Raw genomic sequence first — 124,524 nt, forward strand, 5'->3', positions numbered from 1 at the left:
TTGTACGAAAGAGAGGTACCTCTAGAAATAATTAAAAAGATCGAAAATATCTATCAGAACAACACAATAGAAGTTAAAGTAGATGAAGAACTAGCTGACCCAATTGAAGCTGGCAATGGGATAAGACAGTGAGACTCCCTGAGTCCTCTATTGTTCAACCTGATCGTGGATGAAATAATAAAAAAAGAAAAAACAAAAAAGGATACCAAGTGGGAGAAAAACAACTTAAAATAATCTGCTATGCAGACGATACAATACTAATCTCTCAAAGTGAAAATGATTTACAATGTATGCTGCACCAATTTAATATAACCGCTAGAAAATTTAACATGTTAATTTCCCCTAAAAAGACTAAATTCATGGTCATCACAGCAAATCTAATGAGATGTAAATTAGAGCTGGAGGGTCAGATATTAGAATATCATAGAGGTTAAATATCTAGGCCTTACACTATCTAGCTACAGAAAGCTCGAAACAGAAGTGGAAGATCGTAAAGAGAGCCGAAGGTTGCCTGAATGAAACAATATGGAGAAATAAATATATCGGAGAAGAAGTGAAAGGCAGAATTTACAAAACAGTCATCAGACCAATTACGCTGATAGTCAATGGGAGCAAGAATAGGATATTACCTCCGAATTCTATCCTACTGCATGGATTTTAATGAAATTTTGGGCCTAGCCTCTACTTATCTCCTAATTCAAAGTCTACCCTATGCCGATGTGTGCTTTTATCTTGGGGGTGGTTTTCACCCCTTCTTATAGGTGGAAAATTTTTTGGTTAAAATTACCACGGAATTCGCTAGAAAACCTAATTCTAAGCAAAAACTGTTCTATATTTTTTTTTGAAAACTCAATACTTTTTGAGATATTCGTGGTTGAAAATGAAACATAATACCTTTTCGAACGGTTTTTTGCGAATACCTTAAAAACTATGCATCTAACTAAAAAAACTGTATTAAACATTGTTGTAGGTTATAAAAAAACAAAGAGACACTTGCCTTCATAAATCTTCTAGTTATAAATCTTCTACTTATAATACAAAAAGAGATATGGTAGGTGAAAATAGTTTGTTTTTTGGTACATTCTCAAATTGGTGTATTCAACTTGAAATAACAGAGAAACAGTAGATTTTAGGTGTATAATGCTATTAATACCTTTTGTAGTGCTTGAAAAGACCTTTATAATGAGCTATATTAAAGGTCCATTACATTAAAACTAAGCGAGATATACTGTAAACAAAATTGATAACTAATGTATTTAAAAAAAAAATGAGAAATAATTTTAACCCCCATTCACCAAAATGTAAATACATTGTTTTTCTTCCACAATGCCTTTTATTATATTCTACGCTCAAAAAGTTGGGCGGGTTTAAAATGTTTTTGAAAAAAAAGATCAAATTATAGAGAGCATTTCTAATTTTCTTAAAAATCTTCCTTTTTCTCCATGAAACTTGAAAATGATAAGAGATACAGTAATGAAAAATAAAAATAAAATTTTTATCTGAAAAAGCCCTACATTTTTGTGTAGTATCTTTTTTTCGTATCTCTTATCTTTTTCGAGTTACATGGAGGAAAAGGAAGATTTTTAAGAAAATTTAAAAATGCGCTCTATAATTTGATCTTAGTTTTTTCAAAAACCATTCATTTTAATCCAGTCCAACTTTTTGAACTTAGAAATAACACTATAACAAAAAGTATTGTAGAAGGAAAACGATGTATTTAAATTCTGATGGATGAGGGGTTAAATATACTTCTCATTTCTTCTTAAAATACATTAGTCATCAACTTTTTTGCAGAATATCTCGCTTAGTTTGAATGTAATCGACAATCGACATTTATTATTGCTCATTTTAAAGGTCTTTTCAAGCACTACAAAAGTTATTAGGATCATTATACACCTAAAACCGACAGTTTCTCTGTCATTTCAAGTTGAATACACCGATTTGAGCATGCAGCAACAAAACAAACTCTTCTTACCTACCATATCCCTCTTTGTATTTTAACTAAAAGATTTATGAGGGAACGAATCTCTTTGTTTTTTATAACCTACAAAAATATTTTATATAGTTTTTTTGTTAGATGCATAGTTTTTAAGGTATTCCCAAAAATCCGTCCGAGAAGGTGTCATTTTTCAATGAAAATGGCCAATTTTCAACCACGAATAACTCAAAAAGTATTGTCTTTTCAAAAAATAATTATAGAACAGTTTTTGCTTAAAATTAGGTTCTATAGCCTCTTCCGTGGCTGTTTTAACCAAAACATTTTTCACCCCCGAGAAGGTGTGGGAACCACCCCCAAGATAAAAGCGCACCTCGGCATAGGGTAGACTTTGTTTCTTGAGCTATTCCCTACTTACTGTGAAAATATTAAGTAAATCGATGTAGGATGGAATTCGGAGCCAAATATCCTCATTGACTGCCCTAAATAATGATACGCGACAGAAACACGACCTGATACAGAAAGGAAAAAAACAATGCTATAAACAGCATAGATGAAAACACTTAGAAAAATCGATGGTAAGACACTATGGGATAGAGCTAAAAGTGCAGAAATATGACAGAGATGCAAGGTTGACAACATTAATAACTGGGTGAAAAAGAGAGTAGAATGGAACGACCACATAAGCCGAATGACAAAAATTGAGTAGTAAGAACGGCGAGAGACGGTACCCCACTAGGAAGACGATCATTGGGAAGACCACGAAAACGATGGAATGACAACTTACTTTAGGCACATTGAAAAACAGGCAGAGTCATGTCTACACAAAAAGAAGAAGTAGGATTATTATTTAAAAACAACCTATGTAAAATCAAAGTTTTATACAAAACTAGTGGGATAGTTTCAACTACAAAATAGAATATTTCACTGATGATGATCTGATAAGATCGAAAACGTCCTGGAAATTTTATGTTCCGTTTGGATGATTTTTTAAAGATTTTAATAAAACAATATCCCATTGTACAAACGAAGTTTTTACTTCTCTGTAAGCTGTAAGTTTTTGATAAATATTCCATTATTTCCAAATTATTAGAGCGATTTAATAAATTGATTAACACTAGACTTCATTTATCTACGATTAGTTGATAACGTTGTTCATTCTAGGAACTTCATAGTTAAGTACGTCTGGAATTACCGTTGTCTGTCTATTAACAAAGATAATTCAACAATCGACGTTCAAATTTTGTCATTGTTGACTAATTTATATCAAAAATAAACTAAGACAACTTTGTTTAGCGTTTAAAAATATTAACCAGTGGTGGGTGTAGTTATGATATTAAATAAAGATTAATCTTAAGAAATACGTTTAGAATCATTATTTAAGTTATAGGCTATACTTCTTCGGTACAAATTTGACTTCGAAACACCCTTTGTAGTGGTCATAAAAAACCACCAAATGGCAGTGGCGTAGCTGAAGATTGGCGGGCCCCCGCGACAATTTTTGTGGACCCCCGTATTATAAACATAACGACATCTAATAACAGTATAACTACTAAAATTTGTGTAAATGACAATGTTTTGCCTTTCTTTAATAAGTCTTCATAAGTTAGTGTTACTTTAATAGATTTTTGGGAATAGACATGAAAACCTATTATATACATGTCTCTTAATACGACAAACGTATTAGTAAGTTGTTACAATATTATAACATTGAAAACATGAACTTCAAAACTTTTTTTGCTACAAGTGATTTTCTCGTCGCAGCTGAGCCCATTGTAAAATTTTTTATACGTCTTATTGGTTTATTTTTAAATTCCGTTATAATACCCCACTTCTTCTGCTATTTCTGCTGCTTCTGCTAAAGTTTCGGAAAACGAATTTCTCATTTCTCAAAGATTATAAAGCGTTTTTTCAAAAGGTTAAAGGCGGCCGTTAACTCTACCGTTTCAGATTGCAAAAGTTTTAATGTTAGATTAATAAAGTTAAGTATTTTAGATCGAATAGTAATGATAACGACAAATTCAAAATTATTCATATGCTCTAATAATATATAAGCTTCTAATTTTTCATCGTTTTTTAGATAGCAATAAAATTTTCGTTAAAGATTTCATTACTTGTCGGAAAGCTCGAAGCAAAGCCATAACAGCATCATGTCTGGATGACCACCGGGTTTCACATAATCTTTTAAGTGTTGGCGATGAATCCAAAGTAATAATAGTAGGTAGGTACATAGTACATCCCATATTTTAATACTTGCACTAAAAAACATATAATATCTTATAGTCCAGAAAGCCACTGCGCATCCGCTAGGAAAAATATTCTAATTCGGATTTTTTGCACAATCTTACTCAAAAAGGACTCCTTTTAACAAATTTGCATGTTGCCAGGACCAAAAGGTGGTCAAAAATTTTTTAAACGTTTTTTTTTTGTTTTTTTCCTAAAATTATTTTTTTTGCATGGAAAAAGTTTTTTTAGGTTTTTTGGATCATTCCAAAGAGAAAAGGTCTTTAGTGACTTTTCTCTAAAAATGATAGTTTTTGACATATAAGCGATTAAAAATTGAAAAATTGCGAAATCGGCCATTTTTAACCCTCAAAAACTATGTGAAAAACTGAAAATTTGAATGTTGCCAAGGTAGGTAGATATTCTTTAAACATCGATTGATGAAATCCCGAAGAGTTTTTTGCAGTACAATATTCAAAACTCCTTTGTTTTTTAATTGCTAATCAAGCGTGTGCGACACTATTTTCCACCGACAGTATGGTGCAAATGAAAGGAATAAATTCGTTATTTCGTAAACTGGCGGCTTTGAGGAAAAGTCCCGAAACAGGTCGATTTTTATTTTTAAGTTATGATATTGTGGCATATATGGTATACTAGTGACGTCATCCATCTGGGCGTGATGACGTAATCGATGATTTTTTTAAATGAGGACAGGGGTCGTGTGCTAGCTCATTTGAAAGGTTATTCAATTCTCTACTATCAAATGGGAAATAAGCCACAATTTTACCTAAAAATGATTTTATTAACGTTTCGACGCCCAAGTCGGGTGTCGTTGTCAAAATAGTATTATTATATTATATCAGTATTATTTGGCAATGGCAAATATGGATATGGAATCTGTCTATAGGCATCTTGATGATGGTCTTCTTGTAGTGGGTATCTTCTTTGATCTTTCCAGAGCATTCGACAGTCTTAAATTTGAATTTGTCCTTAACAAATTGTATGTCCACGGAATAAGAGGTAACATGTTAAATTTATTGAACTCATATCTTCTGGAGAGGAAATTCTATGTTGAATTAAACAAGGAAAGGTCAGACATCTTCAGTGTAGATGTAGGAGTGCCGCAGGGATCTGTGTTGGGACCACTGCTATTTCTTATTTTTGTCAATGACCTACCCGATCATATTACTCATGACCACATTGTAATGTACGCAGATGACTCATCTGTGATTGTATCAGCACATACATACGTAGAGCTTCAAAATAGAGTGTCAAGGGTTATCAGATTATTCCAAACATGGTGTACACAAAACTTGCTACAACTGAATATTGATAAAACATCGTATATACATTTTAGATGCAAACGAAATATGCCAGTTGTGTCTATTCCTGAAATTGTAAATATTCCAAACATAAAATTTTTAGGTGTATTCTTGGACCAGTTTATGAGTTGGGATGTTCACGTTGAATATGTTAATAAGAAACTAAATTGTTCATTCTATGCTTTAGTACAGTTGAAGAGAACACTCAGTATTAAAACTCTCATTAATGTATATTATTCTTTGGTTTATTGTCACCTTACTTATAATGTTACGTTATGGGGTAATTCCACAAAATCAGACACAGTGTTTATTAAACAGAAGAGAATTATTAGACTTATCTTCAATATTCCTTTTGGGCATACTTGTAAGCAAGTTTTCATTAATAACAATATCTTACCGTTGCCTTCCATATATATCTTGAGATCCATATTGTATATTAAGCATAATTTACATTCATTCAAGAGAAATTCTGATTTACATGCATACTCAACTAGGAATGCCAATCAGTTTGTTACTGTTGGTCACAAACTATCCAAATTTGAGAAGTCCACAGATTATGTGGGGGTCAGGCTATATAATCATCTTCCAAATGAAGTTAGATCTTTGCATCCGGTGAAATTCAAAAGAGTTGTGAAAAGTATACTATGTAAACATGCATTCTACAGTGTAGAAGAATACTTAGCAACTAGATTGCTGTTATGAGTTCTGTCTAATATTAATAATTTTCATATTTATCAATGTACATTATGTTAAATCTAAAATTTAAGTGTATGTATAGGTATTTGATTATGTGTCTGTGACTATATTGTGTTGTATATCTGACGTGTATATCCATCTTTATGATGGCAGCTGTAAAGCTATACCAATAAAGTATTCTATTCTATTCTATTTTGTATTTTGACAACGACACCCGACTTGGGCGTCGAAACGTTAATAAAATCATTTTTAGGTAAAATTGTGGCTTATTTCCCATTTGAATATACTTGATTAAAAAAAGAAGTAGAAGGATACCCTGTATAAATAATTATGTAAATGTTTACATTACTGAATAGAGAATTAAAGAACCTTTCAAATGAGCTACCACAGGAACCCTATTCTCATTAAAAAAAATCATCGATTACGTCATCACGCCCAGATGGATGACGTCACTAGTATACCATATATGCCACAATATCATAACTTAAAAATAAAAATCGACCTGTTTCGGGACTTTTCCTCAAAGCCGCCGGTTTACGAAATAACGAATTTATTCCTTTCATTTGCACCATACTGTCGGTGGAAAATAGTGTCGCACACGCTTGATTAGCAATTAAAAAACAAAGGAGTTTTGAATATTGTACTGCAAAAAACTCTTCGGGATTTCATCAATCGATGTTTAAAGAATATCTACCTACCTTGGCAACATTCAAATTTTCAGTTTTTCACATAGTTTTTGAGGGTTAAAAATGGCCGATTTCGCAATTTTTCAATTTTTAATCGCTTATATGTCAAAAACTATCATTTTTAGGTCTTTTAGTCAAGACCTTTTCTCTTTGGAATGATCCAAAAAACCTAAAAAAACTTTTTTCCATGCAAAAAAAATAATTTTAGGAAAAAAACAAAAAAAAAACGTTTAAAAAACTTTTGACCACCTTTTGGTCCTGGCAACATGCAAATTTGTTAAAAGGAGTCCTTTTTGAGTAAGATTGTGCAAAAAATCCGAATTCGAATATTTTTCCTAGCGGATGCGCAGTGGCTTTCTGGACTATTAATTATATCGTAAAAAACAACTCCTGTACACCAGCAACGGCATCACTCAACACTAGGTTCAGATTATTCAGATTATGGGATGCACAACGAACATAGGAAGCTGTTTTTTCAATGTCAATTATGCGCCTTTGTGCGCCTGAATATACACCACTCATAACGCTTGTCCCATCACACTCCTTTCCTCTGCAGTTGTGTACCGAAAGGTGCTTTGACTGTATAAATCTTAAAATTTTATTTACAAGACCTTTGCACTTTGGTCTAACATGCGAATAAATCCCAAAAAACTTTCAACAACTTCTGCTTTGGAAGGTAAATTATTTTTATCGCAAGTTATTTTTACGTACCGGAAAATAAAACTAATAGTATAGGGGAGGAAAGTATGCTAAATTTGCAGTTACTCGAGCGGTCTGGAGACTTATTGGGTTGTGAAGATTAGGTCCTAAAACCAAAAAAAGTTAAGTAAAGTTTTGCATTTAAGTGGGGACTTTTCATTTTTTAATTTAATTTTCCATTTTCAACAATCATTTTTTCCGATTAAATGTCTCAAATAAGAGTTACTTATTTTTACGTAAGGAATCCAAACCTGCAATAAAAAATGGGGGCTACTATTTAATATTTTAAAGTAACCCCCATCTCACCTCCGTGGGGGTCTGTTTGGCGTCATTCGATAGATTTTTCAAAAATATTGAATACGTATATTTTGCAGTTTTTCGATGTGATGTTTATTTCGCGAAATATCGCGTGGTTTCTATTTAAAATTTTAAATTTCACCCATCCCTCTCCGTGTCGGGTCGAGTTTGGTAGATATCATTCGATAGATTTTTAAAAAATATTGAAAACGTATTTTTTATTTTTTCGATCTGACGTCTATTTTTCGAAATATTCGCTTTTTTCTTGTGAAACTTTGTGGCTCACCCATTTCCTTACTCCCCGCTCAAACCGTCAGATTTTTGAAATATACACTGTTCTGCATGTACTTAACTTACCTTATCTTAATCTGACGATTTAGAGTTTTTCTAAGGATAGAATTTTTTTTCGGGTTCCCTTAACGAACTCCCCTGTATTAAGACTAATATATGGAAGTGGTACATTTACAGGCAACAAGGTTTTCCCCATGTCATATTCTGACGCGCTCGAGTAACTACAAAAATCCCCGCTTAGGCTCCCCTACCATAAGCTGATCTTGTTTTGAAATATCTTGAGTGGTATCAAATTTGAGTGGTATCAGTTTCTTGAACCAGCAAATTTATAACTTAGTCTGTATTTGGGGGCTCAAGTAATTTGTTTTAAGTTATTGTTTTTATCGATTAATTTAGCTAAAGCAGGATCATATTTAGCTAGTAAAAGAACCACCGACAAAAAAATTATCTTTTTGGGATTCACTTTCATCTAAACTACCAATATGTCCACTAAACTCTAAATTGCACTCGGAAAGAGTAAAAGTTACGTCAATTACCTGCTTCATTACTTCCTTCCAAATTCCCTATTTTGATGCTTATTGGGGAAATATATTTTGATCTTCTTTAAAAAAAGTAGAAGTATTAAGCTTGAAGGCTTTAAGGGGCCCCTCCTAACGTCGGGCCCCCCATCCCACCACCTTGCGGGCCAGTCAGCTACGCCACTGCCAAATGGGTGAAGCAGTTGAACCAAAACTGAAAGAAAGTTCACTCGTATGGTATACAGATGGATCTAAGATAGATGAAAGGGCAGGAGTGGGAGTTACTGGGTCTAGCTATCCAAATCTCTTGGAAACGCCCCAACTATATTTCAGGCAGAAATATATGCCATACATTATTAGTGACCAAGAATGTCTCAACCGAAACACTCGTAGGGCAAAATTCTTTATTTTATCACAGTCAAGCTACCTTAAAGACTCTAAAGTCATTTACTTGTGAGTCAAAGTTAGTTTGAGTTTGGGACTGTAAACAATCCCTCAAGAAGCTGGCGGAACGCCACAAAGTAACTTTAATGTGGGTGCCAGGTCACAAAGGGAATTGCAGGAAATGCGGAAGCTGATAGCCTCGCAAAAGAAGGGGTCAATACCCCATTCCAAGGTCCAGAACTCTTCTGTGGACTATCAAAAAGTCACATCAGAGATGAACTTCCGACCTGGGAGCTCAATCAACTACAACTATACTGGTCTAACACATCAGGACAAAGGCAAGAAAAAAGGCTCATAAAAGTGTCGCCTACTGCAAAAAAACCACCTTCTCGAAATGAGTAAAAAATGGTCACTGCCTTCTGAGATATCTCCAAAAAAATGGGCAAATCAGATAGTGATAACTGTCGTTTCTATGACAATGAAAAAAAAAAACGGCAGACATATCCTATGCAACTGCGTAGCAAAGTTAGTTTATGCTTATAGTCCATATATCCTTCTCGAGCATGACAAAAACATACGATTAAAATGGATAAAATGACTAATTATAAGCAACTTTTGTTCTATAGAGTTTTTTAATTAAGTCAATACTTTTCGAGATATTTGCGAGTGAAAATGTTTATTTTTCACCAAAAAAACACGTTTTCAGGCGATTTTTCGCAAATAACTCAAAAAGTAAGTATTTTATCAGAATAAATATTCTTAGCAAAAATGTAGTTTATAAAAAACGAAAAAAAAAATGGTGTACTCATCAAGTCTCCAGTAAAAGCAAAGTTGGAGCTCATGAAAAATACGTTCTTATTCGTCAAATTCCAAATCGAATATTTCAACTTGAAATAACCAAAAAATTAAACACTTTTCGGGAAAAACTCATCCAAGCTTTTTTAAAATGTTTAAAAAACATTTAATTTTATTTTTTATAAAAGTATCTAGCATCAAAACTAAGCGAGTTACGCTCAAAATAGAGTTGGCCCCTTTGTTGATAAAAAAATTAGTAGAAATCCTCCTACTTAGTACCCCAAATGAAATTAATCGTTACCGCTCTACAATTTAGTTTACTTATGTATTGTTTATATCATCTGTAAGTTTCACGGGTTCAAAGTAAAGTTTTTGAAAGGGCTTAAACGAGTCACTTATCAGGACTGTATGCAAACTTTGAACAGCCAAATCTTAAGCAATTTTTGTTTTATAGAAAAAAAAAATCCGAAATATTTAGAAAAGCACAACCTACGTTTTTTACTCTTTGAGATTTTTCGTATCACTAATACTTTTTCAGTTATTTAAAAATAAGGCATGTTTTTCAAAATATCAAAAACAATATTTTTACTTTACCAAATTTGTTCAGAAATAACCATTTCAACCGGTGAAACTTACGGATCATATAAACAATACACAAGTAAAGTAAATTGTAAAGCAGTAACGATTAATTTCATTTGGAATGCTAATTAGGAGGCGATTTTCACGTTTTTATTTCCAAAAAAAAGGAACCAACTTTATTTGACGCTAGAAACTTTTTTAAAATAAAACACTTAAAAAGTTGTGATGAGTTTTTCCCGAAAAAAGCTTCCTATTTTGGTTATTTCATTTTGAAATACTCGATTTGGAATTTGACGAATAAGAACCTACTTTTCATTAGCTACAACTCTGCTTCTACTGGGTCTAGAGACTTTATACATATACCTTTTTTTTCACTTTTATATTTTTTCGATAAAATACTTACTTTTTGAGATATTTGCGAAAAACCATCTAAAACGTAGTTTTTTTGTTGAAAGATGAACATATTCACTTGCGAATAACTAGAAAAGAATTGACTTGTGAAAAACTCTATAGAACAAAAGTTGCTTCGGATTATTCAATTTATCTACTTCCGGACTTATTTGGAACGTATATTTTTTCACACCCAAGAAGTAGTGATGTTGATTATAGATACTTTCGAGTATTCGTTACTTTTGTGTAAAGTAATCATTTACAGTATTCGTTACTGTGATTACTTTTGTATTTGAGGACCGGTAATCATATACAGACATCTGTTTCTGGGCTCATGCTTTGTTAAATGATATACCTCCTTCTGTTTCAGCTACTTTTCAGCGCTCTGTAATCCTGTAAAAATCTTTATAGCCTTCGCCCTCCATAGATAAAATTTTAGTTAACTATACTGATACCGAACATTCGTGGAATACCGGTCCGACTCCGATATCAACCGATACTCAATACTCAACTGATACAATACTCAAAATAGGTACTCGCTCTGATACGATTGGTAGGTACGAAGTAATCAGAGTAATCAATGTAACGATTTACTTCTCTGTATACTAATCGTTACTTTCGGTATTCGAAAGTAACGAGTACCTTGTAACGAATAGTTACTTTTTCAACATCACTACCGAGAAGGGGTGGTATTCATTCTCAGGGCAAAAGCATGTATCGACACAATATCATTTTTTTCTGTGACATTTTAGCTATGTGTGTGCCAAATTCCATGTCAATCCAGCGGTTTTTTAAAATTCGGAGGTTTTGCAATATTTTACCGTGAGTGAATGGACGATCAGTTTTGACTATATTCAGTGACTAGTGAATAGTCTATACTTACCTTTTAATTTCAGTGTTTTGATAGGTACATCATAATGAAAAGAGCGCTACTCGAAAGGAATCAGAAATATCAATATTGTTTTATTTATAAATTTATTAAGAAATTAATCATTTACAAATTAAAATATAAAAAATGGAATGTTACATAAATTCTTAAGTTAAAATTTCGAGTAAATATAATCATTTACAAATTAAAATATAAAAAATGGAATGTTACATAAGTTCCTAAGTTAAAATTTCGAGTAAATATAATCATTTACAAATTGAAATATAAAAAATATAATGTTACATAAATTCTTAAGTTAAAATTTCGAGTAAATATAATCGTTTACAAATTGAAATATAATAAATGGACGGCTATTCGCTCCGTGCATGACTGACGCGACACCTAGCGTAATCGCCTGAAATTTTTGGAAGATGTGATACACATATTATGACATATTTGACGTTAATGTAATATTTTTATTTACCATTTTTGACCAAATTTATTATACAAACAGTAAGTTCTAGTGTCAAATAAACGTTAAATTAAAAAATGGACATTTGGAAGTTAACTGAAGAAAATATCAATTTTAAGGGTTTTCTTCACTTTTTCGTTATAGTTTAGTTGTCGGTGTTGACATTAATTATGTGTACATCGAAAGCAATTAGCAGGTGTGTGTGTGTAAGTGTAACACAAAATGGAAACTGAAGACGATAAGAATATACCACCATATCGGGAAAGGAAAGAAAGTCAGTATGAAAATATAAAAATAAATAATAAAAAACAAAACGGCAATAATGCAGTGTAGAAGACATAAATGGATGGGTGACAAAACGGAAACAGGAGTGAAACGAACACACTAGTAGAATGGCAGAGGATAGGATAGTAGGAATAGCACAAGATAAGTCACCAAATGGACGAAGAAGTATTGGCAGACCAAGAAAAAGATGGTGCGATAACTTAAACAATTTAGGAGGCTAATATTGGAGAAGAAACAGGTTTTAAAGCCTACATGCAAGAAGGAAGAAGAAGAAGAAGAAAACGGCAATAATAAGGTAATCGAAATATCTATTGAAAAAAATTATTATTCAGTCATTATTCGCCAAACGGGTACCGGCTAAATAACATCAGGTATGCAGATGACACCATAGTATTTGCGGACAACCTTGAAGACCTACAAGTCCTCATGAACAAAATCACGTATTACAGTCAACAATATGGACTCAATATAAATGTAAAGACGACAAAGCTTATGATCACTAGCAAGAAAAAGATAACAGAAGGTCAACTCTACATCAACCAAACCTCTGTAGAAAGAGTGAGGCACTACAACTACCTCGGCACCATAATAAATGAAGAATGGACCAACAACCAAGAGATAAGAGCGCGCATCGGAAAAGCTAGATCAATATTCAACCGTATGGGGGCCTTTTTCAAGAGCCACAACCTTTCTCTTGGTATAAAAGTAAGAATGCTGAGATGCTACGTCTTCTCTGTTCTTTTTTATGGTGTTGAATCATGGACCTTGAACGAAGATATGTGCCGAAAACTGGAAGCATTTGAGAGGTAGCTGTATCGAAGAATTCTTAAAATCCCCTGGACTGATCGGATCACAAATGAGAAGGTCCTTAGAAGAATGAGGGAGAACCGAGAAGTACTAACCACCATCAAATCTCGAAAGTTGGAATACTTTGGACACATTATGCGAAATGAATCCAGATATGCCCTCCTACAAGCCATCCTGCAAGGAAAAATATTTGGAAAGCGAGGTCCAGGAAGAAGAGGAACATCCTGGTTAAAGAACCTCAGAACCTGGTTCAACACAACATCTGTGCAGCTTTTCCGCGTTGCTGCAGATAAAGTGAAGATTGCTATGATGATCGCCAACATTCGTCACGGATAGGCACATCAAGAAGAAGAATTCGCCAAAGTTCTCATATTTCGCCGCTACGGGCGCTGGCATAGTTTCGTGTATCCCCACCATGGTCACGCACGGAGCCCATATATAACAAAATCATTTTCAAGAGTTACAACGCTGCCTGTGTAGAATCAATTTTATCTAAATAATGTAATTTTAATTGTTATAGTATTATATTTGCATGAAAAATGTATACAGTCGGAAAAATGAAAGGATACCCATGAACGAACATATAAAACACGCTGTATTTTCCTGTCACCGTGTCACAAAGAAAATTGTCCAGTGCAAGTACATGTAACAATAATTATTACATGTACTTGCGCTGGCCAATGTTTTGTGTGACACGGTGACAGGAAAATACAGCGTGTTTTATATGTTCGTTCATGGGTATTCTTTCATTTTTCCTACTGTAGTATTATTAAAACATATTTAAAATTATAGTCCTATTGGTAATTCTTTTTACTTTTATCTATATTCAATCATAAAAATGGACGTATCAATTATTTAGTTTTCAATCTTAAGTAAATATAGCTTGTAATACATTAACTCTACATTATAATTGCACTGTTTAAGACACTGCTTGTTTTAATATTAATCGGGATATTATTAACAGTGTGGAATATTTGTGCTTATACAAATTTTGCACAACTGTATTAAGTTCAGATCCACTGATCACTTACAATAGGTTTTTATATATTATCTAACCTAAAGTATTAAAAAATATACATACATACATCTAAAAAATGTTTCTAAAAATGTTTGTAAAAATATCGAAATTTGTCATCTAATCTATCAATATTCAAGTCTATTCAATTAACTGCCAGATCTTTTTTAAACAGTAAGAATTGGTTGGTCTCATATTATGCTATTAAAAACAAATTATTTATAAGTAGAAAAACGTTGACAAGAATTTAAAAAGCATAAAACAGCAATTATATTCATATTTCTGTGCTACATAATTCTATACTCTCATACATCTTACAGATTTGAGTCCAGTAATTAGCGAGGTATTTAGCGAGTATGAAACAGCTTATGAACTGTTAATAAATAAATAAAATGAGCACTTCTGATGAACTGGACACGAGAACAACAAATTCTTACATTAGCTTACCCACTAAATAAAAAAAATTACATAAATGTTATATTTTTTCAACAACCATTATATTTTCGTTCTGAAGATATTTTTTTGTGGCATCTTCATACATTTTAATATTTTTATTGTGAATAAGCCAGAATTTTACTTTACAATAAGTTTATTTTGACGTTTCGATTTCCACTTTGAAAATTTATATTTTGAGAATGACTTCCGAAGTGGAAATCGAAACGTCAATATAAATTTATTTTAAAGTAAAGTTGTGGCTTATTCAGAAATACAAAAACTCCTCGTAGATTATATTATTTCTATTCGCTCCGAGCGCTAACAAAGTGTCAAAGCAAAATCGACCGACCTGCTCATGGTGACGGTTGCTTGAATCTTTGTGAGGACGCTTTATTGTATGTTTAAATGGGACGTTTTTAAAAAAATGCCATATCACGTTATTTGTTGTGTTGTTCACTGTAAAAATACATGGAAAACTAGTGATGTGAAATACTTTTATTTTCCTCATTCCAAAAAAAAAATAGACCAAAGAATAAAATTAATTAACGCTGTTATAAGGATGAAGTGAGGTTAACTTTTTCTATATATACAAAGGATGTGGCAATATACACATGATATATTAATATTATTTACGTTTTTATAAGTTTTGTACATATTACATACACTTTTTAGCTCTGATAAATCCGAATTGACTCCAAAAAGTACGGATACGGTATGTCCTATATAACCTCACTATCGCAAATTATGTCAATAAATCTTTATTAACGACAAAAAATATTTTTGTTGAACTATAAATGACATTATAAAAGAATAACTAATGAATTCTAACAATTTGTATTCGTTTATTATCACTAGAAAAGAAAATATTCAAGTTTAACAAAATAATCCCATAAGTGTCAATACTAAAACGTCCTTACAAAACTGACAGCGTGTCACGTGACTGTAAATTTCTGTAAATAGAGGGGAGACGCACGGAGCCAATAGAAAATAAAAACATTAGATAAGCGAATGAGAAAACAGAGAACCTAATTGTTGTTGAAAAAAAAAACGTTAACTCACGCTGATCGGTGTTATATTACCAATTAGCGATACCAAATCATTATTTCTAACGTGCTATGTACTAAGAGTATAAGTCATAAAAAAGATTTTTCGGGATTCTTCTATATTTTGAATTATATAATTAATACGGTATTACCAAAGTACAAAGTAAAATAGTTAATTACTAATTTATTAATCATATTTCGTCACCATTTTCATATTTAGTTGTAATAGTTATTTCATCAGTGGTAAAAAAGACTTTGAAAAGTCATAATAAAAAATTTTTATTTTTGACTTATACTCTTAATACATAGCACTCTAGATTTGTTCATATTGGTAAACTTACCAACAAAAATAAAATTGGAATGTGAAAGAATAATTATAAAAGGCACTTTTTGAATCATCAATCAGTCCCTTTAAAATTGCTTAGGTTCACAGAACATATTTACAAAATGTAAACTACCAAAGACAAACAATTTTAAAATTTTGGCCATTTTCCAACAAAATGTAGTATTTATTTTATAAATATGTTCGTCGTAGAGAGAATAATATTGTCATTAACTTAAAAATATAGCTGTCAATATGATACATATAAGAGAGGCACTTATATTTGGTATATTGGCATAACTTCGTAAATATCCAAAATCGAATACTATAATTTCGTTATCTGTGTGGAGCCATGGATCGGTACCGTCGTCGAAGTACATGGGACATTGATCACCTAAAAAGAAAACAAATATAATGTATATACTGAAAGACTATGGAAGCTATGTTGGCTATGAAAAATCTTTCGGCACAATAAGTCATCAAAAAATGTTAAAGCCTAAATAGAATGCGGTCAAATTAAACATGATCAAATACATCTATCAAAATCCGACAGCAATCGTGAAGCTGGCAGATAAAAAGACCAAAACGTATTTAAAATAAAACGGGAGTGCGACAGGGATACACAATTTCGTCAAAATTGTTTACAACCTTATTAGAGCATATGTTTAAGAACACAAATCTGAGTGAAAAAGGAATTACTCAATGTCACTAAAAGAAAAGAAAATATGGTTCAGATTTGATCACAGTACAGAGCCTCTACTATGTGCTTATACGTATTTCGGAATAACCGTTTCCTCATCGGAGCACCTGGGTAGAGGCACTGAACTGAAATCAAATCCTTTCATCCTTTCCGGGTAATTATCAAAATATTTACCAGCGATGCTACTAGCACCATCTATGAATCAAAAGTCTAATAAGTCAGGAAATAAAATTCGAAATTATTTATCCTCGGAGCTTTTTAAGTTGGACTTTTGATTCATAGATGGTGCTAGTAGCATCTTTGGTAATTATTTTGATAATTACCCGGAAAGGATGAAAGGATTTGATTTCAGTTCAGTGCCTCTACCCAGGTGCTCCGATGAGGAAACGGTTATTCCGAAATATGTATAAGCACAGAGTAGAGGCTCTACTCTGTACTGTAATCAAATCTGAACCATGTTTTCTTTTCTTTTAGTTTATACTTTATTCACCTTTGGTGAATATTAAAGGAAATAGTTCGCTAAAATTATTATCAGGGTGAATGACAGGACGTAAAATGCAATTTAGATTTCCCTTGTCGGGCATTTCGCCACTCTGTTATGCTTTATTTTTCCAACTTAAAAAGCTCAGAATCTGCGCTCGATAATCGACTATGTAATTCAACGTCAAACTTCCCAGCTGTAAACCACTGACGTAAGGGTATACCGTGGATCAGAATGTGGATCCGATCATCGTTTACTTATGGCCAACGTGATAGTTAACTATCGCAAAAACAATAATACTCAGGTACAGAATATAGAAAAGGGACAAGAAGTAAGATCTCATAAATATAACCTAGAAAGCTTGAAAGAAGACTCAACGAAATTTCTATATAAATTACGACTGGCCACAAAATTACAAAATGTGGGACGAGAAAATATAACAGCGGAAGAATTATACCAGCAAATTAAAAAATACAAAATGGTGGTCGGAGAATATGCAAACGTTAGTAAACAAGAAGAAAACTGCTTATCAGAAATGGATGTCAACAAGAAAGGAGGAAGATCACAAGAGATATGCAGCATTAAATCGAGATGTAAAAAGAGAAGTAGTGAAAAGTAAAAATGAGATGTGGGACCGAAAATGCGCAGAAGTGGATAGGTATATGGGTGGAACAAGAGTTGGGCAAGCGTGGAAGGTAATAAAGTCTCTCCAGAGGGAAGGAAACGAAAAATCTAACATAAAGTTAATAGATCTTAAACAGTGGAAACACCCTTATGAGATTTTACTGACAGAAGATAGATGTAAATTCCAAGAGATCGAAATGGAAGAATTAGCCGAACATACACAAATAGTTGAGATAACAACCGGAGAGTTAAGCGAAGCCCTCAAAAGATCTAAAAACGGTAAAGCAGCAGGACCTGGAGACATCCCAATTGAGTTGGTAAAGTACGGACCAAACATATTACATGAGATGTTGGTTCAACTATTTAATAAATGCTTAAAAGGACAAAATATCCCTGATGATTGGAATGTTGGATACATCAGCTCAGTATTCAAGAAAGGGGATAAACGCATATGCTCTAATTATAGAGGAATAACTGTTACCAGCTCAGTAGGGAGGTTGTACGGTCGAATAATAAAGAAAAGAATAGAATCAGAATACGAAGACATGGAAGAACAAAGTGGATTTCGTGCAGGAAGATCGTGCACTGATAATATATTCGTTCTGCAGCAGGTAACAGAAAAACGGAAGGCAAGGAATCTATCTACCCACCTATTGTTTGTAGATTTGGAGAAGGCATACGATACGGTACCTTTGAAAAAACTCTTTCAAACATTGACGAAGGTAGGTCTCAGTAGAGAGTATGTGGATGCTATCGCAAATATATACAAAAATGCAAGAAGTGTCGTTAAAGAAGGAAACTTTATATCTGAATCATTCCCTATATCAAAGAGGCTTAAACAAGGATGTGGTCTGTCTCCGACTTTATTTAAAATATATATTCAATCATCGCTAGAGCAGTGGAGGAAACAAGTATCCGGAATGGGAATAGACATAGGCAGTGGTAAATGTCTAACAACTTTGTTTTTTGCAGATGATCAGGTAGTCGTAGCGAATGATGAGGAAGACATGGACTACATGTTTAGAAAACTAAAGAAAGAATATGAAAAATGGGGCCTCAATATGAATATGTCAAAGACAGAGTATCTTAAAATAGGGGATGATGAAGAAGATCCAGAGTTAGAAATTAGAACCACGAAAAGATGTAATGAATATAAATATCTCGGATCTATAATATCTAAAGAAGGCACTACCAAAAGAGACATCGAAAAGAGAACGCAGCAGGGCAAAAAAGCGGTAAACATTCTGAGCTCTCTACTGTGGTCTAAAGATATAAGGCAAGAAACGAAATTGACAATCTATCGTACCTTGGTAGAGCCTATTATGACTTATGGGGCAGAAGTTTGGCAGATGACAAAAAAAGATAGGAAAAGAATAGAAGTAGTAGAAATGGATTATCTAAGGAGAGCGTGTGGTATATCTAAAAAAGATCACATCAGGAATGAAGATATTAGAAGGAGGACACATACTGTATATTCCAGTGTAGATAAAATTGAAACTAGACAACTAGTGTGGTATGGTCACGTGAAACGAATGAATGAAGATAGATGGCCAAAGAAAGCTTTAAATTACATACCACACCAAAGAAGAAGAAGGGGAAGACCTTCAGTTGCCTGGGAAGAAAATGTACGGCACATCCTGAAAGATAGAGCCATCAAAGAAGACGAATGGATGGACAGAAAACGATGGCGGTCGAAATGCGAGAAGCGGCAGAGGCTGTAGGAACCTCGCTGATAGATAGATAGAAAAAGTTCAGAGGATAAATAATTTCGAATTTTATTTCCTGACTTATTAGACTTTTACTTAATGTCAATTGAGAAATGCTTAGTCATTTGAGGTTCGCTAACGATATTGTACTTTTTGCTAACATCATCGATAATGCAGTATCGCAACTGGGGAAACTATATCTAGCCTCCCTGCAAGTTGGATTAAAAATCAACCAAACAAAACATAAATCATGACAAATCTTGTGTTAAGCGAAAAGATTTCAGTAAATGCCATGCACATCAAAGAAACCACATCTTATAAGTACTTGGGACATGAGATACGCATAGGAAGAGATAATCAAACGTGCGAACTAAGCCGCCGCATAAGACTCACTTGGGTGGCATTCAGCAAGCTGAACTATGTCCTTAAATCAGAACTGCCTATGTATCTCAAAAGAAAAGTCTTTAATCAGTGCGTGTTGCCAGTACTTACATATTGTGCAGAAGCTCTAACATTAACCAAGAAAATAAGAAATAAAATTTGTGTTACACAGAGCCATGGAGCGCTCGATGTTAGGCATTTCTCGTAGGGATCGGATTACGAACAAGGAAATAAGATGGATAACAGGAGTGAAAGACGCCATAGAAAGAATTATGACCTGTTCGAATAATTATTCGATCATGTAAAATTATTGAAAATATTTTTAAAAAGTAAGTCCATCTTTGAGATGCAACACTGTCAACAGTGTAAATGTACAAAGGACAAGTTAGTGTTTAGTTTTTATTGTGTGCGCCTAAAAGACATGCGCCTTAAAATAACTTTCTACCCCAGTACCTGCCTCGCCCTCCAAGTACCAAGAGGGTAACTCGCCCGTTGAAGAAAAGGGCAGTGTGGTCTCAATCGAGATCAAGGCAACATCCCGTTGTCCACTCAAGTGTGTATCAGTACGAGATCTGGGCAACACACGGTTGCCAGACTCAACGCTCAAAAGTGAATCCGTCAAGGATAAAGTGTGATCTCAACCAAGATTCGAGCAACAACCCCGTTGCCACACTCCCAGCAACACTTCCGTTGCTCGTAGCACTCAAAAGTACAAGACACGGACGATCAACCTCCCTGTTGCGTCCTCGCTGTTAGCCGGCCTCACCTTTAAAAGTCTACGATTAAAAGTGCAATCAATAAAAAGTATAGTGTCCTTTGTGTAACAAGGTATTAGAAGCTCGCTTTGTTGCTGGTATAACCCCATCTGTAAAATCCACCGTCGTCACATCGTGTCCAGACTGGATCGTGGAACAAGTGACTTTGGACAGACAATAGTGCGCACTCAGAAACGTGAAAGATTCTTATAAGTACTTTGTAGTTAGTAGTTTTCTTTGTTTTCTCTTTTCTCTTGATCAACATTAATGTTGCATCAATTTTTGTTTTATAGATGTTTGTTTTTCTCTCTCTCATAGTTTTTTATGTTCTTTTCTCGCCATTTGTTAGTTTTTGTATTTTTCAATAAATAGTTAGTACCCCTTTGTTAATGCTCTTTTTGAACCATAGTGGTAGAAACCCCCTTTCTTACAGGTAAATAGCCTCACATTTGTGCACAACCAGCACCTATAGTGACAATACAGTATCTCTCTCTCTCTTATCTATAATGAACGTTCTATATGAACGTCCTATTGTCATGTGATAGTATTATCTCGACAATGACCCTTAAGTGGAACTGGGCGGGGCACCTAGCTAGAATGTCGGATAACACATCAGCGAATAATACACTGGAAACCAAGACAAGAAGGATATCCGAGTAGAGGTCGTCAGCCAACAAGATGGTCTGAAGACATAAAACGGATCGACAAAATTTGGATGCAAACAGCACAAAACAGGAATACATGGAGAAGACGGAGGGAGACCTATATCCAGCAGTGGATAGATCCGGGTTGAATGATAATGATGATACTGAAAGACAGTTCCTTGTAATCCTTCTACAATAATTTACAGGGCATCCTCTTCTTCAGCCTGTTTCCATCCACTCCTTGGACAAAGGCCTCCCCATGAGTTCTCCATTCTTCTCTTTGTGCTATTTGCTGCCAGTTTCTCCCCACTTTGACCATAATGTCGTCTAGCCATTGTTTCTGTGGTCTTCTTCTACTACGACCGTTCTCGCGTGGTTTCCGATACACAATGTCTGTTGGTATAATTGCTGATAGTGAAATGAAAGATAACGTAGTAGAAGTTGTAAGAACGAGTGATAGAATGATGTCAGTGAAATTTGTAATTGATAAAGAGGTATTGAATGTTGTGTGTGTATGCTCCTCAAACAGGTCTGGGTGAGAATGAAAGAAGAGCTTTCTATGATCAATTAGGTGACGTACTGAGTGATATTCCAGCGGAGGAGAAAGTTATAATAGGAGGTGATTTCAACGCACATGTGGGCCAAGCCAAGACAGGATATGAAACAATACATGGGGGATTAGGCTTTGGAACTAGAAATGAAGCTGGAGATGACATGCTAGAATTAGCAACAGCATTGGATATGGCGATTGTTAACACATTCTTTAAAAAGAGAGAAACTCAACTTATTACCTACAAAAGTGGACAACATCAATCCCAAATGGACTACTTCATGATAAGGAAAGAAGACATACGTGAATGCAAGGACTGCAAGGTAATAGTTAGTGAGACAGTAAGCCAACAACATAAGCTGCTTGTTCTGGACATCGAAGTAAAAAGCGAAACTAAACAAAAATATCGGAGAGGACCACAAAAAAATCAAGTGGTGGATGCTAAAAGATGAGAAGGAAGGTCTATTCAGGGAAAGAATAGTAGAAAAAATATGTTGGAACATGAAAGGAAGCCCTAACACAATTTGGAGAAAAATGGCCAATATTATTAGAGAGACGGCTATTGAAATACTTGGGAAAACGTCAGGAAAGAAGTTTGAGGATAAAGAGACTTGGTGGTGGTCAAATGAAGTACAAGGAAAAATAAAAGAGAAGAGAAAATTATATAAAAAGTGGCAAGAAACCAGATCGGACATAGATCTTCAAAACTATATGGTCGCCAAAAAGGAAGCGAAAGTAGCAGTAGCAAAAGCTAAAGCAGAAGCGTATTCAAACCTATACGACCAACTTGATACCAGGGAAGGCGAAACGAAGATATATAAAATAGCCAAACAGAGAGCAAAGAAAGCAAAAGATTTTAATCAGATTAGATGTATCCGAGATGAAAATAATAAAATACTAGTTCACGAAAAGGATGTCAAAAAGAGATGGAGAAAGTACTTTGACAGCTTATTAAATGAAGAATTTGACAGACAGCCTGTAGAGTCAACGGAGACAGTAGCAGCAATGGTCACCAAAATAACCAACGAGGAAGTGGCTCAAGCGCTTCAAAAAATAAAGAAAGGAAAAGCGGTAGGACCAGATGATATTCCTGGGGAAGTATGGAGAGCATTGGGAGAGACAGGAACAAGGTGGCTAGCAGGTCTATTTAAGAGGAAACAGTAGCGATCAACAGGTAGCGAAAACGCGTTCCAAAATTACGGCTGTAATTTTGAATATTTTTTAGAGATATTTGGCACACATATTCGTAATATAATAATGAATGGCGGTACAGAGCCTAATTTGAAAAATATAATAATATGTGGAAATTACTCTGTAATTAAATACAATATAAAAAAAACGAGCCTGTACCGCCATTAAGAAGAACCAAAAAATGCACTTTCTTCAAATAAACTTTTTTATCCGATGCCTAGATTTTGTGTCATTTTGGAACTACTAAAATTTTTTATTTAATTAGTAGTTCCAAAATGACACAAAATCTAGGCATCGGGTAAAAAAGTTTATTTGAAGAAAGTGTATTTTTTTGTTCTTCTTAATGGCGGTACAGGCTCGTTTTTTTAATATTGTATTTAATTTCAGAGTAACTTCCACATATTAATATATTTTTCAAATTGGGCTCTTTACCGACATTCTTTATTATATTACAAATACGTGTGCCAAATATCTCGAAAAAATATTCAAAATTACAGCCGCAATCTTGGAACGCGTTTTTGCTACCTGTTGATCGCTACTGTTTCCTCTTAATAGAATTATGGTAGTTGGACAAATGCCAGACGAATGGAGAAGCAGTATACTGGTACCTGTTTACAAAAACAAGGGAGATATACAACAATGTACAAACTACAGGGCTATAAAACTGCTTAGCCACACCATGAAAATATGGGAAAGAGTAATTGATAGACGGATACGTGAAGAGACCGAAATATCCGAGAATCAATTTGGCTTTATGCAGGGTAGATCAACAACAGATGCAATTTTCATTATAAGGCAGTTGATGGAAAAATACAGGAGTAAAGAAACAAACGCTCATATGGTATTCATTGATCTTGAGAAAGCATATGATAGAGTTCCTCGAGAGATTCTGTGGTGGGCACTCAATAAGAAAGGAGTCCCTGGTGAATATGTAAAGATTGTGAGGGATATGTATGAGGGAGTAACGACTAGTGTTAGGACAGGTGTGGGAGAGACTGATAAATTTCATGTGAAAGTAGGATTGCATCAAGGTTCTGTGTTTAGTCCGTATTTATTCTTATTAGTTTTGGACCAGATAACAGCGAAAATACAGGGTAACATTCCATGGTGCTTAATGTATGCTGATGATGTCGTGTTAGTAGGAAATCGTGAAAGAGACTTAGAACAAAAACTGGAACAGTGGAGACAAGCTCTGGAGGAAAAAGGTTTAAAACTTAGTAGGACAAAAACAGAGTATTTGGAATGTTCATTTAAAGATGGAGCTACTACAAATAAAGTGGTATCTTTGGATGGTGAAATGATTGTAAAAAGCAATAGTTTTAAGTACCTAGGATCGGTATTACAGAGTAATGGAGAAATAGATGGAGATGCATGCAGTAGAATTAGGGCTGGATGGATGAAGTGGAAAGAAGCGAGTGGTGTGTTGTGTGACAGAAAAATTACAATGAAGCTGAAGGGAAAATTCTATAAAACAGCCATAAGACCAGCTATGATGTACGGAACTGAATGTTGGGCAGTGAAAAAGAAAGAGGAACAGCGAATGCATGTGGCGGAAATGAGAATGCTTAGATGGATGAGTGGAACGACAAAGAAGGATAAAATTAGAAATGAGTATATTAGGGGAAGTCTAGGTGTGGCACCAATTGATGCCAAAATGAGAGAGCATAGGTTAAGATGGTTTGGTCATGTTCAACGTCGAGACGTTAACCACCCAATACGAAGAATAGCTGAAGTGCAGATTCCTGGAAGGAGTAGGACAGGAAGACCAAAGAAGACCTGGGGGGAGACGATAAGGCAGGACATGTTGGTAAAGGGGATTAACATTGATATGGCCCAAGATAGAATTGTGTGGAGAAATGCAATTAGGGAAGCCGACCCCGCATAGGGATAAGGCAAAGAGAATGATGAATGTCTCACGTCCACCTTTCGTTGTTTTGCCGGGCCAGGTGTCCTACTGTAACGGTCCACCCGTTATATTATCATTTTTAGCGCTGTAATTATTTTTAAAAAAATAATTATTTTCTCTTGACCTCCCATTTAAATTCTTTAATTTATCGTAAAGGACTTCTCATGTGACGTCACACTGTACGGAACATAGTTGTTGAACCGTTCCTTGTCGTTTAATTCGTGTTCCGTGAGAGTTTGACGTTTTCCTCGCTGACTGTGGGAGGAATGAGAGGCACTTGGCCGGTGGCTGCGAGGTTGACAGGTTGGTGTTGGTGGTTAGTACCGTAAATGGCGGTTAATTTCTTCGAAATTAATTTTTATTTCAACTAAGTTTGGAAGTATAGTAAAAAGTTACCACCACTTGTTTCCTGGAGTACGGGTTTCCTGGAGTAAGGATGGGAGTACCATCAGTGGAAGAGGAATAAAAAATTAACCGGTAAATCGTTTTTTCTACTAATGTTTTTTAGTTAACCTTGAATATATGAAATAGTTGGTTCATTGTTAAATGTTCTTAGCCAGTCCCTTAGGTGAAGGATGTAGATTATTTCGATCTTTATATTATCTTTATATCGATCTTTATATTAATGGGGTTTTTGGTTTTACATAACCAAACATTTTTGAAGTCCTCAAATTAATATTGGAAATAATTACCATTTCTCTGTACGTTTTAAACCGATTGAACATCCAATATATCTATAAATTTTCATGTCCAATATATCTATAAATTGTCATGTAACTATCTTTGTCTGGTTCAATACCACTTCATTAAGGTATATAAAATGTATGTAGATGGCTATTACTATCTTAATCTCATGTTATTTCAGATAAGTCATATTTTATATTCCTATTTCAAATGCAATGCCATTATTTGTTCATGTTTTCAAACTCAAAATAGTTCAAGGTTACCTGAGATTAGTTTTTGTTCCATTTTTAATGGTTGTTTTTTTATGTTATTGCTTCTAAAAAGTTTTCCTCGATTATTTCTTCTTCTCTTTACTTTTGTTTACCGGTTTATATGAGAAATCAAACGAAGTATATGTTTTTAGCCATTTGGAAGAAAACTAACCCTCATGTGATGTCGTACCCACCTTGACTACCTAGGGAAGCCACCTTGACCTTATTGCAGCTACCGCCAAGTCAAACTGGGAGTATGTTTTGGGAACAAGCTTTTTGGGGGACATTCCAGCTCCTTTTCGTCCTGCCACCTGGGCCTACGGGGGGGCATGGAGGTGCATCATAGTGATGCTCATTTTCTAGGATGCAACCGCAACCTCGTTTGGGAACATTTAGTGAGGAGTTTTAGTAACTATTGGTTTTTTTTATATTTCAGACTATCTGTTAAATACACTGTTTTTTTTCCAGATTTAGGTTACCTCTGTTTTTTTTGACATATGTATTTGTATATTAGATTATTTGGTTCCCAAACTTTGTATCTACGGTAACTTCTTGTGCACAGGAATAAGCCTAGAGAAAATTAGGTTTTTAATACTTTATTATTGCTTTGATATTGGTTTATGTAATTCGGGTAAATTTATTTTGTAACATTACTTGCTTGTTTCCCAAATATTGTATTTATTCGCTTTATTTCGTTTGTTCGGTTACTTCGTCGTTACTTTATTTCATTGCATTTGCTCGGTTAATTTAGGTCATTTTGTCGGTATTTTTCTTAACTTCACTTCTATAACGTTTATTCGTTTGTATATTTAATTTTGCTTTATTCAGTATTGTATTTTCTCTTAGTGAGGCTTGGGCCTATTTATTTGTATTATTTTAATATTCGTCGGTTTCCTTTAGTTGTACGTAGCAGGCGTACTATAACCATTTGGTAGAAGACTTATGTAATTTTGTACCCTATATGTTAGTAAGAGGTACTTATATTTAAGTTTGTAACAGATAACATTATGGTTGTTATCTTTAAAATATATATATATATCTTCTTGTATAACTTATGTCATTTTAGAGTCACAGCATAATATGAACTTGCTTAACTCAGAGATTGTTAAAAATCTGGTAGTTATTTTTAATAAATATGTTTATTTATTTTGTATATCATTTATTTTTATTATTCCTTTATGTTCATTATTACAGGTTTGATATATTTAATATCTGACAGCAGTATAAGATACCTGGGAGAATGATCGAAGATCATTTTCATGGCGCCCATGATTAGTTAGTTTTATTTATTTTGTTCGTTTTTAGTCATTAGTCATCTCCATTCATTTTCAGTACATTATTCTTATTTTATTATTTCATCTTCTAGTCATCATTACTATCTATATAGAGCTACTGTGCTTCGACAGGCATGCAAACGAGCCGTATCCATCCTTGAGTGTCAAGTTGCTCTCTTGCATCTATAGCTAGCCAACTCTATTCAGTTTGCCTCTGTCTCTTCCCACTTTACTTCTATCCCTTCTAATTCCCCTTTCTTCAGTACTACTGCAAAGTAGTATTTTTTTATTTTTCATATTGCGGCTTCTCAACATAGAAGCCACTACATCCTTTTCTTCCCCCACACACCACTATCTCTCTTCATTTTTATACCAGTTCTTTTCTTTCTTTTTTTTTCCTTACTTCTGTTGGAGTATATCTTTCTTTTTACTTTCACTCCAACAGAAGTTTTCTTATTTTTGTTACACTGGCGCCCAACGTGGTCTTTTTTTTTCCTTACTTCTGTTGGAGTATATCTTTCTTTTTACTTTCACTCCAACAGAAGTTTTCTTATTTTTGTTACACTGGCTGCCCAATGCGTGGTGCCAACCGTTTTATGGTTCTAAGACAGTAGTTCTTTTAGTTCAATTTTCTTTTATTGGAATTTTCTGTTTTATTAACTTTTTGATATCTTTGTATATATGTTATTTCTGATTTATTTTTGTCTTTAATTTTTATTAATAATAAACAGGTAGACTTATACTGCTTCTTTTGGTTTTGGTTAGTTTATTTTTGATACCTCATTTTCAGTTATAGTGGTACAGCTCATATTTTAGTTTGAATTTTGTATTTTTATTGGAAACTTATTTGTGTATTTAGACTGAGTATACATATCTGACATATGTTCTTTTATTATGGATTTTTAGTCCTTCTACCATTGGTAGTATGTTTGCACGTACAATTAATTATTGACTATATGCATATATTTTTTTTTCTAGTGTGGTTATATTTTACACCTAACTAGAAATTATTTTCAGTATTTAGGTATTTTATTTACTTTATTGATTTGATTATTTATATATTTTGCGGGCATTTTGATTTGTTGGTGTGTCGCTAATATTTTCTCCATATGTATATTGTCTTACAAACTTTAGATTATATTTTATATTTGTTATTTTTGATATTTGGATTGTTTGGTAAGACAGGCACACACCACAAAGCAATATCAGTCCAGAACATTAGCTTCTATACATGATACGTTGAATTCGCATGGTTCGGATGATTACAGATGGTCATCCAAATTATTTTTCTTTAATTGGTAGTGTTAAACATTACAATGATAAATTGTATAGTTAAGTAGTTCCACTATCCATCTCATATTCCAGTTTTGTTAAATTTTGGTAATAATATTATATCAGTGTGGGTACCATAATATAATGCTTATATGAATCAGATACTTTAGGTTGAGATTCAAATATAAATTCTTTATTAGTTAGGAAACATTGATACTACTTTTCTATTAAGTTATAGAACAATCTTCAGAAGAAGATTACCTTAACAGTGTTGTTCAAGCTAATCTCTTCTTCTGTTTGTCTTTAGCTTAGCTCAATCTTTAGTATGGTTATAACTTTTAGTCCAATATTGTTTTTTTATCATATGATAATGCAGGTACCCACATAAATTGCTTGATTTCATCTTTGGCTTAGTTTTGATGACATTTATTTATTACTTATTAATTTAATTATTATGTAGTACTTTATGTATGAGTTTATTTTTTTTTTTGGTATTATACATGATGCATTTTAATTATTAGTATGAGTCAATATTATTAATTGCTGATCCTGTCAGTAGGATTACACAATTGATAATAACTTCACTTGTATTTTTGTTCAGTTTTTGCACACCTAACCCCTAAGTTAGTAGGGTTGTTAACTTATTATATATTTATATATTTGGATAGGTAAGCTCATACAAGTACTCTTGTTTAATATGGATATTATGATGGAACTATGTTACACTACCATATCTCAGGTTATGTGTTATATTATTTTGAATATTTGATTACTTACTAATTTTTTATTATTTTTGATATCTTGTTATTGAATTTGCCATATTGGAAAGATGTGGTTTTTAATTTGTTATTGGGTTACTCTATTAACATTTGTCTAAAATATGTTAAACACTTCATAATAATTTATATCCTTCTATCCTACACACTATGATTCTGGAATGAGTTTGGAATGTTGATGTGAGTATGTATGGTTTCTTAAGTCTTTTATTGATTTCTTCTTGTGGACTAGTCTGTCGTTACTCTGTTAACGCTAGTGAGTGAGTACGTGGGTTCGAAATTCAGCAACTGATCACTGCTATCCGGTTTCGTAATCTATGTCCTCATGGTAGAGTAGGCAGATGTCTTTTCATCATTACATTTCCTAACCATTTTTCTGTAATTAGTTTACTTATACCAGTTTTTTTTTACAATTTAATAGGGAAGTATTTAGTTCATATTAGGCCTTTTACTTCATAGTATGTTTGTACTTTGAGTTGATGAGTAAACATGGATAAATATCTTGCGCACTTGTTTATAAATCAATGCTTAGGCCATCCCTATACATAGTAGGTTCGTTAAGTCAGTATTTGGAGTGTTTAGACAGATGAGTTGTTCATTTGAGTATATTCCCACTTCTTTCCTTAGGCATTAGTCTTGCTATTCAGATTCTGGAATATTTCCTGAATAATTCCATGTATGTGAGAACGCATGAATCTGCAGTTTTATTTAAAACTTGTTGCTCGTTCTCGTCAATTTTTTTTCTTATCACTTATCCTATTTTTTTTCCTATCACCTATCATAGTGTCATAGAACTTATGAGTTCATCATGTATTCTTTTTCTTTCTTACTTATTCTTACGTTCTTAGTACTTTATCTGTGTCTGGTTATTCTCATACATCTGTTGTAGCAACATGCTATAGTTCGCGAATACCAGCATGAATTAAGTTATGTATTTTCTAGAATACTTTAGTCAATACACTTTAGGTATTTATCTTACCTTTGATTTAGTTTGGTTACCTCTCTGTTACTTAGTCTGTTAGTAATTTTTTTTTCTGACTTATTTTGGATTACTTAGTTTAGATAGGTTCATATTACCGGATGAGGGTGTATGTAGACCTAATTTATTTATTTTGTTCAGTATTAGTTACCATTGGATCCAATAATTTAGTTTATTTAGTATTAGTAAGAATTGGTCCATAAATTTGCCTGATCGTTCTTCTTTGGATATACTCCTATATAAATCTGGTGTCCATTGATAGTCCGATTCTGGATAAGTGTCCGATTCTTCATTTATTTTGTGTATTTAGTTGGATAGGTTCGTATTACCGGATGTGGGTGTACGTAGACCTGATCTGTTATGTGGTTTAGTATTGGTGTGAATTGGTCCATAAATTTGCCTGGTCGTTCTTCTTTGGATATGCCTTTTATGAATCTGGTGTCCACTGATAGTTCGACTTTGGATTAAGTGTCCGATTCCACATTTATTTTGGTTATTGAGTTTTGGATTCCTTTGGTATGTTTATTATTGGTATTATTTGACATTAGTGAGAATTGTTCCATAAATCTTCCTGATTGTTCTTCTCTGGATATACTATTATGAATCTGGTGTCCATTGTTAGTTCAGTTTTGGATAAAGTGTTCAATTCTTTACCTATTTTAGTTACTGATTTTTTTTATTCACTTTGGTACATTTACTTTTGATATGGTTCGAATTGGCTCACACCTTTTCCTGGTTGTTCCGTTCTTGGATATACCCTTTATAAATCTGATGTCCATGGATAGTTCAATTTTGGTTTTAGTGCCCAATTCGACACTCAGTTATTATTATGAACTTAAGTACAATATTTAGTTTTGTTTTGACTTTTGAGCAATATATGTTAATATTTGGTAGCAGAGAGTAACATAGTAACATTTTAGTATGAGTTTGAGTCATGTATTGATTTATTTTTCCTTGACCATTAGTTTATATTTAGAAGTAATCTTGCGAATCAACGTGAATTGTTAGACTATTGTAAATTTAGTTGTTAATATTTTGAAGTTTAAAAAAAAATTTTTTTTGGTTAAAAAATTTTTTTTCCCGAGTAGGAGGGGATTGTAACGGTCCACCCGTTATATTATCATTTTTAGCGCTGTAATTATTTTTAAAAAAATAATTATTTTCTCTTGACCTCCCATTTAAATTCTTTAATTTATCGTAAAGGACTTCTCATGTGACGTCACACTGTACGGAACATAGTTGTTGAACCGTTCCTTGTCGTTTAATTCGTGTTCCGTGAGAGTTTGACGTTTTCCTCGCTGACTGTGGGAGGAATGAGAGGCACTTGGCCGGTGGCTGCGAGGTTGACAGGTTGGTGTTGGTGGTTAGTACCGTAAATGGCGGTTAATTTCTTCGAAATTAATTTTTATTTCAACTAAGTTTGGAAGTATAGTAAAAAGTTACCACCACTTGTTTCCTGGAGTACGGGTTTCCTGGAGTAAGGATGGGAGTACCATCAGTGGAAGAGGAATAAAAAATTAACCGGTAAATCGTTTTTTCTACTAATGTTTTTTAGTTAACCTTGAATATATGAAATAGTTGGTTCATTGTTAAATGTTCTTAGCCAGTCCCTTAGGTGAAGGATGTAGATTATTTCGATCTTTATATTATCTTTATATCGATCTTTATATTAATGGGGTTTTTGGTTTTACATAACCAAACATTTTTGAAGTCCTCAAATTAATATTGGAAATAATTACCATTTCTCTGTACGTTTTAAACCGATTGAACATCCAATATATCTATAAATTTTCATGTCCAATATATCTATAAATTGTCATGTAACTATCTTTGTCTGGTTCAATACCACTTCATTAAGGTATATAAAATGTATGTAGATGGCTATTACTATCTTAATCTCATGTTATTTCAGATAAGTCATATTTTATATTCCTATTTCAAATGCAATGCCATTATTTGTTCATGTTTTCAAACTCAAAATAGTTCAAGGTTACCTGAGATTAGTTTTTGTTCCATTTTTAATGGTTGTTTTTTTATGTTATTGCTTCTAAAAAGTTTTCCTCGATTATTTCTTCTTCTCTTTACTTTTGTTTACCGGTTTATATGAGAAATCAAACGAAGTATATGTTTTTAGCCATTTGGAAGAAAACTAACCCTCATGTGATGTCGTACCCACCTTGACTACCTAGGGAAGCCACCTTGACCTTATTGCAGCTACCGCCAAGTCAAACTGGGAGTATGTTTTGGGAACAAGCTTTTTGGGGGACATTCCAGCTCCTTTTCGTCCTGCCACCTGGGCCTACGGGGGGGCATGGAGGTGCATCATAGTGATGCTCATTTTCTAGGATGCAACCGCAACCTCGTTTGGGAACATTTAGTGAGGAGTTTTAGTAACTATTGGTTTTTTTTATATTTCAGACTATCTGTTAAATACACTGTTTTTTTTCCAGATTTAGGTTACCTCTGTTTTTTTTGACATATGTATTTGTATATTAGATTATTTGGTTCCCAAACTTTGTATCTACGGTAACTTCTTGTGCACAGGAATAAGCCTAGAGAAAATTAGGTTTTTAATACTTTATTATTGCTTTGATATTGGTTTATGTAATTCGGGTAAATTTATTTTGTAACATTACTTGCTTGTTTCCCAAATATTGTATTTATTCGCTTTATTTCGTTTGTTCGGTTACTTCGTCGTTACTTTATTTCATTGCATTTGCTCGGTTAATTTAGGTCATTTTGTCGGTATTTTTCTTAACTTCACTTCTATAACGTTTATTCATTTGTATATTTAATTTTGCTTTATTCAGTATTGTATTTTCTCTTAGTGAGGCTTGGGCCTATTTATTTGTATTATTTTAATATTCGTCGGTTTCCTTTAGTTGTACGTAGCAGGCGTACTATAACCATTTGGTAGAAGACTTATGTAATTTTGTACCCTATATGTTAGTAAGAGGTACTTATATTTAAGTTTGTAACAGATAACATTATGGTTGTTATCTTTAAAATATATATATATATCTTCTTGTATAACTTATGTCATTTTAGAGTCACAGCATAATATGAACTTGCTTAACTCAGAGATTGTTAAAAATCTGGTAGTTATTTTTAATAAATATGTTTATTTATTTTGTATATCATTTATTTTTATTATTCCTTTATGTTCATTATTACAGGTTTGATATATTTAATATCTGACAGCAGTATAAGATACCTGGGAGAATGATCGAAGATCATTTTCATGGCGCCCATGATTAGTTAGTTTTATTTATTTTGTTCGTTTTTAGTCATTAGTCATCTCCATTCATTTTCAGTACATTATTCTTATTTTATTATTTCATCTTCTAGTCATCATTACTATCTATATAGAGCTACTGTGCTTCGACAGGCATGCAAACGAGCCGTATCCATCCTTGAGTGTCAAGTTGCTCTCTTGCATCTATAGCTAGCCAACTCTATTCAGTTTGCCTCTGTCTCTTCCCACTTTACTTCTATCCCTTCTAATTCCCCTTTCTTCAGTACTACTGCAAAGTAGTATTTTTTTATTTTTCCTACTTCGGCTCAACCGCTGAAGCCCCTTCATTTTTATTTTCATAAGAGGCCCCAACTAGTTACCTTAGTCTTTTCTTTTCTTTTTTTTTTCCTTACTTCTGTTGGAGTATATCTTTCTTTTTACTTTCACTCCAACAGAAGTTTTCTCATTTTTGTTACACTACTCGGTTCCGTTTAATTTGCACAATTTTCATTTACATGGCATACGGAACGATAAATGAATAGACATATGAATCTATAATATGCATTCCACAGCATGTCTATCTAGGCAAAAATCCAACGAATTTTGATTACTAGTACTCAATTTTTGAGTAAAAGGTAATAAAAAACAGTTTAAGATTTCATTTCGTTTCAGAGACCACCACCATCTGTTTACGTACGTTTCATTCTCTTGGATTCGTCAGAACAGCCCGTGTGTGCTTTGAATCAAATCTAACGTAGCGATGTTGCCGATATAAAATATGCTCGGTGTCTGCCTCATTTAAAATATAGATATTCCACGCCATGTTAAAAGGAGAATGTTCATTTATTCGAACTCTGACGGTATATATACCGAGAAAACAATAGAACGCGGAAAAAGTCTTGAAAACTAGAACCACATCTTGAAAACTTGATCAAGTAAGATGATTTGTACTAACAAAATTATTATTTACCATAACAAAAAATTAAAATGATGAAATACTTACGTTCTCTTTCATATTCCTGCATTTCTATAGCTACCGAGGCACCCTGAGTATAATTCCATGAGTATACATCCTGTTTCAAATCGCAAAAAGGTCCAATAGCTACAAATACAGCACAATAAATAAAAGCTACTACTAGGTATAAAAATTTTATACTAATGATGAATTGTTTGCAAATGTGAGTCCATTTTGGTTCAAAGAAGTTTTTTGTTTTTCTTTTGTACCTATTTTTATACCAATATTTTTATCTACTTACCCTGTGACATCAAAATTCTGTTCAAATCTGCTCTTTGGTATACCCAGCAACGATACTTGGAAAATGGATCGAGTTCATCATACGTGATTAAATAGGATTTCAAATTTTCTTTCCAGAAACCTATGCATTTCATTCTATAATCGGGATCACCTAAAAAAGAAAAAAAAATGTTCCAAACTAACGATCTATGAATATGTGGAGCTGTAAATTCATGAAAAAAACCTATTTTTTTTTTTAAATTAACCAGAATATAAAAATAATTAAAAAAGAAATAAAGAAAAATAAAACAGAATATAAAAACAAACTTACTGTAAATATCAACAGGTCTTCCCAAATGATCAACAGACAGACAATAGTTTTCGTCAACAGCTACTTCTTTTTGTTCAGTATCACAAACTGAAAAATCGGATATATTTTCCTTGCAGTAAATATTTGGACGAGGACTCAAAGTAACACCACCAAGAATTCTGAAACAAATGATTTTTGCAATAACAAAATGCAACATCTACAATACAGTAATAATACAAACAAAGTAGTTTTTGGTCTGGTCGATTAACAACGTACCAAATTTTTGTGCTAAGGCAAATACTGTAAAAATTCAACGAATTACATATTGATACCTAGCATCTAGCAAGCAAGCAATAGTAATTAACCCAGTCTGAGAGAAATGCTCACCCCTTGAGAATGACATTCGGGTGATACAATTCATTGGGGCGAGGAGTATTAGCGAGGAGTATTAAGCCATGTATTAAGCAGGAATCACTCCACCCCGCCCCAATGCCCCAGACTATCCACTCTCCCTCACTACCACACACCCCCCGATAGCAATCTGGTGCATACGGGCTCTCTATCAGCTAAGTGCTTATCATGTGGGAGTCCTGGGTACACGGACTCTTACACGAAATCCTACCCCGATCAATGCAGGCCTGCGTGAGGCGCTCGATTAAAGCTATCCATGCCCGCGCACTCTAGTAAAAAAAATGTAATCGTATTTAGTTTCCTTCCAATTTGTGCGAGGCGCTGATTTCGGCATCGTGATTGGTGGAACATGACTTTTGACAAATCCTGCGCTGTCTGTGTCCAGTCTATTCAGTCATTATGGTTGGTATTATTGTGTGTCACCATAAAAAGAATAATATTATTCAGTCGTGTTTTTTTATATTTTTGTTATTTTGTAATCGAGTACCTTTTTAAAGTTAAATGTAAGTTTTTCTGATTGTAAGGTAGAGATTTTCTGATTGTAGTGTTTATCTAACTGGTTTAAAATACACATTTTATTTCGCGTTTTGTTGTTAGGTCTAATGGCTCCGATCAGCTGTTGTGTGCAGACGGTGGAAAAGTTCAACAAGTAAACATTTAAATACTCATATTTCTATGTAAAATGTCACATTATACAGTGCTAGTCAAAAGTCCGTACCCCCCCTCGTATCTTTTGAACGGTTATACTTATAATAGTGAAATTTGGAGGGAGGAAATGAACGGACGTTCATTTCCTCCCTTTTTAACTAGTCATGACAGGTGACGTAATAGTGACAGATGACTTTACAGCGCCACTGTGACAGATAATTTTAAATGGGATCTTATGGCAAGTAATACCTCGTTTGAAAGGTATTCAAAATACCTATTCAGTCATACTAATTTTTTTGGCTATAAATTGATTTTGATTTTGGTGAATAAATGAAGTAAATATAAAATTGTAGTTTCGCATTTAATTAATAAAAATTCAAATGTCCGCCTATGGTTTTTTTGTCAAAAAAGTTCACGTTTTTCAGTTCTCTAAGGGTCGATTTCTCATACCTGCGTTAATCTACAGTTCAGTTGACTACGGTTCAACCGTGAACGTCGGTTTGTTTGGAAATGTAATTCTCATTGCCGGTTCAAGTTCTACAGCTTTCGAGAAATGCCAATAGATGGAGAACGGTAAATCCTTCACCATTTTGTATGACTTTTTTATGCTGTTTCTGAATAAAGTTAAATTTAAGTCAAACAGTCATTTTATAAATCTTATACACATAAAAATAATGTTATCGTTTATCGTTATGCTTTATATGCGTCTCATGATAAGTTGCAATAATACCACGCATGCGTAATCCGTGAAATCATCTGAACTGGGTTCTGATTGTCTGAACGGCCGAATTTCACCGTTCAAGAAAGGTTCAAGCTGAACGTAGTTAGACTGCCATCGGTTGAACGAGAATAATTGAGAAAGACGATTTTGACTTTAAACTGACGTTCACTAGAAGTTCTGCATAGGGATTACGAACACTCGATACGAATCGTATCCGCCATGTTTTCCCATAAGGCGCTATGGTAAAACATGGCGGATACGATGCGTATCGAGTGTACGTAATCCGGGCCCTGGGCCAGGTTAAACTGGAGTTGAACTCGATATGAGAAATTATATAATAGTTTTTACGTCAACGTCAACCCTTTTGACAAGTTAATCATAGGCGGAGGTTTGAATTTTTATTAATTAAATGCGAAAATACAATTTTATATTATCTCATTTATTCATCAAAATTAGCTTAAACTCAAACAAAATTAGTATGACTGAATAGGTATTTTCAATACCTTTCAAACGAGGTATCACTTGCCATAAAATGCAATGCACTTGCCAATAAAACAAAATTAAGACTGATAAACTGATGCTGTTTATCAGTCTTAATTTTGTTTTCATGGATAATTTGCTTCTTCTTCCTGTGAGTCCTCTTATTGCGGCTCTATGGCCATTGCTGTTTTCTGGACTGTTGCGTTAACATGTTGTGTGAATGTTGGCCCTTAGTCCATTATGACTCTAAGATATTTTCACAGATTTTAAATCAGCATATTATGATACTATGCTGCGAAGTAAATTGTATGAAGCCATGGACGAATTCTACATTTCGATAAACTAATACGACTAACAAGGGCTACAATGCGTAAAGTTGTTTGCAAAGTAGAAATACCGGTCGAACAATCAAGAGCATAGACTAAAAATCTAAAAATTAAAGGAATAATGCACAAAACACAAAAATCGCCGATATAACTTAATTAATATATAAAATGACAGAAGTGCCAAAAGTTCATAAATGTCATTAGTGTCAAAATTTAATAACAGTGGAGTAAACTTGCCTGCGGTTGGACCAATTAGAAACAAGCATTACGGCGCGGTAAACTTGAATCACTCCTCTTGGTTGAAAAGCAAACTATAGTTCGTATGATTTTTAGAGGTCAAATGTCTCACGATTGAAAATACTCTGCATATGTATTACATTTTTGAAAAATTTTGAAATGTGTTTAATTCGTAGAACAAATCAAACATTTGTTTTTAATACAGATTTCAGTCCTCTACAAATAGTTTCAAAATAATTAGGGAAGAAGGAATTCGACAATTTAGAATTTCCTATTGAGATTCCTATGGCTCGTTTTGACGATTCACCACCCGGTTTCACCATCAACCTAAATGTTTTAATTATTACCTATTATATCTTTCAAAGCTCAATAAACCAAACTATCCACTTTTATTTGAATAGTTCGAAATAAGTAGGTACAGTAAAACCTTTTAATAATGGTCACTAAAAATGACAGAAATATTGGTCGATATAAAAAGGTGGCCGCTAATTCCAGGTTTTGTAGTACACAAATTTTGGTTTGGGGAGCTTTGAAACTGGCCGGCTAGTTCAGGTGGCCGGTTGACAGGTTGTGGTCGTTAACACAGGTTTTACTGTATTATATTAACATTAATGTAAACATTATTTACCTTGTTTCAAATGGCACATCCCCTTTTTGAGTAAAATTGAATTTTCCCGCCACTGGACATTTCACTGGCACGGGATTTTTCTTCAAATACAAATCGTACTTCCATTTAACTTTGTTCTGGAATTGTACCCAGGAGCATACTGTACTGAAATCGTCTTTAATGACAGCAATACCTCGTCTGTACCTAATAACGTTGTGATGTTGCGGTACAAAGTCAAAACAGATGAAATCTTTTTGGCTGTAAGAAACAAATGAAAATTAAACATATTTGTGTTGTACAAACAGATAGAGATTAATAAGTAAACAGAATTTATGAAGTAATTTAGATCAAATTCTCAATTCTAGCATAATACACTCCTGGCCAAAAAAACTGGGACACCTTTAAAATGGGTCATTTTTGATGTCTTGAATCTCCTAAACCTGTTGTCCGATTTTAGTAATTTTTTTTGTATGTTATAGACTTATTCTTTAAGAATCTCGATTTAGTAATATTGTTGCTAAACATGTAAATGTCATAATATACCAGGTGTAACAATACTACTGTGTTTTTTCCTCAAAGTTCGGAACACCCTGTGGAATATTCTAGCATTTAAAAAATATTGAAATTAAAACTCAATTGTATTCTTAGGCTTTCTTAACATAATGTTTTTTAACTCGTTCACTTATGTTGGATAATAAAAAAGTTAGGTACTTTTAGTCATGTTCTTCATCAATACAGGGTGTTTCTAAATAAGTGCGACAAACTTTAAGGGTTAATTCTACATGAAAAAATAATAGGCCTTGGGCCCGCATATACAATTATTATTTATGACCACACCGTTGAAACTTTTTGTACTTGTTATTTGGGTGGAGTCGGACAAATTTTGAGCTTGGCGCATTATGGTAGTGGGGCGTTTGTCTGTCAAGCGGTGACGAAGTTGTCAATTTTATGCAAGAAAAAAATTTATTACCACATTGGTCATTCTATTTTAATCAATGGATTTTATCATATAAACAACGAAAACAATTTTGTCGGACAAAAATATTGGGGCATATGACGCGTCGGACACGCTAAATATGTCAAATTTATGAAAATAATAAATTTATTACCACATCGGTAATTTTAACGGTATCTATCATAAAACCTTTTTACAATAATGTGGTAACCTTGTCGGACAATTTTCACGGGGCATATGCGCAGTCGGACGCACCGAAGATGTCAATTTCCTGAAAATTTTTTATTTATTACCACAGATGTCATTTTTATTTTGTACTGTTCTTTTACATGTGTAATGCATATTGGATCACTTGTCGGACAAAAATAATGGGGCGTTTTGGTACAATTAAAAGAAGAAGTAATTTTTATGCATACAGGGTGTTTGGTAAAGAATGGGCCATAGCTTAACCTCAGGTTCCTGAGGTTAAAATAGGCCGATTTAAGCTAACTTACCTTAGTACAAAGTTTATAATAGCCGAGATACAGGGTGTCAAAGTTAAACTTTTTTTTTATTTATTATTTAATATTTCCTGATAGGTATGAGATAATAACATGAAATTTTATATTTGGGGGTTTTTTGGGTCGAGAAATCTAAATTCCTTACCAAAAATTATGCATTGCCCAGAGGGCGCCACATATGCCTTTCAGCACTCATTTATTACGTTCAATTTTTTTTATCCCTCACTCTGTATAATTTTGACATTAAAATTTTTATTTTCCTATTAGTTTTACTTAATAAAGGTATACTTCTTTCATCTTCCTAAACTCAACCGTTTTCGAGATAAACGCATTTTAAATATGCGATACACCATCATTTTTAGCATAATATCATTGAAGTTACACCCGAAAAATAACTTAAAATTTATGAAAATAATAAATTTATTACCACATGGATAATTTTAACGGTATCTACCATAAAACCTTTTTACAATAATGTGGTAACCTTGTCGGACAATTTTCACGGGGCATATGCGCAGTCGGACCCGCCGAAAATGTCAATCTCCTGAAATTTTTTTATTTATTACCACAGATGTTATTTTTATTTTGTACTGTTTTTTTACATGTGTAATGCATATTGGATCACTTGTCGGACAAAAATAATGGGGCGTTTTGGTACAATTTAAAAAAAAATTAATTTTTATACATTTTTGACTTCATATTAAATTACGTATTTTTCGGCTCATATTACCCGTATGCGCGCCAATGGTGAATATTAAATTCTTAACTGTAGTTAAAAATGTGCAATAACTACCTCTTAAAACCCACCAAATTTCATTTGCATATCTCAACTGGTTTTAAAGCAATAAATAAATCGTCAATTTGTCAGAAAAACTTCAACACCCCCTATCTCGGAAACGATGCATTTGTGGACATACGTTTTTCTCGTAAAGCAAACTGACTTTATTTTGTCATGCACAATTACTCCTTAAAGTTTGCCATTTAAAAACACACTTTGTCTATGAAAAACATGGCTAGTTATTAAAGTCCTTAACTTTTTTATTATCCAACATAAACGAATGAATGAAAAAACTGAATGTTGAGAAGGAATGAGGCTATAGTTAGGTTTTAATTTTAGTATTTTATAGATGCTAGAATATTCCACGGGGTGATGCGAACTTTGAGAAAAAACATTTTTCCCTTTTTAAATAGAAATTGAATAAAATTTCTGAGATCGGTAACTTTTGAATGGTATATACAATTTTCAAAATTACAATGGGATAAGACAGGGAGATTCCCTGAGTCCTCTGTTGTTCAACCTGATCATGGACGAAATAATAAAAAAAGTAAGAACAAAAAAAGAATACCAAATGGGAGAAAAACCACTTAAAATAATCTGCTATGCAGACGACGCAATACTAATCTCTCAAAGTGAAGATGATTTACAACGTATGCTGCACGAATTTAATATAACCGCTAGAAAATTTAACATGTAAATTTCCCTAAAAAAGACTAAATGCATGGTTATAACAGCAGATCTAATAAGGTGTAAATTAGAGCTGGAGGGTCAAATAATAGAACAAGTCATATATATATATATATATATATATATATATATATATATATATATATATATATATATATATATATATATATATATATATATATATATATAATCAAATTCCCTTCTACCTATTGGTGTCGGGATTACAATATTAACTTAGATATTGTGTACAAATTTACGCCACTGTCTTCTATTTTGTGCCAATACTTTTGCTTCTTTCCAGGATTTGCCTCTCTTTTGTAGAACTTTTTCAATAGCTTGGTCCCATGTTTCTCTTGGTCTTCCTCTCTTCCTCTTGATATTTACTTTCGCTTCCCAAATCATTTTTACCGGTCTTCTATGGTCTAGTCTTTGTAAATGTCCCCACCAGCTGATTTGTCTTTTTTCTATGAATTCTAAGATTGATTCCACCTCCAGATCCTCCCTTATCTGCTCATTTCTTACCCTGTCAAGTCTTGTAACTCCTCTCGCTCTTCTTAGGTACTTCATTTCTGTCGCTTGTATTCTGCTCTTCTGCCTCTCTGTTAATGTCCACGATTCACAACCGAAGGTGAGTATGGGTCTATATATTGCCTTAAAAACTTTCATTTTTGTACTTTGCGCTATTTCCTTTTTTCCTATAAAAGTTGTGTTCATTGCATAATATGAATTTATTGCTTTCTCTATACGTTTATCGATTTCTAAACCTTGTTGACCTGAATCTTCAATTTTTACACCCAGGTATTCGAAGCATTCAACTTGTTGTATATGTATACCATTCATCTGTATACTCACGTTTTCTTTAGTTTCTGCTACTACCATCACTTTTGTTTTTGTTAGGTTTAGTTTCATGCCACTTTCTTCTAATATTTCACTCCACGTTTGTAAGTTTTCTTGTAGGTCCTTTTCTTTTGTTGCCATTATAACGATGTCATCTGCAAAAGCACACTCTGATATTTCGATCGGTTGTAAGTTTTTGTATCCTACAAATAGGTGTTTTGTTCTCTGACTACATTTTTTAATTATTTCGTCCATAAACAACGTAAACAATGTTGGACTTAGTCCTCCTCCCTGTCTTAGACCATCTTTTGTTATAAAATTTTCTGACTTGAGGTTTCTAGTTATAACACAATTCGTCGTATTTTTATATAGACATTCAATATTTTTCCTTAGTTTGGTTGCTATTCCTCTTTGTTCTAGGAGCGACCATACTTTTTGCCTAGGAACAAGATCAAACGCTTTTTGTAAGTCGATAAACGCAAAATATGCTTTTCCTCTTCTGAGTTTCGTTTTCTCAATGATCTGTTTAATAGTGAAGATGTGATCTTGCACACTTCTTCCTTTTCTAAAGCCACTTTGAGTTTCTGCTAATGTTGTATCGATTATCTTTGTCAACTTTTCTTGTAATATTTGTTCGTACAGTTTCATCGCCGAGCATAAGAGCATTATGCCTCTATAGTTTTTGCATTCTTTTTTATCTCCAGATTTAAATATGGGTAGTATCAACGAGATCTTCCATTCTTCTGGTATTCTTTCAGCTTTCCATATCTTGTTTATTAATTGTAATAATATGTGTTGTCCTTGTACTCCCATATATTTGAGCATCTCAGTTGTTATTTTATCATGCCCTGGTGACTTTCCATTTTTCATTTTTGCCAATCCTTGTGTAAATTCTTCCCATGTTATTGCAGTGTCTTGCGTTTCTTCTATGGTTTCTCCGGTATTTGTCACGTTAATGGTATAATGTGGTGTTTCGTTTTCAGTTGATAATAGTTCTTGAAAATACCTTTTCCATCTTTCCATTATTTCTTCTTCCTGTGTCAAAATGTTTCCTGTTTCGTCTCTAATTGTCAATTGAACTGTATTTTTTCCCCTTCTTAATGTTTTCATGGTCTTATAAAACAGCTTTTGGTTACTTTTACTATCTGATTCTAGTTTTTCCCCGAATTGTTTCCAACTTTCTTCTTTTGCATCTTTTATCATATTTTTTACTATGTTTCGTTGTTCTTTATATTTTTCATACGTTTCAGTTGTTTTGTTTGATAGGTATATTTTCCATCGTCTTTTCTTTTCCTTTGTTTCTGATTTAATTTGTTCATTCCACCACGATGTCTGTTTCCTGTTGCTAGTTGTTCTACTTACGCCGCATGCCTCCTTGGATGCCTCAATAATAATTTCTTTTATACTATTCCATAACTGATCCACATCTGCATCTCTCATTATTAATAGCCTTTTTTCAATTTATCGATTTATTATTTCTTCATATTTAGTTCTCACATTTTCTTCTGTCAACTTGTAAGATCTTATTGATTCAAATTCTACTTTTCTTTTTTTATTTATTTTCCGCTCCTCGTTCTTCATAATTTGGTGTTTAATTTTTGTTACCACCAGATAGTGATCACTATTGATTTCTGCACCTCTTCGTACTTTGGTGTCGGTAATGTTTGCCCTATAGTCTTTTTCCACTATTACATAATCGATTATTGATTTTTCTCCTCTGCTTATAACTTCCCGTGTGTATTTGTGGATATTTTTATGTTCGAAGAGTGTGTTTGTTATTATTAGATTATGTAGTTGACAGTATTCAAGCAATCTCTTGCCGTTATTGTTCCTCGTATCTTCCCCATGTGTACCTATTACTGTGTTATATTTGTGATCTTGTTTACCAACTCTGCTGTTGAAGTCTCCAGCAATTAATATTCTTCCTTTGCATTCTTCTGTAATTCTCGTCAGTTCATCCCAAAATTTATCTTTTATTGCTGAATTCTCGTCTTCGCTTGGTCCGTATACGGCTAATATTATCCAGTTTTCTCCGTTTATGCCTGTTAGTTCTACTTTTAATATTCTTTCGTTAATTGCCTCCCACGTGTTTACACTATTTATTAGCTTTTCATGTATTATGCATCCTATTCCGGCTGCAGCTCTTTGTTTATTGCCCACTCCGCTATATATCATCAAATGACCTTTATTAAGTTTAATTTCGCCTTTGCCTTTTTTCTTTGTTTCCGATACTGTTAGTATATCTAGTTGTGCTTGTTCAAATTCCTCTATTAAATCCTGTTCTTTTCCGTAAATACTTCGAATATTCCATGTTCCAATTTTCCATGTGCTCGCTCTTCCTTTTATCATATTTCGTTTTCCTTTTCTTATGCTGGTCGTCTCCATGTTTCCGTCCTGTATATGTTCCACTAGTTTTTTGAATTATCATGAAGAGTATTCGTACTTTCAATCGTATTTTTCTTTTTATTTCATATAAATTTTTCGCCATTTATAATTAATTTCTGGTACCCAATTACTACCTTTTTGTTCTGGTTTCTTTTATCTTTTGCTATTTCTTGTAGGCTTTTCTGGATTTTGTTCTCTTGTTCTGTTAAATCATGGCGTATAAATATTTTTTGGCTTTTGACGTGTCTTAGTTTGTGTTTATTTTTCATTACATCTGCTTTTTCTCGATTGTTCAGTTTTAGTACGCACATTGTTTCGTTTATTTTTGTCAATTTTTTCGCTTTAATAACAACTTGTAGCTTGTTTTCGACAAATTTTTCTATTTCTTCTTGCGCTTCTTCTTCATTGTCCCGTATTTTAAATCCACTTATAATTATGTTATTTTTCTTCTTGTATTTTTCGATGTTTTCGACTTTTTCTTCCAATTTTTCCAAATTTTCAACTTTCATCTTCAGTTCGTTAATTTCTTTCTTTAATTCTATATTTTCTTCTCTGAAAATTTTCAGTGTTTTTTTATATTCTTGAAAATCATTTTTAATTTCTTTCAGATCTTTACGCATTTCCGACGTCAAATTTGTTATTAATTTTTGATTTCGTCCCAGTCGCTCATCCTTATGTGGTTTGTATCACTCTGTATAAATATATCTGTGTGTGTATAACAATGTATTGTTGTTGTAAATAATAGAACTCTGACAGAGCGCAAAGCTACCCAACCCAATTCAACCTTGCGAAGGTCAAGAAGCTTATCCCTGTTAGCTTTTTCTGTTGTTTGTTTATCTTTCTTTATAACACTGTTTCACACAAATACGTATAAAGAATTATCTATTTATTTTATGCTAATTACAATCTAATGTTACCTGTAATTGTCTCAGTGAATGTAGTGTGGATGACTAAACTCGTACCGGCCCAATGTATGAACTTTGATACGGAGCGATCACACACACATGTACACACTATCACGGTTCAACCTAGACTCCATAGAACAAGTCATGGAGTTTAAATATCTAGGCATCACACTATGCAGCTACGGAAAGCTCGAAACAAAAGTGGAAGATCAGGTGAATAAAGCAAACAGAGCCGCAGGTTGCCTGAATGAAACAATATAGAGAAATAAAAACATCAGAAAAGAAGTGAAAGGCAGAATTTACAAAAGAGTCATCAGACCAATAATGACATACGCGGCAGAAACACAACCTGATACAGAAAGGACAAAACGAATGCTATAGAAACAGCAGAGATGAAAACATTGCGAAAAATCGATGGTAAGACGCTGTGGGATAGAGCTAGAAGTGCAGATATATGAAGGAGATGCAAGGTGGACAACATTAATAACTGGGTGAAACAGAGGTGTAACCAGGATGATCCTAAGGGGGAGTTACGTCTACTTGAAGGTCTCTGGGGGTATGGAATACTAATTGTGTTAAGCGTATAGAGCTCAAAGTACACCCAAAAGGGGGGTTATAACCCCCAAAACCACCCCCTGGTTACGCCTATGGGGTGAAAAGCAGAAGAGTAGAATGGAACGACCACATAAGCCGAATGACAACAAATAGAGTAGTAAGGACGGTCAGAGAGGGTTCCCCAATAGGAAGACGATCAGTGGGAAGACCACGAAAAAGGTGAAATGACAACTTACTGGAGGCACATTGAAAAACAGACAGAGTAATGTCTATATAAAAGGAAGAAGAAGAAGAAGAAGAAGAGAAGAATTTTCAAAATTAAACATGCTTTGGAAAGGTAATGTTCAGTACTAAAGGAAGCTGTAAAGTCGGACTTAAATTTTCTAAATTTTTGGGAGTTTTGGGGACGAGAACGAAAAACAGACTCTAAATGGGACGTAAAATCCACACCCTTGGACCAAAATGGATGGTTGACATATATCTCTTTTCCTATATTTTAAGATTGGATTTGGCCCAATTTTTTCAATTCAGTCACATTTAGAAAATCGAAAATTTCTTGTATAATATAGTGTCGCATGTACGGGAACAGCCGTTCTCTGGGATATAAAAAAATAATAAGCATCAAGGAGACCAAAGCGAACTATAAACAATTTTTTTCGGTTAGATCTACATAGATCAAACTGAAAATTTGTAGAAATACACCTTATAATATTTATAAGGACGTAACGTAGAGAACATTCCTTCTTCTTCTTCTTTCTCATAAACCTTAGTGCCCTTCAGGGCGTTGGATGTCGGGTTCCGCCTTGTAGAGAACATTCTAAAATTTTTAAAAAAATTTCCGAAATTTTCCCTCTTGTCGGAAAATCTTTTTGGAAAATTTTGTGTACAATTCTTTGTCATGCCCTTTTAAGTGTAGTACTTAGCGTGTGTACCAATTTTTAGCTAAATCGATTCAAAAGTAACCGAGAAACACTGTTTTAAATTTTTTTTTGATAATACCTCTTCGTCGATAGCCTAAAAGAATTAAGATTTCTGTTAGTTTGCCCCAACATTTTTGTCAGACAATTATATTTTTTGTTTAAGAATATAATTACTTGTAACCTACTACTTTTGTCGGAAAAATGGTTGTAAAGATAAGGGATGCACAAACCCAGCATAATTTGAAAGTATACTTTACTAATAAAAATAAATTTTTTGTCCGACTGTCGAGTTGCCCCAATATTTTTGTCCGACACTTCGATTTTTTGATTAAGAATATAATTACTTATAACCTACTAATGTTGTCGGAAAAATGGTTTTAAAGGTAAGGGTTGCACGAACCCAGTAAGGTTCAAAAGACAGTTTATTAATAAAAATTAAATTTTTTGTCCTACTTTGGATTTGACCCAATATTTTTGTCGGACACTTAGATTTTTTGATATGGAATATAACTACTTATAACCTGATACTTGTGTCGGAAATTCTTTTTTATTTCGAGAAAAAAAAATACAGAACGATGTTTGTCGTTGTTCAAGGAGTATATACACAAATTATCAGATCACAATTTTTCTAAAATTTTCCCTCTTGTCGGAAAATTTTTTAAGAAAATTTTGGGTTCCGATCTACGTCATACCCTTTTAAATGCTTTACTAAGAGTGTGTACCAATTTTCAGCTAAATCGATTCAAAAGTAACCGAGAAACACTGTTTTAAAAATTTTTTTTGATAATACCTCCTCGTCGATAGCCTAAAACAATTAAGTTTTCTGTTCGTTTGCCCCAACATTTTTGTCAGGCAATTATATTTTTTGTTTAAGAATATAATTACTTGTAACCTACTACTTTTGTCGGAAAAATGGTTGTAAAGGTAAGGGATGCACGAACCCAGCATAATTTGAAAGTATACTTTACTAATAAAAATAAATTTATTGTCCGACTGTCGAGTTGCCCCAATATTTTTGTCCGACACTTTGATTTTTTGATTAAGAATATAATTACTTATAACCTACTAATGTTGTCGGAAAAATGGTTTTAAAGGTAAGGGTTGCACGAACCCAGTAAGGTTCAAAAGACAGTTTATTAATAAAAATTAAATTTTTTGTCCTACTTTGGATTTGACCCAATATTTTTGTCGGACACTTAGATTTTTTGATTTGGAATATAACTACTTATAACCTGATACTTGTATCGGAAATTTTTTTTTATTTCGAGAAAAAAAACTACAGAACGATGTTTGTCGTTGTTCAAGGAGTATGTACACAAATTATCAGATCACAATTTTTCTAAAATTTTCCCTCTTGTCCGAAATTTTTTTGGGAAAATTTTGGGTACAGCTCTACGTCATACCCTTTTAAATGTTTTACTTAGTGTGTGTACCAATTTTCAGCTAAATCGATTCAAAAATAACCGAAAAAATCTGTGTTAAAATATTTTTGGATAATACCTCCTCGTCCATAGCCTAAAAGAATTAAGTTTCCTGTTCGTTTGCCCCAACATTTTTGTCAGAAAATTACATTTTTTGTTTAAGAGTATAATTACTTTTATCCTACTGCTCTTGTCGGAAAAATGGTTGTAAAGATAAGGGATGCACGAATCCAGAATAGTTTAAAAGTATAGTTTATTAATAAAAATTAAATTTTTTGTCCGACTTTGGATGTGCCCCACTATTTATGTCGGGCACTTAGATTTTTTGATTTGGAATATAACTACTTATAACCTGATACATGTGCTGAAAATTTTTTTTTTAATTCGAGAAAAAAATACAGAACGATGTTTGTCGTTGTTCAAGGAGTATGTACACAAATTATCAGATCACAATTTTTCTAAAATTTTCCCTCTTGTCGGAAAATTTTTTAAGAAAATTTTTGGTTCCGATCTACGTCATACCCTTTTAAATGCTTTACTTAGTGTGTGTACCAATTTTCAGCTAAATCGATTCAAAAGTAACCGAGAAACACTGTTTTAAAAATTTTTTTTGATAATACCTCCTCGTCGATAGCCTAAAAGAATTAAGTTTTCTGTTCGTTTGCCCCAACATTTTTGTCAGACAATTATATTTTTTGTTTAAGAATATAATTACTTGTAACCTACTACTTTTGTCGGAAAAATGGTGGTACAGATAAGGGATGCACGAAGCCAGCATAATTTGAAAGTATACTTTACTAATAAAAATAAATTTTTTGTCCGACTGTCGAGTTGCCCCAATATTTTTGTCCGACACTTTGATTTTTTGATTAAGAATATAATTACTTATGACCTACTAATGTTGTCGGAAAAATGGTTTTAAAGGTAAGGGTTGCACGAACCCAGTAAGGTTTAAAAGACAGTTTATTAATAAAAATTAAATTTTTTGTCCGACTTTGGATTTGACCCAATATTTTTGTCGGACACTTAGATTTTTTGATATAGAATATAACTACTTATAACCTGATACTTGTGTCAGAAATTTTTTTTAATTGGAAAAAAAAACTACAGAACGATGTTTGTCGTTGTTCAAGGAGTATGTAAGCAAATATCAGATCACAATTTTTCAAAAATTTTCCCTCTTGTCGGAAAATTTTTTAAGAAAATTTTGGGTGCAGCTCTACGTCATACCCTTTTAAATGTTTTACTTAGTGTGTGCCAATTTTGAGCTAAATCGATTCAAAAATAACCGAGAAAACTCTTTTAAAATTTTTTAATATTACTTTCTCGTCGATAGCCTAAATGAATTAAGATTTCTGTTCGTTTGCCCCAAGATTTTTGTCAAAAAATTACATTTTTTGTTTAAGAATATAATTACTTGTAACTTACTAACTTTGTCGGAAAAATGGTTGTAAAGATAAGGGATACACGAACCCAGCATATTTTAAAAGTATAGTTTATCAATAAAAATTAAATTTTTTGTCTGACTTTGGATTTGCCCCAATATTTTTGTCGGACACTTAGATTTTTTGATTTGGAATATAACTACTTATAACCTGATACTTGTGTCGGAAATTTTTTTTATTTCGAGAAAAAAAACTACAGAACGATGTTTGTCGTTGTTCAAGGAGTATGTACGCAAATATCAGATCACAATTTTTCTAAAATTTTCCCTCTTGTCCGAAATTTTTTTGGGAAAATTTTGGGTACAGCGCTACGTCATACCCTTTTAAATGTTTTACTTAGTGTGTGTACCAATTTTCAGCTAAATCGATTCAAAAATAACCGAAAAAATCTGTTTTAAAATATTTTTGGATAATACCTCCTCGTCCATAGCCTAAAAGAATTAAGTTTCCTGTTCGTTTGCCCCAATATTTTTGTCAGACAATTACATTTTTTGTTTAAGAGTATAATTACTTGTATCCTACTACTTTTGTCGGAAAAATGTTTGTAAAGATAAGGGATGCACGAACCCAGAATAGTTTAAAAGTATAGTTTATTAATAAAAATTAAATTTTTTGTCCGACTTTGGATTTGCCCCACGATTTATGTCGGGCACTTAGATTTTTTGATTTGAAATATAACTACTTATAACCTGATACATGTGCTGAAAATTTTTTTTTAATTCGAGAAAAAAAATACAGAACGATGTTTGTCGTTGTTCAAGGAGTATGTACACAAATTATCAGATCACAATTTTTCTAAAATTTTCCCTCTTGTCGGAAAATTTTTTAAGAAAATTTTGGGTTCCGATCTGCGTCATACCCTTTTAAATGCTTTACTTAGTGAGTGTACCAATTTTCAGCTAAATCGATTCAAAAGTAACCGAGAAACACTGTTTTAAATTGTTTTTTGATAATACCTCCTCGTCGATAGCCTAAAAGAATTAAGTTTTCTGTTCGTTTGCCCCAACATTTTTGTCAGACAATTACATTTTTTGTTTAAGAATATAATTACTTGTAACCTACTACTTTTGTCGGAAAAATGGTTGTAAAGATAAGGGATGCACGAACCCAGCATAATTTGAAAGTATACTTTACTAATAAAAATAAATTTTTTGTCCGACTGTCGAGTTGCCCCAATATTTTTGTCCGACACTTTGATTTTTTGATTAAGAATATAATTACTTATAACCTACTAATGTTGTCGGAAAAATGGTTTTAAAGGTAAGGGTTGCACGAACCCAGAAAGGTTTAAAAGACAGTTTATTAATAAAAATTAAATTTTTTGTCCGACTTTGGATTTGACCCAATATTTTTGTCGGACACTTAGATTTTTTGATTTGGAATATAACTACTTATCCTGATACTTGTATCGGAAATTTTTTTTTATTTCCAGAAAAAAAAACTACAGAACGATATTTGTCGTTGTTCAAGGAGTATGTACACAAATTATCAGATCACAATTTTTCTAAAATTTTCCCTCTTGTCGGAAAATTTTTTAAGAAAATTTTGGGTTCCGATCTGCGTCACACCCTTTTAAATGCTTTACTTAGTGTGTGTACCAATTTTCAGCTAAATCGATTCAAAAGTAACCGAGAAACACTGTTTTAAATTTTTTTTTTGATAATACCTCCTCGTCGATAGCCTAAAAGAATTAAGTTTTCTGTTCGTTTGCCCCAACATTTTTGTCAGACAATTACATTTTTTGTTTAAGAATATAATTACTTGTAACCTACTACTTTTGTCGGAAAAATGGTTGTAAAGATAAGGGATGCACGAACCCAGCATAATTTGAAAGTATACTTTACTAATAAAAATAAATTTTTTGTCCGACTGTCGAATTTCCCCAATATTTTTGTCCGACACTTTGATTTTTTGATTAAGAATATAATTACTTATAACCTACTAATGTTGTCGGAAAAATGGTTTTAAAGGTAAGGGTTGCACGAACCGTGAAAAGTTTAAAAGACAGTTTATTAATAAAAATTAAATTTTTTGTCCGACTTTGGATTTGACCCAATATTTTTGTCGGACACTTAGATTTTTTGATTTGGAATATAACTACTTATGACCTGATACTTGTGTCGGAAATTTTTTTTTATTTCGAGAAAAAAAACTACAGAACGATGTTTGTCGTTGTTCAAAGAGTATGTACGCAAATATTAGATCACAATTTTTCTAAAATTTTCCCTCTTGTCCGAAATTTTTTTGGGAAAATTTTGGGTACAGCTCTACGTCATACCCTTTTAAATGTTTTACTTAGTGTGTGTACCAATTTTCAGCTAAATCGATTCAAAAATAACCGAAAAATCTGTGTTAAAATATTTTTGGATAATACCTCCTCGTCCATAGCCTAAAAGAATTAAGTTTCCTGTTCGTTTGCCCCAACATTTTTGTCAGAAAATTACATTTTTTGTTTAAGAGTATAATTACTTTTATCCTACTGTTCTTGTCGGAAAAATGGTTGTAAAGATAAGGGATGCACGAACCCAGAATTGTTTAAAAGTATAGTTTATTAATAAAAATTAAATTTTTTGTCCGACTTTGGATGTGCCCCACTATTTATGTCGGGCACTTAGATTTTTTGATTTGGAATATAACTTTTTATAACCTGATACATGTGCTGAAAATTTTTTTTTTAATTCGAGAAAAAAATACAGAACGATGTTTGTCGTTGTTCAAGGAGTATGTACACAAATTATCAGATCACAATTTTTCTAAAATTTTCCCTCTTGTCGGAAAATTTTTTAAGAAAATTTTTGGTTCCGATCTACGTCATACCCTTTTAAATGCTTTACTTAGTGTGTGTACCAATTTTCAGCTAAATCGATTCAAAAGTAACCGAGAAACACTGTTTTAAAAATTTTTTTTGATAATACCTCCTCGTCGATAGCCTAAAAGAATTAAGTTTTCTGTTCGTTTGCCCCAACATTTTTGTCAGACAATTATATTTTTTGTTTAAGAATATAATTACTTGTAACCTACTACTTTTGTCGGAAAAATGGTTGTAAAGATAAGGGATGCACGAAGCCAACATAATTTGAAAGTATACTTTACTAATAAAAATAAATTTTTTGTCCGACTGTCGAGTTGCCCCAATATTTTTGTCCGACACTTTGATTTTTTGATTAAGAATATAATTACTTATGACCTACTAATGTTGTCGGAAAAAATGGTTTTAAAGGTAAGGGTTGCACGAACCCAGTAAGGTTTAAAAGACAGTTTATTAATAAAAATTAAATTTTTTGTCCGACTTTGGATTTGACCCAATATTTTTGTCGGACACTTAGATTTTTTGATATAGAATATAACTACTTATAACCTGATACTTGCGTCAGAAATTTTTTTTAATTGGAAAAAAAAACTACAGAACGATGTTTGTCGTTGTTCAAGGAGTATGTAAGCAAATATCAGATCACAATTTTTCAAAAATTTTCCCCCTTGTCGGAAAATTTTTTAAGAAAATTTTGGGTACAGCTCTACGTCATACCCTTTTAAATGTTTAACTTAGTGTGTGCCAATTTTGAGCTAAATCGATTCAAAAATAACCGAGAAAACTCTTTTAAAATTTTTTAATATTACTTTCTCGTCGATAGCCTAAATGAATTAAGTTTTCTGTTCGTTTGCCCCAAGATTTTTGTCAAAAAATTACATTTTTTGTTTAAGAATATAATTACTTGTAACTTACTAACTTTGTCGGAAAAATGGTTGTAAAGATAAGGGATACACGAACCCAGCATATTTTAAAAGTATAGTTTATCAATAAAAATTAAATTTCTTGTCTGACTTTGGATTTGCCCCAATATTTTTGTCGGACACTTAGATTTTTTGATTTGGAATATAACTACTTATAACCTGATACTTGTGTCGGAAGTTTTTTTTATTTCGAGAAAAAAAACTACAGAACGATGTTTGTCGTTGTTCAAGGAGTATGTACGCAAATATCAGATCACAATTTTTCTAAAATTTTCCCTCTTGTCCGAAATTTTTTTGGGAAAATTTTGGGTACAGCGCTACGTCATACCCTTTTAAATGTTTTACTTAGTGTGTGTACCAATTTTCAGCTAAATCGATTCAAAAATAACCGAAAAAATCTGTTTTAAAATATTTTTGGATAATACCTCCTCGTCCATAGCCTAAAAGAATTAAGTTTCCTGTTCGTTTGCCCCAATATTTTTGTCAGACAATTACATTTTTTGTTTAAGAGTATAATTACTTGTATCCTACTACTTTTGTCGGAAAAATGGTTGTAAAGATAAGGGATGTACGAACCCAGAATAATTTAAAAGTATAGTTTATTAATAAAAATTAAATTTTTTGTCCGACTTTGTATGTGCCCCACTATTTATGTCGGGCACTTAGATTTTTTGATTTGAAATATAACTACTTATAACCTGATACATGTGCTGAAATTTTTTTTTTAATTTGAGAAAAAAAATACAGAACGATATATGTCGTTGTTCAAGGAGTATGTACACAAATTATCAGATCACAATTTTTCTAAAATTTTCCCTCTTGTCGGAAAATTTTTTAAGAAAATTTTGGGTTCCGATCTGCGTCATACCCTTTTAAATGCTTTACTTAGTGTGTGTACCAATTTTCAGCTAAATCGATTCAAAAGTAACCGAGAAACACTGTTTTAAATTTTTTTTTTGATAATACCTCCTCGTCGATAGCCTAAAAGAATTAAGTTTTCTGTTCGTTTGCCCCAACATTTTTGTCAGACAATTACATTTTTTGTTTAAGAATATAATTACTTTTAGCCTACTACTTTTGTCGGAAAAATGGTTGTAAAGATAAGGGATGCACGAACCCAGCATAATTTGAAAGTATACTTTACTAATAAAAATTAAATTTTTTGTCCGACTGTCGAGTTGCCCCAATATTTTTGTCCGACGCTTTGATTTTTTGGTTAAGAATATAATTACTCATAACCTACTAATGCTGTCGGAAAAATGGTCGTAAATAAAAAAATTTCAGGAAATTGACATCTTCGGCGCGTCCGACTGCGCATATGCCCCGTGAAAATTGTCCGACAAGGTTACCACATTATTGTAAAAAGGTTTTATGATAGATACCGTTAAAATTATCGATGTGGTAATAAATTTATTATTTTCATAAATTTGACATATTTAGCGTGTCCGACGCGTCATATGCCCCAATATTTTTGTCCGACAAAATTGTTTTCGTTGTTTATATGATAAAATCCATTGATTAAAATAGAATGACCAATGTGGTAATAAATTTTTTTCTTGCATAAAATTGACAATTTCGTCACCGCTTGACAGACAAACGCCCCACTACCATAATGCGCCAAGCTCAAAATTTGTCCGACTCCATCCAAATAACAAGTACAAAAAGTTTCAACGGTGTGGTCATAAATAATAATTGTATATGCGGGCCCAAGGCCTATAAAGGCAGTTTGCTTTATAAACATACGTTGAATTTTTTCTTACAAACTGACGATTTATTTATTGCTCTAAAACCGGTTGAGGTATGCAAATGAAATTTGGTAGGTTTTAAGAGGTAGTCATTTTACATTTTTTGACATACAACTAAAAATTTTATATTCACCATTGGCGTGCATACAGGGTATATGACAGGGTTATATGACCCGTATGCACGCCAATGGTGAATATAAAATACATAATTGTACGTCAAAAAATGAGCAATAACTACATATTAAAGCCCATCAAATTTCATTTGCATATCTCAACTGGTTTCAGAGCAATAAATAAATCGTCAGTGTGTAAGAAAAGATTCAACATCCCGTATCTCGGAACGAAGCATTTGCAGACATATGTTTATAAATATGTTTATAAATCAAACGGTCATTATTTTTTCATGCAGAATTACCCCTTAAAGTTTGTCGCGCTTATTTAGAAACACCCTGTATTGATGAAGAACATGGCTAGTTGTCAAAGCACCTAACTTTTTCATTATCCAAGTAGTAAAAGGACAGCACCGGTACTGGCACACGAAAATTTTTTTCCCTAGATCTACTGACAAACTGGGCATTTCAAAACATCTGGCAACAGCGCCTCCCATAAGAGCCTGTGTATTAGAGTTAGATAGAAAATCAATTTTTCCCCAGATTCTGGGGCAATTTAAAAAAAAATTTAAGGTTCATTCTGGTCATTTTTGACGCTTTTTGTGGTAGAGGCGCGACGGCACGTCAAATCGTGGCGTGTGAGTTGAAATCAAAGTCCATCTCAGACGTCACAGAGCCCGCCAAGATGGACGCCTTCCAACTAACTTTTTCATTATCCAACAGAAGTGAATAAGTCACATAGCAGAATGTTAAACAGGCTAAGGCTACAATTGAGTTTTAATTTCAATATTTTTTAAATGCTAGAATATTCCACAAGGTTTTCCGAACTTTGAGGAAAAAACACAGTATTATTGTTACCCCCGGTATATCATGACATTTACATGTTCAGCAACAATATTAATACATCGATATTGTTAATGAATAAGGCTATAACATACTAAAAAAAATCACTAAAATCGGACAACAGGTTTAGGAGATTCAAGACATCAAAAATCACCCATTTTTAAGGGGTCCCATTTTTTTGGCCAGGAGTGTATATTAAAAACCGGAATAGGTGAAATTTGCTATAAACATTTTAGGCACCGTAAGAGTCTATAACTTGAATAGTAGAACCTAAAAGAAAACGTATGAGCACTATGCCGTCACTTTTTAGTGGCACATAAAGGCGCTAGTTTAAAGCGCGATTCGAAATAGGCGCATCAAACTTTCCACTTATACACGGAAAAAATAATTTAAAGGGAAACCCTCACTCCCAGAATTACATGTTTCATTTTCTTCAGTTCTATGCGATTAAAAAATGAAACTTAGCGCAATTTTAACCCACCATCACCCTTCTTCCTCTCTCACCATCAAAAACGTCTCTTTTCGTTTTTATTTTTTGTAGGTAGGATGCAATAAATTTTAAAATTGAGGCTTTTACAAAACATGTCTATATTTTACAGACCCGTAAGTTGAATGTACATAACCTCAAAAAAATTTGTTTTCTTCCACCCTGTGGAAGAAGTTTAAAAAAGAAGTTTAAAAATTCAAAAAAGAAGTTTAAGTAAACTTTTGCCCAACTGTATAAATACCAAAGAAAAATCTAAAATAAAAAATTAGCAGAATCCGTGTTAATCTGTTCACCAAAAAATCAATTATTAAAATAAAATTATGAGCATAATTTTAGGCACAACTTTTGAATTTAAGTGTATATTATACATCAGTAAACTTCCATCAAGTGACCGCCAATTATATAAATAGATATATTATTACTAACTGTTTCAATTATAAACGATTTAATAATGGTAATGAATTGATGTTATGCAGAACTATATTTATGATGAATACATCTTTAATCGATTTTTCTTAGGAGTATTTTCCACATTTTTTTTTAATAAATTATAAAATTTTCTTAGAAATCGTATTTTTTTAATTGCAAAAAATAAGAATTTTTTAATTGCAACTTTTAAGTCATAATGTGTTCTTATTATGCATAATATGGAGTCATCGAAAAAATTGTAATTTAAGAAGGCCATATAATCACATATTTCTACAGCTCGATAGTGATTCCAAAAATAATTGTTGTTTACTTTAATTAAATAATTCCATGTTTTCAAAATACTGTTTTATAATGATTAATAGTAAACGCAAATTAATTAGAAATTAAAACAATATTTTGATACTAAAACATGAGATTATTTAAAGTAAACAACATTTTTTGTTTGATAGTAACCTAAAAATAATATATCTCTTATCAATTAAAGTTTTTGTTAAATTTGTGTACCGAACACAACTTAAAATAAATGTTATTTGAACACATGTTGACGATAAACTATGCTATGACTAACAGAAGATCATACACACCCTCCAAAAGTAATTGAAGTATGATGTATAAAGTCAGAGGATGCAGGAATGATCTATTATGTAGAATAAGGATAAACATAAAATACATCACCCAGGAATTTAATACCACAAACAAAAACGAAAGAAGCAACTATATCTGGACCAAAACAGAATATCAGAGAGTTGAAAACGAAATACTAGATGTCGAAAACATTTTAAAAAGCTGAGAAATGCTCAGGAACCACAAAAAAGCATCGACAGAAGCTCTCAGCAAGAGAAATATGACGACACTAACAAATCCATAAGGAAAACCCCTTGGTTAAGACTTGGAAGAATGAAGATACTTCAATGAAGATTCAAGTTTCCTATTGTATTCTTAATAATTGAATGTAATTTAAAAATTGATAAATAAATAAATAAAATCTTACCATCCATCAACAGTTAATCTAGCCATCATCACTCTACTATCTCTCTGTTCTCGGCAAACATAAATAGTTCTCCTGTATCTTCCTTCATCAGGATACCATGTTTCTATAATGTGGGTCTCATTAATGAAAATATCAGCATCAATATTAGCTGTATTTATCCATTCTCCAGAGAAATTTTGCGGAAGGCGGCAACCTGGCTCCACTATCTCAGATTTTACTAAAAAATGAAGTTTTGTTAAGATATGTCTTATTAATTTGTTGAGCCTAGGAATGCCTGGATAACTTTTGTTATAACTCAGGACCACTTTTTACAAATAGTATACGAAAAATCAAGACTTTATTATTTTGTGATACTGGGAAACAGTTTGGCTTAGTAATAAACATAAAAAAAAACAAAAACCACAGTTATCAATAAGAGGAGTAAAGTCATAACAAGGATCCAGATAAAAAATGAAGATATTGAACGAGTGAACAAAATGAAATACTTAGGAGTCTGGATTACGGAAGATCTAATTCCGAAATCAGAAATTCGATCAAGAATAGAGCAATCAAAAGCAGCCTTTTTGAATATGAGGAAATTTCTGAGTAACCAAGGACTCAATCCGCAAATCTGATATCGGATGGTAAAATGTTATATCCAGTCTATTCTTTTTTATGATGCAGAAGCTTGGACTGTTAATGTTGACTTAATGAGAAAGCTGGAAGGTTTTGAGACGTGCTTTTTAGCAGAATTTTGAAAATACCATGGATCAATAATATTACAAACGAAATGGTGTGGCACAGAATGGGAAGAGAACTTCTGACCGCCATTAAAAGGAGAAAAATAGTATATTTGGGGCACTTACTTAGAAATGATAAGTACAAGTTGTTACAGCTGGTTATGAAGAGTAAAATCAAAGGAAAAAGGGGTCCTAGTAAACGACAATATCCTGGCTGAAAAACATTCGCTACTGGACTGGGTTAAACACATAGACGCTTTTAAGAAAAACAGAAGATTGTGACAAATGTGCGGTGGTTATAGCCAACCTTCATTAGCGGAGTCGGCAGTGGAAGAAGAAGACTTTTTTATGGATATAAAAATTACTACAGGAGTGGATCAGAGTTGTGTGTTAGAAAACATCAAAACCAAAACCTACAAAAAGCTAATCAGATCCACAGGATAACAGTTGATGGGATACAATATACTACTAATAGCAGACATTGAAAGATCTGCTGTCATCTGTTTATACAGTAGCAGAAGTCAGGGAAGAATATGGGCTTAAACTAAACAGACATAGAACTAAAATCAATTGAGTAAGAAAACATTACGAAAAAAATTAAAATGACAAGAAAAACTAAGAGAGAGAAGAGAATAAGAATAAAGAGAAAAATATTAATTATATTTAGATGAAGTGTCAAAAATATGCAAAAATCCAGATTACTCAAATCTTCGAACATGGACAGCATGTCAATAAGAATATACTTAAGCCAGTACAAATACTTAATTAAAAACAATCCACAATCTAGTTTTGGCTACAAAACTTCCAAAAAATTAAATATAAGTATCATACCTGGTGTAATATGCAATCTTTCTGGACTTTTTTCAACAGTCTTTAAAGTATTACATTCAGCTGTAATTGACACACCAATGTACAGATCATCATCTCTGTTCTTCAAAAAACATCTGTATTTTTCATCTTTTCTGGATTCCTTGGTATTAGCAACAGCAAAATAGAGATTTTTACCAACAAACCAATCACCCAAGCAGCTATACTCAACCACTAAAATGAATAAAACATATATATCCTACACACCTACACTTAGTTGAAATAGAAAGGGAAACTTAAATTTTAAATAGTGAACAGATAGTAGTTATTCAATAATTTTAAATGTCACTAAAAACTACAGCTATTTTCGCGTCTATTATTTATTCATTGAGCGCGAATGAGTTCGAATCCCTATCAGTGAGAACTTATTTATTGAAGTTATACTTCTTTAGGCGCGATTGGGAGTGAATTTTTATTTTACTGGGCGCATGCGCACACCGACAGTATGGTATTAGTCGTTATACGGGCTCTGATTGGGTGTTGAAATGATCTGTCAATAATTGTTCAATATGGAGGTTATCGGTAAACAAAAATGTTGTATATACAGGGTGTCCCAGACTAATTTAGCCACGCTATATCTCTTAAACGAATAGAGATTTTCGAATGGGACAAAAAGTGATATATTCTACTTATAATACACTCTAATATGGCGTACAAAAAAAATCATCCCCTAAATATTCATCCCTTAGTTACAAACCCTAACTTTAATTTTTTTAATAGCACCCTGTATATTTTTTTTATAGTTTTGGATGTGGTCTTTTATCGTATATTCAACACATTTTTTGAAAATAAAATCGGTTTGTAAATAACCAAGAAACTATCAGTTTATTTTTGTTAATTGTGTGTCCCAGACTAATTTATCCAGGCTATATTTCTTAAACGAATTGAGATTTTCGAATGGGACAAAAACTGATCTATTCCATTTGTAATACACTTTCATATGGCGTAGAAAAAATTCATCCCCTAAATATTCATCCGTAACTTACAGGGTGCTATATAAAAAAATAAAGTTAGTGGTTGTAACTAAGGCATGAATATTTGGGGGATAATTTTTTCTACGCCATATTAAAGTATATTACAAATGTAATAGATCAGTTTTTGTCCCATTCGAAAATCTCTATTCGTTTAAGAAATATAGCCTGGATAAATTAGTCTGGGACACATAATTAACAAAACTAAACTGATATTTTCTTGGTTATTTATGAAACGATTTTATTTTCAAAAAATGAGTTGAATAGACGATAGAAGACCACATCCAAAACTATAAAAAAATATGCAGGGTGCTATTAAAAAAATTAAAGATAGGGGTTGTAACTAAGGGATGAATATTTAGGGGATGATTTTTTTCTGCGACATATTAAAGTGTATTACAAGTAGCATACACCACTTTTTGTCCCATTCGAAAATCACTATTCGTTTAAGAGATATAGCGTGGCTAAATTAGTCAGGGACACCCTGTATATTAGTTTTTATTGTGGTGAGGACAGAAATAAAATCAAATTTATAATTGTAGTGAACTTTTAAATAGTTTTGAAAAGCCACAGGTACGTAATTCTAAATGTTTCCGTTGTATTGCAATAAAAAATTATCTTCATACCTATTTGGAAAATGTAAAAAATAATGTACTTACCTATTAGAGTAGGCAATGCTTTAATTTACATTATCTGATTACGAACAAACTTTCTACAAATCTTCATCTAATATATCGTTTTCTTACTCTATATTTTGTTGTATTTTAATATTTTAATTCGACAAAAATCAAACTAATAATTTGATTAAATTCATATAAATAAACAAAATGTCAAAAAGTTTATGGTGTAAACGTCTAGTTGGTGTATATTCCCACATGACATTTACGCGAAGGTGGCGCAGTGAGAAATCGCTTTGACTTTCGATCGACGGCATCGACGGGAAGCGGGTTCGAGCCCCAATGCAAGTTAATATTTTTTTTATACATTTTATGATTGTAAGTATATTATTATATAATTTTTTTCAGAAAATACGTATTTAATTAAAAATTTTGGCAACAATTATTGTTTAGAAATCATTTCTTTGTGGCATTTTTCAATGTGTTTGTGTGTGTTTTATTCTTTTGTTTTTTTAATTTTTGGTATTATTTTAATAAAAATTTTTGGAAAGTAGCAAGTATTAAAATTAGTTTAATATTGAAATTAAATATAAATAAACTATTTAAAGTATATTGATTTCGTTGAAATCATATAATAGAAGTATAACTTCTTACGTGCGTACAAAGTACACACATTCTGTTTTTTTTTAATCCCTAACTTTTATCTGTTATTATTTTAAATCTTATAAATTATTAAAAAATCAATCAAATTAAAATGATATAAGTAACCAGTGTATATCTTCCACATTTACTTCATATTTAACATAACCTGTAATTTTTAAAGCAAATACTTCTTATTGCTACCAAGATGAGTTATTCTGATGAGGAATTAGTTCCATTAGATAGGCATCATCCTGCCTTGAATATTGCCATAAAAGATTTTCATTGCAGTAATAGAGAGTTTTTAAGCCCGTTATTTCAGTAACGTTAAACGTTATACGTTATTCTGCTCATGCGCATTAACAAAGAAATAACGTATTACTTTTTTAGCGGATAAGGTATCCCCTTATTTAGGTAGAAATAAGGTTCAAATAAGGTTCACGTTAAGAGATTACGTATTTGTAAGATTGCCAAATGCCATATATCTTAATATGTAATAAAAAACGAAAAATAAAGTCATATGAGCTGAACCAAAGACAACTAGAATATCAAAGATAGTAATGATGTATAAAATTGTAATCAAAATTTGTTTTTCTTAAAAACTATGAGTTAATAAACGTTTAATATAATCTGCTTGGCAACCCTGTTAAATTACACCACTTCTTGAGAAATCTGACACTTGGCTGAGTTGTTTTGTTAAACTTGGTATGGATGTTTTGTGTTCTTTAAGTATTAAATTGTCTTTGGTGAATGTCTTAATACATTTTCAATATTTTCTTCCATTATGGCAAATAATTTAATAAAATAATTTATAGCACACAACTGCCGTTTTATATGGATACCTTCTGCTTCAAAGATGTGTCTAGTCATTCTAATGGTATGCGGAGGTCTATTATCATGCAAGAAAATTAAATTTTCTCCTGTTGCACCTCTCCAGAGCATAACGACAGTTTATCAACATACCTGTGAGCAGTTAAAGTTGATTGGATGAAAATTAAAGGAGTTTTTTTACGGATCACAATTCCTCTCCAGAACATTACACTTCCTCTTGTATATTTGTGAACAGATCTGACAGTTTTCGTTCTTGCTTGTCTTCCTCGACCTCTACGTACACGATTTCGTGGGTCATCTTATTTTACACAAATCCTGACTTTTTCTGAAAATACACATTGTGTCAATTCCCAATGTTCCAGTTTTGGTGGTGAAGACACCAATTTAGGCGATCAATCTTGTGCTGCCTGGATAACTCAGGAACCCATAACTGTCTCCTGCTGTATACTTCTTGGCACGAACTCTTCTTCTTATTGTTTCAACTGAAAGAGTTAAACCTGTAGCTTCCAAAAGCTGCCTTTGGAGCTGCAGGTGAGAAATGGTTGGGTGTCTTCCAGCTGAATGGACAATTAAACGATCGTGGCGAGCCATTATTACTTTTTGGCAAGTTTCCCTTGCTTTATTTTTGAGCTTTCCTAGTCCTGTTACCTAGCATAGGTTTCGGACAGAACGCCCTGTGTTACGCCTAGCTCTACAGCTATGTCCCTCTAAAAACTTTACTTGCTCCACAAGACCAATAATCTTTCCCCGTTGTAAGTTCTATAACCCCATATGACGTATATTTTCGTTTTTGGGCGCAAAAGTTAGTTTATTTATTTTCGTTCAATTTGCAATTCAAGCAAATAACCTATACCGTACCGAGCTGTACTATCTGATTGTCTTATAGGTTTGTTTATTTTCAATAAAAACCTTTATTCTTCGCAACAATAACAAGTTTTTTTCAAAAGAAATAAATATTACTTTGAAATACATGGTGATTCCATATAAGTTTGGGTGTGTATATATGAAAGAATGATGACGTTAGATGTGAACAGAGATCCTGGTCCTGACAAAATACCTCCTATATTTTAAAGAAGTGCAGTTTTATTTTGGCAAGACCATTGTGGAAAATTTTTAATTCTTCTTTGTATACTGGTTACTTTCCTGATCCTTGGAAATTAAGTTTTTTAACGCCAATACATAAAGCTTGTAGTAGATCCGACATTACAAATTACAGACCAATTTCTATATTAAGTACTATCCCAAAGTTATTTGAAAGCTTAGTGACTAGTGGAGTCCCTGAAGGTGGATATGAGCTATTACCTCCGATTTCGTTGAACCTCCATCGATTTGCATGAAACTTGGTGAGTGATTAGAGGATATCTCAAGGAACAAAGGTGACATGGTGCCAACTTGCGCTTTTACCTTGGGGGTGGATGCCACCCCTTCTCGGGGGTGAAAATGATTTTATTAAAAATAACCCCATAATTCGATAGAGGGATAAATTTCAAGCAAAATTTGTTATATAAAGTTATTAAAATAAATTAAAACTTTTTGAGTTATTAAAGATCCAAGATCTTAATTTTTCTTGTGAAAAATGGTTTTTAACCAATTTTTCATCAATAACTCAAAAAGTGTAAGTTTTTACAAAAAAGTTATTATTATCAAAATTGAAGCTAATAAAAAACGAAATAAACCCCTTACTAAAAAAACCTTTTAATTTTAACTAAAAGTGAGTTATAGGTAATTAAATGTATATTTTTTCGGCGAGTAAAAACTCGTAAGTATCCAAGTTGAAATAACGGGAAATTGATGCATTTTATAACATAAACTTATTAAACATTTGTCAAAGTACTTAAAAATACCTATTAAATGAACCCCAGAACATGTTGATAGCGTTAAAATTTATGCTCCAAAATATTTTCAAAATTTATCTTTTAAAAATTTTTCCAAAAAATGTTATTTTTTTTTAATAACTCCGTTCGTGTTTACGATATCAGGTTTATCTAAAAACTATTTGAAAGCTAATTCCAAGTGCTGTTTAAGCACGTTGAACCTAATCTTTTAGACCCCTTAGTTTTTTTAAAAATAAAAGGTTAAATGACCCCGGTTGCACGGTTCCCACAGCAAAATTTAAGATTTAAACGTTTCTATCTCGGTTATTTTTTTACCCTATAGAAATAGTAAAACAGGTAAAGTATTTGGCACAGAAAAAACTAAAATTTGGTTATATATAATTTTTTACGTATATTGAGTATTTTTGGAGTTATTATCAAAAGAATATGAGAATTACAATAATTTTAAAAATTATGTTTTTTTTTTAATTACATCTTTTTTTCAAAAATATGCATTCTAAACCGGTCAAAATTATCGAAAACATTACTTATGCTAATATAAAGAAGTTCTTGTAAGGATTACTATAAATTTTAATTTTTGTGGAAATGGCGTATGTTTTATTTTTCACTTTTTCCTAAAGAATTCGAAACCGTTCTTTTATTTTCATCATAACTCGCTTAATTTTGACGCTATTACCTTGTTTTGAAGCTCATTTGATAGGTATTTCGAAGTACTTTGGCAAATGTTAAGCAGGAATATTTTATACATTGCATCGTTTTCCCGTTATTTAAGCTTGAATACTTAGATTTGAGTACTCGTCGAAAAAAATACACATTCTTGCCAATAACTCACTTTGAACTAACATTAGTTTAGTTCTTTATATGAGGAATGTATTAATTTTTTTATTATCTACAATTTCAGTAATAATAACTTTTTTGTAAAAGCTCATAGTTTTTGATTTATACGTGAAAAACCGATTTAAAACATGCATTTTTTTACGAAAAAATAAAATCTTTGGTCTTTAATAACTCAAGGGTAAAATACCCAGGGTAAGTCAATATCCAGGGTAAAAGCGCAAGTTGGCATCATGTCACCTTTGTTCTTTGAGGTATCCTCTAATTACTCACCAATTTTCATGAAAATCGATGGAGTTTCAACGAAATCGGAGGTGAAAACCTTCAGTGACTGCACTAGACTGACTGCCTCTCGGTATGTTTCAAATTGTTTCCAGTAGATGAGCAATATGGTTTTCAGAAACACAAATCATCGGAATTAAATCTTCTTTGCTATTTGAATGCGTTGTCAAGTGCTTTGGAGGGTGGGTATCAAATTGATTATATTTATACAGACTTCTCCAAGGCATTTGACAGGGTAAATCATAACACCCTATTGTCTAAATTAGAAGCTGCTGGAATCAACGGGAAACTGCTTGAATGACTGGAAAGCTACCTAATAGGAAGGCGCCAAGTAGTAAGGATCCAGGATTGTCTATCTCAGGATGTAGTTGTCAGTTCTGGTGTCCCTCAGGGTTCACATCTGTAGTTCACAGTTATAAATGATATTGCAGATATAAACTGTGGTAAGCTTTTGTTGGCGGATGATTTAAAAATCTTTTCAAAAATATCTAGTCCTGACGATTCTGAAAATCTGCAATTTCAACTAAATAAAGTACAGGGTTAGTGTAAAGAAAATGAAATGGAGCTAAATGTCAAAAAGTGCCATAAAATTAGTTTTTATCAAGGTAGAACGTATATTCCGTTTGAATATAAACTTGATAACACACCACTAGATTGTGTTAATAAATAAGAGATCTTGGAATACTGTTTGACAAATCGCTAAAATTCGCAGATCATACTGATTCTATTATTTCAAAGGCATTACAGATGCTTGGCTTCATGAAACGAAACTGCTATAATTTTAAAAGTCCCAATACTCTAAAATTGTTATACTGTTGTATATACTGTTGTTATGCTCTTGTTAGACCTCACTTGGAATACTGTTGTAGTATTTGGTCACCTTACTATAATGTTTACGCAGAAGAAATTGAAAAAGTTCAAAATAAATTCCTTAGGTTTTTGGGATTTAAAATTAGAGCTATTAATGGGAGTAATAGGTTTTACAGGTTTATGAAGAAATTAGAGCATATTAATATCAATACCCTAGAAGAACGTCGTTATCACCATGATTTGAAAATTCTGTATAGTTTGTTAAATGGTACAGCAAACAGTCATTATTTATTTCTAAGGTTGGTTTTAAAGTTCCTTCATACAGTACTCGAAATGCAGTTGAAAACACTTCATGTAACATTTCATCGATGTAATTATGACCTCAATGAACCTATAACTAGAATGTTACGTCTAGCACATCAAAATATTGAGAGGCTTAATTTTAGTTTCACACCAAACCAATTTATACGCGACTTGCAACAAATTAATATTGCCTCTTAATTGTTTTGTTTTGTCCACCCTTACCAGTCTGTTTCTAATTTGTTCTGTATGTAATTTATTTCTTTTAACTATTTTAACTATTATATTTTATGTGTTATATATATGACTTATATTTAGTATCTACTAAATTGTTCCAAAATTTGTAAAAAATTGTAACTGTATTGGGCTTGTCCCGTGGAAATAAAAAAACAAGATAATAATGATAATTAATGAATTAACATAAAATGTCCTAAGCAAGAAAGCAGTATTTCCACACATGTAAGTTTACTAGTATAAGGTACTTATTGCCTTTCAATACGACATGCCTAACACCACGTTGAGTTACTGCAATTTTAATAGTCTACCAGACATGGAATGAACGCTTACTGCTTTCTAACTTTGTTAGGTATATTAATAACAGTATAAGAACCCACATAAAAGAGCAAACTCGAAAATTTTAAAATTGGAGACACATACTGCCTTCTTGCTTAGGATGGCAGTATTATGACAATATAATAATTATCAAAATTAAGTAATTAAACAAAAACCAAAGATAATAATTAAAATGTAAATAATGAATACATTCTATATTATATTTAACTCGTTAGATCAAACAAGTAACAAAATGGACTAATTCCAAAAAAAAATTGAGCGAGTTGTCAGAAGAAATTGGAGGATGCCTGAAAAATAGGAAGAAGTCAGAAAAAATTGGAGGGAGATAGATTGTTAAAATAGGAGCAAGGTACATAATTGGTCCGAATTGCTAATAGCCTGCCAAGACAAATAAATATTTTTTACTCCAAAATTAGTTTATTTAAAAAACAACTAAAAGGTATCTTGTATGGTTCATTCCACGAACATACGCCTGTCTTGGATTCGTTATGAAGGTATCAATTTAAAGGGTCGAATATGCTGAATTGTACAATAGTAAATTCTCCCAGTTTTTAAAACACATGGCAGATATAAACCATTGACATAAATACGAAATAAACATGATAGTTTATAGAACTGTTGTTTGTTGATAGTTTATAGAACAGTTGTAATTCAGATTTTGAAGTATGTACCGGGTGTTCACTTATATTTTCCCCCATTTTAACTGCCTATAACTTCGAAACGGCTCAAGACATAAATATGCGGTTTTCGGTGAAATGTTTTATTGTAGTAAAAATTTTGTTTGAATGGATTTAATTTTTTATATCGCTTAAAAAATGGCGGAGTTTAAAAAAAACGTTGTTACTTTTTTTAATGAAACACCCAGTAGGTTTTTTTGTAAATTAAGAGAACGGTCATTCACCTATCCTGTTTCTTAAAATCGATTGTCGAATGACTAAGTAATTAATTTTTATAATGAGAGATGCACTGTGGAAATCGCATAACAGAATATCAATTTGCTTAGTTTGATTTCCACGTTGCATCTTTAAAAATTAATTACTCAGTCATTTGAGAACCGATTTTAAAAAACTTTATATCGCTGGATAGGTGAATGACCGTTATTTCAATTACCAAAAAATATACTGGGTGTTCCATTAAAAAAAAGTTAACGTTTTTTTTTAATCCGCTATTCTTTTCGTAATTGAAAAGCGATATAAAAGATTCAATCCATTCAAACAAAACTTTTACTAAAATAAAACATTTCAGCGACTGGTTATTTCTATCTTATGCCGTTTAAAAGTTATAGGCAGTTAAAAAAAGGGGGGAAATATAAGTGAACACCTGGTATATAATTACTGTCATTAATTTTAGTTTTGTAAACAAATCGGTTTTTGAATAAAGTGATTTAAACGAAGTGTAACAAGACTTCTAAGTGATGACATGGTTTATTTTATTTAGTCGAATATTCAATCAATAGTACAAAAACAAAAAGACTTAACTACTCTCTTATTCTCCTAACGTCCTAAAACTATCATCAACCATCAGATTCACAGCCATAATCAGAATCACTGTCGTCGCTATCCTCATTCGGATGGTAAATTATAACAGGATTAACTGCTTCGATGCGACCTTCGCGGATTCACCATTCTTCAATTAAATTTTCACATTTTTTTACACTTTTTTCCCATATTTCAGGAGTGGCAGTATCCAATGCTTGTTGCCAGGTTTCCAAGACTGCCTCCTCACTGTAACCCTTGTATCCAATATGGTTATCATAATATGTTTTGCATATCCCCCAAATATATTCAATAGGATTGAATTGGCAATGATAGGGCGGTAGTCCAAACACGATGTCCAAAGCTAAGTATGTATAATTTCGTCTACCATATATATGTTTGGTTGTGCATGACTTTTAGCTAACGTTAGTAGTTGAGGCTTAAAGCAATATTGAGGAAATTTAATAGTTTTATTCGTTAACCATTCTTTTATTTTATCTACGGTCCAGGAGTTTGTTGGTTGTTTATTTAAAATTTCCGGATGGTACGAAGCATTATTCAGTACTATAACGGACGGTTCATGTAAACTTGGCAACAGTTTTTCTTTCAACCATTTCAAAAACATATCCGTATTCATATTGTCATGATAATCGGCTGATTTTGATTTTGATGAAAACACTAGATCGGCTCCCTCAATAAAACCACTATAATATATCTCTTTCCGTCGGTATCGGTATGTTTTATGGATTTTGTACTCTCGTCCTGCCAAATTCGTTTGATACCACCTTTAGAAAAAATCCATGTTTCGTCTAAATAAACAAAGGAAGAACATTCTTTTTTAAATTTCTTATAATTCCTTAAAAATTCTGTTCTTTTGTGAACGACACTAGCTCTTTCACACAAAGCCTTTCTATTGTCTTCCTTTTTGAACTTAAAGCCAATCTGTCTCAAAACTCTCAAGAGACTTGTTCTGGAAATTTCAAATGTTTTTCTTTCTTTTAATTTCTCTAGCACTGAATCTAAAGAGACATGTTCTTTCCTTTCACGCATTTTATATATTGTCTCACGGATTTCAAATTTGCAACCTTCGGGAAGATCTACAGTTTTTGGACGCCGGCGAGATTTACATTGTGCGGCATTTTGTCCACGTTTTTCTTTTTGCAAAACTGATTGTAGTTTTTTTTTTCACTAATACAGAGTGCATCACACACACGTTTATGTACGGATTGAACTGGTCGCAAGGGGCCCCCGTTGATTTTCTCAGCAGTAAAATAAGCAAGTACATTAAATATAAAGTTATCTACATCTAAAACACGTCTCGGCATATTTGGATTCAATAAACAAACCCACTAGACTACACTAAACTCTTTCTTAAGAGGATCGGTACGTATTTTCGGCTGCAATGCTATTCAAATGGGGATTCATTTTTTTCGAATCCTGAGAAAACTAATAAGTATTTTTAAAAAATTTAAACGCATAATGAAAGATTACGTTATTAGCGAGGGCCGAAAGTCCCTGAGAACTTCTATAATGTTTATTTTAATAAGTTACAGGGGTGAAAAAACTAAGAGAAAATTTAGTGTGATTTTTAATTTCAAATATCTCATTCAAAATAAACTTTTTATTTATTCTAAGGGACTTTCGGCCCTCGGTAATAATTTAGTCTTTCATTCTGCGTTTAAATTTTTCAAAAATATTTATTGGTTTTTTCAGGATTTGAAAAAAATGAACACAATGCCGTGGTAATATTTTCCAAATCTGTCTTTGTCTTACAACGCACTCAACCGAATATAATATACAGTCAGACACTGACAATCAGTGACAATTTTAATAATTTGACATTGCATCGGGAATATTTTGAGAAATTGATTAAATATTATTGATATATAAGTGTATTTGATAAATAATTGATTTAGGACGTGAACTTAATAAAAAGTTATTTATTGTGTATTATTTGTGGAAGATCCAAGCAGAGAATACATCAGATATATCCTGTGATCCAAGTATTTTGTTGTTAGAGATGTTCAAAATTGTAAGCGTTCCAAAATAACAACATATTAAAAAATCACTTTAACACTTTTCCTCTTTTCTCGATTGATTATTAGTTTTTGTTGTACAAATAAATTATTACAATCACTGAAAACATAGTTAGTGAAAAAATTATCACATTTATTAACTGAATTAATAATTTGCAATTATAAAAATAACAGTTATCCAAGAACATTCAAAAGCCATCTCTTTAAATTAATTATGACATTTTCAAGTAGAATGACATTCTAGTAATGTTTACATATCCACACCAGTGTGAATTTTACTACACGTAATTTGCCGTGTAAAGACAGAAAAAGTAGGGATACACGTAAAATATTTGCGAATTATGTACCCATAGCCTTAAAGGACACCTCTCTTCAGCGATATACAGTGATGAGCGCGCTAATAACTAGCAAAATAGTGCAAAAGATGGAAAACATTAAATTGTGGAATCAAAAGAAATAAAACTAGTAGAGTTGTTAAATTTAGCGAAAGTAACATATAAATTGACATTATATTCATTGTTTCCCACCTTTAGGCGTATCAGAGGAGTATGTCAACTAAAACTGTCACTGTGACAGTGGCATTTCTCAAACTCGTTCGATTCGTCTAAAGGTGGGAAACAATCAATATAATGTCAATCTATAAGTTACTATCGCTAAATTTAACACCTCCACTAGGTTCAACTCTTTTTAGTTCATAACTTAATACATATTTATTTGTATCAGCTTTTCGTAAAAATTTTTGCTATTTTTTGATTAAATTTCACAATAAATTTTTGCGTCTATCTAAACATCTATTGACTGAAATAATTAACTAACAATAGATTCTTTTTATTGGAATAAATATTAGACCAATTTACTTTCATACTTCTAGTTGCACAGTAAAATATTCGTTGTCGCAATAATCCAAAACAGGTGTATGTCCGTGGAATACCCATAGTTGGTTCACTAAACTCAGACACAACTGGCTAGTGATTTTAGTAAGTAATTTTGCCAATTTCGTAAAATTGGCAAAAAAAAATACTAAATAGTTAATAATTATTAAATAGTTAGTAATTTTGCCAATTTTGGTAAAATTGGCCAAAAACAAAAAAATTACCTACTAAAATCACTAGCCAGTTGTGTCTGAGAACCGACTATAATAAGTGTTTAATATAATCTTTTACATGTCAATCCTAATCTATCCTTGGTAGCTGTATTAAAATTTGTTATAGTTTATTATTCAGAGATGTTTGATATAATTAAACATTTATTGTTCTTAAGGTGTAGCTTTGTTAAAACTTATGTAAATGGTTGCTGTTAACATGTTGAGCACAGGTGCACATAACAAATAAAGGGCATCTGAGCCAGGACATTTTAAACTACTTGATATGCTTATGTGCATGTGTGACACATTGTTAGCGTCCTGCAGTACTCAACGTGTTAATAAATAAATATATAATTTTTGATTGTTTTTACTGAATTCAAATTTTAGCCTTACCTCCATCAAATGTGCCAGTCATGCCATCACACTTCTTATAAGTAATATTGAACTTCTGATTGGTAATCAAGAATTGGGAGCCTGCAGTTTGGCAGGACCGAATTTGGGCATCAGGATTGGAACATTCTCCAGTAAATTTAAAACGATTCTGGTAAGCAAAGTTCCAGACACCTTCCAGTGACGAACGACAGTTAACTGGTATGTAGTTTTCAGAAAACAGTGTAATTAGTTGTTGATTTACATCTAATCCTCTACAAACAGTTTCTACTGAAGCTTCTACTGAAGGAGGAAGACTAATGCAAGAAGCTAAAAATATGTGTATTAAACATCTGACAAATGAATTTCATAGTCCAGGATCCCAGGTCCATTTTCACCATTTATTACTAACAAGTTAATTTTTCATGAGTAGCTTCATTTTGACAAGACACCCAACTTTTTTCCGTTTGTGGTAGCTAACAAGGGTAGAAGGGATGAAATATGTTGATTTGACGATTCTCAAAAATTTATTACTGTTTTTTTTTTTGTTAATTTTGAAGATAATTATCTAAATTTGATGAAAAAATATTTGTCCTACAAAATTCAAGGTTTTATCAGAGTCCCCTGTTTCCAATATGAATCAATAACGAGGTCATGAAAATAAATACTAACCATGTGATATTTTTTCTGTTGATTAGTTAATATTTATATATTAGTTATATTTAACAACCACATTGTCCTACAAATTGTGTGGTACGTTATCCTGGTCCTATGTTCAAAAGTTGTTAAACCATAAGACCATTTTTCTTATCGGTAACTGTAGGACAAAGGTATCACGTAATAGGTTAGTGTATTTTTCATCAACATAAAACAATGTCCTACAAGAAAACAGGTATTAAACCGGGAGATATTAACAGAAGTTCAACCACGATTTTCTAAGTCCTGCCCTTTGCAATACTGGAAGGTTAGAGAAGGTACTTAAAATTTGTGGAAAAATCCACGGGTTTCCTGTGACATTTTCTTGTGAAAATTAGATTTTTCATGAAAAAGAAAATTGGGAGTTGCGATGAATTTCTAAGTCCTGCCATATCCATAGAATAACAGGACACTATCTATTTTATGAAGAAAATTTTTTGGGCAGGACGGTTGCAAAAGGACTAAGGGAGTATACAGATATACAAACATGTAATGAAAATAATGAAATTTTCATAATTTTTTAAGTCCTGCCAACTTAATAAATTAATCATATTTATTTCAAAATGACCAAAAAAAATGTTGGCATGACGTCACTTAATGTTTAACTGCACTTGTTTCTTGGAAAATTCTGTATAAAATTTTCACTCTGGTTCCGTGATTTTCTAAGTCATAAAATAAATTTTGTTATAAAATAAATAATTTCAGTAGACATTATTCAAAATGGCAGGATGTTTAGTTACACCTTTTTTACTATATACAGTTAAAAAATGTTTAAGAAAATTCGTGGAAAATTACACGATTTTCTAAGTCATGCCATTTCGCACATATATCAAGAAGGTTAATATAAATCTATTTTCAAAGAGGCAGGATGGTTGTATAGTTATTTCGTATAAAAAAAATTAAATTGTGTGTCTGTAAAATTATTTCAGGGTGTTATACAAACATATTCATATCACCACAATTTTCTGAGTCATACCATGTCGAGTATGCTTAAAAAAACACTAATCTAAAACCGTTTACAACTTGGCAGGATAACCGCAGAGATGAATAAAATTAAAACAATCGTATCCTATTAAATATTATTTTCCTGAATAATGTCTCGGAATTTTTACACACTTTTCAAATCTAATAGCAAACTGTAACATCTTTATTTTAAGTGATTAGATCATATTTTTATCTAAGTAAACGCAATAAAAGTAAATAAACAATTTTTACAATTTATTGGTTATAGTAGGGAATTTACCTACCCATTATATTATACAGGGTGTCCAGAAGTTCTTATAACAAATGAAAACCGGAGATTCCTCAGATAATTTTAAGAAAATTTAACTCAATTCACCTAGTTCAAAAATGCTTCCGTGGAAAGCTAAAGCTCTTTAAAGATGGCGTCTTGTAATTCATCATCGTCATAATTCAACCCGGATCTATCCAATGCTGGATATAGGTCTCCCTCAGTCTTCTCCATGCATTTCTGTCCTGTGCTGTCTGCATCAAGTTTCTGTCGATCTGTTTGATGTCATCAGACCATCTGGTCGGCGGACGACCTCTACTTCAATATGCTTCGTCTAGAACAAGCATATCGAAGTATTGTAATTAGTTTCTTTAAAATAGCTACAGAACGCTTTTATTTGGAAAAACGAAAACTGATACACTTATTTATCTTCCAGAGGTCAATTGTCAATTATCAATTGTCAATTTTTAATACCGGTCATAGGGGTCCGTTTTGGGTACGGAAACTGATATTTTATCGAATAACTTTTCTCTCTAACTTTTAAGCATTTCTGACACTGGATTATTAAATTCTGGGATAGTTTTGTACTAAAAGGTACTTTTGCTTTAACTCAGAAGAATACGCAGTGTTCTAGAAAAATCGATTTTAAAAAATTTTTCGTTTTTTGGTTTTTTAAATTAAAAGAATTTAAAAAAATTCTATTTAGGAAAAAGAAAACTGCTACGTTTATTTCTCTTCCAGAGATGAATCGATTTTATCAATTGTGAATTTTATTACTGGTCATAGGCATCCGTCTTGGGTAGATCAACGGATATTTTATCTCATAACTTATTGGTCTTTAAATTTTTAGACATTTTTGAGAGTAGAGTATTAAATTATGAGGTATTCTAGTACTAAAAGTTACTCTTGCTTTAAGTCGGCAAATACACCGTTTTTTTTATTTTTTTAAAAATTTTTTCAAATTCAAATAAAAGGTGTACAATATAAAAATGGGTGGAAATTGCATTTTAGTGCATAACATGCATCCAAAAGTGCATAAACCTGTCAAAATCAGTGTATTAAGGGCAACATTTTGTTATTTGGGAGGTATATGGAGTTACGAATACGCAAGCAGAACCGACCTCCGAATCACCTAGTGCCCAGAGTTGCTGCTAAGGCACGTCATCTGGAGTTTCGTGGGATATCGGCAATAAATTAAAGAAAACAGATTATTCGAGGGTTTTTGGGATGGCTGAACACAAATATGACATTACAACCGACCCTCGGAGCTCCTGGTGCCCAGGGTGACTGATCTCGAATTTAGAGAGTTTTTGGAGGTCGATTCTGATGGCGTATTCATGTTCAGCAACCACAAAACTCCTCGAGTAATCTACTTGCATCACTTTAGTGTCTGAAAGCCTCGAAATTTAAGAATATGGCGTGTATATTAGTGACCCCAAGCACTGGGTAAAGATTTGTTCTAATGTGACATTCTTGTTCAGAAACCCCAAAAACCACCTGAATAATCTGTCTGTATCAATTTACTGCCGAAATTAATATATAAATATGGTACAGAAAATGCTTAACAAATAAAAAGGTACCATAAAATATCATTTTATTATAATACTAAAATATAGGGTGTCCCATTTAAGAAAACTCAGAAAATACTCATTCCGAGTTTCAACCAACCCCGTATACTAAAATTAAACATTTTGGTATACTATTAATAACTGACAATAGTAGGCTATATTAAAAATCGTTTAAATATAAATTAATAGAAGTTTGGATATCAAATCACTAACAATATGTATAGGGTGTGAATGTTCCTACAAAATTAACAAAAAAACGTAATTATATTTTAAACTACCTCGTATAATATTTCAAAACACTATATTTTATTAAAGAGAACATCGAGTAGAATCCAAAAATGTAAAAATATACAGGGTATTCCATTTAAAAAAACATAAATTTGTGTCACCCTGTGAAAACGGGTAGCCCTGTATATTAGAAAATACTGTTAAATCATAGTCCTATCTGTGGCCCATGTTTTACCTAAATAACTTTTTTCGTATATCTTACGACAAACGAGTAATTGGACTTTGTCACACTAATGCCCCACCCTGTATACAAAATAACCATAAAACTATCCTGCCTCTTTGTAAATAGACTTATTTTAAGATTCTTGAAACATGTGCAAAATGGCATGACTCAGAAAATCGTTGACTTTTTCACGAATTTTCTTACAAATCTAGGACTCCTGCCGTCTTACAAGAACCGTTTAACCTTCCTGCCGAGTACCGAAAAGATATTGATTGTATTTGAGTATTATAACTTTTTAAAGGCAGGACTAAGAAAATCACGGAATCAGGGTGAAAATTTTCCGCAGAATTTTCTAAAGGGCAAGTATACTTAAACATTAGGAGACGTCATGCCAATATTTTCTTTGATCATTTTGAAATAAATATGTTTAGTTTATTTAGTTGGCAGGACCTAGAAAATCATGAAAATTTCATTATTTTCCTTACATGTTTGTATACATATATACTCCGTTACCCCGTTTGCAACCCTCCTGCCCAAAAAATTTTCTTCATAAAATCGATAGTATCCTGTCTATCTACGGATATGGCAGGACTTAGAAATTCATCGCAAAACCCTATTTTTATTTTTTGGGAAAATCTAATTTTTACAGGAAAATGTCATAGGAAATTTGTGGATGTTTCCACATATTGTAAGTACATCGTCTACCCTTCCAGTATTGCAAAAGGCAGGACTTAGAAAATCGTGGCTGAACTTCTGTATAATATCTCCCAGTCTATATGTATCACTAGTGTGACAAGAGTTGTCATTTTCGTTTCCCTATTTGTGATACACTGCAAACAACGCTATTAGCATGGGTACTTGTACCAGTGTAACTCAGCTCTAATAGCAGAAAATAAATTGATTTTTAATTTGATGAATTTCAAATATGTATTTAATTGGAGCACCGGAATAACTTACCATGCAATTTGTAGGACATTTTTTTTTATTTAATTTAAAAGTATTTTACAATCTGTTGAGTGTCAACAATAAACAAAAGTAATGACATTGACTAAGGACAAGAAAGATTTTACCCACTGGTAAAATCAATGTAGGACAACATGGGTGTTAAATTATATAAATATTAACTAACAGAAAAAAAATCAAGTGATTAGTAATTATTTGTCATGACTTCGTTCATGATAATTACATGTTGAAAAGGGGGGATTGTTTGATAAAATCTTGCTTTTTGTAGGACAAATATTTTCTTGGCTAATTTTGATAATCATCCAGAGAATTAACAAAAAAAACCCAGTTAGCAATAAAGTACCCCGCACAAACCTTATGGAAATTAGGTCCCAGTGGATTTCGTTCATACTTTGGGAAAATACTCTTTGAAGCATCATGATAAAAAGTTCTCATGGGCACAACTCAATCGTATGAAGGATTTTCAAGATATAGAGGCACAAACTCGGAAAATTATAAGATTTACTGGGTATTCCAATTCCCTGAGTTACTGGTTATCTGGCAACATGTAGAAGTTTGGATAAAGGAAAAGTATTAGTAGTCTAGGATTTTTTCCTGGCTATCCAATGGCGACCTTTACTTTGACCTTGACCTTCAACGGACGTCATCTTCTAGAGTTTCGAGGGTTTTCGGCATTAAATTGATATAAACAGATGACTCATGGGTTTTTGGGATCGCTAAACATGAATATGCCATCAGAATTAACCTCCGGAGGAAGTGGTGGGCAGGGCCACTGCAAAGGACGTCATCTTCTAGAGTTTCGATGGCTTTCTGCATTTAACTGATGCAAATGAATTACTGGAGGGATTTTTGAGGTCGCTAAACACGAATATGCCACCAGAACCGACTCCCGGAGCACCTAGTTTCCAAGGTCAATGAAAGGGGCTCCTGGAGTTTCGAGGGTCTTTGGTACTACATTAATGCAAACGGATTATTTATAGCTTTTTGGGGTTGCTGAACACGAATATGTGATCAGCACAGACACAGGAGCACCTGGTGCCCAAGACAGGTTATCTTCTGGAGTTAAAAACCTAAGAGTAATCCATTTGATTCCTCCGAAACTCCAGAAGATAACCTGTCTTAGGCACCAGGTGCTCCTGTGTCTGTGCTGATTACGTATTTGTGTTCGACACCCCCAAAACCTATAACTAATCCGTTTGCATTAATGTGGCACCAAAGACCCTCGCAACTCCAGGAGCCCCTTTCATTGACCTTGGAAACTAGGTGCTCCGGGAGTCGGTTCTGGTGGCATAGTCGTGTTTAGAGACTTCAAAAAACCCTTCAGTAATTCATTTCCAGTAATTCATTTCACGTCCTCCGGAGGTCAATTCTGATGGCATTTTCGTGTTTAGCGATCCCAAAAACCCATGAGTAATATGTTTATATCAATTTAATAAAAAAAAATCCAGATATATAAGACCATAATACGACCAGCAGTCGCGTATGGAAGCGAAACATGAACGCTAACAAAAAGAGAAGTAAATAAATTGCTGGTGTGGGAACGTAAAATCCTTCGAATGATATATGGCCCTTGCAGAGACAGCGTGACAAACGAATGGAGGCGCAGATACAATAACGAGCTAGAGAAAATCAGAATATAATCAGCTATTCAGAAAAGAAAATCTAGTCAGATATATAAAGGCTAATAGACAGATGGGCAGGGCATGTGATACGCAGTAACAACAATCGCCTTATAAACAATGTGTTCTGGGAAAAGCCAGATGGAAGAAGGTCTGTAGGGCGGCCTAGAAAAAGGTGGAAAGATGCAGTCAAAGAAGATCTAGAGAAAATGGTAGTGCGACAATGGGAATTAGTGGCATAGGACCGACAGACATGGAAGGCAATAGTAAACGCGGCAAAGACTCACGAAGAGTTGTAGCGTATTCGTGTTCAGCAACTCCAAAAAGCCATGAGTAATCCATTCGTATCAATTTAATGCCGAAAACATCTCGAAACTCGAGAAAATGAATAACCCTAGGCACTAGGTGCTCTGTGGATTTTTATCAATTTAATGCCAAAACCTTCGAAACTCTAGAAGATGACGTCCGTTGAAGGTCAAGGTCAAATTCGCCATTGGATAGCCAGGAAAAAATCCTGGACAACTAGTACTTTTCCTTGATCCAAACTTCTACATGTTGCCCGATAACCAGTAACTCAAGGAATTGGAATACCCAGTAAATCTTATAATTTTCCGAGTTTGTGCCTCTATATCTTGAAAATCCTTCATACGATTGAGTTGTGCCCATGAGAACTTTTTATCAGGATGCTTCAAAGAGTATTTTCCCAAACTATGAACGAAATCCACTGGGACTTAATTTCCATAAGGATTGTGTGGGGTACTTTTTGATAATTGTCAAATCAACATATTTCACCCCTGCTACCCTTGTTAGCTACCACAAACAAAAATTGTTGTAAGGAAAAAAATTGGACGTTTGGTTAAAATGATGTTCTGAAGCTATTTCCTTGTGGCATTTTTATAATTAAGTATTTTCTATGGGAAATAAGCCACAATTTTACTAAAAAATGAATTTATTAACGTTTCGAAGCCCAAATCGGGTTTCGTTGTCAAAATACAAAATACTATTAAAATAAACAAAAATATTGTTGCTAAGTAAGAAAATTCTTCTAATAATTTAATTAATTTGACTCATTTATATTGGCAATTCAGACGTATATTATACATTTTAAAGTAGAAGAGTTTAAAATGATATCGCCAATATTTATGAGATGCGTTCCTGGGACGACTTTACTAAAAGATAGTTCATTCGATTACATGAAATCAATCCCAACTCAACATTGGGAATGTTGAGTTGGGAATGGAATTGAATGGAACAGAACAACTTAGAACGGGATCCTACAACATTCACACGAAATAATACGAGGAAAATAACAATACCATATATAAAAGGACTATCCGAGAAACTTAAAACAATAGGAAATAAATTCAACATTTCAACAATATTCAAAACAACAAACACATTGAGATCTAATCTAAAACTAAACCTAACAATGAACAAGAAAGAACAAAGGATTGCATTTATAAAATACCTTGTGAATGTGAACAATTTTATTTAGGTGAAACATCAAGACCATTAAACGTTAGAATAAGTGAACATCAGTCTTATATTAAAAATAGAGAATTTGATAGATCTCAAATATGTCAACACGCATGGGATAATGAACAAAGAGTTCAGTGGAGAGATTCAAGTATAGTCCTGAAAGAAACAGATAGTAGAAAGAGAAAAATCAAAGAAGCGGCTCTAATTATGCTAAATGAAACCAATTGTGTTGCAAATTCCTCGGTAGAATGCAGTAGGATGTGCTTACCCATACTGAAAGAGGAAGTCAATAGAAAGAAAATACCACGATTAGTAAGTTAATAACATATCGAGTTAGTACAAATTTTATATTTTAGTATTACTTATTGTATATCTATGTATTATTAATATTATTTATAATTCAAACATATTAAAGTCAGAATTTGGTATTAGTTTTTTGAAGGTAAATTAAATGTAAGACCAAATACTTACGATGTCGGGATAGTATCACAAGGTTTTTTCCTGGTTTTCCCTCGTGATTTACTATGGAATCTCTAACGCGAGAATTTTACTGTCATCGTTGCATTTGGTTGTTTTTTTAAAGAAAGATCACATGCTATGATTTTTTTGCGACAGATATTCTTGAGTTGGGATTGATTTCATGTAATCGAATGAACAATCTTTTAGTAAAGTCGTCCCAGGAACGCAACTCATAAATATTGGCGATATCATTTTAAAGTCTTCTACTTTAAAATGTATAATATACGTCTGAATTGCCAATATAAATGAGTCAGATTAAATAAATTAGTAGAAGAATTTTTTTACTTAGCAACAACATTTTTGTTTATTTTAATAGTATTTTGTATTTTGACAACGAAACCCGATTTGGGCTTCGAAACGTTAATAAATTCATTTTTTAGTAAAATTGTAACTTATTTCCCATAGGAAATACTTAATGGTTAAAATGAAGCTACTTACCAAGATTAGCTTGTTAGTAATAAATTGTGAAAATAGGCCTGGGATCCTGGACTATAATTATAAAAACTTACTTTCCAATTTCTCCAAAACATTAACTGTTCTCACCAACAGCTTAACGCAGGTAAAACAATTGTCCTTGTGAAATACTAAGGTATAGTTTACATGAAACTGATTTTTAACATCTATGCAGGTTCCTCTATCAGTCATTGATGTAGCATCTAATTCTGTTAAAGTATTTCTGCCTAATTCCCATGAGAACCAAGCTCCTCTTAAAATTGTAGGGATTGTGCCATTCAACCCATTACAACTCGAAGTAACTAAAACATGTTAAACTAAGTAAATATAATGAAAATTTTTAATGAAAAAAGGTATATTTATTTAACACATAAAGCGCCAAACTATATTTTGCAATTGGGTCCATGGCGCTGTAAAAAATTACAGCCTACAAAACAGCATTTCCCTGTGAATAATATCTATACAAATGGCACCCTGGACCCGACTACTGTACCTATATATATATTTTATAGACAAAGCGCTTAAGGTGTTAAAAATTCTTAAAAAGAAATATCACAGAACGTTTTCGCTCTCTAAAAAGAACATCATCTTTAAATCCAGTGACAAAACCTGTGTAACAAACTATCATCCCATCAGTATAATCAGTGCAATCCCCAAGGTATTTGAAAGTCTGGTATGTGACATTCTAACCCCTCTATTTGAACCTCTACTAGTCCAACAACAGTTTGAGTTTAGACCACGAAAATCTACAGAATTAAATCTTCTTAGTCAGGTGGACTTCTTGCTGGATGCCTTGGAGAAGGGGTATCAAGTGGATACGATATACACTGACTTCTCCAAGGCATTCGACAGGGTCCCACACAATATTTTGTTGCATAAGTTAAAACTGATTGAGATTGATGAGCCTTTATTGTCATGGTTCCAAAGCTACTTATTTGATCGTAGACTGATTGTTAAAATTGGCACTTTTCTTTCTAAAATTATCCAAGTTCCATCAGGAGTGTCTCAAGGCTCTCACCTTGGACCACTCTTGTTTAATATTTTCATAAACGACATAAATGAATGTTTAGCAATCAGTTTATTTTTGCTTTTTGCTGATGATCTAAAATTAAGTTGTGTGATTAAATCCCCAGAGGATTGTGAAAAACTACAGTACAGTAAAATACTGATATAACGGACTAATTGGGGGGACAGGGTGTCCGTTATATAAAAATAGGTAAAATAGGTTTAATTAAAATACCTAAATAAAAAAACTTTTTTTTGAAATATGTACACTGTATTTAGATATAAATTAAAAAAAACACAAAATTATTCCCTGATCCATGGGTTGAATAAGCGATGTAATTTTTGGCCAAAACATACAACTAAAGTTTGTAGGTAGGTGTATCGTTTGGAGTCCACCGGGACCCCGTTGGTATTCAATATATTTTGGGATGTGACAGGTTAAACAGATATAATATTAACAGAACGTTTTTAATTTTTTTTCATTTGACCGGATTTTTTGTCCGTTATATCTGAAGTCCGGTAAATAGAGGTCCATTATATCGAGGCTTTACTGTACGATTTAAATAACTTGCTAGAGTGGTGTAAAAGAAATGGCATGGAACTTTTTTTTTTGAAGTTATACTTCTTTACCAGCGATATGAGGGTGAATTTTTATATGTTAAAACCTATGATCCCGGCGCATGCGCATTATAACTTTGTTCTGATTGGATGTTCAAATGACATGTCAAAAATTATTCAATATGGCGGCTGTGGCACAGCTGTAGCTAGATTATTTATGGTTGTTGCGTTTTAAAATTTGTGTGAAAAGAAACAACAAACAAAAGTTAGTTAATAGTTATACTGCCTTTTTAAATAGTTTTCATATACCTATATTTTTGGACTTTTGGACTATTTTGGACAAGGAAAACTCATTCTAATTTGGTAAGTAGTTTTTATTATAATCATATTGTAATTATACATTTGGATTAGGTTGAAATACAGTAGAGCGTCGATTATCCGAACTTATTGGGGGACATAGGTGTTCAGAAAACCGATTTGTTCGGATAATCGAACTACAATATACTGATACATATTTATAGTCATACATATTTATCCATAAGTGAATAAAAGCCATATTTATATACCTACATATTTATTTATATCTTGATAATGACAACTAGTAACTAAACAAAAAAGTGCAGTCTTTGCAACAACATAATTATTTTTGGATACAATATTGAAGAAAATTGAAGATATTTTAAGCGTCAATTACTAACGCTTGCTCGGATAATCGACGCTCTACTGTACATTTATTTTCTCAAAAATGAAGATTTTAGAGAGAAATCCCAAATTAGGTCCGATTTTTATTTTTAAATTATGATTTTTTGGCGTAGATTTATTTATCTAGTAGGTATGTAATGCTTTGATTTACATACTTAATTTGATTACCAACAAAAGTTCTACCAATCTTCATCTAATATATTGTTTTCTTACTGTTTTGTTATATTTTAATATTTTCTTCCACAAAATTTAAACTACATAATTTAATTATATTCAAAACAAATGTCAAACAGTAAAACGTTCAGTTACCCTATTTTTCCACATGACAAATAATGTGGAATTGGATGAGTGAGTCTAGGCTTCAATTACGAATCAAAGCGCCCAGAAATTCACTGGTTCGATTCCCGATGCAAGTTTTTATTTTTTTATTTTTTTTTATGCATTTTATGATTGTAAGTATATTTGTTATATAATTTTTTTTTCAGAAAATGCGTATTTAAAATTTTTGCCAACAATTATTATCGTTCAGAAATCATTTTTTCTTTGTGGCATTTTTCAATGTGTTTGTGTGCGTTTTATTCTTTTATTTTTTTAAATTTTCGGTATTGTCTTAAAAATCACATAATATGTAGTAGAAGTATAACTTCTTACGTGCGTACAAAGTACACACACATTCATTTTTTTTTCTGATTCTGGCCTTGGTCTTAGAACTAGAACCTTTAGCCACGTAATTGTATAACTTATCACTAACTCAGGTGTAATGTGAAGTGTGTGTGTTGAGTAAGTGTCTTGTTACTTTGCAAAGTCGACGTCATTGTCTTTGCAAAGAGACGTTAATTGTATCCGAACGTCTGCAGTCCCTCCGGTGAGTACCGATCCCACAAGGACAGAAACTATCTTCATTTATTAATTTATAATAAATGAAAAAATTCATGACCCTGGTGGGATTCGAACTCACTACCATTCGGAACTTTCGATCCAAAGGTTAGGCGCTCTTGGCATGGAACTTAATCCAACTAAATGTAAAACTATGACTTTTCCCCGTTCCAGAAATGCTATTGTTTTTGACTACAATATTGGTCACTATGCTCTCGAAAGAACTTCCCTTTTTAAAGACTTGGGGGTCACCCTTGATACAAACTTACAGCTTTCTCATCATCTGGAGAATGTTGTTAATAAGGCTTTCCAGATGCTTGGTTTTATTAGAAGATGCACCCAGGACTTTACAAATATTACAGCTTTAAAAACCCTCTACTGTGCCTTAGTCCGTCCCTATCTTGAGTATGCCTCCTGTGTATGGTCTCCTTTTTATGGAGTGCATACTAATGCTCTTCAGTTAGTTGAACATAAATTTTTAAAGCAAATTGCATATATACATACTTAATATCTTGGACAACTAAATATGGCACCTGTCACTGCTAGTCATAAGAGAAGGGATCTCATCACTTTCTACAACATCCTACATGGAAAAACTGGAACTCCAGAGCTTCTTCAAAAAATTAATATTCATGTCCCACTAAAAACAACCAGGGCTACAGTTAGTTTCCATTACCCAATCCACAGTACTAACTATGGTCTTAACAACTTCCTCTTTAGAACTGCCAGACTAGCAAACCAGCACCTTAACATTGACCTTTTCCAAACTTATAGCAAGTTCCTGAGTCAGGTTTTAGTAAACATTAACCAAGACTTATTGTTCTGTAAAAATAATAATAATAATAAACTCAAAAGTGACTTGTCTGCTTTTGTCCGCCGACCACACTAATTAATGTCCTTAGGTAAGATTGTTTGTGTAATTTGTATTGGTAACATATTTATATTGATAATTTGTATTTTTTGTTCTCATTAATGTATGTAATTTATATTTTAATCTATTGTTTTTTTTGTAAATGTTTGTAACCGTATAAAAATAAATAAATAAATAAATAAATAAATAAATAAATAAATCATCAGTATTACAGGCTTGATATGCTGAGCCACCCAAAAATACAGAGGTTAAAACCTTTTAAATGTTGACTAAGTGTCATAGATTATAAAATTAATTATGAAATACAAAGAATGCATATAATCCCTAAGGATAAGGTTCTGGGGCACTATATGACTCGCTCAAGGCACGCGGGTTGCTAAGTGAGAAAATTAAGTCTTCACATTGAGAGCAGTGAATGGCAACTAAAGTAAAAGTTTAAGAGCATTTCCGACTGATGTCAGAACAACACTGACAAAAATTGTGTTAAAATTTTTCACAAAACTTCACGTTGCATTGTCAGTCTCGTTCTGACATCAATCAGAAATGCTCTTAACCCGGCACCTGCCACGTGGGGTGCTACTAGCACCCCATAACACATTTTTATCAAATATTTGGTATTTCAAGTTTGGTAACTGAGCTGTGCGTCATAGTAGCTTTCTATAATATTGTTATGACAGTTCCGTAGATTGTTCCTACATAGAAAGAGTCCCTCGACGTGAAAGAAGAAGTAGTCACGTACGAGAATGTTCTGGATGTCATGGAATAACCCAGAAATGTCTGGTGACGTCTAGAACGTCAGAAAACTATAAAAACATTGTGTTTGACATTTGATAGTTCAGTTGTATTTGAGATTTTGAGTATAAAAAGTTGTCAGTTTGTTCAAGTTGTTAACGTATTGTAATATTGTATTGGAGTTTAAATAAAGTATTGTAAAGAACTTGTAACATTGGTGACAGCGGTGGGATAAGAAGACATTAAGTAATTTGTATATGATCAATACAAGATCTACTAAATTCGAGAAAGAAATGGATACATCGGGACCACCAGAATGGTTTTTAAAAATGGAAGAGTTGAAAGAGAAACGTAGGCAAGCAGAGAAAGAAAATGAAGAGAAACGTAGGCAAGAAGAGAAAGAAAATGAAGAGAAACGTAGGCAAGCAGAGAAAGAAAATGAAGAGAAACGTAGGCAAGCAGAGAAAGAAAATGAAGAGAAACGTAGGCAAGAAGAGGAGGAGAGGCGTAGACAAGTAGAGGTAGAAATAATAAATAGTTTGTCACAAATTCAAGAAAATTTTACATTAGAGGTAAGTCAAATTAATAGTAGAATTGACACATTACAAGAAAAACAAAACTATTTAGATAATAAACTAGAACAGCAACAAACTGATTTAAAGCAACAACAAGATAATTTAAAATCTAGTTTAGAAAGACAAATAGTTATGTTAGAACGAAAAATTGATACCCAAGCTTCTTTATCTCGTATTGTTTCAGTAACGAATGTCGAATCTGAAACAGCCCCTTCATCTTCACATCCCCTAAATCTTCTTGAATCAGGCACAATCAGAAATAGCAAAATTTTGAAACCACCCACCTTCGATGGCCAAACAGCATGGGAAACGTATCGTTTCCAATTTGAAGCTGCAGCAAGAGTAAATGGCTGCACTGAGAGAGAAATGGCAGCTTCCTTGGTGGTGTCGCTTCGAGGCCAGGCAGCAACCGTCCTTCAATTTCTTCCTCAGGATTCACCTAGTTATGACTCACTTGTTAAAGCTTTAGAAACAAGATATGGCCAACAACATCTGAAGCAGGTTTTTCAAAGTCAGCTGAAAGTTCGATATCAAAAACATAATGAGAGCCTGCAAGAATTTGAAGCCGATATTAAAAGATTATTACATTTGGCATATCCTCAGGCACCAAGAGATTTTCTGGAACAAATCGGTATACAGGCTTTTATAGATGGACTGCATGATATCGAAATGCAACAGGCTCTGCGATTACAACACCACAAAATGCTAGATAAAGCACTAATCTCAGCTCAGGAGTACGAAGCGGCGAAAAATATGTCTAGATCTCTTCCACAATTAAAAGAAATAAGATTTACAGAAAATAAGCAAGTCACTACCACAGATAATGAACAACTAGTTTTATCCCAGATATTAAGCTTACTACAAAATATCCAACAAAAACCTCGAAATGAAAACAGAAGATGTTTTAACTGCGGAAGAATGGGACATCTAAAATCCAATTGCAGAAGCCGATCCCAAGCACGAAAAGAAGAATACAAGAATGAGATCAGAAGGTCGCCTAGTTCGACATCCAGAAGCCTGTCACAAAGTCTCACTAGAAATGATGGTAGATGGTCACTAAGAAACAGATTTCCTACAACTGACCATAGAAAGGAAGAAAATACACTGGAATTTGAAGTTAGCCATTTGAAGGAACAACTAGCGATTAGTAAAAATAAAATAGATAGATTAAGAGAACAGGTGACAATATTGCAAGAAGAGTGTAAGGTAATTCAAAATAATGCAAAAACTACACAGTCCAATCTAGAAAACGAATGTCAAAAACTGATGAAAGAGAAGAATGTGTTAAATAAACAATTGCAAGAATACCAAAATGCATTAAATGAATTACAAGTTCAAAGCCAACGTCAGCTAGCACAAAAAGAGAATGTAACCGAAGAAGTTAGTCTGCGGATGACCACAGTTGAACAGCAAGAAGATAATGACCAGATTTCTCTGGAAAACATTAAGAAGAGTCAAAAGAAAGATAACGAATTAAGAGTTATACGAGATTGGCTTAAAAATGGAGTAAGACCTCTTTGGCAGGAAATATCTAAATACAGTCGAACTATAAAGGCGTACGCTCAATGGGAATCCTTGCATCTTTCGAATGGTTTGTTATATCGGAAGTGGGAAAGTTCCGATGGAGTACGTATAGTTCAACAGGTGGTACTGCCAAAATCACACATTAAAAGTGTGTTGGAAGATCTTCATAGCAGCCTGTCTGGAGGACATTTTGGAGTAAAAAGAACACTGGCCAGAGTTCGAGACAGATTTTATTGGATCAATTGTCGCCGAGATGTAGAAGAATGGTGTAAGAAATGCGATTTATGTAACGGAAGAAAAGGCCCTAGAACAAGAAGTCGTGGTAAAATGGCACAATATCTTTCCGGAGAGCCTTTTGAACGACTTGCAGTAGATATTCTCGGTCCACTCCCGCTGACAGAGAGAGGAAACAAGTACTTAATGGTTGCAATGGATTATTTTTCAAAATGGCCTGAAATTGCACCTCTTCCTAATCAAGAAGCGACGACTGTAGCAGAAGCATTCATAACACACGTCGTATCAAGACATGGAGTTCCTTTAGAGTTGCATTCTGATCAGGGACGAAATTTTGAATCCGAATTATGGCAAGAACTAATGAAAATCTTGGGTATTAAGAAAACTCGAACTACGCCTCTCCACCCACAATCAGACGGAATGATCGAAAGACATAATAGAACTATTTGTCAATACCTCTCAATGTTTGTTGCTGATAATCAAAAAGATTGGGATACCCTAATACCTCTATTCCTGTTAGCCTACAGAAGTTCTGAACATGAAGCAACCGGTTATTCTCCATCAATGATGATCACCGGAAGAGAAATGAAGCTTCCTCAAGATCTTATTTTCGGAAAATTGCCTACCTGTGAAGAAGAACCTTCATCCCTGACGTACCTAGAAAGCTTAAGAGAAAAACTGGAAAAAGTCCACGAATTTGCTCGTAAAAGTTTGAAGCTTCAAAGTGATAAAGCCAAGTCCAGGTTCGATGTGCAAGCTACTGGGACAATTTTCGAAAGGGGTGACCCAGTGTGGCTATACAATCCCACACGCAAGAAAGGACTTTGTCCGAAACTTCAACGAAACTGGGAAGGCCCGTACACCGTCTTAAAGAAAATAAATGATCTAGTCTACCGCATCCAGTTTTCAGCGAGAAGTAAACCCAAGGTAGTTCACATTGAGAGATTAGCCCCATATCATGGAACTGATCCACCCTGTTGGCTTCAACCAGACCCTGATAGACCAGTTATTCGAGGCGAATAACTATAAAGGAGGGAGCAGTGTTATGACAGTTCTGTAGATTGTTCCTACATAGAAAGAGTCCCTCGACGTGAAAGAAGAAGTAGTCACGTACGAGAATGTTCTGGATGTCATGGAATAACCCAGAAATGTCTGGTGACGTCTAGAACGTCAGAAAACTATAAAAACATTGTGTTTGACATTTGATAGTTCAGTTGTATTTGAGATTTTGCGTATAAAAAGTTGTCAGTTTGTTCAAGTTGTTAACGTATTGTAATATTGTATTGGAGTTTAAATAAAGTATTTTAAAGAAGTTGTAACAATATTATATAGCATATATTATGTGTTAGTGTTTGAAGTGGTAATTTAGTGTCATTCTGAACTTATAGCTCTAAAGTCGAATTGGTGTGTCATCATCTGGCACAAGTTTTAATTTTTTTTTGTATTTTTGATAAACAGGTCAAATTTACATTTTTTATTGAAATAGCTGATTTAAACTATTAATATAGACTCTATACTCACTAAATCTTAATTTTTTTAGATATTTTACTTAACTTCATTTATTATGGCTTGGTACTTGCTAATTTGCTTATAACACCTTTTTCATTTTATTTTTTAACTTTTATAACATATTAGTGGCTAATAAGTTAATAAAACATGTTTATTTATATTCTTGTGTTACTCAACGCATTATTTTGTTTTTTAAACAAGTAGATCACAGAAAATTTTTGAGGGATGCTGTGAGCACCCCACATGGCAGTTGGCGCCTTGCAAAGCCACATGGCAGGTGCCAGGTTAAATATTTTACTTTAGTTGCCATTCACTGCTCTCAATTTGAAGAATTAATTTTTTCACTTAGGAACCCACATGCCTCATGTGAGTCATATAGTGCCCAGGGCCTTATTCTTAGGGTTTATGTCCATCCTTTGGATTTGATAATTAATTTTACAATGTAAGACATTTAGTCAACATTTAATAGGTTTTAAAGGTTGTATTTTTGGGTGGCTCAGCATGTCAAGCCTGTAACACTGATGATGCTCCTTTTAGAGAGCGAACACATTCTGTGATATTTGTAGCCCTTTTAGGGGTTTTTAAATATACATAAAGAAAAATGTTTCATTAAAATAACTTGTGATTAATGGTATACAGCCAGCTACAGAAAACCCTTCCTTGTGCATGTTAAAATAAGGTAAAAATAATTATTTTAGAATTAAAAATATTGCTTACCTAATACCAGGAGTAATGTTATAATGATAAACTTCATTTTCTAAATCATTTAAATAGAATTTTAAAGTTTTTAGAGTATTATTGGTGCTGTTGTGGGTGTAAGCAAGTGGTATTAGTCATTCAGCAATTCATTAGCAATTTTCAATTTCAAGAACCAGCAATAACCACACCACCATCCCAAAAACAAAATATTTCATTTAATTTATGTTGACGAAGTTGACAGCAAGTATTATAAAACATAAAACAACTGTCAGAAAGTTAACACCCTTTGTACCACTTGTACCACCCGTACCACCACGCCCCAATGGGTGCGTTCCAACATTGTAGATGATAAGTATACGATTAAATAAATACCTTAAACAATATTACAGTTCTTTAATTTAAATTTCATAGCCATTAATGTAGTTTAAAAAATCCAGAAATTATTTACTGTGTTAAAATAGGTGAGATTTCTTTTATTTTTCTAATGTAATTGTCATCTCAAAAAATGCCTATGTAGATTTGTGTATTGGCATTTCTGTGTTTGGTAATCTACAAAATCTACCTGTATTGACAGATGACGTTTTGATTTTCTTGCCAACGAAATGGATTTTTTAACAATTTATTAATTCCACTTATTTAAGGAAATAGGGAATATTTCATTGTTGTATATTGTTATAGTGAAGTAAAGACGTTCACATATAAAGTTTTAAGTTAAAATATGCAATAAGTCTGTAGTGTTGAATTTAATACATTGGTGTATGTTCCTCTGATCGTACTGAATTTTATATGAATGTAAGTATTCCAGTATGTTTCAACAAAAATTTGATATATTTTAAAGTAAAATTTCGTAATTAACCTTATAACGGTGTTAGTGGTTCATATATTATTGATTGCACAGCAAATTTTAAGTTAACTTTTACACGTCATTGTCTTATTTTAGGTACCCTGAATAATCCAATATTTAGCTCCTATTTGGCATATATTTCAGATAAAATGATAAAAATTTTAAGATAGTTTTATAATTATTTGCACTTTCTTTAACCTAATTTTACTTTATTTCGTCATTGATAAGAAAAATGCAAATAATTTTGATGTTTTATTAAGATTCTCTCACACCTGTTTTCTCTTGTTACATTTTATAAATAAATTACTGATGTAGTGTTCTGGAAAGTGCTGATTTTTCCTTTAAATTACAATAAAAGTGAAGGGTTGAATGAATGTGTTGTAAATATAAATAGGTTACTGTGTATTTATAACATTATCTTTATGATAATGTGTTGTTTTATGTTAGTTATGCAAATTACTTTCATAATATTTAACATATTTTGTAATCTACTTTCTCTGATTCATAATCTTGGTTTTTTATATCATGGATAGCACAAATGAATGTTTTTTGGTTTCCTATTTCTTTATTATTGCAGGTGATCCTAGGTACTAAAGGTGATTTCTTGTCTTTTTGAAGACATCCTTTTACCATTATCTGGGTGCACCTAGAGTAAGGAGTAATCTGTTTTTTAATTTTGATGCAATATCTTTCATTCTTTATACTCATACTAGCTACCACGATTATTAACTTATGTGACATTATCTATAGTCCGTCCGCTATAACTTTTCCCATGCGGTACGATTCATTTTCAATCAAATTAAGTCAAAACAGAAAGTGAAACGTATGCCAATGTGTGTAGTATATAGTATATAGTATACAAAATGTATATACACATCGATGTTCGTTTCAATTAATGTTTTGACTTAATTTGATTGAAATGAATCGTACCACATGGGAAAAGTTATAGCGGACGGACTATATGGACGGCATTATGCATAACTCGACCAAGCGCCAAAACATAGTTTTGAGATAAATGACTTCAAAGTTTTTCGTTTCTTGGTTGCTTAATGGTCGCTTAATGGTAAGTGGATTAATGTCGCTTGGTTTAATTTTGTTTTTCTTAGTAACCGTTAACGTGACAATAACAGGGATTTTTTCCAAGATTTAGTTTTAGCTATGTGTCACCAGAATCCGCTGTTATCTCGATATTAAAGAAATGGCGCTTGGTCGAGTTATGCATAACGCCGTCCATATGTGGTTTAAATTCATTAACCATATCAACTTCTTGAATTATTGTTATTCACCCCTTCTTGTTTTTAAATGTATGATCTTAACTACCTAATGTTATATTCTTTATACTCATCCTGGACTATCATATCCAAGTTTTGAGATAAATACAATCTTTGCATTCATATTTCCAGGCAACAGGCATAAAGCAACAAGAAATTATATAGCACCATCTGGCCAAATATAGGGATGGTTGTATAGGCTCCTGTTAATGTTGCTGCTTTTATTGATATATTAATCTAAAAATGCTCAATTTGTGGCTTAGCCACTGTTGCTCCAAGGCCCATATGAGGTGCTCAGAGCAACAGTTGCCTAACCCCAATATCGAAGTTTTGAGATAAATGCAATATTTGCATTCATATTTCCATTATGCTTATGGGATGGCACTACAAATTAAGTAGCGTCATTTAGCCCAATTTAGAGCTAGGTTGTATAGACCCTTGTTAATCCGAAGATTATATTCTGTATTAATCTATAATATTAATCTAAAAATACTCAATTTGTGGGTTAGGCCACTGTTGTTCTGAGCGCCTCATATGGCATCAATGATTTGCTTTAAATGCATTAACTTCATGAACTTTTTGCTGTATTATTGTTATGCTCTTCTTTCTCATTGCTAAATTTTCCATGTAAAATAATATATTTCGTCCTTATCCAATTCTTTAATATCCTGAAGTAAATTCTTTATACTCTTTTGCATATTTGTTCCTAGTTCTTTGCTCCTTTTGCGTTTTGTAGTAAGTTATTATTTTCTATTTAATCTGTAATTACTTCTACCAACGGCATAACCAGGATGATCCTAAGGGGTGGGGGGTTACAACATAATGGTGTTAAGTGTATAGAGCTCAAAGTACATACCAATGAGAGGGGTTATAACCCCCAAAATCACCCCCTGGTTACGCCTATGACTTCTACCCATCTGTATGCTCTTTGATTTGTTCAGAGTGCCTATGTATTATTTAGTATTATTCACACAACCAATAAGCCACTTTTCTTCTTTTATCTGAATTGTTCATACAGTTCCTTATACTCTCTTGGCAATTAATTAAATCCTTATGCTGATCTGTCCTCCTATCTATCAAGCATCAAACACTAGTCAATTTGTAGTATCTTCAGATCTGCCTCCTAACTGGTCCAGTGATGACTCTGAATTGGTAATTGTGACTCCAACTACCAAAAAGCCAATGTTTTGGAGCTGTGTCATCCAGTAGCATGGCCAGTCTCTACTTTTCCTGGTTGCACTCTGTGTGAAACATGTGATATCAATATATTGGCACTAATTTACTCCCACCACACCTTTTGCCTTTCCTTTCCGATGATTTTCCTACCCTTGGGACACCAAGTCCATGTTTACCTGTGACCTTTCTCATTGCAGTTAAAATACCTTACTGTGTTGCTCTGGCATTGGGATTGTATCTGCACACTTCCTCTATCTTCTATACTCTATCTATAGCATTATATCACTTTCACCATCTCTTTCACTGTGACATGATGACATGAACCATGCTGATCTTTATCCTTGATACCTCTAGCAGTTTCTTGGCTAGGCATTCACCCCAATTCACATTTAAAATACAGTTTCCACCATCTTCCCTATTTCTTATCTTTGTCACCACTTCCCACACTTCCACTCTGCCAGCAAATTTCTCCACTAATGTGATTATATCCTTTTTTGTGGTTAGCCTATTTATGTCTGCTGTTTCTTCATTCTTCCATTCTTAGCCAACACTTTTGTTACACATCCTTGCCTTGTTGCCACTAGTTTTTTTGTCTTTTATGGTTCTATTCCTGGCTGCCCCCAGGAATTTATCAGCCATTGGTTGTTCCTGTTTCCTCTGTTTCAACTTTTGAATATATATTTTGATTTTGCTCTCCTTCATTTTTTCCCATATACATATATTATTTGGAACATTATCTCAATCTCTCCATTTTCATCTCTTCCACATACAACCCTGGAAGCTATAAATATATCACCTTAAGTTTATCCTCATCAAATATAATCTTGACTTTCAAATCAGCTGCCTACTATGTTACCTTGATTTCCACATTGTCCAATGCCTTGACCATTTAATTTTTGCAAATAGTTACCTTTTCATATGCCTTTCTGACCATTATTCCTCTAATATTTCCATCATTTTCCCTCTGCTGTCTCCTGTATTCATTTGTTTCTGTAGCTCTACCACCTTCTTTTTACTTCTGGATCCCTTCTGCCATTTGTTTCTATGTGTGTTTTTATGCACTTTCTTACACTCTCTCTTAGTTGTCAGTTTCCTCTATGATGTTACATATTAATTCCTTCATTTCCAATTTATCTTGCTCCAAATCCTCTTTATCTTTGTTGTTCTTTGTTTAGTTTCCATCTTTGTGTTTGTCTATGTTATATTTACTAAATTGTCCCCTCATTTGTGACATCCCTATTTCGGCTTCTATTCTTTGAGATTAATTTTATTCTTATTTCTTTAATTTCGCTATGTGCTTTTTATTGTTCTCTGTCTGATTTACTTTTCTTAATATCTCCCGTTTTCTCACCACTGTCTGTTTTCTGGTCTTTCATATATCTTTACTTTGCACTATAATTTTCCTCCAACTAGTTGCTCTTTTTTTTCTCTTCTGCTACTGTGGTCAGCTCCTCTTCACCTACATTCTCCATAATGCTCTCCTACCCCTATACTTACCTTACTGTATATTTTATTGTAAGTGTTGTAACATATTTTTAAATTTTTTTGTCACAACGCTAGAATCCACTCAGGTTTGCCTTCTTTTTCATACTTCACTCTAGTTTTCTCCAACAATACAACCCTTCGGCAGTGCCGGAAATAATAAGCATAAAAAACATAAAGTACACAATTTAAAATTTTCGTCCATTTGTTGCCTTTAAAATTTTTATTGTGTATATTATGTTTATTGATATTACCCCAATTTCTCCATTTTCATAGATTTCACATACAATCCTGGAAGCTCTAGGTACCTTGCCTTAAATTTCTCTTCACTCTGAAATCTGCTGCCTGATCTATTAACAGGGTTTCTACATTGTCCAATGCCTCGAACATTTGGTTTTCACAAATGGGTTACCTTTTCATATTCCTTTCCAACCATCTTTCCTTTAATATTTCCATCACTTCCCCTGTGCTGCCTGCCACCTTCATTTTTCTGTAGCTACTCCACCTTTTTTTTTATTTCTGCATCCCCTCTGCCATTTATTTCCATGCGTTGTTCGGCTGTACCTAGTTTGGAAAATTCTCGAGAATGAAAAATCAGAGAATATTCTCGAGAATATTCTCGATATGGAGAATTTTCTGAGAATGAACCTTATGACGTACTTAGGGATATTGTTGAAGATGAAATAGGGTATTAAAAATCATGAATTATACACAAAATTATGAGACTAAACAACAGTGTTCTTTATATATAAACAAAATACAAAAACAACAGAGAACACAAAATTTATTTGATAAAAAAATGAAAGTTTCTTCTTAGCAACAAATAATGCAAGTAATGGATGTGGTGATTTAATCAGAAAATGGGGCCTCAGGTTCAGAATCTATTTATATCATTAGCTCATCCTGGTCATCTACATTCTGCATTTCAATGTACTGATGAGAAGTTGTGGGATGTTATTTTTCACGAGTCGTCAGCTCAGTCATGGATTGGACTACATCTAAAGGGGCATTTAGACGGGCTAGTTTTTGAAGCAATATGTTGCCGAAAATATATATTTGGTATGTTTCTGGCAACATTACAGCCATCTAATGAAAAAATCGCCATTTGGCTGAGCCATGTGGACGAAATCTTATTGGTATTTGAACACTATTGCAGTGCCTGATGCGTTGCCGATAAAGTCGAACTGCTGTGGAAAATTTTGCATGTTGCTCCGTATTTCTTCTTTATTTCCTGTACTCTGTTGAAATTTAATTTGGTTTTGTCAAAATGCAGTACATTAATGCGTCCAGAGTTGTGGAACTTGGCATAGATACTTCTGGAACTATGAGACAAATGGAAGAGTAGTGCACCCTGAATAAATAAATTAAACAAAAACTGTTAGTATATATAAATATCAATTGCTAATCTTGTTGAGATTGGTATTGCGTTTCTCATGTTTGATCTTCTCTATTCTTGGCCATATCACATATTTATTAATAGTTCGAAATCACTTTTTGATATTCTTGTAAAATTCTTAAACAAATAGTTGTCTAGCATTATTTTCATAGTTAAATTACTCATTGTTTCGCGTTTACTTAGAAAAGCCGTATCCACATTTTCCGTTTTTCATTTTTATTTTTTATTTATCGTCTTAGCACAATTAAGGACGAAGCAACTCTCAAGAGAATATTCTCGAGAACGAGAATATTCTGACCGAGAATATTCTCGTTCTCTTGAGAATATTCTCTTCTTACATCACTAGATGTACCATACGTTCTATGTGTATTCCTTACAATTAGCTTTAATTGAAATTTAAGAAATGTTTTAAAAATATCATTTATATGCATCTACAATTAAATTTTTTTATTTTAGTAATATCAGAAAGTTCTCAGTACATCAAGGCAGGTTAAATTCTAAATAAGGCAATTTTAAGAAAAACATTCAAAATGTCAACTTCAGGCGATTTTGGAAATCCCCTTCGTAAATTCAAGTTAGTATTTCTGGGTGAACAGAGTGTAGGTAAAACTTCACTCATAACCAGATTCATGTATGACAGCTTCGACAATACCTACCAAGCAACAATAGGTATAGATTTTCTTTCTAAAACAATGTATCTAGAAGACAGAACAGTGAGGCTGCAACTTTGGGATACTGCTGGTCAAGAACGTTTCAGGTCTTTGATACCATCTTACATAAGAGATTCAACAGTAGCAGTAGTCGTTTATGATATTACTAACGCTAATTCTTTCCATCAGACTTCGAAGTGGATTGATGATGTAAGAACTGAGAGAGGTAGTGATGTCATTATAATGCTGGTTGGTAATAAAACTGATTTATCTGATAAGAGACAAGTCAGTACAGAAGAGGGAGAACGAAAAGCTAAGGAATTAAATGTTATGTTCATAGAAACCAGTGCGAAAGCTGGCTATAATGTTAAACAACTTTTTAGGAGAGTAGCTGCAGCTTTACCAGGTAAGTGTGAGGATTTGGAATTTATTTATATAATTACTTTACAAAACATGACATGTCAAAAATCTTAAATGTACAAATTCTCTAAACTGATCCAGTAACTACTACTCCTATCCAGATTAAAATAAACTTACGTGCATAGAAATCGGCCCACCTAAAAATTTGGTCATTTTTGAAGTCTCGTATTTCCTAAACCTGTTGGCCGATTTAAGTGATTTTTTTAATATGTTATAGCCTTATTCTTCAACAATATCGCTGTAATAATATTATTGCTACACAGGTAAGTGTTATTTTATACCGGGTGTAACAATGATAGTGTGTTTTTTCCTCAAAGTTCGGAACACCCTGTGGAATATTCTAGCGTATATAAAATATTGAAATTAAAACTCAACTGTAGCCTTAGGCTTTCTTAACATTTTGCTTTTTGATTCATTCACTTATGTTGAATAATAAAAAAGTTAGGTATTTTAACAACTAGCAACGTTCTTCATCAATACAGAGTGTTTCTAAATAAGTGCGACAAACTTTAAGGGGTAATTCTGCATGAAAAAATAATGACCGTTAGGTTTATAATCATATGTTCGCAAATGCTTCGTTTCAGAAATACGGGATGTTGAATTTGTTCATACAATCGACACAATAAATACACGATTTATTTTTAGAGCAATAAATACACGATTTATTTATTGCTCTAAAACCGAATGAGATATACAAATGAAATTGGGTAGGTTTTAAGAGGTAATTATTGCGCATTTTTTGACATACAGTTAAGAATTTTATATTCACCATTAGCGTGCATACGGGTAATATGACCGGGTAATATGGCCCGTATGCACGCCAATGGTAAATATAAAATTCTTAATTGTATGTCAAATATGCGCAATAACTACCTCTTAAAGCTCACCAAATTTCATTTGCATATCTCAACCGGTTTTGAAGCAGTAAATAAATCGTCAGTTTTAAAAAAAAATTAACATCCCGTATCTCGAAAACGAAGCATTTGCGGACATATGTTTATAAATGAAACGGTCATTATTTTTCCCCTTAAAGTTTGTCGCACTTATTTAGAAACACCCTGTATTGATAAAGAACGTTGCTGGTTGTTAAAATACCTAACTTTTTTATTATCCAACATAAGCGAATGAATCAAAATGCAAAATGTTAAGAAAGCCTAAGGCTACAGTTGAGTTTAAATTTCAATATTTTATATACGCTAGAATATTCCACAGGGTGTTCCGAACTTTGAGGAAAAAACACACTATCATTGTTACACCCGGTATAAAATAACACTTACCTGTGTAGCAATAATATTATTACAGCGATATTGTTGACGAATAAGGCTATAACATATTAAAAAAATCACTTAAATCGGCCAACAGGTTTAGGAAATACGAGACTTCAAAAATGACCAAATTTTTAGGTGGGCCGATTTCTATGCACGTAAGTTTATTTGTTTTTTATATTTATATTTTCTAATTCCAATTCACTTTCTCCCTTCTTCCTCCATACCTTGCACTCCATGCCTCATCTCCATTTTCTGAACAGTTTCGTTTCTCTTATAATCTTCAATGAATATTGTGTTTGGGTAATTTCGACACACATCATTATAAAGGTCCGCTGAGAGGGTGGTACATCCGATACATTTTACTGGGGCCCGGCATCAAAAAGATCAAAGATGTAATTTTTCCCGTTTTTTTTTGCTCTTCACTTTATGTGCATAATTTACATCAAATTAAGAAAAACTGCGCAAAAAGCCTGCGAAATTTTTTGATGATTTGAAGGGTACAGGGGAAAACGATCAAAGTCACAAAAAGTGGAAATTGAGGGTTTTGTGTTTTTTGTAAACATTTTTGAGATTACAATAACATAGCAGTTTTAAAACAGGGAAAAAATGATCGCAGTCCTCACCAGTGCAGGTAAAATATTACAAATTATACATTGACGTAGAGTAGACTTTAATTTAGTTTTTCTCCGAACTAGTTTCTTGTGACATTTTGTGCCAGATGCAATATTTCGCTGTGAAATATTTAATATTGTCATAGATTGTATAAAAAGCAATTTAACCAGAAGATTTAATGCAGCAAATGAAATTCATTTGCTATTTAACATTTTATGGACATTCCGAGATGAAGATGACGACAGTATTAAGAAAAAAATTTATATATTTTTTGAGTTTTATAAAGAAGACATTAGTGAAGAATTAATAGATGAAATTTTTCATTTGGGAGCGATATAGAAGGATAATATTCGTGAATCTCACCTTTCTCCAATAGATTTACTTATAAAATTAAACATCTCAAAATGGAATCATTATTTCCTTACGTTGTTATTGCGTTAAGAATATTTTGCACATTTGTACCGATGACTTTTTCGCATAAAAAAATGCTACGAGTATGAAATCTACAATGAAACAGGATGGGTTAACTGGATAGCAACTCTGTGCATTGAGAATGCTTTGGTAAAATCATGTGATTTTTTGAAAATTATAGACATATTTGCCAGTCAGAAAACTCGAAAGGCACCTGTATTATATTTTCACTATTATAAATTATCATCAAAAATTAATAAAATTTATATTTGAAATGTTTGTTATTACTTATTGTTGAGATAATAATACTACACATGAGAATATGACGTTAATAAAGAACATCCTAAAAAAGAGAGAGACTGTATCTATTGCTATAGGATGCTGGTTGTAGACAAAATCTGAGACTATTTACCTGTAATAAAAGCGGGAGAGGTTTAAACACTACGATTTAAAGGAGCTTTTACGAAAGATACTTACACAATTAGATAGAGAACAAAACATACATAAAAAAAATTGAAGCAACATTAATTTTTATCAAGAGAAAACAAAACTACTATAACAAAGTACTTACAATGGTCTTTCACGATGTCTGTGTATGTGCACTATATTGTCTGTCCAAATTCACACCACGATCCAGGCTGCGGCTATGTGGCAATGGTGGGTTTTACAGATACAAGGGTTGTACCAGCAAAACGAAGCGAGGTTCCAACACTTTGGTACACAAAGGGGCACTATACTTGTGATTGATTGCTCTTTGATGATCCCTCAAAAATTCCGCCAAGGAATGTTCAAATAATTTATTCGAACACTTATTATTGATAATTTTACTTCTAAAAAAATTTAACATTTTTTCGCTCTTCACTTTTTCTCGGGGGACGCTCTTCACTTCTTACCGGGGCCCGCTCATCCCTCTCGGCGGCCCTGCCATTCTATATATATATATATATATATATATATATATATATATATATATATATATATATATATATATATATATATATGCTTTGTCCTCTAGAGTTAGCTTTATTAAGGTATAACGATATTACCAAAACGTTTCAAAATTTGTCGATATATATATATATATAATCCGGTTCTCTTTTACCGTGAGGTGTCGAGACAATTTGTCGATAATATACCTACCCATAATCTAAGAAAACATTTTTTGGAACTGGCCATTCTCGAATTGTGTCAACTTGTTCAGGATCAGTTGTTATTGTTCGTCCGCTATAACTTTTCCCATGCGTCACGATTCATTTTCAAACAAATTAAGTCAAAACGTAAAGTGAAACGAATGTCGATGTGTATATACATTTTGTCGAAGCTAGGACAAATAATCCCCGGACAAATAATCCCGGACAAAAAATCCCCACAAATTATCCCCGGACAAGAAATCCCCGGACAAAAAATCCCCACAAAAAATCCCCACAAATAATCCCCGGACAAATAATCCCCGGACAAAAAATCCCCACAAAAAATCCCGGACAAAAAATCCCCACAATTTTTTTTGGACAAAATATCCCCACAAATAATCCCGGACAAAAAATCCCCAAAAAAATTTTTTGCTACCAATAGTTCTCTAAAAGTTTTCCCGTGAATGCAATCGACGAAAATGTTTTTCAGCTTCAGTGCATGAGAGTTATAGCAATCGCCATGAAACCAGTTTTCGGCACGAAAATAATGATTAGCGATTAAAATTAAGCATATATTGTAATTTCGATTACCAAATGTCGAATTCCAATTGTGAGTTTTTTCAAAAATCTTGGAAGATATGGGGAATAAGCTAAGGCTTTGGGAGTCATGTTGTACTTATTGTCTATTCGTGATGATAACTGCTGGTCCAGAAAACGATAATCTTGATTGTAATGCAAAAAATTCTGTTCCTTTTTGTAAGTTTAACGTCAAAAATATTTAGTCATCATCATCATCAATGGCGTTATAACTTTTCCACCTTTTTCTAGGCCGCCCTACAGACCTTCTACCATCTGGCCTCTCCCCGAACAGCCATGTTTGGTTTGATTTATGGATAATTTTTTTTTATGGATGCACACAGATCCTCAAATACGTTTTCTGAAAACCTGATATCGAACAGTAATGCCCATAAATTTGTTTCCAAAACCAACAAAAGTCAAAATAATCGAAAAGCTTTGTATAACTTTCATGGCGATGCATGGAACGGATTTTTTACATTAGTATAATCAAGATTATTGTTTTCAGTATAGTTATCAGTTATTATCATGAATAGGCAATGTTTTGAACAGAGTTACTCAAAGCAGAGTGATCAAAAGATTTAAACCAATTACAATATGATTCCCACAGCTTTAGCTTATTTCCCATATCTTCCACCATTCACGGGAAAACTTTTAGAGAACTATTCGGCAGCAAACATTTCTTGGGGATTTTCTGTCCGGGATTTTTTGTGGGGATATTTTGTCCAAAAAAATTTGTGGGGATTTTTTCTCCGGGATTTTTTGTGGGGATTTTTTGTCCGGGGATTATTTGTCCGGGTATTATTTGTGGGGATTATTTGTGGGGATTTTTTGTGGGGATTTTTTGTCCGGGGATTTTTTGTCCGGGGATAATTTGTGGGGATTTTTTGTCCGGGATTATTTGTCCGGGGATTATTTGTCCGGACCCCATTTTGTCTACTGTATACTATACAGGGTGATTCAATAAGAATGTCCAATCTCTGAGTTGTAGATTCTAGACCTCAAAATATTAAGATTTAACCCAAATCACTTATATAAAATGTGCCTCGTTACTGAGATACAGGGTGTTCTATTTAAAAATTTAATAACCATTTTTGCCCAGTATGTACTTTAAAACTATTTGACATATCCTTGTCATACTTTGCAGAAAGTGTAGTTGCCGTACACCCTACTAAATTATGATACACAAACGTTTCTGGCTACTACCAGAGGCGTACGATAGGGGACATTGCATGGTTTACCCTTCCCAAATTCTATGCCAATGGCGAAATTGCTATTTTAGCACAATATTTCGATTTTACAATACTTTCTATGTAAATAATATACTCTTCATTCGTAACGTTAAGGTCATTAGTTTTTTGGTTCATTTTGATTAATGTATTGTGCCCCTTCATTTTTAACTTCAAATATCTCGAAAACTAATGATTTTATCGATACGAATGAAGAGTATATTATTTGCATAGAAAGTATTGGAAAATCTAAAAATTATGCTGAAATGGCAATTCCATCAGTGGCGTAGAATTTGGGAAGGTTCAACCATTAATTTTCCCCTGTACGCCTCTGGTACTAGCCAGAAACGTTTATTTAACATAAATTAGTAAGGTGTGCATTACCTACACTTTTTTGCAAGTATGATACGGCAATTTCAAATACTTTTAAAGTACTGGGTACAAATAATTTTTAAATTTTTATATCAAACATCCCTATTACATAAATAATAACTATTTGTATCAAGTATTTTAAAAGTATTTGACATATCCTTATCATACTTAGCAGATAGTGTAGATACTGTACAACCTACTAAAATATGTTAAATAAAACATGGCTAGTACTAGAGGCGTACGACGAGGGAAAGTGAATGGTTGACCCTTCCCACATTCTACGCCACTGGCGGAATTACTATTTTATTGCAATTTTTTGATTCTCCAATACTTTCTATGCAAATAATATACTCTTCATCCGTACCGATAAAATCATTAGTTTTCGAGATATTAAAGTTAAAAATGAAGGAGCACAATACATTAATCAAAATAGCTATACCGTTTCATTTTCAACTTCAAATATCTCGAAAACTAATGACTTACATACAAAGTATTGGAAAATCGAAATATTGTGCTAAAATAGCAATTTCGTCAGTGGCGTAGAATTTGGGAAGGGTCAACCATTCACTTTCCCCTGTCGTATGCCTCTGGTAGTAGCCAGAAAAGTTTATTTATCATAATTTAGTAGGATGTACAGTACCAATATTTTCTGCCAAGTATGACAAGGATATGTCAAATAGTTTTAAAGCCCTGGGTAAAAATAGTTATTAAATTTTTAAATAAAACACCCTGTAACTCAGTAACGAGCAACATTTTATTTAAATGATTTGGGTTAAATCTTAATATTTTGAGGTCTAGAATTTACATCTCAAAGATTGGACATTCTTAATGAATCACCCTGTATACTACACACAGCGGCGTACGTTTCACTTTATATTTTGACTTATAATACCTAGACTGCGCGCTGCAAACTACAATTGCTTCCCCAGTGCGACAGAGAAAAAATTGTGTTTAGGGTAGGCATTTATAATTGGTGGCCGTGGAAAAATCACGAGGTCGAGAAATCTAATGTCATTTTATAAACCTCTTCGATTAGAAAGAGATGGCTACCCTAAATACAAACACTTCTTTGTCACACTATGGAACAGTTTTACATTGCAGCGCGAGTCTAGGTTCTATAATTTGTCTATGGTTGTTACAATGTTATGTACCTAACTTCTCGTAGAAAAACATTCTAAAAATTTTTATAGTTGAGTCTGATTTATACCTATTACTTGGAATTAGGGTTAATGATCTGCAGAAATATACTGCTATACATTCATGAGAATTATATTTTACAGGTATGGACTCCACGGAGAATAAACCTCCAGAAGATATGCAAGAAGTAGTACTGAAGGATACACCAAATGAACTCAAAGATCCTGACGGCGGATGTGCGTGTTGAATTTTATATATGTATATCAAAAAATTATCCACTTCTGTGCTTGATTGCGTAGGTACTGACACTGACATTTAAAGTGAATTCTTCAAGCAATTGTAACAAACTGTAGCTCTTGACTTGGCTTGTGACATTTCAAAAAAATAATTTTGTTTTGTGAACGAATGTATCTTCCCTAAAAAGCGCTCATCAGAATAACCGGAAAGCAAAGTATATAAAATATCTGCCACTAATCAGGGTTTTGGTATTCAGTAAATCGAAGTAATGATCAGTTTGTTGATGAAAGTACTTGTCTGGGCAGTTATAAGAACCTTCGCACATGCGTTTTTCATACATGTAAAATAACTTGTTTACAATATATCCAATATATTGGTATCTTGGTCTTGGCACCTTTAATCTCAGTCTGAAAGTTGGATGTATTGTGCTTTGCAATATTTTATGTATGAAAAGCTCTTTTAATGGCTTTATGTGTTATGTGTGATATAATTACATTGCTTTCTTGTTCTTTTACTCATTGTAAAAGACAAGTTTGTCCTTGATATACCTGATCATTATTTCTCTATTGCGTTAGTTCTACATCAATAATGAACTTGTAAGGAATTTGAACGCAAAACAAAAATTAATTTCGTTGAAGTGACTCGAGCGGTTTTTAATTTTTGGCCGCTTATTATTTTTATTTATAACACAAAACGTCAATTTTGTTTAATTTCTGAGATTAGATCTCTTTTTACAACACTGAGAAGTGTTTGATGCATATTTTCAGATTATTTTTTTACTGTTCATATTAACTGTTATTTTATATTAGTTAATAACATTCGAACAGATCTAATCGCAGAAATCTGAACAGCTTTCACAACTTGAGGTTCATACAAAGAGTTCAATAAAACAGGGTACCGATATGGCAAGTTACCGAAAAGGTTAAAGGCGAATTTACACGTGTCAAATAGCTAAAGCAAGTAAATAAATCAAGTAGCTAAATTTAGCTATTTATGTGGTGTAAACAACTTAATTTAGTACTTGCGCAAGTACCCAATTTAGTAAAAATTTTAGTCAAATGAATGGAAACAATAGGGAACTTGCACATTTTTTTATTACATAATAATGTTCAGTTTTGTTTAACAATGAGATTTACAAAATTTCACGCTTCAAAAACTCATAATAACTTAGAAATACAAATTTAAAGTCTTCTGCGGTATAAAATAGTTCAAACGACCCGTGACGTCACATAGTTTTATTATGTAGTTATGATTATGGTTATATTTAGTATATTCTTCTTCTCCTTCTTTAGTTTATGGGCCTCCACCTACTTGGGTATTTGGCCAGCTCATCGTCGTAGAATAGGGCTTTTCATCGATTGTCATTTGTTTCGAGCTTCTATCATAATATGTTGTATAGTCTGTGTATAATATTGTACATATGTGCACGGATTATACGACATTTGACAGAAGCTCGAAACACATGACTGTGCATGAAAAGCCCTATAAGGGAAATATATTTATATTCTACTGACATTTGTCGTATGTCATTGTAATAATATATACCAGTTTGTTGAGATTGGAGTTTGATACAGTTTTTGAAGGAAAGGAAAGCAGGTTTACTATGGAAAATAAAACCATTTTGTAAAAGTACAAGTTTTCTATGAATAGTTCAAACGATGAAAAACACTTGTGACGTCACATAACTGTATTTTCTAGTGACGTTTATAATGTCTAATTGTAAATAATTATAGAGTCCTTTTCATGAGCATTTTTCAGTGCGTCACAAATGATAGAAAAAAAGGTAGGTCCGTGATAATACACATTTATGACATTTATTCTAACATGACATTTTAGTTAAATCTGACAGTTGTCACATTTTATTTGCAATTTGGCATAAAAACAATTGTGTTTATTGCATTTATAAAATGGTATTTTCTTTAATTTGCATAGTCTTATAAATTGTACAGATTATATTCGTAGATATATTTGTTAAGTTGGTAGATTGCCATTGGTTGGTGTGTCGAGTTGAAACACTGACTCTAACTTATAACTTTATTTATGATTTACAACATCCGTCAACATAAGGTTACTAAGACGTTGTTTCGCGGGGTAGTCCTTCGGGACACCCTTCTCGCAGGACGGCTCACTAGCATAGTAACGATCTTAATCTTACTATGAATAATGACAATATCCTCAATTTAATCCGTCTGTGGGTTATTTATCTCTTCTTCCAACTCGGACTTTGGAAGTAAGTTATACGTGAGTCTCTGCGAGGTTACACAAACAAACTTCGTCAATCAACCTTCGTTTTGTTTGTGTATGTAGAAACAATATCTATCCAGATAAAGCGTCTAAGATTTCTTCTATACATGGTAGTGGAAATCTGTCGTTTTCTATTTTATTATTTTGTTGTCTATAGTCTGTTACTACTCTCCATTTTTTCATTCCCTGATTATCACTCTTCTTTGGTACTATAAGTAATGGTGATGAGTATTCCGATACTGTGTTTTCAATTATTCCTTCCTCTAAATCTATCTTTTTATCGATTTCCGTTTTCTGTCCGTGTGGCAATCTATATTGTTTTCTGTAAACTGGTGTCGTATTTTTCTGCAATCTAATTCTTGCTTTGTATATATTCGTTGTAGTGCAAGGATCGTCTTCCAGATAAAAAACATTTGCGTATTTCGCACAAATTCTTTCTATGGACCTCTTTTCTTCTAATGTCATGGTCTCCGTTTGTATCCTGTTCAAAAGTCTTTCGACTCTGTCAACCGTTTGTCTTGTTTCTCCCATGCAAAAAATATTGAATTTGTCTAAATTCTGTATTTTAGGTTTAAAATTTCTAATTTTTATATCTGTATTATTTACATTTATCATTCTTACGGGTAGCATACCTTTAATGGACTTAACTATCAATCCTGCGGTAAGTACTCCTTCGCAATATCCTCTTCTCTCCGATTTGGGACTACTGATGAGGGGGGAAAGACCTCCGAAACCGGTATAGACTCTTTCTGCACTCTCAGATTTAGCCAGAGTATTATGCAGCTGCTGCATTTTCGTGTTGCAGAGAGATTGAAAATGTTTATACATTTTTAATTCATTTACTCTTTTGTAGGAGTATTAAGGTATCTTTCTTGTTGGAACTTTTACCACGCTGAGCAGATGAGTTGTGAATTTTTTAAAATGATCTCATCTTAATTTCCTCGGCATCCTGTTTGATTTATAAATTTTGAAAAACTCAGGAGTTGTAACCAAAGAAAGTATTCCACCTCTCAATCTGGTGGTACGGAGACGATATTTATTGTCGTTTTCTGTGCTACTTCGATTGATAACTTACTTTGCTTCTTTTTGTCTTTGTTCATTTCTTCTGCAAGTATTTCTAATAATTCGCCACATATTTTTAATATACAATTCCGCACTGTTGTACACGTAACTTTTCCAGCCATGTTTACATTATCACTAAACAACAAATCATGTGAACGCACACTTAAACGAACGGACTAAATTTTAGCCACTTGATTTAGTAACTTGCTTTAGCTACTTAACACGTATAAATTCGCCTTAAGGAATTTCAACGTGTAAACCGTTCTGGCAAAATATTTGTTTTAATAAAGATATACTCATATATTGAATTTATCAGTACCTATATCTGCAGTATAACAGGTTTATCCATAACGAGATGTCTGTCAGCTACCTGCGTAGGTTTGTGGTTCTACCTGCGTATGTACATGTCTACATGGAACTGTAACAACAGCCTTTCCACATTTGTGAAGTTGATTCCTTAGGTTTCGTATTACCACAGTATATAGAGGTTCCACAGTAAAATCACTCTTCTGTCGGCGCTTTGATCTCAGGAAGTAATACCGGCAGTACGCAATTGGTAATTCACCAGTGGTGGATGCGGGTTTTCCCTGTTAAAAGCCGTACGTTTCTATGCGAATAACAATGCGAGAGTGGGGCAAAAGCGACTGCCAACATTGCGCGGTCGCCATGCGCGACTACAGATTTTACTTCCAATTTTTCGGAGAGTGGTTCTACTGTCCCTCTTTATGCTGTGGTATTACTATACCCTGTTTTTAAACCAGGAGGAGTAAACTCAAGAAACAGATTCACATCCAATAATGTCACTAGAAAAATCACCAAATTCATATTCTTTTTTGGTTGATCATGTCGGCCTTCGACGGTAATCCATAAATTTTGTATTATACTAATACGTCGCTAAAGAGTTCTAAAAACAACTGTTTTTTATATAAATGCAGACTAAAAATCTAAAAATTAAAGGAATAAAGCAGAAAACACAAAAAATCGCTGATATAGCTTAATTAACCTATGAATTTTAAATGCCAATAGTGTCAAAATTTTCCTAAATGCCAATAGTGTCAAAATTTATTAAATTAGTGGAATAAACTTGCCTGCGATTGGACCAATTACAAACGAGCATTACGGGGCGGCAAATTTGAATTACTCCTAGTTTAAAAACGAGGTATAGTTGTTTGTTTATTGGTTTAATAATCAACTACACTCAATTTTGATTTTGGTTGTGGATGAGGTATTAGAAAAGTTAGAAATGACAAACATGGTGATTAAGCAATAATAAGAGTACAATCCTTTTGTATAGGTTAAATATAGAATCCTATGTCAGGATGATTGATTAGAAACCTCAGAAGGATGAGGGCATCTTTGTTGTAATCACTGATATTATTTATGATCATAACCGTTTGCGGAAAGAGCCAACATATACCACATCAAATTTCGCTGCAAAGATATACTGATAACGGTTCAATTCCAGCTCGTACCTAGTGCTCTAGGGTTTTTAACAAGTTTTCTATTTTCTTTAGTAAACTATCTTGATTAAAAATACTGGAACATTCTGTTAAAAAAATATAAGTTCATAGATATTTTTGCTTATACAGTGTACATTTTGAAATACTTTGTATATTGAATATATTTATTATATACAAGAATATATTTATTGTTTTTTCAATTAAATGTAAATTTTACGTGAATAAAGATATAAAATTTGCTTAAACGATTTGATGTATATGTAACAATAAAAATTTTGTTATGTCCTTGAAGCAAATAAATTCGGATTTTTGACATTATACATATATTTTTGGTGGTTGCTAGCTCAGTATAACTGGATAAAAACTTGAGATATGAAATAAATGTTCGAAAGGCTTGGATAATACAATCAAACTTTCAGCTCATCGTCAGGTCCCCGATTAAGGTTATTTAACCAATAACTTATTAGTTAACTTAAACATCCATGGACATATACAGGGTGTCCCGAAAATATTGGTCATAAATTATACCACAGATTCTGGGGTCAAAAATAGGTTGATTGAACCTCACTTACCTATATACAATAGCGCACACAAAAAAAGTTACAGCCCTTTGAAGTTACAAAATGAAAATCGATTTTTTTTCATATATCGAAAACTCTTAGAGATTTTTTATTGAAAATGGACATGTGGTATTTCTATTATTATAGTGAATTTCTATTATTAAATTAAAGTGAAATTTGTGCACCCCGTAAAAATTTTATGTGGGTTTTGTTCCCTTAAACCCCCCCAAACTTTTGTGTACGTTCCAATTAAATTATTATTGTGGCACCATTAGTTAAACACAATGTTTTTAAAACTTTTTTGCCTCTTAGTACTTTTTTGATAAGCCAGTGTTTATCGAGATATTTTGAATATTTGTCGAATCCACCACATATTTGTATATGGTTAAGTATGATTATAGACACCTGTTAATAATCTGAAAATTCATTTATAACTTACATTTTTAGGTATATTTTGAAAAAGAAACATCTCGATAAAAGGTGACTTATTAAAAAAAGACTAAGAGGCAAAAAAGTTTTAAAAACACTGTGTTGTTTAACTAATGGTACCACAATAATAGTTTAATTGGAACGTACACTAACGTTTGGGGGTTTAAAGGAACAAAACCCCCATAAAATTTTTATGTAAATATATTAAAAAAGAAGCCGCATCTCGATAAAAACTGGCTTATCGAAAAAATACAAGAGGCAAAAAAGTTTTAAAAACGTTGTGTTTAACTAATGGTACCACAATAATGAATTAATTGGAAGGTACACAAAAGTTTGGGGGGTTTAAGGGAACAAAACCCCCATAAAATTTTATGGGGTGGAGAAATTTTACTATAATTTTGTTTTAAAATGTTCCTGCCATAAGAATGATACATGTCCATTTTCAATAAAAAATCTCTAATAGTTTTCGATATATTGAAAAAAATCGATTATCATTTTGTAACTTCAAAGGGCTGTAACTTTTTTTATGAGCACATTTGTACTAAGCTAAATTAGGTTCAACCGAACTATTTTTGTCCCCAGAATGTGTGGTATAATTTACGATCAATCTTTTCGGGACACCCTGTATATCTGGACTTTTCCTTAAGGTTAATAATAAAAAAAGTATAAAACCTAACAAGAGGCCCGTTTTTTTTTAAATATTGTTACAAACACATCAAAGATATTCAAACTTTCTCGATTTGACGGAATAGGTACCAAATCTTCTACAAAATTTTCCATTAATAAAATAGCTTAACATTTGAGTTTGCTTTTTATTGCCTTACTTTTAACATATTAAAAAAATAGTAATGTATCGAATGTGTTTTCGATAGCTGTTGGTGATGGTGTGCACAAAGGCAGGATTTCTAAATTAATGTTTCCAGCAAGGCTTGTGAATTTGTGTAAAGGTTCGGGCATACACTGAAGTGTTTAGTTATCATAGAAAATGTATATCTTGTTTTTTCGGCTGTTTCTGCCTTCTTTTTTTTTAAGTAATTAGTGTTAATCGGTTTTATTCTCAGTTTTATATATAATAATCCAAAAGTTCAAGAAAGAATCCAGGTTTTTAAATATAGCAAAAGAAAGTAAGTCAATTAATAATAGTCAAGGGTACCTTTGATTCGCGCTGTTAAGTCACAATGACGACCTCTCGTGGATTTCGGCCAAACTAGCTATTTAGCTAGTAGGTTTTTAGTTGAGGTTTTTAATGTCAAATTCTGAGCGCGTGCATTTGAAACAATATTCATTATTTATTTTTACATGTTTTAAATTAATTGTTGAATAATATAAAATTATTAACATGGAATCTTCACGTTTCAATAAAAGTTAACGTCGATGTTGTATAAAAATTTGTAAAAGAAATCTGCCGATTGAGTACAATTACATTCTTTTCAACTTATAAAAACATAGCGAATATTATGGTTTAAACAAAAATAACAAGATTTTTTATTGCAGTGACCACTTTAAATAATACGATTACATTACTGCAAGCAAATAATTTATATTAATGATACTTAATTAAAAATCTGAACATTTTTCATGGACTAAAAACATACCTCTGTTATTTATACTAAGATATGTACACAGTGTACATAATTATATCACAATCTTCTATTAAATTATCAACTATATATTTTTCAATTTGACATTAAAAACCACGAAAATCCACGAGGGATCGTCATTGTGACTTAACATCGCGAATAAAAATATGAAAAAAGAATGTAACAATTATCTTGCTTGTACACTGTAAAAACGTAGAGTGAAAAGCTTGTCTAAATCAAACATTCCTAGATCCTAACCAATTTTTAGTAACGAAGAGGAGTGAGTGATGCCTTAGTTTAAGGGGTTGCATAGGTCTTGTATTTTCAAAAAATCGATTTGTTTTTTTATTCCATATGAAACTATAGTACGTCAAGAATATTCACACCAAATTTGAAGTAAATTCGAACAATATTACCGGAGTTATAGAGATTTGAATACTGCGAGATCGGTACAATCCAACATGCGAGAGCTGGCGGCTGACCTTCTCGTATTGTGTATTTTCGCTCAAGGTCACCCGCCAGCTATCGTTTGTCGGATTGTACATGCTCTCTGCCTTCCCTATTATACACATGTGGTGCGATTCTACCGCGCAAAATCAGCAACTTTAAACGCGTTTTACTCAAAAACTTTTTGCCCTTTGTTTTTCCGCGAGGTGGGCACGATTTCTTGGAAGAAAACGACCGATTCTGCAGAAACTTTTCAATAAAGGTATTTTCAATCGGTTGACTCGTTATTGTTTTATGCAAATTTTTTTACAACTTTTTCAAATGTAAAATACTTTTCCAATTTTCAATGAAATAGATTTTTTGTTTTTAAAATACAATTATCTGAAAAGGTGGTTTTTTTACTTCCAAGACCTATGTAACTCCTTAAATTATTCGTTATTCTTAATCAATGCTAATGAATCGAATGAATAATTTCGATTAATGACACCAAAAATCTACGGAAAAATTATAATCAATTCTATATTAGAGGCATTATCTCGTACTACAGGATCATCTTTTATTTAATAATGAGCTTTGTAACAACACAAAATTGCGACTTTGTCCCTCAGATATGTCTTGTTTTGTTTGAATAATGTGTGTAGTACTCTTTTACAGTAAAATATAACTTACAAACTTTTGGTATAATCATTGTTACTCTTGTAGTTTTATTTCTTGATTTGTTGCCGTTTCAACGATATACAAAATAGAAAAACAAGTTGAAATAAAAATCTATTAAACGTGGAAATCCGCTCATTTTTAAAAGTTATGTCATGTATTCCTACGTTTATATAGATTTTTGGTCTATGTCGTTATCTCAATGTATGCCTAACCGTCAATAGATTAATTTTTTAAAAGATTATAAACACCCAACCCAAAAGACTGGACGCCCTTTTATTAAGTGTATAAAAATTAAATATTCAAGTAATTTAATAAAAAATTTTATTCCAAATGATACTTCATGAATGGACACCAGTTTGTGCATTTACTTAATTGATATTTTTATTATCAAATACATTTGCTTTGTTTAATGAATACTAATGTAACTTAAGGAGAGTTGTGATTAAAAAAGATAAAAAGAAAGGGAAATAATATCGTAATAAATCAATAAACAATATTTAAACGATTCATCATCGTAAAAATCTCAATTTTTCATCAAGTGTAAATTTTTAGTAGTTACAGAATATTTTAAGCCTAAACATATATTAGTTAAACATAAAATATTTAATCCAAAAATAATCTGTTTGTATAAAAAATCAACATGGACGTTGCTGAAACTATAAACTTATCAGCGCATGTGTTAAACGTTTGAAAACCGTTTTTATTTAATTGAAACACATGAAATATTCTTCTTGATGTGCCTATCTTTGACGAATGTTGGCGATCATCATGGCAATATTTATCTTATCTGCAACAGCTCGGAAAAGCTGCACATATGTTGTGCTGAACCAGGTTCTGAGGTTCTTCAACCAGAACTGTAACTGTCGAGATTTGATGGTGGTCAGTACCTCTCGATTCTTCTGAAGACCTCCTCATTTGTGACTTAGTCAGTCCACGGGATTTTAAGTACTATTCTCCGAAATAGCCACATAGTACAGCTTTTGGTCTTATGAGACTTGCTTTTTCAATTTGTACAACTATTTCTTAATTCATAACTGATAATTTCAAGGAGTTTCAGAATTATATAACTATATACAGGGTGTCCCCGAAAATAGTGCGTTCCTTAAAGGTATAGGTAGAAGGCACAATTTAGAGCAAAAAAGTCTTACATTTTTTTTCTAAATTGATCCGTTTGACCAAAATCGAAAATACATTTTGATATGCCAATTGAAGTCTGGCAACAACGCGCAACTCAAAATCTAAAGATTAAAAAAGTAGGTTTGTAGGTCAGTTGCATCTGGTAGGTAAAATAATGTAAATATCAACCAAACCCATATCCATTATTTTGCAGGTAGGTACCTACGATGTCAACAACCTCAAAAACCACACCTTAAAGTAAATAAACAAGGGGTTATTAGGTTAAATTTCCACAGTCACAACAAGTTCTTCTAGGCTGCGTTGCCATGTCATTCAAATTTATGCAAATAAAAATTCATTTATATGGAGAACAATGTAATTTTTTTTTTCTTGAAAACGGTTAACTTTAGAAAAAAATGTTATAGGACTTTTTTGTTCTAAATTGTGTATTATATTCATACCTTACAAGGAACGCACTATTTTCGGGGACACCCTGTATATGTAAATTATTGTGTTTATTTCCTCCTTGTTCTTCGTAGGCATATTTGTATGTCAATTGTTAGGTTGTTGGTGTCAGGCTACTCAGTTTCAGAGATTGTTTTATCATTGGGTGCGTTCGAACGACCACAGCGGCTGACTGTCGCCACAAATCGGCTGAGTGGTCGTATCCAGCGCTGATAGGGAAAGCTTAGTAAATCTCTCAGCGGCTGACTTCCAGCGGTGTCGTCTGACAGCTATCGCTTACTCAAGCTGTCCAGCCGCTGTGATCATCCGAACGCACCCAATGTTTCTCGGCCTTCTTGTTGATCTCCTTTCAGCTGGTGATTAATCTCTTGATATTTCTACTACCCTATTCTCAGTCATTGGATTTATGTTTTAATTCTGTTCAGTTTTTTTCTTGATCCGCATAACTTCAATTTTACATATTTATGTGCCTTATATTTTTGTTCCATACTCTGTCTCTTAATGTTTTATTTGTTACTCTATGAAGTACTTGTTTTCTGTTTCTAATACTCTTTGTGTTAGGTTCGTTTGACCAAATAGAATCTCCAAGGCATCCAGATATTCTGTTCGCTTTATTAATTTGTTGTTCCTATTTTTTGGTATCTGGATTGTTAAATTCCTAAATACTGTTTCCACCACCTGGTCAATTATTTTGTCTTTAATTTGCAGCGGATGGTGTCATTGATTTTTTTTTTCTATGAAAATGGTCATTTTATATTGTAAGTGATAATGTAAAATTGGCGCAGTATTCTCTGAAGATCCTACTCGTGTTTTCATTCGTGTTTGTTTAGAAATAAAATATCTACTGACTACTAAACCTTTAACTAAAGACGAAACGCACTAGTAATCTTAATTTGCTCATAATAAGTGTTTTCCTTCTCAAGTCAGTGTATATTACGTTTAAAAAATTTATAAATCATCCAAACCCATTGATTTCAGTACAAAAGGACTAAGTGATAAAACTTGTGACTTACAGTTTTGTAATTTTTTTAGTAATTGGGATATTCTTGAAAAAAATGGGTTTGGATATATTTTAATCAGTTATTGTGTCTCGAGTTTTTAAAGTAGTAGATTCATAGGCAGCTCAGTACCAAAAAGCGTTATCAAAAAATTATAATAAAAAATAGGGGTACTTAAATCTGTGCCAAATTTTACATATTTCGGGGTTTCTCACCATAAAATATTTTATACATAAAACACTGGGCAATTTTTGGTATATGAACAATAGAGTAAAATATCGATTTTATATATTAATATTTGCTTTTTTTAATGTTAATCATTATAATTTCGACAAAAAACGACTCACTGCCATGTGTACTATTAAAAGATTAAGAACTACTGTTTAGCACCGAATATTTTATCGATCTGTGACATCTCTGCTTTTATTCTACTATAGGCATTATATCACATTGTAGATTCTAGATTTCAAAGGGGTTAGTTGGCCTGACAAACTATTCGACACTGCTAAGTGAAAGATCTCTTGTGTTTATCGTACATCCATATTTTAATCCAAAAGTTCTAGATTTCTACGAAGTCAGACAAGACATTCACGGTTCAAACGATGAGATATCTTAGTGAGAATACGAGATAACTCCAAGTTCATCTTCTTGACTGGCTTTACAACACGATCTTGCGCTTCCATCTTTTTCTGGGACGGCATACTGATCTTTTACCGTCTTGTCTCTCAAAAAACACTGTCTTCCTCAGTTCCTACCACATGACCTGTCATCCGGTTACCTTTCATGTGTCTGACGATGTTTTCAGTCCCATACAGAATTGCCAATTCAGCATTGCGCCGCCTTCTCCACTCTCCTGTCAATTCATCTCTTGAGGGCCAAATATCATTCGGAGAACCTTTCTTTCAAATACAAGCAGCTTATTTCTTTCTCGCTTATGTAGATTCCACGTTTCACTTCCATATTATGTAACAACTGAGCGAATAATTGGCATGTACAGTCTTAATTTAGATTGTCTTTTTAGCAGCTTAGATCTTAATAATGATGATAGGAAAATAATGCTCTATTCGCGATTAAAACTGAATATAGAGGGCAGGTCGAATGCATGAAAATGGCCGATATAAATGGTATAAACAAACATTCATTTGAGGAGCAGAACAATACCGACTTGATTTAAACTATTTTAATGTACTCATAATGCTGAAATTTACTAAAAATTTCTTATTAGTGGCCAAATTCCATTCAAATCAACAATTTTCTGGTTTGTTTATACCGCTTATGGTATGTACTTTAAATTTGTTCCACCAGAGGTCAGATACTTTGTTTTTAATCGAGAATTCCCTGCAGCTATCCTTGCTGAGACATATTTTTCCATGTGGTCATCTGTGATTACCGCCCTCAGATATTTAAACGCTTTTACTATTTCGAAGTTGTGGTCATTAATAGTTATATTCTGAAAAATTCTTACTCTTGGTCTTGGATTTTTGGTTACTAGCATGTATTTGGTCTTCTCTCTTCATTTATTCGAAACCCTAGACTAAATGTTTCCTCCTTAAGTTGTGAAAATACCTCTCTCGAGGTTCTTGTAGACTGAGCGACTGCATCTAGATCATCAGCAAAGGCCAGCAATACTTTTGATCCTCGATTCGCAAATCCCCGTCAGCTCAGACGATATTTTACTTATTGCATATTATAAGGCCAAATTAACTAGCAACGGTGGTAAGGGGTCTCGTTGTCGTAAGTTCAGTTTTTTAAGAGTATTTTTGGATAGGAAGTAGGTTAGAATAACCCTTTTGCTTGCCTGTAGTTTAAAATATTTTCTTAATAGACTGAATCAAGTTCTTTTTCCTACTTTCGGACATCGTTTTTGTAATATCGCAGAATAGTTCTGGCCCGACAAAAGGACTACTAGCTCCTTCTCTAGTAAGAATTACTTAAGGCATTGCTTGCAATTCCATATAAGACTTTCATATATGCCGTTCTCAATTTAAGCCAGCCTCGACAATGTAGTGTACTAAAGATTAGAGTAGTTTAAAATCTCTACTGGGATCTATGAGTGAAAATCGCAACAATTGTTTGGTAGTCTCATACATGCCATGCTTAACTAGACATCCGAATATTAAGCTTCGACTGGTAATAGTATATACTACAAGCGCCAATTATTATGAGATTTCGTCACAGATTTTAAAACGACCTATTTTAGCGGTTTTGATAGGTAAATCATGGCAATGAAATAGTGGCGGTCGCAAGTCTGTCAGAATAGTCGATAGCGGCAACGGATAGCAATAACCTATACTTCCAAGATACGCCATTGAATGAATGCGGATCTTTTCGCCGGTGAGAGTAGTCCGGCGAGTGAGGAGAAATAAGTAATTCGCACAATCGGCTGCAACCTCATCATACAGGGTGTTTAGTGTTCGATTAGATATACCCCAGTGAACGAAGCGCTAAAATCGGCAACATTGCTTATGTGAATGAGCTGCATTTCCACTGCAGAACAACGAGAATGACTAAAATGAATCGAGGCGATAGAAGTGTGGGAAGCGGGGAAGCAGTGTTGCCATGTATATTGTGTATTCATATATCTAATTTAAAACTAAACAGTATGTATTTGGCATTTGCTGTACCTAATATCACCTGTTTTATTTATTGTCATTAATAGTAAATTGCTATGTTTTGGTGGGAGTATAGAGTATATCTACTATTTTTGAAACTCTATTAAGAAAATTGTTGATACATTATTTATTTCGTTATATAAATATTATTTAAACTAGTTTGTAAGATATAAGTTTTATATTACCCATAGCAATTTAATTGTATTGTATTAATAAGAATTTGTATATGTACATCTTTTTTTAATCGATGATACCTCAGGCGAATAATAATATCCACAATGTGTGCTTAAATTTTCAGAAAATATTTATTTGCTTGCTTAAGACCAAAAACCGTAGTGTGCTTTATTAATAGTACTTGCATGGTTTTATAGAAGTGTTCATCCAGATATTGGTCAATTTCCAGAGACGAAACAATTCCTTCAGGAGTTATGTAATGAGTACATTTACATCGCTCATGGTTTAGACTGATTTTATGTATATTTCTTTTTAAAACGCGGCATGTTCTATACTCACGATATGACGATCTTCTTCTTCAATTGCCCTGTCCGTTGCGAACGTTGGCTATTAACATGGCAATTCTGATCTTGCTTACGGCACTTCTGGATAGTTCAACCGATGTGAACCCGAACCATATCCGCAGATTTTGGAGTCATGAGAAACTTTTCCTGGTCCTCGCTTACGTGGTGTCGTATATAGGTGTCGTAATATTGAATAGGTGTGGGGAAAAGATACACCCCTGTCGGACACCTCTTTTGATCTCCACATTTTCAGTAAGTTCGTTGCCAATGTTTGCTCCCAGTATAGGTTTGCCACAATCCAAATATTCTTGTTATCAATACCTGTCTTTTGCAGAATATCTATTAATTTTTCATGATTGACATTGTCAAATTTATGATGATATTCGTCATAAATATGAATGATACTCTATTTTATTCTGTCGTTGTTCAAATTATTCACTATTTTTATTGGGAATGAACCACAATTTCACTTTAAAAAACTTTTATTTTGACGTTTTATAAAATAAACATTACAAAGCGTATTTTAAACTGATATTGTGATCAATTTTTCATAAAAATAGTAAATAGTATTAAAGTTTCACAAGAAAATACCTTCAGAAAAATGTCTTTCGAATTGAGTTCTATACAATGCCCCAAACATTAATTACTATATGGCCATTTATAGTTTGGTACTTGCAACTCGAAATAGATCTATGGTGTTGATGTTAAACCAAATTTTAAAGCATAACTAAAATATTCTTTAAATCCTTTCGAATTCTTTACTTAGAAAAACTATTTGTAATTTACTTCTACATCTACTTTTTTCCTAGATAAATCGTCAACATCATCCTTCCATCTTTTTCTGGGACGGCTTACTGATCTTTAACACTCTGTCTTCCTCTGATCTTACCACATGACCTGCCCATCTTATACGGTTAGCTTTTATATGTCTAACAATGTTTTCAGTACCATACAGAGTCATCAATTCAGCATTACGGCGCTTTCTCCTTATGATGCTACTTGCTGCCACTCTTGTTCTAAGTCTAGATTATTATCTTCCTCTCCCAGCAATTTTTGGAATCTGTTGGCTATATGTGGCTCTGTGGCTTATGGCCACTTGATAATCCAGTTCTTTATTTGGTGTTTGAAGTGCTTCTATGACCCATCTTTCTCTTTGTTCTTGTTTTCAGTATATGTTTTCTTGTTTCTCAGTATAATGGTAAACGTAAAGAATTTATCAAGCAATGATTTTTGCGATAATGACAATATAAAAAATACGCAAAAGAGGCAATAAGTTCTCAATGGAGTCTCTAGAAATTTAACCAATATACAATTGTTAATTTTTTAAATGTTGTTTATTTTCGACACTCTGTGTAATTATGGGCTTGGGATTCAAATATTTATGGATGACAAAAGGGCACAAAGTGACCAAAGCACTTATTGGTGGTTAATGAATATGGAAATGTAAAAAGAATCGGGACAATGTATACGTCTAATGGGTTGTTTGGTAAATATAGAATAAACTGCTACATGTTTTAAAAGCAGTAAAAAAAGAATTCTTTTAGTGAGAAAATTGTTTTTCCATGTTGTCATCAGAATCTTATTAATTTGGCGCCCCTATCTTAAAGAACATCTCACACATCTTATGAAAAATATAATATTACTCAAATGAACTAAAATTTACATGAATAGATTCGTCTCGAAATTTCAATCATTCCATACCATTACGCCAACTCTGAATTTTGATTAATAACGGTGTAAATTGATATAAATAAATAAATATAAAATCAAATGGGAATGTACATGAGTCAAAGAGAGAAAAGACTGCAGGGATTAAGGCAGAGGCTTACTCTTATTTTATAGATGATAAAGTAGGTATAATTTGGTCAGTCGTACAAAAGTTCCTCTAATCGGCTTAGCTCACGCTGGGTTAAGCTGTTTTCAATAGCCACTAGACTAATAGTATTTACGAATAACAGTTTTATGGACTTCAAAAATGTTATTTCGATTAACTTAAATCACAATTTACGCCGTTATTGATTAAAATTCAGATTTGATGCACTAATATGAAATGATTGTAATTTCGAGATGAATCTATTCATGTAAATTTTATTGCATTTGAGTGACGTATTTTCTATAAGATGTGTGCGGTGTCCTTTCGTATCCGGTATTGTTGTACTGATTGAAATTTTTCCATGCATTTTGTTCTGCTATAGTATGTACTTTTGTTTCTCAGTTATGTGACTCAATTAGTCAAGCTTTCTGCTTTTTTACAGAACTTCTATGTTTGTCACGATGTTAGCAATATTATTTCTAATCTATATATTTTCTAACTTCTTTAAAAATATATAATACTATAATGATGCTTATTATTTTATTAATTTAAAGAGCTATAGTCGCTCTTTGAGATCTGAGATGACATTCCGTAAGTTATAAATTAAGTAAGATAGTCTACATATATTTTTTATTTATAAAGAATCTGATCATTATTCCCAAGCTCATAATTGTACAGCATTAAATTATTTCATGCACTAACTGGATAATGTAATAAAATGTTATGAGAGTAAAGATGTACCTAACTGAAAATTTGTTTTACTAGAAATCCTTACACAACGTGCGTACCTTAATGCAGGCCACGCACTGAATCGGCATAGAGCGATCGGGTCGGCTAAGGCCGATGCCACATTATGCGTTTTGAACGGATGCGGTGAAAACGCATCCGTTTCCAACGCAACCGGACCGACCTTTCACACTATGCGTTTAGTCTGGTGCAGGTAGTAAGCGCGTACCGATGACTCAAAACGCATCCGCTTCCAACGCAACCGGACCGATCTGTCACACTATGCGTTTTCACCGGATGCGTCGGAAACGCATAATGTGGCATCGGCCTAAGAGCAATCGGCAGATTTTGCTGTACATGGAAATAAAGAAGCCAACGCGCACCGCCTAAGAACGTTCGACTGTACGTTCGACAGTCGAACGTTCTTAGGCGGTGCTTATTTATTTCCATGTACAGCAAAATCTGCCGATTCAGTGCGTGGCCTGCTTTAGATGGGGTCGGGATTCGTCAATTTCGCTCAACGCGCCAAATCGACCGGGTTTATTGGTCGGGATACGTGTAACTCACCTATACCCTATACCTGGTTGGTTATTCTACGTTCAACACACAGAGAATGCCCTAATGGATTTCTGTTCCGTCTTTTATACTGTCACAGACGGTATAAGAACACGTTTTGTTTAATACATAGGTGTGCTCTAGACCTAGACGATAAAAGTATATTATTGTCACAGGTTCTTACGGACAACGTAAATCAAATGGAAGAAAATGCTGCGCTGTTGCGAGTTCATCGTCGGCCTTGCCGTGGCAGAACCGGCTTGAGATTCGAGTTAAACGATAGTGGGTAGATACTCTATTTGCATTCGAACTTGAAATACTCGTATCGGTTGTACCCGAAATACTCATATACCTCATTCCATTGTCATATCTCAGGAACCGTTTATAGTACAGCTTTGAGAAAATAATATTTATAACAAAAGTTGCCTCGGGAAAAGCCTGGAAATTATTTTCATAATTGTATGTCCACCGCTAGAGGGCGTAATGGAATATCAAAAATTAAAAAATCAAAATTTTACAAAATTTACATAATGAAAGGGCACTGGAAATACAATCATCGTATTCTTTATAAAATTCTGCGCATATTTGATTTCTCAACTTTAAGTCTACCTTTGTAAATAAGAGGTGGGGGTGAGTGGGAACCTTCTTATGAAAAAATGGCTGTAAATCCGGTTCTGCTAAATCGAATTTTGCATGCTTGGTCTTGTTGAAAACAGCTCTTTTTCGTCAATGTAAGTGTCTTATTTTCGACGCAGCCTAAAGTAATATGCGAGCTAGGAGGCGTTATTTAATTATTTTCAGAAATCTGGTTTTCTTTGGAAAATATTAAATACAAGTAGGCATTTTTAATCTTGTATTACAAAATTAGACCAAATTGGCAACATAATACCGAAAACCGCATGTCGATACCTTTTTTCTATCTCGAGATATCTTAAGAAATGTGTAAATTTTAAACATAACTCTTACTGTCACCGGTAAACGAGGTTAAGGAAAAGTAGTGTGCTATGGAAAAAACAAATAAACATTTTCCAGATGTAAACGTATACATATAATTAATTAAAACAACAATAAGACAATCAACACTATAAAATATAACAAAGAAATAAAATAAACTACTTACTTAGTCTTAGTGACTGCCTAAATGTTCAAATTATTGCCCATCATTTTCGATGCAAGCATTTACTTACTCTTTCAAGAGTAGATTGAATAGCAACAGATTTAAGTGTTTTAGACTTTTATTTATGGGGACGGATTAAAGACCTTGTTTTTGCCGCTAGGCCCACTACTCGAGAAAACATGATCTAGAATCTAGAGAATACGAAACGCCATTCAAAGCATTGCCAAAGCAGAAATTGAGACTGCTGTTCAATCTACTCTTGAAAGAGTAAATGTTTGCATCTAAAATGATGGGCAACAATTTGAATATTTAGTTCGTCATTAAGTAAGTAGTTGCTTTTATTTCTTTGAAATATTTTATAGTGTTGTTTGTCTTAGTTGTTTTAATTAATTATATAAGTTTACATCTGGAAAATGTTTCTTTGTTTTTTCCATAGCACACTACTTTTCCTTAACTTCGTTTACCGGTGACATTCAAGACCGCGTCCCACCATCAAATAATTTGATCAAACTGGTTTGAGCAAACTGTAAGTGACAGTCAGTGACGTCACATCCTGAGTGTTCATTGTGGATGATAATGAAAAATTTTAATTTTAAATAAAGTACAAACAAGTTAGACAACTCAATACAAAAAATTTGATCAAACTAGACTGATGGTGAGAGCAAAGATTTTTAGAATTTCAAAAAAACTGCAATTGTGACGTCACTTTGACGTACTTCCGGAGTTTGCTCAAACTGTTTGATCAAATTATTTGATGGTGAGACGCGGCCTTTATAGTCGCAGAAATAGTACATGTGATATAATATCAATCATCGTGTATTGAAAAGTCGAACTCGAATAATAAGTTCCGGCTTTGATATCATTTCCGTAATTAAAAAGTTATGACCGGAAGTTTAGACAAATGACTCAAAATTATTAAAATCGTATATCAAACAACGCAAAGTAACACGAAGAGTTCAAATCTTGACTTGCGGATCCACTTCCGGTCACATATTGGGGGACAACCTAGGGCTTAGGAAGTTCAATTATTTGTTTATATGTATATAAGTAAATTCCGTAATCTAGGAGGCTGCACGTTAACTAAAGACTTAAATTTTGTTCTAATTACTATTATTAATTAAGTGTGTTCTGTTCTATTATTATATAGTATATACATGTTTTAGTTTTAATTTTTAAGGTTTTAATCTCAGAAAACAATAAATGAATTATTTCAAGTCCGTATCTGTAAGATGGGGTAAGACACAGAACACAGAATTAAAAAAATGTCTGTGATTCTG

General features: G+C 32.9%; 2 protein-coding genes across 3 annotated transcripts; one reads left to right on the plus strand and one right to left on the minus strand.

Annotated features, from left to right (window-relative positions):
• Nucleotides 1-11,774: 11,774 nt before the first annotated feature.
• Nucleotides 11,775-90,927, minus strand: LOC126881138 (uncharacterized). Its single transcript, XM_050645203.1, has 10 exons — nt 90,696-90,927; nt 81,449-81,694; nt 72,438-72,743; nt 59,722-59,931; nt 58,172-58,388; nt 38,468-38,704; nt 35,038-35,195; nt 34,729-34,878; nt 34,476-34,574; nt 11,775-16,457 (listed from the first exon to the last, which is right to left on the minus strand). The coding sequence occupies exons 1-10, from the start codon at nt 90,730-90,732 to the stop codon at nt 16,294-16,296; spliced, it is 1,824 nt and encodes a 607-aa protein (XP_050501160.1). The 5' UTR covers nt 90,733-90,927; the 3' UTR covers nt 11,775-16,293.
• Nucleotides 90,928-91,049: 122 nt separating this feature from the next.
• Nucleotides 91,050-121,601, plus strand: LOC126881139 (ras-related protein Rab6). 2 transcript variants are annotated; one of them, XM_050645205.1, is made up of 3 exons: nt 91,050-91,138; nt 97,303-97,902; nt 104,795-121,601. In XM_050645205.1, exons 2-3 carry the CDS (start codon nt 97,377-97,379, stop codon nt 104,896-104,898), a joined length of 630 nt encoding a protein of 209 aa, XP_050501162.1. In that variant the 5' UTR covers nt 91,050-91,138; nt 97,303-97,376; the 3' UTR covers nt 104,899-121,601. The 2 variants fall into 2 exon arrangements, with proteins under 2 accessions (XP_050501162.1, XP_050501161.1); XM_050645204.1 differs by lacking the exon at nt 91,050-91,138 and adding an exon at nt 91,253-91,469.
• Nucleotides 121,602-124,524: the final 2,923 nt, after the last annotated feature.

This window comes from Diabrotica virgifera, chromosome 3 (genome assembly GCF_917563875.1).
Source record: "Diabrotica virgifera virgifera chromosome 3, PGI_DIABVI_V3a".
NCBI classification, from domain to species: domain Eukaryota; kingdom Metazoa; phylum Arthropoda; class Insecta; order Coleoptera; family Chrysomelidae; genus Diabrotica; species Diabrotica virgifera.

Bases quoted from the DNA above. Each gene is read 5' to 3' on its own strand.
- LOC126881138 (XM_050645203.1), bottom strand. From the start codon at position 90,732: ATGAAGTTTATCATTATAACATTACTCCTGGTATTAG. The intron at 72,744-81,448 runs GTAAGTTTTTAT...ACATATTTTTAG, and splicing joins TGTTTTGGAGAAATTGGAAA to CTTCTTGCATTAGTCTTCCT. The intron at 38,705-58,171 runs GTAAGATTTTAT...TGTTTCTTACAG, and splicing joins AGATTAACTGTTGATGGATG to CCAAAAAGATTTCATCTGTT.
- LOC126881139 (XM_050645205.1), top strand. From the start codon at position 97,377: ATGTCAACTTCAGGCGATTTTGGAAATCCCCTTCGTAAATTCAAGTTA. The intron at 97,903-104,794 runs GTAAGTGTGAGG...TATATTTTACAG, and splicing joins AGTAGCTGCAGCTTTACCAG to GTATGGACTCCACGGAGAAT.